The sequence below is a fragment of the Lepidochelys olivacea genome (assembly GCF_965140295.1).
Source record: "Lepidochelys olivacea isolate rLepOli2 genome assembly, chromosome: 3".
Lineage (NCBI taxonomy): Eukaryota > Metazoa > Chordata > Testudines > Cheloniidae > Lepidochelys > Lepidochelys olivacea.
The window spans coordinates 197,510,991-197,641,675 of NC_140413.1; the positions used below are offsets into that span (position 1 = coordinate 197,510,991).

At 42.9% G+C, this 130,685-nt stretch overlaps 1 protein-coding gene and 1 long non-coding RNA gene across 9 annotated transcripts; one reads left to right on the forward strand and one right to left on the reverse strand.

The window, feature by feature from the left end:
- Positions 1–40,726: 40,726 nt before the first annotated feature.
- B3GNT2 (UDP-GlcNAc:betaGal beta-1,3-N-acetylglucosaminyltransferase 2) lies at positions 40,727–109,995 on the reverse strand. 8 transcript variants are annotated; one of them, XR_014710985.1, is made up of 3 exons: positions 88,902–89,556; positions 46,123–46,221; positions 40,727–43,065 (listed from the first exon to the last, which is right to left on the reverse strand). XR_014710985.1 is itself a non-coding variant. In XM_084624241.1 (3 exons), exon 3 carries the CDS (start codon positions 63,133–63,135, stop codon positions 61,942–61,944), a length of 1,194 nt encoding a protein of 397 aa, XP_084480367.1. In that variant the 5' UTR covers positions 63,136–63,144; positions 105,788–107,960; positions 109,881–109,972; the 3' UTR covers positions 60,619–61,941. The 8 variants fall into 8 exon arrangements, 6 of the variants coding, with proteins under 6 accessions (XP_084480367.1, XP_084480368.1, XP_084480366.1 ...); XM_084624241.1 differs by lacking the exons at positions 40,727–43,065; positions 46,123–46,221; positions 88,902–89,556 and adding exons at positions 60,619–63,144; positions 105,788–107,960; positions 109,881–109,972; XM_084624242.1 differs by lacking the exons at positions 40,727–43,065; positions 46,123–46,221 and adding exons at positions 60,619–63,144; positions 74,360–74,540.
- Positions 88,512–97,815, forward strand: LOC311518426. The gene is made up of 4 exons (XR_014710987.1): positions 88,512–88,636; positions 90,734–90,887; positions 93,516–93,585; positions 97,761–97,815. It is a non-coding gene; the product is annotated as an uncharacterized lncRNA (long non-coding RNA).
- Positions 109,996–130,685: the final 20,690 nt, after the last annotated feature.

Sequence of the window (130,685 nt, forward strand, 5' to 3'; positions counted from 1 at the left end):
AAAGCGATACTTTGTAACAACAGAACCAGCACACAGAGACTCCCCGCCCTTTTGTTGTATTTATCTCGCTTTGTTAACAATTGTGATTAAAATAGAGATAGAGGATGTATGTGGATGGATGCTTGGTGTGGATAATAACTGAATGATCAGGGAGGTGCCAGCCTAATAATCTGGTGTCCATCAGCCAAAGAGGCCTCAAGTGGAAACAACCAGAGGACCCCCGGAGGGTAGATGGGAGAACCAAAGAACAAGATAACATCTGGCAGCACCCGGAGCCGTCAGGAATGTGCCATCTGCTGATTGATTCAGCAACAGCATGATGAAGCAATTCCCATAGACTGGCATAGGAAGAAATTCCTATAAAAATGGACTCTAGAAAGTGAGAACTTTGGGGTTCTGGTTCTGCAAACCAACTTCCAGGAGCATCAGATGAGCATCTGACAAGGCCCTGCTCCCTCCTCATGTCCAGGCCACCTGGCCAGTGGCTTGGCATGAGCAACTCTAAGGCTGGTAACTATGATAACAACCTTGCAGAACCTGTGTGTGTGTATGAACGAATATGTGAATAAATATGAGATTGAATGGAATGTTATAGCTATAACTAACTGCTTACTATGATTCTTTCCGTATACACAATAAATATGGCATTTTGCCTTTTCCCCTTTAATAAGATCCTGCTGGTTTTTATTTTATTGGTATAACATTTTGGTGGAGAATTGCAAAAGGGGAAATATTGGTAATAAACCTCAGCTATTGTAAATATTGGTGTGCACACCGCCAGCTCTATTGAGCTTGGCATTTCTATTTGGTTAACCAGCCTTCTGGCCTCCAGGAGGCAGAGGTAAAATATACAGATCTCATATTACTAAGCTAGGATTACAGAATCCAAGTCCTATTGTTCACTGAAGTATCAGGGGCAACAAGAAGGCCACAGGGCCAGGCAGTGCTGCTCTCTGGAACAAGGAGTAGCAGGATCAGAGAATCTAGGCTATGTCTCTTGCTGACCTGTGCCAGGTGTGATGAGGAAATTTGATAAGCTACGATTTCAGAATCTAGGCTGTGTCACTTTCTAAGTAATACCAGGAATGACAAAGAGATTGAAATACCCATGTTAAGATGTTTAAAAGAAAACAGGGTAAGCCAGTACCAGAGGGAGGAATGAAGTCAGAAGGAACTCCAACCTCACCTTTTGTTAAAGAAATTACACCTTTTAAACAAATCCTTCAAAAATTTGGGCACAGTCCTTGGACTAAACAAGCCCTAGCTGATGTCTGCACTATTTCGGACCTAGAGGATAGATTGGCTCAGTATATCCTCATATACAAACCTTCTCGTGCTGCCAACAGAGATGCAGCAGCAATTTGGTTGTTGTGGGAGGCATGTAAGGATTCTTTCCTCCGCTTGTCCTCATGTAAAGAGGAAAATGCATCTTTACAGGAAAAGCTAAACCAAACAGAAAAGGGAGCAGACAATTGGAAGGTGCTGGCTACAAAATACCCAGAGTCAACTGTAAATAGTGAAAGAGGCACTCCAGGAATGCAGAGAGAGAGAAAGATTCCTGGCAGACCAAGCTAAAGCCTCTGAGAAAATTGAAAGAGAGAATCATGTGCTCCCTGCTGGTTTTTATTTTATTGGTATAACAAGGGGAAAACTCTGAGCCCAGCACTTGGGCTGTCAGTGCCAGGGCAGGAGGGGGCCCCAGCTGTGAGTCCAGTGCCCAGCTGGTGGTGGGGAGCCCAACTGTCAGCCGCACTTGGGGCTGACAGCTAACAGCCAATGTAAGTAATGCAGTGTCTACAGAGACACTGCATCGCCCTAACTACACCAACATAAGTGCTATACCTCTTGTGGAGGTGGAAGTTATTATGTCGGGTTAGTAGGCCACTTACTTCAGCGGAAGCAGCATGCTAGTGTAGACACTGACATAATTAGGTCTACGTAAACTGCCTTATGTTGACCTAACTGTGTAGTGTAGACCAAGCCAAAGTGGTTAGGATTCTCAATCTGCACCCAGCAATTGACTTTCTCTGTGGGAACACAGTAGTACCACCCCCATATGTTCAAAAATCATGAGATTGGTTTTAAAAGAACCCAACATTTTGGGTTCTCTCTCTGTCTTCTGGGTTTGAGCCTTTAGGCTACAACAGGGTCACATTACCTTTTTGAAAAAATGAAAGCTGAGATTCTCATGTATTCAAAAGACTCCAGGAGTTGAGGCAATTTTAGAAAAACACCAGCTATCATAAGTCTCACCACAAAAATCATGAAAGTTGGCAACCCTGGAATGGTACACGTTTAGGTACAATGGTAATGAGCATGGTAGGCTTATTTTGTTGCTCTTTTGAACGGGAGGTCAACAGTTAACATTTGGTCACTGGTTTGATGATCTTAGTTGTGGTTTCTCACTTAACAGGCTGCATTGCATGAAGGGTTGTCACCCTCCACCTCATGAGGCTAATACAAACACCTATGCAGATGATGAGAACAAGGGTTCTCAAACTGGACACATTATAATTGTTCAGTGCCTTCGTTTCCAGTCTGTAAAATGGGGTTAATACTTCCTTCCTGCCGCCCTTTGTTTGTCTTGCCTGTTTAGATTTTTTTAAGTACTACAGGGCAGGGCATGTCAAGTATTATGTGGTTGTATAATGCTTACAACAGTGCAGCCCTCACCTAAGCTGGAGCCCCTCGGTACTACTCTGATAAATAAACAAACAAAAATATTAATAATCTCCCTGCTCTAAAGAATAGCCTCAAATCACTTGTCTATCAGAAATTCCCTTTTGTCACCCCACAATGAAGAATAATCTCTGGTCTCACAGATCCTTTCTGTCACATAAAGATAAAGACTGGGCAAACAAGAGGCAGACAAGATGTTTGCTAAGCAGCAATCATATTTATAGGAACCAAGTTTCACTGAGGCCTTCTGATCTAAGAGTGGGCTGGTGATAATGTAATGTCATTGAACTAAGTAGCTCTCTGCCTGCAAAATGCGGGGAGACTAATCAGGGATGGAAAACATACTATATTTTATGACATCTAAAAACTGTGAGCCAAAGTCATCCTGGTGTAATTGTATTGACTTTCCTGTCATTATACCAGGGCTGGCTTTGGCCCATTTTGTGCTCAGAGAAATGTCACTGCATTAGCTATCACTTACAATACAAGGAGAAATTTTCTGCCTGCACCAATGCCATAAAATGAATGTTACATTTAATGCCACTGCAAATGTCTTTATGTTTAATAATTGTCATTGCACAGGCCACAATTAAATTTTTAACATTTTAGAAATCTATGTCACATTTCAATCCCAAACAGCCTGTTTGGCCTGGATCTTTAACATGCATTCAGATGATTAAGAATGATAAAGCGCAATTCCACTGCAAGAAATCATAAGTCAATGAGGAAATTTGCTATTGAGTCCTGCCTCTGTCAGCGTTTCTAGAGGAGCAGGGATGCTGATGGCCTCTAAAAACGAGAGTGAAGCCATCAGCCAGGATAGAATTCCATGGGGCAAGCAAAGTGAACATACACTGGGTCACATTCTACATCTTGTGCCCCCTTCGCGAGCACATGCCGCACACGAGTGAGCTAACCATACCCCTTGCACGGCAGACCAAGCTCTGTAGAGTAGCGATTCTCTAATGCGGCCACCATCTGCATGCAGCCACCAGGGGTTTTTCTTGTGGCCACAGCCTCCTGGGCTGTGATTCAGGGCAGGGGAGAAGAGCAGTTGCACCGCCTTGGTGTTGGTTGCTGGGGCCACCAGCAAGGACTGGGTCCTGCCCACCTCTGGAGACACTTGGGGCACAATGCTGGAGGAGCAAGCAGCCAGTGAGTTCCCCATCTTCGGAGGGGTGGAGAGGCTTAGGTCACGGGGCTTCAGGCTTCAGCCCTGGACTCCAGCTGCATGGCAGCAGGTCCCATCCTCTGGATACGGGGCTTCAGGCTCCAGCCCCCCCCAGCCACCCTCCAGCCACCCTCATTGCCCCAGGCCTCACTGTCTCCCCCGACACCGCCATCCAGGGCTTAATTTGTCCCAAGGCTTGCTGGGGCTGAGTAAGGGCAGGTCTACACAACAGCTGGGATCGACACTCTGAGATCGATCCACCGCTGGTCGATTTAGCAGGTCTAGTAAAGACCTGCCAAATCGACTGCAGATCGCTCTCCAGTCAACCCCTGTACTCCACCCCCGACGAGAAGAATAAGGTAAGTCGACCCCTGCACGGTGTAGACCCTGTGGTAACTCAACCTATGGTACGTCGACTCCAGCTACGTTATTCACGTAGCTGGAGTTGCATAGTGTAGGTTGACTTACCGTGGTAGTGTAGACATAGCCTATGTCTGCTGTGAAAAGTGATACTTGTATGTTTGTTAATATCACTTTTCACAACAGAATTACTAGCTGGAAATAAATACATTACAGTGATTTGGACGTGTATATGTGCATATTTATTTATTTTTCCTAACGCTAATTAAGTATTTTAGGGAAAAGTGTGAGAGGACACCAGCAAGAGTGGGTGGCCGCACTCTGAGGCCACCAAATAATTTGTCCTGAGAACCCCCTCTGATAGCCTGGAGAATGGCCATTGCGCCTGTAATTGCTCTTCTGAGAGCTGAGGAAAGAGCTCAGAGTTCTGCTGTTTGCACAGGAAGGGAAGAAGCAATGTGCAGCAGAGGGAGGAAGGATCTAGCTCTAACCACATTATCCTCAGTCCCACTTAGCCATCAGACATCACTGCCAGTTGCAGCATGAACACCGACCGGGGGGAGCATTTCAAAACTGCATGACAACGGACATATTCCCAGATCGGATCCTGTTCTATCACTCAACGCAACAACATCAATGTTACCATTTTTGGACAAACCCTGGCAGAGTCATTTTCCAAGCAGTGGTTGTGAGTCATATTTAGTTGAAATTGTACCGTAGCGGATGGAAAGCGTATGTCAGTTTGTGGCAGGATGTTGTGAGCTCCGTCTCATTAGCAGGGCTGGCTCTACAGTTTTTGCCGCCCCAAGCGGTGAAAAATACTGCCATCGCGGATCGCAAAAGGGAGAAGCTGTTGCTCATTTGCCGCCACGGCCGGCAGGACAAATTGCCGCCGTGGAGGAAACTCTGCCGCCCCTCTCTAACCGCCGCCCCAAGCACCTGCTTGGAACGCTGGTGCCTGGAGCCAGCCCTGCTCATTAGCAATACGCTACCCAGAGAGCAGAGTACGGGGTGGGGTTTGCTTCCCATCTATGAATTTGCACATGGTATTTCAAGACGTGTATGTCACACTATTTATGATAGCATGCCATACACTACAGCTGCTTAAGGAAGGCAGGTCTGGTTCTTACTAGTGTAACAAATACAGTCCTGATAAAAAATCTAATATTCTAGGTCAATGGCAAGTCCTGCCCCTGGTCTTTTGGGAGGGGCTGTTGGCTGTGGCTCTTCTTCCCTAGGGGGGAGATCAGGATTTGGGGGAGGGGTATGTAAACAGGACGAGTTCCCCTGAGCGATGGTTTCAGAGTAGCAGCCGTGTTAGTCTGTATTCGCAAAAAGAAAAGGAGGACTTGTGGCACCTTAGAGACTAACCAATTTATTTGAGTATGAGCTTTCGTGAGCTACAGCTCACTTCATCGGATGCAATGATATACTGCTCTGCTGAGGCAAATTGCAATTTGTGCACTAGAATGTGTGACTACGTGGGTAATCGAGGGGCTGGGCTATGCTACTATGCGTATCCGACCCACCTTCATCCTCTCACGAGGGGCCATTGCAGTGTCAGAGCTGTGGTGACAGCAGAGGGGCACCTCCAGCATATCTCCCAGACCCAGCTACCGGGACCAGGGGGGCTAGTGCTGAGTTGAGAATTCGTCCCTTAAAGTTCAGGAGCAGATAATAAGGATCTTCCTAGCACAGCTACAGCTTCTGAGTAAGCGATTTGCACATAAAGCTACATAAGGCAATTTTGGCTTCTGCCAGTTTCCTCACAAATCTGGGAAAATCCCTTTCATGTGGTGTGGCTTTCCTTGTTTTCCCAGGGGGAGGATACACAGCCTTTCCCTGGATGGGCACTGATCCGAACAGTGATTCAGTCCAGTAACAACTGAATGTCATGAGAATCTAATAGCTCTTTAGTGGTCTAGGTGATAAGATCAATCCTGTCACCTCAGTCCAGTTCCTAATAGATGGGGCTCCACACCACAGCTGACACCTTTCCTGGCAGTCTTCGAATACAGTTCGAGTAGTCATTCCAATCAGGATTACTGACACTGCCTGCATTGCAACTGTACTGTAAATACGTAGGGCCCTACCAAATTCATGGCCATGAAAAACATGTCCCAGACCGTGAAATCTGGCCTTTTGTATGCTTTTACCCTATATTATACAGATTTCATGGGGGAGACCAGAATTTCTCAAATTGGGGGTCCTGACCCAAAAGGGAGTTGCGGGGGGGGGTCACAAGATTATTTTAGGGGTGTCGCGATATTGCCACCCTTACTTCTGCGCTGCCTTCAGAGCTGGGTGGCTGGAGAGTGGCAGCTGCTGGCCGGGAGCCCAGCTCTGCAGGCAGCAGCGCAGAAGTAAGGGTGGCAACACCCTACCAGGCCATCCTTTCTTCTGCGCTGCTGCTGACGGCGGCGCTGCCTTCAGAGACGGGGTCCTGGCCAGCAGCCGCCGCTCTCCAGCTGCCCAGCCCTGAAGGCAGCACCGCCGCCAGCAGCAGCGCAGAAGTAAGGGTAGCCGTATGGCAACCCCCCCCCAATAACCTTGCGACACCCCCGCCCCCCACAACCACAACTCCTTTTTGGGTCAGGACCCTTACAATTACAACACCGTAAAATTTCAGATTTAAATAGCTGAAATCATAAAATTTATGATTTTTTAAATCCTATGATCGTGAAGTTGACCAAACTGGACCGGGAATTTGGTAGGGCCCTACAAATAAGCATTTCAATCAGTTATGCTCTGGGTATCTTTCATGAATACTAAAATACATCTGGGAGAGGTAAGAAAAGAATGACGTGATGGAGTGGGATTCCGTTACGATGGGTCTGATCGAAATGGGCTGAAGAAATGAAAAGAGATTTTGTAAAGTCTGGCTCCGATCCAGCAATCAGGAACGGTAGCCAGATGAAATAGACGAGGAGGAAAGGAAGCAGCTGAAGTGCAGCTAGCAAACTTTGGATCACAGAAACAGCCAGGATCTATGGTGCACCTAGCGTACAGGAAGGGGCATAACAGTCAGACTTCTAGCCGAACAGCAGCCATTACCGCTGATGGCTTAGTTGTTACAGATTGGGTTTCTACAGCACAGAACAACAGGTGACCAAGAGGGATTTGTGCTGAGTGTAGCTCTGTCATTAAAGAGAATAGTGTCATTCTGTTTTGTGTCCTGCACCTCGAAAGGTAGCGAAAACACGCTCATATGCTGCAGCGGTTGGTGCTATTTCTGGGTTTCATTTCCGGAGCACAGCGTTCCAGGGTGAGTCACTCCACTGGTTCTCACTGGGAGGTTTGCCATAATCTGAAATGAAAGTTGTTTAGACCCAACCTCCATGTTTTGCAATTTGTTTATGGAGAAAAAAAACAACAGGATCTTATTGAACTGATTTTAAAAGGTACGAATGCTCCAGCCCTCCTCTCTAGGCACTCCCAAAATACAGAGATAATGATGTTGCAACCTGTTCTCTGTGTTAATTAGATCATTACTAAGTTGCCCATCCTCCTCCTTGAAACCTCCAGTGTCTTTGCCTTGCTGACTAATACAGGAGAAACCCTTTGGCCAACTCCACTAACTCAAGTGTTCTAAGGGGAAGGTGCCTGCTTTTATTAAAGCCAGCAGGGCTTCATTTTGACCACATCAAATGAGACAGTTCTCAGAGTAAGTCTCCCACAGGTACACCATGTCCCCCAGGGGCCAGAACAACATTGTAGTGAATTTTCTGAGGCTGCGTTCAGTTTTCTTAGCCCATGTGCTAATTACGCTGGAGATTTTTTCCCCCCTGTGGGTGAAATATGTCAAAAGAACCAGAAACGTATGCTGAGTTCTGAACACTGAACTGAGCTGATGGGAAAGGATGAAATCATCATCTCCAACCACAGCCTATGAGCTTACTTACACTGTGAGCTCTTGGGAGCAGGGACCATCTTTTTGTTCTCTTTACACAGCACCTAACAGAAGAGGGGCCTGGTCCAAGACTGAGGCTCCTAGTGTAAGGTGGGAAACTGAGTCACAAGTCCACCCAATTTAGACAGTATCAATTTTTCACCTTTATTTATAAATAGGGTGACCAGAAGTCCCGTTTTTATAGGGACAGTCCTGTTTTTTGGGGCTTTTTCTTATATAGGTGCCGATTACCCCCCACGCCCGTACTGTAGACAATCCAGGAAGTTTTTGGAAAGTGTAGGGGACAATTTCCTGGTGCAAGTGCTAGAGGAGCCAACTGGGGGGGAGCTTTTCTTGACCTGCTGCTCACAAACCGGGAAGAATTAGTAGGGGAAGCAAAAGTGGATGGGAATCTGGGAGGCAGTGACCATGAGTTGGTTGAGTTCAGGATCCTGACACAGGGAAGAAAGGTAAGCAGCAGGATACGGACCCTGGACTTCAGGAAAGCAGACTTCGACTCCCTCAGGGAACGGATGGGTAGGATCCCCTGGGGGACTAACATGAAGGGGAAAGGAATCCAGGAGAGCTGGCTGTATTTCAAGGAATCCCTGTTGAGGTTACAGGGACAAACCATCCCGATGTGTCGAAAGAATAGTAAATATGGCAGGCGACCAGCTTGGCTTAACGGTGAAATCCTAGCGGATCTTAAACATAAAAAAGAAGCTTACAAGAAGTGGAAGGTTGGACATATGACCAGGGAAGAGTATAAAAATATTGCTCGGGCATGTAGGAATGAAATCAGGAGGGCCAAATCGCACCTGGAGCTGCAGCTAGCGAAAGATGTCAAGAGTAACAAGAAGGGTTTCTTCAGGTATGTTGGCAACAAGAAGAAAGCCAAGGAAAGTGTGGGCCCCTTAATGAATGAGGGAGGCAACCTAGTGACAGAGGATGTGGAAAAAGCTAATGTATTCAATGCTTTTTTTTGCCTCTGTCTTCACTAACAAGATCAGCTCCCAGACTGCTGCGCTGGGCATAACAACATGGGGAAGAGATGGCCAGCCCTCTGTGGAGAAAGAGGTGGTTAGGGACTATTTAGAAAAGCTGGACGTGCACAAGTTCATGGGGCCGGACGAGTTGCATCCGAGAGTGCTAAAGGAATTGGCGGCTGTGATTGCAGAGCCATTGGCCATTATCTTTGAAAACTCGTGGCAAATGGGGGAAGTCCCGGATGACTGGAAAAAGGCTAATGTAGTGCCAATCTTTTAAAAAAGGGAAGAAGGAGGATCCTGGAAACTACAGGCCAGTCAGCCTCACCTCAGTCCCCGGAAAAATCATGGAGCAGGTCCTCAAAGAATCAATCCTGAAGCACTTACATGAGAGGAAAGTGATCAGAAACAGTCAGCATGGATTCACCAAGGGAAGGTCATGCCTGACTAATCTAATCGCCTTCTATGATGACATTACTGGTTCTGTGGATGAAGGGAAAGCAGTGGATGTATGTTTCTTGACTTTAGCAAAGCTTTTGACATGGTCTCCCACAGTATTCTTGTCAGCAAGTTAAAGAAGTATGGGCTGGATGAATGCACTATAAGGTGAGTAGAAAGTTGGCTAGATTGTCGGGCTCAACGGGTAGTGATCAATGGCTCCATGTCTAGTTGGCAGCCGGTGTCAAGTGGAGTGCCCCAGGGGTCGGTCCTGGGGCCGGTTTTGTTCAATATCTTCATAAATGATCTGGAGGATGGTGTGGATTGCACTCTCAGCAAATTTGCGGATGATACTAAACTGGGAGGAATGGTAGATACGCTGGAGGGCAGGGATAGGATACAGAGGGACCTAGACAAATTGGAGGATTGGGCCTAAAGAAATCTGATGAGGTTCAATAAGGATAAGTGCAGGGTCCTGCACCTAGGACGGAAGAACCCAATGCACTGCTACAGACAAGGGACCGAATGGCTAGGCAGCAGTTCTGTGGAAAAGGACGTAGGGGTGACAGTAGATGAGAAGCTGGATATGAGTCAGCAGTGTGCCGTTGTGCCAAGAAGGCCAATGGCATTTTGGGATGTATAAGTAGGGGCATAGCGAGCAGATCGAGGGACGTGATCGTCCCCCTCTATTCGACATTGGTGAGGCCTCATCTGGAGTACTGTGTCCAGTTTTGGGCCCCACACTACAAGAAGGATGTGGATAAATTGGAGAGAGTCCAGCGAAGGGCAACAAAAATGATTAGGGGTCTGGAACACATGACTTATGAGGAGAGGCTGAGGGAACTGGGATTGTTTAGTCTGCAGAAGAGAAGAATGAGGGGGGATTTGATAGCTGCTTTCAACTACCTGAGAGGTGGTTCCAGAGAGGATGGTTCTAGACTATTCTCAGCGGTAGAAGAGGGCAGGACAAGGAGTAATGGTCTCAAGTTGCAGTGGGGGAGGTTTAGGTTGGATGTTAGGAAAAACTTTTTTACTAGGAGGGTGGTGAAACACTGGAATGCATTGCCTAGGGAGGTGGTGGAATCTCCTTCCTTAGAGGTTTTTAAGGTCAGGCTTGACAAAGCCCTGGCTGGGATGATTTAATTGGGGATTGGTCCTGCTCTGAGCAGGGGGTTGGACTAGATGACCTCCTGAGGTCCCTTCCAACCCTGATATTCTATGATTCTATGTTTTTTCAGAGTTGCTATTTGGACACCCTATTTATAAATGTTCAGACAGAATTATTGTCAGGTATCGGTTCTGATCATATATTAATGAGAGAGAACAAACAAATAAGGCAGAACAGCTGGACCCAAGTTACTGAGTTCCAGGTACCAGGAAGGTCTCCTGCACTTCATGATAGTCATCTCAGTGTCTGGCTTCTGGTTTTATCCTTCAGTCTTATTCCTTCAGTTTCTGGTTCACTATTTCTCTGTCTTGTACCCTTGTTCACTCAGTTTCTTATATTTTTTTCATATTCATAATCATTAGCTTTCTTCCAGTCTACATTAAGCATTATGTCTCAGATAACCCATACAATACGCTGTCTACACTCTTTTCATGGCATTATGTTTTCATGTCACCTTACTCTTGTTTTACCACTATAAAGGCTTTTAGCATTACATTTTGTGTATTTATTACCCTAATTAGCTTCCTTTTATCTAAATCCTCCAGTGCAGAAACAAAACATCACCTTTGGCCTATCAGCAAAAGCATTATCTGAACAAGACTATATAAGAGAAAGAGATTGTCAAGACAACACACATGCCAGGCAAAAGCTAGGCCAAGGCCTTCGCGTAAGTATTGCCCTATTCAAACTCATTCATTAACCATAATAATAAACTATTAAAGTAAACTAACACAGCCCTTATTTTTACCATTTAGCAAATTCTTCATCTTTGTATTTCAGTTTCAGAATTCAGTATACAGACATCATTGTAACCTTTGATTTTTATTTGAATTGTGGAGAGGCTATGGGGATAACATGATCTTTAATATCAGGATTTCCTTATCTTTGCCAAACATGGGCTTGCGGGCAACTTCCCACTCAAAGTCCAGCATCGTGTTTGTAAATCATTAGAAGCCTGGTCAGTAATTTTCATTGTGAAGTGCTTTTTATTTTTTAGTTTAAATTTCATTTAGGCCAGTGGTTCCCAAACTTGTTCCGTTGCTTGTGCAGGGAAAGCCCCTGGCAGGCCAGGCTGGTTTGTTTACCTGCCGCGCCCGCAGGTTCGGCTGATCGTGGCTCCCAGTGGCCGCGGTTTGCTGCTCCAGGCCAATGGGAGTTGCCGGAAGCGGCGGCCAGTATGTCCCTCGGCCCGTGCCGCTGATTTAGGCTATTCCGTTGCTCTCCAGTACTAGGCACTTCTATAATGCAAATAATTAATGACAATGGGGATCAATGGTGTCCCCTCTGACTACTGAGGTACTTATACAACCCTCATTACTGTATCTGAGCACTTAATAGATATAATGAATTTTTCCTTGCCCTACCTCGGTGAGGTGGCGAAGTGGTATTACCACCCATTTAATAGGAAGCATAGAAAGATCAAATGACTTGCCCATGCCCAGGCAAGAAGTTTGTGATAGAAATTGAACCCAAGTCTCCTGAATTCTAGTCCAGTCCTTTCTCCGCAAGGCCATCCTACACTATAACATTTAATAGGGTTTGTAACAAGGCAGGGGCACTGTAGACGCTAAGCGTGGTTTATGTCTGCACACCACATGGTTAATACTCAGTAACTCTGGCTATTAACCAGCTATTGCCTTTGCCAGCAGCATAGGTTGGCACGTTTGCCTTCTTTACCCAAGTTTTAACCCTGATTTTGCTGTGTTGACAGGAGTCTTGACTATCACTTTGTAACTGAATTGGCTGATTCTCCCTGCTCTGAGCTCTCAGTTTGGGAGGGCATCCCTGAGTGCATTGCCCGCTGTGTAATTTTTGCCACTCTATGTGCATTGAGCACTCTATCCCCACTGAGGCACTACGGAGCAGCTGGCCCGTTCTTTCTAGAATGCACCAGAACAAACATGACTGGGCAGCCTGGTAGGGGGGAATTCATAAACATTATTAACACATGGAGGTGTCAGGAACAATTCAACCCTCTTTGAAGTAACTAGATACAAGTGTCACCCACTGTTTACAAAAAACACGGTTGTGCTTGTCGTGCACATACGTAGGGCCTTGGTTTAAGATGCAAGCTGATTAGCCGTGTTATCAAATCAGCCTCCATCCTTAGCAAGCTATCAAAAACTCTGCTAAAGGAGTTCTTGTTTCCTCTTTCTACATCCTTCAGAATTCTGACCCTAATTCATCTGGGCTGGATGCTTTGTCAACATGTAACAGAGACTCCCCTTTCTTATTGCTAATCAACTACCCTTTCAACATTTCATCTTTCCTTCCCAGGAAAAAAACAAACAAACTTAGTGTCCAGACTGTGGCATTATTACATTAGTAGTATTAGCTGTATTGCAATAGCCCCTAAGGGCTCCAGTCATCAGCCAGAACCCCATTGTATCCCTTCATGAATGAGATCAGAGTCTGAATCTATGGGCTCAGTCCTTTGCTCCCAGTCAAGAAGGCTCGACAGAGACCCTGGCCCTGATTTTGAGCGTTTTGGTTGTTCCTTGCTCCAAAAGGCTTCAGCTTTTGTTGTAGATACTGAGCTAAGGATTCATTCCCTCTCCTAACAACATCACGCTGATCTTTCACCAGCTTCATGTACGTGAATATATCAGAGAGATAAGTACTAGAGAGGGAGAGGAGTTATTTAAGTTAAGTAACAATGTGGACACAAGAGTAAATGGATAAACACTGGCCATCAACAAGTTCAGGCTTGAAATTGGACAAAAGTTTCTAACCATCAGAGGAGTGAAGTTCTGGAACAGACTTCCAAGGGGAGCAATGGGGGCAAAAAAACCCCTAACTGGCTTCAAGACTGAGCTAGATAAGTCTATGGAGGGGATGCTTACAATGTTATATAGTCAACCTGCAACTGCTAGTAGCAACTACCCTCAATGGCTGGTGATGTTATACTAGATGGGGAGGGCTAGGAGTTACTACAGAGAATTCTTTCCTGATATCTGGCTGGTGGGTCTTGCCGAAATGCTCTGGGTCCAACTGACAGCCATATTTGGGGTTGGGAAATAATTTTCCCCGACTCCAGATTGGGGTTCTTTTTGCCTTCCTCTGCAGCATGGAGCATGAGTCACTTGCAGGTTTAAACTAGTGTAAATGGTGGCTTCTCTGTAACTTGAAGTCTTTAAATCATGATTTGAGGAGTTCAGTTACTCTGTCAAAGGACTTCAATAGCTCAGACATAGGTGAGAGGTTTTTCGCAGGAGTGGTGGGTGAAATTCTGTGGCCTGCGTTGTGCAGGAGGTCAGACTAGATGATCATAATGGGCCCTTCTGACCTAAATATCTATGAATCTATGAGTCTATTACAGGAGTGAGTGGGAGAGGTTCTGTGGCCTGCAAGGTGCAGGTCAGACTTGATGATGATGATGGTCCCTTCTGGCCTTTAAAAAAAAAAATCTATGAATCATACCTGATTTCTTGCATGGCTTTTTGGTTCACATGCAGAGAGAGATCTTTCCCTTGGGGGAAGGCCTCAGAGCCTCTAGCAGTTATCCCCATTTTTTCCTCTTTTCTAACTTCAAACTCAAACTACTCTATGAAAACTATCCTTCAAGATACGGACAACTAGATGCAAATGTCTCTGGAATCTGTTAAGACCACTCCTGAACCTACAAGAGGTCTGGGCCACTGTCCAGCAATGCAAGGTGCTCTCCTTCCCATCCCACACTTAGGGCTCAATAAAATGGCCCCGATTTCTAGCTGACACTTAACCCCCTTTATGTTGACTCTGCAGGGGAGAAGGGGTCATACAGCTGGTGGAACCAGCCCTAAGGAATACTCATTAGGTGCATGTTCTGGGTTTCGCCAGAGAAGTGGAGGGTAGGCAGAGTGCCTCTCTATTATTCCAGGTATTCTTAGCTGCTGCAATGGCTCCTTCTGGCTGCCCTAGTTTATCCCAGAGACTGGACTGGTCCCCAGAGTCCAGAGCAGGGGGCACATAGGTAATATACAACCACCTTTGTGCCCCCACACAAATTGCACACAGCTGAGCTTGACCACAGCTCAAAATTGGGGGCAGGGTCTCTGCAAAACCTTCCTGACTGGGAGCAAAGGATTCAGCCCGTAGATTCAGATTCTGACCCCATGCACAAGGGACACTGTGTTACCTTATCACTAAACCAGAGGTTCTTACATATACGCATAGCGTGGATCACATCTGAATAGATTGTCAAAGGGACGCCACCTCCCGTCCCACTGGTGTTCCTAACTGCGTGCATCACCTCCCTTCCCATGGATGATCAACTAGCATCCCTGTGGCAAGCATAGAAAATGCTTACATGGAAACGTAACGTGAAGGAAAGATTCGGTAGCTGGGAATAAGAGGAAAGCCAGTGCCACGTGATCAGCAGCTCTCTGCACAGTGCCAGAATGGGTGCTGTACGCCATTAATGGCTCACTGCCCACAATTTGGAATTGATTGCCTGCATTAGACCATTGGGCTGGCCCTGATTCTTCAATAGTTGAAGAATATCTTACTGTCTATCCTAATTCATTTTCTCTTTATATGGCATTTACTTTTCTAGCCTTCCCTTCCATATTTTTACACTGCGGGGCCCCGATTCTCCTCTGTGAATCGGGGGTAACTCCAAAGTCTACGAAATCACACATTAGGTAAAACGAGAGTGAGAATCCAGCCCTTATTGTATATGTTTGGTCATTCTCTAGCAATGGGGCTTTTTAAAGATGATCCAGCTCATGTGTGTCAGCCATGCCTATCACTCATTGTTTGCATCACAAAGGGCAACCCATGATATGCAGAGCCTGTCTACACTATTAAAAAAATCACCACGTTGTACCCAAACGTGAGTAAAACATGTCTTTGCTTTGCAGCACAGATGGGAGCTCACGCCCTTTTTTATCAAAGGCAACAGCACAATTCAGGAACATCATTACAACACAACTACAAAAATGGAACTGTGTTTTAACTGTGTAAGGAGACAATGATGTTGTATCTGAGTCCTCTGACATGGTTGCTGTTCTGGTATAGACAGGCCCTTACGTTAAGGGGAGGCTGAGTTATACCTAGACACCTTCATGAGGGCTGATTTTAGCACTTTGCAATTGCTCTCCTACTTCCTTGTTGAACCGGCGCTGTGTTGACACAACATTTCCTCTGATCAGAAGAATTGGGCAGGGCCCCTTTCAAAGTCTCAAATGATGTTTCTAAGATACAATCAGGGAAATTAAAGCACACATATTCCAGTAAAATATTACATTTCTGTAGCGCTCTTCATGCAAATCATCTCAAGGATCCTTCACACGTACTATGAGAAATATTTGTGCATAGACAATACTAGGACACTGAGTCCCAGAAATTCAGAGAAAAGTTACTCCATAAATTCTATTTATGGGAATCTTCCCCCTGTCTCAGTGGTCTGATAGTGATGAAAATTTTCTCCCATTCGACAGTTGTTCAGTGTCTCAGGCGTGATGAGTTTGTGGGTTTCAATCTAGTTCCTAGTAGACAAGCATCGCAAAAAAGCACAGACTGGCAATCTCAGTATTAACTGAGCACGGAGACTGAACTACCCTTCTCAGCCCAAGACATAGTCCCTCTGGGCAGTGCAGGGAGAGGTTGCCCTGCCACCCTTTCTGCACACCATTCTGTGGGTTAGCCCAGTTTCCAGCACTATCAAACCAGAGCAACCCTTCAGGCAACCCTTTCACAAAAACGATTCTCAGTACCAACTACTTTTGAGGGAAGGTGCCAAGTTCCAACCGACAAGCGCATTGGCAATGCATTTGCATACTTCCTGTGTCTTGTACACACGGCATGCTTTCAGCTCTCTTATTTACTTTGCTAAACTCGTTAAGTTTGTCTATAAGCATTTGGTTTTTCCTTAAGGCAGCAGTGGCGTGGGAGGGTGAGAGAGAAAAGGGTTCTGGAGTTCATTTTCCTCCATAAATCCAACATTTAATCTGCTGTCACTCGCTTCTTCCGCAAATATGTGACTACATAATTCTCATATCCAGTCCTAAGGGTTGTTTTTGTTCACGTGGCAGCACTCTCAAAACATCTGCTCCATTTCTGTCCCTTCCCCTCCTATCACCCAGCCGAGCACCTTCTCTATTCTGCCTTACATGTGGTTCTGTATATCACACACACAAGCCTGCCCCTCACCTCTACAGAAGGACCTGGTCCTGCCATACACACTTCCATAACTGCCACTCCCACACCAAAATCTGTCCCTTCTCCTCTTCCCTGACACAACACACCCACTCCTTGCCCTAAAAACACCTGTACCAACCTGAACACTTGTACATTTTGAAATACCGGAGGCTGTTTGAGAAATGTGAGTCACCACCAGCGCCCCGATTCTGGGTGGATGAGGGGCGTGTGGCTACAACAACAGATGTGCAAAGCAATGGGGTAAAAGCAACCTGATTTGTCAATAATGATTCCATGCTATGGGATGCATCCTGCACTCTTTACTCAAAGTTGTTAGTCAGATGAAACCCTGATTGACTCCGATGGGCAAAGTCACAGGCCCAGGTCATACCCAATCCATTTCTACCCCTTGCTGCTGCAGAGAGAAGTCATGCTCTGTGGTCCACATGAATGTGGAGTCTGCCTGCACAGCATCACTGCGGTCTGGGCCCCAGCCTGTCTGGTGGGCACTGCATCAGTTTCAATGCATCTAGTGCAGCGGTTCTCAAACTGTGGGTCGGGACCCCAATGTGGGTCGCGACACCATTTTAATGGGGTCTCCAGGGCTGGCATTAGACTTGCTGGGGCCGAAGCCAAAGCCTCAGCCCCACCACCCAGGACTGAAGCTGAAGCCTGAGGGCTTCAGTTGGGTGGTGGGGCTCAGGTTATAGGCTCTCCGCCTGGGGCTGAAGCCCTTGGGCTTTGGCTTTGGTCCCCCCTGCCCGGGGTGGTGGGGCTTGGGCTTTGGCAGGGCTATGGCAGGCTCAGGTTTTGCTCCCCCCTCCTGGGGTCATGTAGTAATTTTTGTTGTCAGAAGGGGGTCGCAGTGCAATGAAATTTGAGAACCGCTGGTCTGGTGCTTTCTACACACATAAGAGAGACGATGTGTAGCAAGAGTTGGTTATCTCTGATAATGCTTTTGCAACTAAAACCCAAACATCTTACTCTTAGGAAACACATTAACCTGATCTCTGGTATTATTTTTCTATTTTAACTCAGATTGACATGCATCAGGAGTCAGGGTTTGGGATTTACGTGAACCCTAAATACATCAATGTACATCCTACTAAGGGCTTGTGCCATGGGGATTATAAAAGGAAGAGTGCTTTCACCCAGATGTGACTAATAAATAATGTAACAAGGATGTTTACAGACTTTCCACTACCATCCTGCCTACTTTTAATTAATCGCTGGAAAATGCAATGGGTTTGATGGCTTCTGTCATTTTAAAATCTGCTTTCATTTGTGCAATGTCTCCAAGCTCCTGGGCCCAGCACTTCAGACTTCAGTGCTTTATGGGCTTGGCATGGAAGCACTTTGAACAGCAGAGGCAGAAGAGCTGACAAGTTTTTTCCCCCACTGTGGAGTCATACATTTATCAGCACAGAAAGCATGTTTGAACCTGATCACGTGACTGTTCTGCTGGAACCTCCTGTGGCAAATCCTTATGAAAGCCATATAGGGCTGTGGCCAATCTGTAACTGGAGTTGTGAGTCAGCTGGTGCTTGGTTAGTCATACTAGAAATAGCTCCTTGAGATGAATGTACACAAGAACTGGCTGAGGTTCAGAACATTTGAGAAGAGAAGACCCAGCCCAGGAAGAGGATGTTTGAAAGGGGTAGAACATTTTTCTGGCTAATTAAGAGGGAATGCACGAGTGGCGTTCAGCCTGTGTTGGAAATGATCAAGGAAGGCAGCTTCCAGTTCTCTGCACTATGATAATTTTCTGTGGATGACGCAGTGTTCGCAGCACAGTCTCCCATTCAGTCAAGGGGAACGTTGCAGTTGGCTACAACGGGAGCGAACGCAGGACACCAGTCACATAAACTCTGCACTTGGATGTTCAGAGCATTGTTGTTGTGCAGAAAAGGAGAGGAGTAGTGGGCGGGCGGGTGGGGGGGGGCAGGACAGGAAGGATAAGCTGCTGAGAGTGGAGAGTCAGGAAACAGCATTGCTTGCGTGAACTGCAGTGAGTTGCTGAATATTTTCTGGTCTCTTTCTGCACACGCTCCCCCTCGCAAACACCGGCCTCCCTTGTCTCCTTCTTACACAGATGTCTCCAGGGTTTCTATCAGGCTACTCCTTATTCTTGGGATGCTCTCCCTGAAACTATTCGCCAAACCATGTCTCCCACCACATTCCCATCCCTGCCAGAAACTCCCTTCTGCCATGAAGTCTGAGGAAGAAGGGGGAGGAAGCTCTCTTTCTCACACACATGCTACTTACACAACTACCAAGATGTGTATATGCCTTACTGAGGAGTCATGTGATGCCTTGTCCTTAGCTGTCTGTTCAGATCCCTCGCTTGTTATGCCACGCTGGATTCAGTTTGTATGCTCCTTCGGGCAGGGACTGCGCTTTTCCCATTTGGGGTGGTGCCCTGCTCAAAAAAGAAATCAATATTTTAAGCTTTTTTGAGGAGGGCAGCTCAGGAGAAAAAATACTTCTTAGCGATGGGCTGAATCCAGACTAGGAGAATTCCCTCAAAACCTATTAGCCCAAGGAATAACCTACAAGCCAGTGTGAAAAATACCTGCACAGCCAGAGTAAGGAGTGGCTCCAGCCGGGGCCATTTTGCTCCTGCTCCCACCTGGGGGGAAGCTGCAGTTTCTGAGCTATTCTGCTTCAACTCCTGCTTCCTATCCTCTGAAAGGAGCAGCTGCCCTGCCCCCTGGGCCGCTCTTTAACTAAGTTTTCCTCCACTGCCTCCATTTATGGAAGATGCCAGCTACCCTCAGGGCTCTGCTCCCAGGCCCCAGTCAGCCCACTCCATGGTTCTAGCCCCTGGGCAAGTGATTTTTTTCAAGTATTTTTGAGTACCTGGATTTGCCAGCAGCCTAGAATGAGCCTGATCCTTTTGAGATGCACCAGTACAGGTATTATTCTTGTTATTTATGTTTTGTATTACCATTGTCCCTCAACAGACAAATCGGGGCCCAGCTGTTCTAAGCGCTATATAGACAAATTACTCAAAAGCCAATCCCTGCCTCAGAGAGCTTACGTGTCTATTTCCCTTTAAATCCACCTTTTCCTTACATAAGATACAATGCAGCTTCCTAATAGGGACTTTGTCATGAAGGGGTAAAAAAAATATGTAACTGTGTTGAAAATAAACATTATTCCCTCTGTTTCATACAAGCAATCTGTAATTGAACCATCAGGGACCAATAAAGGCTTGAATGGTACTAGAAGAACAGAGGTAGTTGTTATTCTAATAATAATTGCTTTCTTTTCTGTTTGCTAAATCATCACATGCAGCAGCATCACCATTGCACCTAGGCTGAGCCATTCTTGGGCCATCCTGCAAGATGCTGAGTCCCCAGCGGTGTTTTCTGTTCTTAGAGAATAAATCTGACACCAGTGCCTTCCCATTTCCCTTTGTTGTGGAGTAACTCATGCAAATGATTGCAGCTGTGCTGAGTAAAGAGCAGCTCAGCTTGTGACTAATCAAATATCCTGCAGGGTGCTCATCTGTCATGCCTCTTATGTGTCTCTCAGCTCTGTTGAAAATGAAAGATGAGGAATTGTCCTAGTTTCCCTGGGTGGAAATGTGGAGTTCTGGCAAGGAGTCCTTAATAATTTCACAATCCCTAATGACATCATGATCAGCTTCTTCCGCTCTGTCATGTTTTAATGGCCCCTAATTCATTATAGTCCCTGATATGAAAGGAACTGGTCCCTCCCCTCTTTTAAAGGTGTGATCCTGTTCCCAGTGAAGTTGTTAGGAGTTTTGCTTGTGACTTCCATGGGTGTGGGATGAGCCTTAATTCTGCTGCCACCCTTATTCCTGTGTGTATTTCTATTTTATTGTTTATTTTAACTCCAGAATGAATATTTCTTTTTACTTTTTTAAAGGAAGTAGCCATAAGGAGCTGAAAACAATTTGGAAATGCTTGTTTTCCAGGGAGACTTTCTGAGCTGGTGTTGTATATCCAGGGATGACTTTGTTTAGAGCAATGTGGCACAACATAGGTTTTGACAAGCAAAAAGGTAAACAGGCTACACAGGATAGCCCTCTGGATTCTTTTCTTTCTTGCCAGCACATTGTAATGTCTTGGGGATCTTCCCTCCATATTCTGAATCAGGACTTTGGAACAATGAATAAAGAGACTAGTATCAGAGGGTAGCCGTGTTACATGCATCTGAAGAAGTGAGCTTTTTACCCACGAAAGCTTATGCTCAAATAAATCTGTTAGTCTTTAAAGTGCCACCGGACTCCTTGTTGTTTTAACAAAGAGACTGACACTGGAGAATCCATACCAGCTTTTACCTTGAGCCCAGGACATGCTGGTAGAGGACTTTGGGAGCTTCCCCTGTGTTGTATAAGTGCAGATGTGGTCAATGATGCCCCTACTTTGTGTACAGTACTTCATTAATATGCGCAAGTGTTTTGCCCAGGGAACCCAGAGCCTGTGGAATTATCATGACATCTGGCCTGGCTTGAATAAAGCCTTCATTTTCATAAATGGCCCCTAACTCATTATAGTCCCTGATATGGAAGGAACTGGTCCCTTCCTTGTTTTAAAGGAGCGATCCTGTTCCCAGTGAAGTTGTTAGGAGTTCTGCTTGTGACTTCCATGGGCGTGGGATGAGTCTTAACTCTGCTGCCACCCTCATTCTTGGGTGTATTTCTATTTTATTGTTTTAACTCAAGTAAAAACCAACAAAGGAAACGCCCACGCTGAGCAGGCCCCTGTGGTCGGTCCAATGGCCGTCTTTCACATTTTCAGAAATGATCTGAAAATAATCGTTTGAGGCCCGTTTCTTGTTTATATTGAAATGTGCAATTTGAAAGACCATTGTTTTTTTCGAAAGCACAATACGGTGGGAGCTTTAGACCTGTGAGGCCACTCTGTCCCAGGCAGAGGAGAGACAGACACTACGCTTTAGGGAAACCCATGGATTCTCAAGCATGCAGGGAAAGCAAGCCCAGTGCTATACCCTTAGGAGGCTGTGGTCACACCAGCTCCCTGGTGACTAGCACCTGCAGAATCACTAACAAGAAGCAGCCCCCTGGTTAGGTACCACATGGGCTTGCTGCTGCAAGCTCTAGAAGGCAGGGTCCTTGTGCCTCTTCCCTTGCGCACACATGTCCAGAGACAAACCACAATCTGGCCCTAAAGCAAAGGGGAGAAAAGAGGCAAATCCTAGTCTATATGGGGTTGTATGCCATGATCCTCACTGTAGGATTTGGAAGCCTATTTCAGAGCTTAACTAGCCATATAGTTAGAAAGTTTTTCCTAACATCTAACATAAATCTCCCTTGCTGCAAATTAAGCCCATTACTTCTTGTCCTATCTTCAGCAGACATGGAGAACAATTGATCCCCATCATCTTTATAACAGCCCTTAACATATTTGAAATTCAATATCTTTCCAGGTATTGAAGTTTTGGCTGACTTAATTCCCAAGATCCTCCTTATTCCCCCTTTTAAAGATAGGTACTATGTTTCCCCTTCTGCAGTCTTCTGGGACCTCACCCGTCCTCCATGAGTTCTCAAAAATACTTGTTAATGATTCCAAGATTGATTCAGCTAGTTCCTTAAGTACTGTAGGATGAATTTCATCAGGCCCTCCCAACTTGAATACATCCAACATCTAAATATTCTTTAACCTGTTCTCTCCTTATTTTGGGAAAGTTCTATCTCCCACACAGACAAGCTTTTCTCTTACTGTTGCAAAGAGCAGCACCATTGTAAGCCGCAGTCTCTCAGGCTGATAGAGAGCTACTATTCAGACAGATAATATCCAGGGGCCCAATCCTGGAGTCCTGACTCAGTGTTTACTTAGACAAATTCTTACTGAAGCCAAGGTGGGGGGTTCCCTGGGTAAAAATAAAGGCCTCAGGATTTGGCCCCTGGATTTTATTTTCCCCTCCAGATGTTGGGTTTGGTCCTGTGAGGTGCTGACAATCCACAACTACTATTACAAGTACTCAGACCCTCATGGGAGCAGGCCCAATATCTTCCCCACATTTGCCCCTGATATAACATCATCCTTTTATACCACAGGGGGGGAAAAACCAACAATACTGACTCACAAAGATGGTCTTCTGACATAGATATAGTATCATATAATGAGACTGGATAGCACCATTGTATTATCTCCCTTAGGGACAGTATTTTAGGTACCTTGGGGAAACCCAGCTTGCTGGCTTTCAGGTGTGACACTCTCAGGAATACCACCCAGAGATACATATGCCCCAAAAAATACCTATTTCAGTAGAAGCATCTCTTTTACCATTGTATCTCTTCCCCGTCACTCTATTATAAAAGATTCATATGAATTACCATCAAACATAATTACAGGTTTCAGATGCTTTTCCATTTCCTCTTTGTGCAGGAATATTTGAGTTGTCTCTGGCTCCGTGATGACAAAGGAAAAAAAAAAGTCTGCCCCCAATTTCGTAAAAAGCTGCACCTTAACTAAAAAGCCACTGAAACCATCGCCTCAGCACAGCGAAGATCTTTGTTTGAGAGCCAAAAGCAAACTCCGTCCCAAGAAGAATTTTTAAACTTTGTGTACACAAGCTATTGCTCTGTGAACGGGCCTTTATTTATAATCATGAAATCAAAAAAATATCATTTAAATCTGGCTGCAGTGGAGTTCTCTTAAAAAGAAAGGCACTTGCTGTATGCTGGTCTTGTTTATCTCTATATATACCTAAGCTGACTCTGTGTTAGGCATTAACATTTTCTAATTGATCCCTGTGGAATGCTTCAAGAACCTGAAAATGTGCTAAATCATGTCCAAGCGCCAGAAACAAACTCTTGCCCGAAGCCATGCCAGAGTCAAAGAAGCTCTTTTTCCATTCATGCTGGGTCAAGCAAAGTCACCCTAAAAATCGTGTAAGGTGTCTACTCTTACACTGTTATTTGTTAGCCTTTCCTCCTGCCACTGTCTCCATACTATCCATCTTACCTAAGTAAAAACGTGTCAGTACTCCCCATTCATGAAACACATTGGAAGTAGGATCATGATATTTCTTAGGTCCCCTCTATACTGTTTGCCCTGATTCCAGCCACCCGTGTACCTGCACCAATGCATTCCCAGTGCAGACAGGCAAAGCTGCTGTTTGTGTGATGGCCACCATGGTGGCCAACACACCGGGGATTGAAATGGGGATCTCCAGAGCTAAAAGCATAAGCTGCTATAGCTTGAGCTAAACTACTGTCGCTAAAGGCTCTAACAACTCAGATCCTCTGTGGTCTGGCTCAGAGAGGGAGCTGTTACATACTCACTAGTGAGATACAGTTGCATCAGTGAAGGTTATTCTAGCTTCAAGCACAGCTAAACTCCACCACTGCGAACAGGAGCTTTGCCTGTCGACACGAGGGGTTGCCCTGATGCAGTCACAATTATGGCTGGCCACTGCTGGCTGTAATCAGGGCAAACCCCCCCCCCCCCCGTGGAAATATAAAAGTGACTTTCCATACAAATCTGAGGAGGGTCCTGGGTAAATCAGCCCTTACTTCAGCTTAAAGGAATTCACAGCAGTTCTTAAAACTCCTCAAGTTCATCTCTGGCCAATACACACCTTGTCCACGTCTGTGGTTCTGCTTAATGACCACAGTCCATTACTCACATACTGGTTTCTGTTGAGCTCTAACTGGATACATGATACAGACTTGATTATGTTAGTCTCTACGCTGCCACAAGTACTCCTGTTCTTTTTGTGGCTACAGACGAACATGGCTGCTACTCTGAAACCTTGATTATGTACATTCACATACAGCAGAAGATGCCTAATTGCATTTAACTGCCACATTCTATAAGATCTTTTTCCTTTCTCTTTTGTCCTGTGAAGGAAAGGTACCAGAGTGACAGTCCTGGAGAACAAAGCCCTTTACTTATCCACAGAACAGCTGTAGCAAGCCCAAAGATAAACGTGTCATACAGCCCTGCTGTTGTCCTGCAGTCCTGATGTGAGAAATCACCCTCAGGAAATAAGATGTATTTAGTCCCCACAACCGTTCAGTTCTTGGCCTTTGTGCTGAGACCGCCAACGGGGGTGGGGTGAGGGTGCTAATTAGTGTAAAATCTGTGATGCAGATACCTGTCTACTGGGAGACTACCGACTCATTTCAAACATGCTACTGAACTGTCAAGAGACAGTAACAATTTTCAGCTACTGCACATCTGGGTGCAACTGGAACCAGTGACTTAGATCACACCAATTTCCTGAGCCACCCAGGTCCGACCCCCTTTTTAACAGCTCCTCGTAGGACTACCTCTCACCAGGGGTGCGCAAGCTTTTAATTATCCAGTACTGATGCAAAGAGTGGGTAGAGCATCTCTAGGGAGTTCTGGTTGGAAATACCCTTCTACTTGCCTCAAGCCAGGTGCTAGGCACTCTCTAACCATAGTCCCCGCTGGCACAGGATGTGAAGGGCCATTTAGATTTACAAACCTTATTTTAAATGAGAAAATTGTTTTTATATAGGAAATGATGTAAAAATGGAGAGATGATTGCAATATTTTTCACATATCTGTATTTATATTTTTGGAGTAAGTGTTATCAAAATCCATAGACTGAAAACAAATAGAACCCTAGAGACAGTTGGTGTTTGGCTCTGTGCCAGTCCAAGGGGGGGAAGATGGCATGCATCTTACGTCTGTGCAGAGGACACTCACAATACCAACCCCGGCACTATGCTAGGCTAGCTCTACGTTCCCCAGATGGACGTGTGCAGGTCATGCATCAGCCAGCAGAGCCATCCCAGCATTGATGGATGATGGCACCTACTCAAAGATAGCAAAGATTCTGGTGCAGTGTATGCTCTCCCATAGCCCTGGTTTGAGTTGTGGCCGCATGTGATAAACTGTACCCCTGTATTCACCCCTTGCATGCTATTGGAATAATCTTTGTGAAAAGAATGGCTTGTGAGGTATCATCTGAAAACACATACTTTGCTGGTCATTATTGTCCCGGTAAAACATGTGTAGCAATCAGGGCTGGTGCAAGGATGTTTCATGCCCTAGGTGAAACTTCCACCTTCCGCCCCCCCTCCCCGGGAGCCCTGCTTCAGCTCCCCACCCCACCCCTGCCCCCCCCCCACAGCAGCTCCCCGCCGCCTCCTCTCTCCCTCCTTCCCTCCCCTTGGCCCAGGGAGACGTGTGGCAAAGTCTGGGACTGGGAGTGTGCTGGGGTCACCCTGCAGTGTAATTCAGGCTGGTAAAACCCTGAGTGTGACTGGCAGGCTGCAAGTGCATAGAGACATAACATGCTGGAAACTGTTTGTGAGCAGTCCAGGACTGGAGGCAACAACAGCAAAGCAGTGTAAAGGGCATCCCAGGTTACAGGGCAGGGATGACAGAGCCACTCACTAGTCTAGACTAATTCCAACCCTGGGTATGTCACACGAGGTTAACCAGAATTCCTTTAAGGGCTGCAGCACCCCAGTCAAATGGCTGTGAATTAAGGCACAGATGAATAGATTAAACAAAATGTATCACTGGTTGAAACACATTCAAATATCTTAGAAAACAAACGTAGGAACCCAGTGTACAGAGTTTGCCTTAATTAAATTATGAAAATTCTGCAAATATGTCAAACAATAAATAAACTAATTTCATCTCTTTCCTTAGTGATATGGAGCCAAACTAGCTCAGTGTTTGCTTCATCCTTATTCAGGCAAAAATCCCATTGACTCCAGTACAAAGTAAAAACTTGCCAGTGTGGCTGACTGATTCAATGGGAGTTTGTAGGGGTAAAGAGTGGGTGACACTGAATAAGGACTGCGGGGGTTGGCCAAGGGTTCTTAATAAAGACATTTTCAAGTATTTGCAGGGAAAGTGTGAGCAGTACTAGAGACAGGATTGACGTTTTGAACATTATGTTGCATCAGGAAGCAGTGACCCTTTTTTTTTTTTTTTCCAAACCATAAGATTAAAAACATGTCACCACCTTTTCCTCTTATGGTTTTGAGTCGTTCAGACCGTGCAGATGGCAGCTGTTCTTGGTAAGGATACAGCACTTCCTGTTCTCAGCATTATTGAGTTTGTCTTGGGGAAAATCAGACAAACAGATTAAATCAAAAGCTACAGTGGACACTCCAGTCCATCCATCACAGCAGAGACTGTTATGGACTGTAGTATCAAACCAGTTAAAGTGGCTAACAAGATTAATACTCATTGATATCTATTAGAGCAGGGCAAATGACTGATAGATAATGCATTTGATGAGTATCACCTGCTTTTCGTTTGGGAATGGTCAAAAGTATGTGTTGAATATTTTCAGTGAATAATTCTTGGTCACTGGCTTGTTAACAAGCAGTTTGTTACAAGTATTTGAAGTGAAATCCTGTCATCAACGAAATCAATGGCAAAACATCCACTGACTTCAGCGAGGCCAGGATTTGACCTTTGATGTTCTAAATTCAACCTGTTTTGATCAGACATAAGTCATACTGTGTGTTTCTGTGCCCTTAGTTGGAGAAGTGTAACAATTAGAATCATGTTTCTGATACAAACACTTGCAATTAAAAATTTAAAATTCAATAATAGTTTAAACTGTCTGTTTTTGGTGAATATTACAGTCATATTAAATTTGTTTGCAAGACTATTCAGGTCAAGTGAACACCAATGGATATGAATATGCTTGGACCAAAACATTCAAAGAAATATTGTGCGGATTCCCACTCCCTCCCCCAATATTCAACCTCTAATCTCTTTTACCGCTGCTACAGGTGTGGAATTCCAGAAGTTAAAAATAATATGCATGCCAAAGGGCTATCCTGAACCAGATGTAACAAGTGCATTCTTGGCTGAATAATCGAAGTGCAAATCTATGAGGGTGTACCCAGCTGTATATTGATCCTGATTATGCACAGAGAGTAAGTTTTGTACTAGTTGAATGATTTCAGGCAGTTAGATTAATTCTCAAACAAAAATCTTTAACAGAAGTCAAGACTGCAAATTGGTTTATAAGAAATTCAGAGAATGAATTTAGTAGAGTGGTCCAGTTTTTTTAAAGAGAAAAATTAGAAAGCCAGTTAAGGGCACACTTTAAAATAATATTTGAAAATTTTAAAAATATTGAGCTAAGGCTGCCCAAAGACCATGCATCTATCCCTGCACCAAAGCCACGAGATAACACTGCGCACACCACAAGCCCTAACACGGGGCAAGGCTGTGAACTCCTTCTTCCCACTGGTGAGAAATTCCTCAGGAGAGCAGTCCCACCAGTGTCAGTGCGAGCACTTGGGTGAGTAACTGCTCAGCAGGGCCGGTAATGGGCTCAAAATCTCGTTGCTAGCCAATTCATTTAGTATCCATACATTTTTTAAAAGGAGCCAACAAGATGAGTCCATGATATAAATAGGGTGACCAGACAGCAAGGGTGAAAAATCAGGACAGGGGGTGATGGTGGGGGGTAATAGGAGCCTATATAAGAAAAAGACCCAAAATCGGGATTGTCCCTATACAATTGGGACATCTGGTCACCCTAGATATTAAGCACATCTCATAATCTTTCACTTTTGCAACCCTCATCCTTCTCTACCCTTTCCTGACTCCCTTTGTTTATTGTCATCATTATTATGTTTATTGTCTCATTTAGGGTTTGATCTCTCATTGACTGCAATGAAAGCTGGACCAGCCCCTTAGACTGCAGGCTCCTTGGAGCAAGGACCTGCCATTTAAAATACCAGGCCCCTTGCTAGCATCACCCAACGAGTGGGCGAGAACACATTATAACGAGACAGCAGGACAGCCCCCATAAACATATTAAACTGCCCTCTGTCAGTGAAGTGCCTTCCTTCCAGTCAACTTCTTAAAGATTTGGCTGGGATATGTTCTTGGCTCGTACACAGCTGCATAGCTCTTCATTTATGTGTTTAGTAGCTCACAAATTACAAGCTGTTGATTAGTGATATGCTTATAGCAGACCAGAGTATTTTATCTGCATTGCTATGGCAGAAGATCCTAATGAAAACCAGATGAGTCTGACATACGACTAGGACTATTCAGGCAGTATTTTGCACTACACGAGCAAGATTATGTGACAGAAGTAAAAAGGGATAATTTTAGTCTGAAAGTCAGCTAGTAACAGAAATACCAAACTCCCTGTTTCTAGGTGATGTTTTGCAGGCTTTGGCTTATTGATCTCCCTCTGAGAGAGAGCATAACTTACTTTAAAAAAGTGACACTAAGACTTTACATCTTATGGCTCTTTTCATCTCCCTCCCCCATCTGCATACACAACTTTATGTTCAGCCCTAGAAGGAGCTGGACGTGTGGATTTGGATCCTGGCTATCTGAAGGACCACCCTCCCGCGGCCAGCCTGCCTCAGCAATTGAGATCTCAAGATACTCAAGCTGCCAGCTCCCAGATTGAAAGGCCTGGAGGCTGCTGCACCAGCTGTTCTCAGTGTGTTTTGGGACAATATCTTTTCCAGGAACAACTTAAGAGAACAACCTATTAGAATGTTGCCATTTAAAAAAACGCACACACACATTAGGAAGCCAAGACACTACCAGCTTACACTGTGTAATACACACATCTCCTGGGTGCGGTGTTCTGTCCTATCTAGTGGCACCAAGACCACCTAGAGAGAGAGATTAATGAGTCTGCTCTACAGCCTTAGCTAAGAGTCAAATGGCTTTTAGCTAATTCAGTAGAGCAGGGGTTCTGAAACTGGGGATTGGGACCCCTCAGAGGGTTGCGAGGTTATTACATGGGGGTCGCAAGCTGTCAGCCTCCACCTCAAACCCTGCTTTGCCCCCAGCATTTATAATGGTGTTAAATATATAAAAATGTTTTTTTAACGTATAAGGGGGGATTGCACTCAGAGACTTGCTGTGTGAAAGGGGTCACCAGTACAAAAGTTTGAGAGCCACTGTAGTAGAGGTTCATGCACTAAGCTCCAGAGGTCCCAGGTTCGATCCCACCTGCCAACAACTGGGGTCTGTTGGTATTACAACTGCCCTTTTAAAACAACTCAGGAATTTGACAGTATGGAAATTCAGAGGTAAAATACTATAGAGAGCCTTAACTTTGTCCCCAGCCACTCCGTATACCGTGCATGTAGCATAAAATCATTAAGCAGAAGTCAAGATTGCAAATTGGTTTATAAGAAATGAGGAGAATAAATTTCGGAGAACGTTATAGTTTTTCTAAAGAAAAAAATAGAAAGCTAGTTAAGGGGACACTTAAAAATAATACTTGAATACATTTGATATAGCATAAAAGAAAAAAATTGACCTAGAATTCATCATGATACCCGCAAAGCTCTCCAGACCCTCTGGATTATTTTTTTAAAATTGGCCCTTTTGAAATGTTAGCGTAACCCCCTTCTTCCCCTGAGCTGTAGGGGTAGCGATGTGGTTGAGAAGTGAACAACTCACACTAATGCAAGCTCTATACAGTGAACTCACGTTTCCATAGCAGTTGAATTTAAAACTCTCCTTTGCCATGATGTCTCTAAAACAACTTGACAAGTGAGGCAGCTGGTGTGCTACGACTACTGCCTTTCATGCTGACCGCTATTGTTTCCTTGTGCTTCCCAAGCTGTCTGCCTGTATCTACTTACTGTCGCTTTGGGGCCGGGAGCATCTTTTTCTTCTGTGTCTGTACAGCACCTTGTGCAATGGAGCCCTGGTCCCCGATTGAGCCTCCTAGGTGTTACCACAATATAAACAACAAATAAGTTGGAGGTGGTGTAACTGTCATTCGGGGGAAGCCTTCATCCCTGTGTGTGAGGTGAAAGGTTCATCTGACATTTGCTCTAAGTGATTATCTTGCCACTTGTGACTCGCTGTTCTGCTCTTGTCGCTGTTCAAGACAGCTCCATATTTGTCCACCTAAAGATGGTGCTTGGGAAGACCTGGAAGCTCCTTCCTACAGCGTGTCACAGGGACGCAGGGGTTTGCTGGAGTGGGAACGTGTGGGACAATACAATTCTGTTTGGTTTTCCCACAGTGGATTCCATGTTAATAGCAGAAACATGTTCAATTTCACATTTTTGCTTTAAAGAACCCCATATCTTTCCACAGGAAACCTTAACACTTGCACTTCCTAATTTTTGCATATTGAATTTGCAACCTGAATAATATTCTTTTACTATAAGTTTGTGTGTTATTTATATAATGCTATAGACAAGCATGGTGCTTTACAGATAAAGTGCAAGGTCTGATATGCAGTGTTCAGTCATTCCTAGTTATTTTAATTCCTTATAAACCAGCTAGTAATCTGGTGGATAGTATATAGGAGCTGGGTCTTTTGAGGTGTCAGCTAAGGACTCTTGCTGGTGTACTGCGGGACCCCTCTCTGCTGGGTTTTCCAAACTCTTACTACCTTTGGGGAGATAGAAAGTCCCCCAGGAATTGCTCCAAAGCACAGATCTAGCTCAGTGGCTTTATTAGCATGTACAAAGCCCCAGTGTCATTGCAAAGAACAGTCAATAGGAGTATAGCATAAATCCGAGATGCCTAGAAGTAACTCTGCCTCCATCAAACACCAACTCCACTGCCCCTCCAGGCTTAGAATCATAGAAATGTAGAGCTGAGAGGACCTCGAGAAGTCATCTAGCCCTGCAGTGGGCCAGGACCAAGTATACCTATCATCCCTGTTCTTAAAACTTCCAAGCCTATTTCAGTGCTTAACTATCCTTACACTTAGAAAGCTTTTCCTAACATCTAACCTAACTCTCCCTTGCTGCAGATTAAGCCCATTCCTTCTTTTCCTACTTTCGGTGGACATGGACAATTGATCACCATCCTCTTTATAACCTCCCTTATTTGAAGACTTATCAGGTCCCCCTCTCAGTCTTCTTGTCTTGAGACTAAACAAGCCCGTTTTTTTAAGCTTTCCTCCTGTGTCAGGTTTTTTAAACCTTTTATCATTTTTGTTGCTCTCCTCTGGACGCTCTCCAATTGGTCCACATCTTTCTTAAAGTTTGGTACCCAGCAGAGGCAATGCATGGGGGAAGGAGGAGATGGCCCACGTGCCCCTCCAGATTTCTGCCAGGGTTTGCCAGCCCTGCTTGGTCACACGGGGCGGCTGAGCCCCCTCCCTGCATAGCAGCTGCCGGAGCCAGCAAGCTGCACCCCATGGGGAGAGGCAGGAGCAATAGCTTAGAGCTGCAGGGAGAGGGCCACTGCTTTCCAGGAGGGGAGACTGGGAATAACGTGGGGGGGGCATGACTTGACCTGTTCTGGGGGCAGCTGAACCATTAAATTGTTCCCCCCCACAATCACCAGGTGTGGTCATCTCTGCTGACCAGATCTTACCTATGACTCCTGTTAATACACCTCACAATGATACTAACCTTTTTTGCAACTGCATCACACTGTTGACTCATATTCAATTTGTGATCCACTATAACCCTTTTAGCAGTACTACTGCTTAGCCAGTTATTCCCCATTTTGTATTTGTGCATTTGACGTTTTTTCTTCCCAAGTGCAGTGCTTTGCACTTGTGCTTGTTGAGTTTCATCTTGTTGATTTCTTACCAATTCTCCAATTTGTCAAGGTAATTTTTAATTCTAATCCTGTCTTCCAAAGTGCTTACAACCTCTCCCAGCTTGGTGTCATCCACAAATTTTATAAGCATACTGTCCACTCCATTATCCAACTCGTTAATGAAAATGTTAAACAATACAAGACCCAGGACAGACCCCTATGGGGAACCATTAGATATGTCCTCCTAGTTTGACAATGAACCATTGATACCTACTTCTTGAATATGGTCTTTCAACCAGTTGTTCAACCAGTTCAACCTTATAGTAATTTCATCTAGACCACATTCCCCAAGTTTGCTTATGAAAATGTGTCAAAAGTCTTACTAAAATCAAGATAGATCACATCTACTTCTTCCCTCCCTCCACCCCCGCATCCACTAGGCCAGTAACCCTAGCAAAGGCCAAAATTAGGTTGGATTGGCATGATTTATTCTTGACAAATCCATGCTGTCTATTCCTTAGAACACTATTATCCTCCAACTTACAAATAGATTGTTTAATCATTTGCTCCAGCATCAATACGGAAGGCAGGACGAGCAATCAACTGTGGGGTCAGGAGAACATAGGACTGGCAGGAGGGAGAACGTGAGAAGCTGGGAATTTCAGGGCATGTGAAAGGAGAATGGAGAGAGAATGCAAATGGGGCAAACCAATGGATGGAACAGGGAGGGGGCTGCTTCTACCACCCACCCTCACACCCAATCCACTGCAATCCCTACTACCCTTGGAATTCCCCACAGCACAGCGGGAGTCTTGGGCAAAAAAGGTTCCAGGAGTTTGTCAGAGGAGTTCCCCCGGTGGTGAACCATGGAAATTTGTTGGACTCCGTCACTGACTCAGTAATAAAGGTCCGTGCTCCAAAAGTTACAAAGGGAAAGTGGACAAACACACCAAAACTACTACACCAAACATTCACAAGTAATAATGTGGGGAGGCGGCAGTGTGAGGAAGGGGTGTGCAGAAGATAAGGACCGAGGTAGCCTGATGTGATTGGTAAAGGAGGTGCTGCAGGGCTAGGTACGTAGAGTTAAGGTATTGGTGGGTGGTTGTGTACAGTAGTTGTGGGTATTTGCTCATACGTGCAGAAGTATAGGTTATGTATTGTTAGGTGGCTTAACTTTTCATTTCCTGTCTTTTCTGGGTTTACATCAGGTACATGATGCATAACAAACTTAACTGTTTCATCTCAATTTTTTTGTGGAGCAACCAAAAGAAGAGCTTGCTCAGTACTCCATCAGAACAAAGAGTTAATTTGAAACAGGCTAGCGCACAGCTGGTTTGACAAATCCCTAGTTTCTGTAACCTTCTTTAAGTCCTGTAGCATAGACATTGTGAGGCAGGACTCAAGCTTATCTTCCCTGTATAGAGTTATTACATTTTAACGTTTTGTTTAATTAATGCTGTTATTGTTGAGTCTTAAGATTTAAAGTATTTAGCATTTTCTGTTGGAATGAACATTCACTCAGATCTACAGCTTCTATTAGACTGAGGCCTGGGTCTACATACAATATTAATACCGGTATAACTATTTTGGTTAAAGATATGATTTTTTTTTATTAACCAAAAGATTTACAGCACTACTACCTATAGCGTGGATACAGTTATATCAATATACAAGTGCTTATAGCTTATCCCTGTACGGCAAGAAGAATAAGGTAGACCCGTACAAGTGCTTTCATACCAATGTACCTGTGTCCCCACGTGGGGTGTTGTACCACTAACTATACCGTCTATTGATGCAGACAAGCCCTTAATTTGGTACCCTATCCTTACATTACCTTTCTAGGTATAACTCAATTTCTACCAGACCCAGAGGTTTCCTTTCCAAGTCTGGCAGAAAGCGAGCTCTAGTTTCCAACGCTCCCAGTCAAGTTCTATTTAGCGAAGTCCTAAAAACACGCACATAAAAAAACTCACGTAATTTAGGATCTTTTTGCCAGGCAGTTCATCTGGTGTCGTTCAAAGCAACCCAAACAATGAGAAGAATAGGTCTCTCTACCTCATTTTTCAAGTATGTCTCAATAGGCCTCAAAGCCAGGATAGGCAGATTCCTTGATTTAGTAAGAGGGCTCCTTGCCCACACATTTGGATTTGATTCTTTAATCCTGGACTAAGGCACCTCCTCCCATTTATTATAGTTATTAAATGCAATGGAGGCTCATAGGGACTTGCCGGGCCTGTCTCCCAGCCCTAAACTCAGACACCCAGCCTGCCTCTCCCACAGCCCATGCAGTCCCTTTTTAAATGGCAGCACCATTGTCTACTCAGAGGAGAGATGAAAGGAGAGGTGGGATTTTTTTTTTTTTTTTTTTTGCCAGCCCTCTAGCCATCCTGGGCTCATGTGTGAGGAAGGTGGCAAAGACCCAGTTTTTTCCTTTTGGCCCAACCACAGTCAGGGATCCTGGGCCAGCCCACAAAGCACTGCCCTGGTCTGTGCAGTGCGGGCTCCGCATGGGAGGAATTTCAGCCTATCCTCCCCGACAAACCTGTCTCCCCCTAACCGGGTCTTGACCCCAATCACTGGTTCTATTCCACTCCATTTGTCTAGCTTCCTCCTTCCCTAGTTTCTACATTGTGCTTGGTTCTCACCTTCCCCCACTTTCCCCTACTCGGTCTGTTTCCTCTTGCCTGTGCCTCTGCCTGACTGTCTTCCATTCAGTTCTTCCTCCCTTCCTTGGCCTAATTATCTCCACCCAGTTCCTCTTCCCACCTTTCTCCACCTGGTTTCACTCCCTCCCTTTTCCTGATTCCTCCTTTACTCTGCCCAATGACTCAGCCTGGCCTCTAGTGTCACTGTCCAATACCTGATGTTAGCCGTACACGAAGATGGATCATTTCATGATTTAGCATGACTCAGCTAAGCTCCCTCTAAGCTCTGCTCTTCAGGTGTCCCTCCCGCCACAGCCCCACTGCTCCTGCCCTCTGCCTTGGAGCCCCTGGCCAGCAGCTCCTGGGAGCCTCCTGTTTGGGGTGTGCAGAGCAGGGGGCGGGGTTGATGCCAGGGTGTCCCACTCCCCTGCCCCTGTACCCCATCTCCACAGAGTGGGGTGGGGGGTGAAGGACATGACAGGGCTCAGGATGGAGGGAGCTTGCTGTCAGCTGTTGCTGTGTCTGAACAAGCAGTATCTCTCTCTCTCTCACCCACCCACACACTCTCTGTCTTTCACACGACCTCCCAACATATACTTCTATTATTGTTTTACTTGATACTTCTTTCAAAATGTGTTGTTTTAGTTTTTTGACTAGTCTCTGTGTAAGTGGACTAAAACTCATTGGGGGTGTTTTGGTTGGCTAGCTCCCAGTACCAAGAGAAAGGGTCGATGGGAAATCAGGACCCTGAGACTGACAGTGCCCAGGAACAATGGGGAGAGGCCGATGCTCCAGGTCAGCCTGATTCACAGGGTGGGCAGGCTGATCAGGGAGTCAGGAGGGTCCTGTCCTCTGTGTGAGCTGGAATTGCCTGGGTCAGACAGAGTGGGGCCGAGCTAAGGAGAAAGCAGAGGCCCGACCTGAGCTGGGGAGTAGAGCCGTGCCAGCCAGAGGGGCCAGAGGAGCAGTTCAGGAAGCAGGTCAGGGCTGGGAGCAGAGTCACAGAAGCGGCCCAGAGAGCAGACCTGTCCTGGGAGCAGAGCTGCAGCAACCAGAGCCAGAGGGGCCAGAGAATCAGCCCAGGGAGCTGGAGGCAGAGCAGCAGCCGTCCTGAGGCAGAGTGGTGCTGGAGCTGGAGTAGTCTGGAGCCAGGTGCAGTGAGCAGCTGGGGAGAGCAAACCTGGACAGTGGGCCAGTGCAGGGAGACACCCCCAGCCAAGAGGCCTTGCAGGCCATATTTGGGAGGGGATCGTAACTTGGAGCGGGGGTGATGCTGGGAAGAAGGGTCCTGCCACCTAGAGCCTGAGGGTGTGTAGCCACTGCCAAAGCAAGTGTCCAACCCACAGCATCCCTGCAGCAAAGCTAGGGTCTGAGAAGGAGACCTGGGACTTGTGAGGAACAGACTGAACTTCCCTTACATTTCAGAGATGCTGGTTGTGACATCCCCGGGCTACAGAGCGGGTTTACATGTTTTGCTTTAACCTTCCCCATTTTTTCCTTATTTTTTTTTAATTGATTGCTGTTTAATAAATTGTATTTGCTTTGCACTGTATGTAATGATCAGTGGGTCAGGGGAGCATCCAGTGCAGAGAATGCACCCTGGAGTGGGGACACCCTAGCCCCCGCCCTAAGTGACCATGACAAGGTTGAGAGTTGAGCCCTCCAGGAATCCTGGGCTCAGCCTTGTTGGGGTTATGCGGACTCTGCCACACAGGAGAGTGGAAGGGGAGCCCTCAAGGTCCGGCAGGCCTAGGGTGACCAGATGAAACGGACAAAATATCGGGAAACATGGGGGAAGCAAAACAAAACAAAAAAAAACCTGGAGCAGAGTTGCCGAAGGAGGGGGGCGGTGGGGGCGGGGGGAGAGCGGCCGGAGCAGCCAAAGCCGCAGTATTGGGACAAATGGCATGCCAATGGTGCATCGGTCAGGACACGGGACAAATAACTAAAAATCGGGTCAGTCCGGATTTTGTTGGGACGTCTGGTCACCCTAGGCAGGCCTCTGGGTAAAGGAAGTGGGAGTGACGACTCAGATCCTTTCGCTAGCCCCTTTCACTGGGGCTAGTGTATAAGCCAGGAAAGTTCCCCACAATAGCGGGACCATTCCCCCGCTTACATATGCATTTCATAATTTTTATTTCTCTCTTACGCTTAAATTTAATTCTTTGGGTAGTAGTAAAATGTCTAACCTGTCCTGGCTGGAGTAATTATCCCTACGGTAACTTTTTAAAAATACTTATATCTAGGTTTTTTGTTTCTATTGGTGGTGCACATCCGCGCATTATCTTGCTATGGTGCACATAAAATTCATTCTGCAAATGGATGGAAAAAATTAGAGGAAACACTGTTCAGCACTCTCCTAATGATATATTGTTCTAGGAACTATTCCATAGTTCTCCTTTCTTATTGTGGGTTTATTGACATAGTAAGTATGGAATAATGACCGTGCCTGGTACATGCCTTTATCATTGACATGCTTTTTGTTTTTTTTTTTTAATAGATCTAGTTTTTCATTATTAATCTTTATTTTTTAATTTTATTTCCTTTTTTCCTTTTTATATATTTATAGTCGTCGAAGGCAATTCAGTTATACAGCTGCATAAATTGCCACGTAATAGTCCACCTTTTTGAATTTGACAAAATTATAAAAAAAGGTCCGTAGTTCTCATGATTAAAAAGATAACCCTTAAAATACAAATTGAACATAAAATGACGTTTGCTAATTCTACTCCCATTAAAGCTCACTCGGATGTTGATGCTGGAGACTAAAGACGACAGTCAATAATATAATTCAAAGTATTTCATTGCCCATCATTTTAGCAGAAACATTATGATAAGGTGCTTACCACTCATTGTTGGATGCGGCAGGGGCAGGGTGCAGTGGGGCAGTGACCTGATGTTAAGGTTCACTGGGATGAAGAATTCAAAACCCTTTCCCAAATTTAGTCACCTCCTGTTCTTACCCAACATCATGGCCAATGCAGTTATGCATTTTCAATACACAAACCTGCAGTACACTGAAAATGGATAGTTTGGGGGAGCATAAAATACATTTAACATGAAAATGGACACTGTACTGATTGGTAGAGTGGTTCTGTTTCATGAAATTTTGCTTCATTCTGAATTGGAACAAAACCTGAAAATACTGAAATTCTCCATGAAGAAAAATTCTGGAGAGGAAAAAATCATTTGGGGTCAATTGAAACATTTCATTTTTGACTTCTGTTATTTTGGATTATATTATAATCTATAATACTCTAAAATAAAGAATTCAAAACAAAAAGTCATTTCAAAACAACAAATCAAAAAGTTTCATTCCCAACGTGTCAACATTGTTGGAACTTTCCCCCTCTGAGTTCTGAAACAAAATTCCAGTAAACTGACCCAATTTTGCAAAGCGTTTCGATTTCAATGGCACATTCTGACAGAACATATTTCTGTCAAAGTTTCTCCGACCAGCTCTACTGATTGGGCTGATGTGCTGGGGGCGGAGGGGAAAGAGGAACAGTGTCACATAATTCTGTATTCCCGCTTCCTAATTTAGGTTTCAGAGTAGCAGCTGTGTTAGCCTGTATTCGCAAAAAGAAAAGGAGTACTTGTGGCACCTTAGAGACTAACCAATTTATTTGAGCATAAGCTTTCTTGAGCTACAGCTCACTTCATCGGATGCATTCATGGTAAACCTAAATTAGGTTTACCATGATGCACAGAACATAGGGTCTTGCTTGCACCATTTACCAATGTGAGAGTGTGAAAGAGTCTACACTCACAGGCTGAGAAGCTATAAGAAGGTATTACTTACCTGCTTTAACTCATATATTCTTCCCTGTTCCTGTTAGATGCTTTTCTTGCTCCACTCCTTTTTGCTGGTCCTTTGGCATGTCAGTAATATCAATTTAGATTCCCTTAGACATAGAGGAGAAAATGGAGAGAGGATGCTATGTTGGGGGAAGGACAAGTTTCATGTCGATAAGTGAGTGAGAGTTTAAGCGACTATGAGACAATAAGTAGGTCTCGGCCATGTCTACATGCAGATGCTACCAGCAGTTCGGCTGAATGGATGTACGCATCAGTAGACTCCCCAGCGTAGGCAGGGACAGATTAAAGCATTTTGGAGCTGCGGGCACAAAGGAAATTGCCCCCCGCCCCACGCCTTCCTGAAACTAGAGAGATCACATGTTAGTGGTAGTAGAGGGCCACAAAATCCACTAAAACCCTTTGGCGAGCCATACGCCCTTTTTTCCCTGCCCCTCTTTCCAGAGGTTACATACTCTTCCATGAGACAACACTAAGCAGCACCAGCTCTCACGGCACTTACGCAGCAGGAATAGCCTTAGTAGGCTTTGCTTCTAAAGAAACAGATCCCGGGGCAGGTAGCATGCCTTCTATGGCCAGCAGCAGGCCACAAGCGCCACATGGAGGATACAGGAGCAACACAGTGAGATCAGGAAGGTGGGGGGAGGAGGGGGCGAGGGCAGGGATGACGGGGGAAGTAGAGAGGGGAATTTGTCCCTTCCGGAGGTGACGAGTCATACAAAGTGATCTGGCAGCCACAGGTGGCCCCAGGGCTGCCAGTTCCTCATCCATTTTTTCCCAGTGGTTGGGTTCCCTCCTGAGGTAGGGCCCCCCAGCAAGTGCACTTTGAGTACATTGGTTAATCCAGGCCCGAATGTAGGCAGGGCTCCAGTGGTTTGCAGTGTTTTTAATTAATCTGAAAAGTGTTTAAGCCTCAAGCCATCAGAGCCACAAATGTGAGGGCTCTCACCAGTATAAATGAACTGGGGGTAGCAGCAGTGGGAAATTGTTTTGCAGAATTCTCTCAGGCAGACAAGGACCAATCTGGTCTAACACCTACATTGGTGTGTCTGGAGTAAACTACAATTTAGATTACTTCTAAACTTATTTGCTTCTGAATTTGGCCCTTTGTCAACTTTCTCTCTGCAAAGAACCTACGGAACTGTATAAATAATAAATAATCATGATTATAAGAAGACAAAGTTTGCAGAGTTCAGAAGTTGTATACAATATTGCAAAGGGCTCCTTTCCTGTTAACCTACCATCTATCTTCATCAAGATATTGTAATGACAACTGAAAGCCACCATAAAGGCAAGCACATTCATCTTTCTTTATTGATCTCCACGCATTTTATTTCTTTGCTGTGGAAGTAGGCCAAACCTCCTACACGTTTACATTGGATTAATGCTGTGCCAGACTTGGCTCTCACTGAAAAAGTCTTTGTCTGAGAGACCAATACAAGACTCCCTGGTCCTCAGTCTCAAATGTCCATGTATACAGAGGGTTCTCTCCAAGTTAGAATAATCAGTTCTTTCTAGGGAGTTGTCTCTATTTCTCTCTGTTGGTAGTAGTCGATGGATCTATTTATTTTTAATGATAAGTCTCAATGTACCTTGTATGTTTGGTATAATTATCCCAGGCTGTCCTGAGGATTGATGGGGCTCTCTGTAAAGTATTATACCTTAGACCCTAGCCAATTCCTCTTCCATCTCTGACTAGGTCTCTCCATCTCTCTGTATCCACAATACACTTGGCTGCCTCCTGTCTTCTTGCAACTGGCCTTCAGCCTATGGCCACAGGCCCAACACCTACTGATGACAGAGACCTCTTTCTACCAGTAAGCCAGAGGGCTGAGCTAAAGGGGAGCAGAAGGTACTTTAGGGATGAAATTAAAGTTGCCTTAAATAACAATTAAAATTAATTAATTGCATTAAATAACAACTTGCTAACAGTTGCCCAGGATGCTCTCAATCAAAAGGAGTGTGTGTCAAGGGATGGAAAAATTCCCACTGAGGAAGAGGGATAGAAAACATTTGTTTGTTTCTTATTTTATTTACATGTACAAAACTACAGCAAGGGGGTACATGGAAAATCCAAGATGAAGGCAGGCAATGGGTAAATGTCTCTTTCTAACTCTTGTTTTCTTTACTAAATCTCATATTGGCATTTTATTCCAGCCTTCTACTGCACAAGAGCAATGGCAGATTTCTGTGTTTTTCCATGTGTCAATATTTAGTCTGTATCTGATTTTCCCCCTCTTGTGACAATGTATTGAATGTCACTTTAAAATGCAAAATGAATAAGGCAATAAAACCATACAATTGACTATGATGGACACTGTTAATTCAAAAGGGAAAACATGTATGTACAAGTAAAGGAACTTCATAGGTGTGGTAAGCAGTGGTCTTACATCTTTGGTCAATGTCGGTAAATGTCCATTTTGCAGTATGCACACAAACCAACAAAAACATATTTCTGTCCCTGATAATTGAAATTTACAGATAGGCAATGTAACGAAAATGATGCTTGAGAACTTCTTAGAATATGATTTAAGGATCTTTACTTTGCATATTTTTACATGTAATGTTGACCATTTGTGTTTTAAGGGTTAGAAAGCTTTAACTTTTTGAATCTTAATGTCCACTGTCATTACATAATTATTGTCTGAGCCTCCCCATAATGTCCCATAACTGTGAACATTTGAATGGATAAAAATTTAAAAAAGCTGAAATCACAGAATTTTGCTCAACTGTGAAAAGTTAAATCAATAAAAATTTTAAAATGCTTAAAAGTAAGCATCAATATTATCCATCTAAATTCTAAAAAATAAAAATGAATTCTGCCAAGCACAGCAATATTCTTTGAAAAAGTCAGTCTGACTCAGAAAATAAGAAGATTGTTGGTTTGGTTGGGTCAGATCATTTTTTTCATGTTATTAGTAAAACAGAACAAACAAAAAACAGGTTCTCACCTCTATTTTACTGGACAGTTTCCAAAGTTTTTAGACCAGGGGCACCTGTATAACATTTAATTATGTGGACTCAGTTGATAAACTGCTGGGAATTCTTACATCCTGTACTTCCACTCCACCCTTGAATCCTCCAAGTGGGTTATAATTAATAGTAAGAGAATTGAGGAAGACAAATGAGTATCTATGTCTTCTGTATCATTACAGTCTGACACCTCTGACCTATCGTCTTAATCATTAGGATGGAAAGGACAACCTGAATTATCCAAATCTGTCATCACAATCCCCATTTTTCCCAAAAGGTCATATTTCTCTCCCCCATCTTTTATTTTGTTACAGGTCTTGATTACCTGAAACCTCAGTTGTCCAAGTTTATCTAGCATCCATAGCATTTGAGAGATGGAGACTGTGCAGCAGCCCTGATCAGTGATAAATTTCAAATTCATTGAAGGGAAAAGTATGTGAGAAGTAAATGGGACCAATTCAGGCACATCCCAGTCCTGCTGCAATTTAGGCTATTTGATTGTCTGCCACTTCTTATAATCAATCATTCGGTTTCTTGCACCCCACTAGAGGAGGCAAGGCATAGATGCCGGCCAGGTAAGGAGACAGGAGACAAGATCCAAGGGCAAGAGAAGCAGACACAGGAGTAAGGGGAAAAGAGTGGAGGGCTCAGATGGCAAATTTAAATGCAGGCCAGTGGACAGCTGCAGAAAGTCCTTACTGGCATTCCAGCATCAGGAGCACTGTCAAAAGGTAATGTGCAGTACAGATCGCTCACTCCACCCTATTATTATTGAAGTCCGATTGACTGTACTCATAGGCTTTAAGGACAGAAGAGCCCATCATGATTATCTAGTCTCACCTCCTGCATATCACAGGTCACAGAATCTTGCCCACCCACTCCTATATAGCCCATAACCCCTGGCTGAGTTACTAATATCCCCAAATCTTGATTTAAAGACTTGAAGTTACAGAGAATCTACCTCCCATTCTACTGTAGTTCAAATCAGCAAGAGATGCATGCCCCATGCTGCACAAGAAGGCAACCGCCCTAGAGTCTCTGCCAGTTTGACCAGAGAGAAAATTCCTTCCTGACCCCAAATATGGCGATCAGTTAGACCCTGAGCGTGTGGGCAAGACCCAGCAGCCAGACACCTGGGAAAAAACTCTCTGTAGTAACTCAGAGCCCTCCCCATCTAGCATCCCCATCTCCAGCCATTGGAGGTATTTGCGAACAGCAGTGGCAGATGGGCCTTTAGGGGGAGCGTGATTAGGCCTTTGCTCTCTCTGCGGTCTGGATAAGTGAGGAACATGCAGATAACATTGTCTTCCTGTTGGGGCTACTCCCAGCCCAGAGCACTGCTGCCTCTGTCAGTTTCACGATGCATAAGAACCAGCCCTGGAAAGAAAGACACCAGTTATTAACTATGGCTTTGTCTACACTACCACTTTTGTGGGTAAAACTTTTGTCAGTCGGGGTGTGAAAAAAACCGCCTCTGCCAGACAGAAGTTTCACCAGCAAAAGTGGTACCGTGCCCAGCGCTACGACGGCAGGAGTCATAGCCTCGCTCGCTGGGGGTGGTTCAATTATGGGGGCAGGAGCGCTCTCTCCTGCCACCAAAGGGCAGCTACACAGGAGACCTCAGAGTGGGACAGCTCTGCCACTGTAAGGTCTGTACTGTAGACATAACCTATATCTTAGCAGCGAGAGTCATCTGGTCTGGGCATGCTTTAAGGATCATCTGACCGTTCCGTACAAGAAAGGAAAGCCACGATTTTTAAAGTGCAGTAAAGGCATCGTTTTTAAAGGAGATAATTTTCCTGCGAGTTTTAGTGCTATGTGGAGCAGCTCCTCTGGTCATATAACAGTGTCTTTATTTTGTTCTTCATAACATATATCAACCGAACCATGCTCTAATAGTCATGTGCCTCGCCAAACCGATTCTCGGACTTTTGCAGCAGTAGTTGGCAGGTAGGGGCTGTGCATGTTGTATGCAAGCAAGACTCTGCAACCCTCCAGCGACTCCATAGGCACCCTAGGAGTGCTGGAAAGCAGTTCCCACCGGGTGAAAGTTTCATGTTTATCACTTCCATCCACTCAGCTATTGGCAGCCATTGTGGAGTCCATGCAACAAAGTCTCCACACTCCAGCCCTGACGGATATGGCTAGGGGAGAAGATGATAAGCCCTGCAAGACAATGGCCACAGTACTTCCCTCTACCCCACCACAGCATTCCCCCCAAAAGACTTAGGGAGTAGCCACTTTCTCATAAAAATCACTAACAACCCTAATGTTTTACATGAACATGCTTAATCTTGAAATACTAATCTAGTTATTATTGCCTGGGGAGGTTTACCATAAAAGGGACTGATTTTGTTCAATTTTTGTTGTGATTACAATCGGTAAATGTAGTATATCAGATCTATATGATCAGTGAGACTTGGGGCAGAATGAAAAAGGAAGGGGAAGCTGAGTCAGAGAGGTAGGGTGTATCTTCTTTTCTGGTTAAAGCAGGGAAAGCTTTTATGAAGCTGTTGCCCAGGGTTTTCCCCCAGATTTGCTTTTTGTTTTTGTGATTGTTTGATGGATAATAAGCAAGCCCTGAGGAAAGGGCTTTTAAGAGACTGAGGCTTGGAGATACTTTTCTATTGTCTGACTGGTGAAACTGCCCAGTAGCTTACATTATTATATTTTGGGAAAAATCAGTGTAAATTATTTTTCTTTACCTCTTTTTTTAGTAATGTGACGTTTGATAAGAAAGGTATAAATTGAATGACTTACTTTGAAAATGCGGATCGTTAATATATTCTATGCACTTATTAAGGTCTTGATTCTAAAGCCCTTTCCTGCATATCTTCCTCCCATTGTAGTGTTTAGGAAAATACCTATCATATATTTCATCCCGTACTGAAAGCCTCCAAGATTTGATTCTGTAAACACTTATGAACATGTACAACTTTATTTATATTAAAGTCAGCGAGACTAGTCACTAAGTAAAATTACATGCTTGTATTAAGTGTTTGCTTACCAGCTAAGGCCCAGAACCTGCAAAGTCAAAAATCACATATTTCCAATTCATATTACTCAGCTATCAGGTTTTCCTGAGAATTAGGTCCATTAAATCTTTTCTTAACTTACTCTGCATACATGTGTGGAGTGTTAGTGCTGTTAATTGAATTGTACATATATTCATAAGGCATTTCTATGATGTTCATCCCCCTCATACCCCAAGAGTGAGTGCCTTTAAATGGAAATATTATCCCCATTTCTCAGCTAGGGATTTGAGTTACAGAGATTAAGTGATTTGCCAAAAGTCAAAAAGTATGTACGGGATACAGCCAATAAAAGAACCCACATCCTCTGATTCTCAACCCTGTGCCTTAAACACAAGACCATCCTTAATCTGAGGTCTTGTTTACAAGGAGTTTAACATAACTTAGATTTTTATATGTACAAAGAGTCCCCATTGTACAAGCTGGACTGACAACATATAATATATCATACGTATACAAAAGACAAGGCTATACAATGTAGGATTTTGGACAGACCAGACCTAAAAAGGAATGTTGTAAGAAAAATTTGAAGAGGTATTTTTGCAAGTAAAAGGTGAGATGGACTTTCAAAAGGAGTGTTAGTCAAGCTATATTAGTGTATTTAAGTAGCCACTGGAAGACTTAATGGAATGTAAGATAAAGAGTTTTTGTGCTTGGGAGCAGCCACATGCCTTTTAGGAAAGGGGTGCCTGCAGTAAAAGTTTCTATCCTCATGGTTTTTTTTTCCCTCATGCTGGATTTTTGTCTTCATGGCAGTGTCCTTGCCCTCTCTTGGCACAAAATAATAAGATATACTATATGCAGAGCCAGAAGCTCTGCTAATACTTAAGGTTGCCTGACACTCCCATTGCAAGACCCTGTTTCCAGTTGCTTATAACTTTACCAAATTTTAACCATTTGGACTTATGTGCCAGATGTCTGCTTTTGGCTGAGTTTTTTTTAGGAAAACTTGGGCAAAATTGGTTCAACTATTTCTGAGAATGACATGGGGGAAAATAAGTTGTTTAGCCCATGTGAAAACACACACACACACACTTACAACTGCTTCAGTGAGAAGCTGTCATACAACCCTTCATTCTCTACAGTTGTTCCCCCCCAAACATACACACACACACCAGTAACTGTTAGAAAACAACCCAAACTTCCCACTTTCAGTACCTTAAAATGATCTCTTTGGCTAGTACCCACATTTCAGTGTCTTAAAATATCAGTCTGTGGCCAGATAACTACATATTTACTATTTCCAAAACTCTTAGGTGCTCATATTTTGTATTAGATCATTTAAACAAAAGCAGATGTTGCCTAGAAAATATTGTCTAAAATTGTTCAGTATCTATAGATCCACAATATGCGGTCACCATTTATGCCACTGCACCTTCAGCAAATTCAAACCGCTACTTACCTTAAGGTAGCACCTAAAGTCTGCAGCTGACGGCAAGGTTCTATTATGGTAGTTGCTGTGTGTATATGGAGTGGGAGACAGCCCTTAAGAGCTTACAATCTAAAACAGACGAGACAGAGTGTGTTAAACAGACGCCTGGAGGGGTGAATTGACTTGCGCACAGTCACACAGCACATCCGTGGCAGAACCAGCAATAGAAATACAGGTCTCCGGACTCTCAGGCCAGTGTATACAGTTTGTGTGGGGCCTACCAACTAGATCTCTGCAATGTATACATTTTGTGTGGAGTCTACACCACTCTAACCACTCTATTGATTTCCACAGTTCTCAGTTTACTCACTTTAACATGGTAAGATATCACAACATATTAGTAATTTGAGGTGTTATGTCCAATGAAAGGCCAACTACTTACTACAGTACTTTAGGACATGATCCGGAAAACCCTTAAGGGACCATGCCCCAGTTGAGAGTTGCTTAAGGCAGCACTGGGCTGTCTTCTGTTCATGGCGCGTTTGCACACGCACGCACACACAGTTAGAAACAGAACAAACACTTCCCCTTAAAGGCTGCAGTGTAACATTCCTTTATTTCACAGAATCCAGAAATCTAACACACAACATCCAAATAGAGAGAGGGAGATCTGCTACCAAAGGCAGAGAGGTCCAACTCAACCCATCTTGTTCCAGGCAACTCTTTTGCGGATTGAAATCTGAGGACCCAGATCACACGCTTCCTTCAGTGTCCCTTAGCCTGCAAGCAGGACCAGGAAACCCCAGAGAATTTATAATAGCTTGTAATTTTAACAGTTTTCAATACACTACAGTTGCCCCTACTTCTACTAGAAGAATTCTCAACTGGCCAGCTGTGCACATTCATACCACTCAAGCAAGGCAAAGGGGACTGAACTGGGGTTGAAAATTTGGTCCAAAGAACCTATTTTGCCATAAAAAAGTAATGAAGAATCAGTTTCCAAGTTAGTTTAAGGGAAGCTTGGAAAAACGTTTAAGAACATTTTTAGATTAATGTAAAGTTCCAAACCAACTCAAATTTCCCCAAAACTCTTCCTCCCCAAAACCTGCATTGCAGGACTTTCCTGGCACTGCTACGTAGCTCTGATTTTTCCATTCTTCTAATGGCTAGGCATTTTCTTTCACGCTTACTATATCAACATCTAACCAGGGCTCTACTGGAAAGTACAACTAAAATGGGACTACCTGCACGGGAAAAACAACTTCATTCACTAAATCCTGCAAACTGGCCTTTTATGAGGTTACTCATAAAAGTTAAGCATTCATGTTTTCCGCTTAATGCTTGTCTAATGAAAGACGATATTCCTGTCAGTTTTAAGTTGTACTCTTAAGAGTCTTTGGGGGCTGATCTACCACAGCACCCGGGGCAACGCTCCAAAAAAATAGAATAAAGTCATAGTAAAATAGATGTACCTTCATGCCCATTCTTCGTGCCATTTGCAGCTCTGAATTAAACAGAATAGCTCTTTCAGATGAAAGATCCCCATGGGGCAATTTAGCATAGCAGCAGGCCTTTTTTGAAAAGCCAAGGAAGAACACTGAATGATACAAACTCTTCAGTAACATGCAATGTTGCCAGCTCTCCAAATTTCACTTCCATTTTTATTGCAAATATTGTGATATTTGGTGCTTTTCTTAAAGCCCCAGGTTCTGGATTCATGTCATTCTGAGAATCTCATTTTTCATTAAAAACAAAACAAAACACATTTCTAGCCCTCATGGTTGAGGTCAAAAGCTTGAAAATCAAACCTACATGCCCTGAAGTCTCAAAAACTGGAAGGCAAATAAAAAGCACTCAATTTTTTATTTTTATGCCAATTATGATTTTTGAATGTTTGTGGCTGGCAGTGCTGAATAAAGACAAATTAGAATTCTCCACCTACAGTGTTAACCTAGAGCTGCCATTGGTTTTATATTTCTTTTCATAGAACAGAGGTTCTCAGTCTAGTGTCTTGGACCTAAGTAGTGCCTATGAGAACTTTCACGGTTTCACACTGCCCTCTCTGTGCACCAAAATTTCAAATGTGTGTTTTGCCAACTTCTGATTAAATTAATCTTGATTTCCAGAAATTGCTAAACCATTCCTTAGACGTTAAGATATTCTTGAAAAGTGATATTTTATATTCATTTCAATGTAATTGATTTTCCTTTAGAGCACATTAGATTGTGCCAAAACCAGGTAGATGTATTTAAAAATTCTATGGGGAGGATGCCATTGGCCCTCTTACAAAGAGATTTCTCTTCTAAGCAATTCGGTCAATAACTTATTGGATGATCAGAGGTTGCCACCTGGCAACTGCTAGAAAAAACCTTGTGTAAATCCCAAGGCTGCTCCTTCACATCAGCACCAGGAAGACTGAAGGGGAAGTGTAACATTTTGGCAAAGTCATCTATGTACATATTTTTTTTTTTAAATGAATCATCTTTATTCCATCACATTGTGCACTAGTCTTCAATGAAGAGCCACAATCTTATTGATGCTGACTATGTCATTTCTTCCACCTGTCTTGTTACCTCCCCATCCTGTTGCCTCATGCATGAAATTGCCATGTAAGCCCCGTCAGGTAAGGAACATGTCTTCTCATCAGTACTGTGAGGCACCTAGCACACTTGAGTGTTGTAAAATAACAAATACTAATAACTACCAAGTGTTTGTAAGGGGTCCTGAATTTTGTAAAAGAAAGGGAAAAAAAGATGAGTCCCTGAGCTCAAGAAATTTGTTTACTCTTCACTTCTGAACTATGTAATTTAATATGTACAATAGTTTAAATATCAATAAAATGTTAGTTTAAAATGCTGGACAGTTTCTTCATCCTCGTCTCTGCTTGCAAGGTGAACTTTTAGTAAACAATGCTGCAAGAAGTTCACAAGCTGGTCTTCACCTCCATGCCTACTTTAATGGAATTATGAGTCACATGTCCTCTCAAACATTATCACAACAATGGATGACAGAACGTTAATGTGTACTGGAAAAAGACCGACTAAACTGTTAAGGAAAGGAACAATCTAATAGAAATACAGGAAAGAAGTGAAGTCAAGTGTGTTTGCTGAAGAATTAAATTGTGTGCAAAGCTAATAAAACTCTAACTCAAACTGACCGTTCAAGTCAAAATCTTGTTTTCTTAAAATGAAGTCACAGGTTTTACAGCTATTAAACTTCCATGCACTCTGACTGGCCTGATAGCATAACAGATCGTATGTGCTTTCCCCACAAAAGACAGAGTGTTCTGAGCTGAATGATTGGCTCCTTTAGAACAGGAGGAGTGGTGGTGGTAGAAAAGGGAAATGCAGCATTTCTTCAACACAAGGGGAAATGTTTAAATGAATTCAACATGCTCAATCCCCTGCACAGCATTAACATTCCAAACTAGGAAAGCAGACAAAACTTGGCAGACATGCATACGATAAATAAATAATCTAATTCCAACAAATGTTAAAGTAACTTACTTATACAACATGTCGCTCTCAGCTACAGAAGCCTGACCGTTTCTATAGGTATTACAACCCTGACAGACCACACCTTTAAATAACTCCTGCCTCCAAAGTTTCCAACAGAAGTATTGTTTGTAGGAAACAAATGACAATGACAGCTTTAGCCGTTAACAATAAATGCAGAATAAGAAGGCTCAAGACCTCATTTGTGTCTCACCAGTTTTGCACCAGTGTAAATTCACTGACTGAAATGGAGTTCCCTTGGAGTTAGGCCAATGTAAGATGAGAACTGGGAACTGTTTTTTATTATAGAATTTGTTGATTTCTTTTTTTCCAATCTAAACTTCTAGTATCAGAAATATAATGTTCATCTAAAATCATTACTTTACTCATAACCTGGGACATGTTACTGAAAACATGGAAGGTTTCATGGCTCTAGGTTGCTTGGGCAGAATGAGTACCATTTTAAACTTGATTAGGATCTGTTCTACCTAGAAGATCTCATTCACTTGAATGCTTATACAGGTGTCTATTAATAGGTGGTAGAGAAGATGACAGTTTGGAAAACTAGAGTCTGACTCTGACTCAGCCCCTTAGTCTGGAAGTTTTCCTTGCAAAAGGTGAGCAGGTCACCATAGTCAAGGAAGGTAGAGAAGGTCAATGACAGATAACAGAGAAGAGGGAAGAGACGACGGGAGTAGAGGACTTAGAGCAAAGTGGTAGTATAGATGTTGACAGATGAGAATTTATGAAGCGCTGGATAATGGGCCGAAGAAGAGAGGGCAGGTGAACAATGCTAAAAGAGACATAGTGGTAGTCAGATAGGGAATTCAGCGATGGAAAGTGAGTGGGAGAACTGATCCAGGGTTGCAAGTTAAGCTAAGAGAGAAAGTGAAGGAGAAAGGAGGCTAGTGAGTTTGGTAGGAATTTTATCTGTATGAAGTTCTAAATTATACAGTTTAATTCCTTTATAAGGCTCTAACATCACAGAAAATCTTCATTTTTGCTCCCTTGACTGGATAGTCTGTGTATATCAGCAGGAATCTATTATGTGAAAGGATCAGGGCCCAAACAAAAAACGTTCTGATTCTTATTTGTAGGACAGTGATTCCGCAGCCTATTGCATATACAGGTCTATACAAGACTCTGAAACATACATTTAGGTTTTTTTTGTTTTTCTCGGTGATTGGATGATTTGTGTGTGTTTCAACACGGTCAGTGATGTGTCAACAAACTTAAGACTGGAGGTGTGCAACACCTCCCAAGGTCCCACTATAGCAACGCTGCGGCTCTGAAACCAAAGTTTGGCAGCAAGATTGCTCTCAACTTGAATAGAGAATTTTAGGCATGAAGCCTCTGCATTTTGGAAACATAGTTGCATCAGAAAATTTTGGGACTCCATGATTCTCTGAAAAAAAGAGGTAAAGCTGCCAAATGCCTCAATACCACAGGGTATCCAGAATGATATATAATGGTTTGGAGTCTAAAGTCCCTGAGTATGACTACAACACAAGCAGGCTACTTACAGCTACCCTAATGAGTGTGGGAACAGGGGAAATGAAGCCCTATTCATGTGGAGAAGACCAAGGGCTTCAAATTTTGTTAGGATGTGATTTCTTGGTGAAAAAAATCTTTTTTTTTTTTATTCAGAGCCACAATGGAGACTTCTAGGAAAGGAAATTTTGGAAGAACCAAAGATGATGCTGAGATGATCAGCAGGCTACAATCTGTGGGGAGTTCCTTGGCAGATTAGTAAAAGGAATTGATCACTGGGGATATGTTGGTCACACCAAATGCTTCCAGGAGGTCTAAAGGTATAAAATACTAGAATCATGTGGGTTTCTTCCAGACCCACATAAAGATTCACAGTAGGGCTGTCAAGTGATTAAAACAATTAATTGTGATTAATAGCACAATTAAAAATTAATTACGATTAATCGCACTGTTAATAATAAAAAACATTTATTTAAATATTTTGGATGTTTTCTACATTTTCAAACATTTTGATTTCAATTACAACACAGCATACAAAGTGTACAGTGCTCACTTTATTTTTATTACAAATATTTGCATTGTAAAAAACAAAATAATATTTTTCAATTCACCTAATACAAGTACTGTAGTGCAAACTCTATCATGAAAGTTGAACTTACAAATGTAGAATTCTGTACAAAAAATAACTACATTCAAAAATAAAACAATGTAAAACTTTAGAGCCTACAAGTCCACTCAGTCCTACTTCTTTACAGCCATTGCTCAGACAAGCAAGTTTGTTTACATTTGCAGGAGATAATGCTTACAATAGCATCTGAAAGTGAGAACAGGGCCATCAAGATATTTACATGCCAAATAAAGATTCATATATCACTTTGTGCTTCAACCACTATTCCAAAGGACATGCATCCATGCTGATGACAGGTTCTGCTAGATAACAATCCAAAGCAGTGCAGACTGACCCATATTCATTTTCACCATCTGAGTCAGATGCAACCAGCAGAAGGCTGATTTTCCTTTTTGGTGGTTTGGGTTCTGTAGTTTCTGCATCACAATGTTGCACTTTTAAGACTTCTGAAAGCATGCACCACACTTTGTCTCTCTCATATTTTGGAAGGCACTTCAGATTCTTAAACCTTGGGTCTAGTGCTGTAGTTATCTTTAGAAATTTCACATTGGTACCTTCTTTGCATTTTGTCAAATCTGCAGTGAAAGTGTTCTTAAAATGAATATGTGCTGGGTCATCATCTGAGACTGCTATGACATGAAATATATGGCAGAATGCAGGTAAAACAGCAGGAAACATACAATTCTCCCCCAAGGAGTTCTCTCATAAATTTAATTAATGCATTATTTTTTGAACGAGCGTCATCAGCATGCAAGCATGTCCTCTGGAATGGAAGAGGCATATGAATGTTTTGCATATCTGCCATGTAAATACCTTACAATGCCATCTACAAAAGTGGCACGTGAATGACTGTTCTCACTTTCAGGTGACATTGTAAATAAGAAGTGGACAGCATCATCTTCCGTAAATGTAAACAAACTTGTTTCTCTTAGTGAGGGCTGAACAAGAATTAGGACCGAGTAGACTTGTAGGCTCTGAAGTTTAACATTGTTTTGTTTTTTAATGCAGTTATGTAACAAATAAAATCTACATTTTTATGTTGCACTTTCACAATAGAGGAATTATACTACAGTACTTATATGAGGTGAATTGAAAAATACTATTTCTTTTGTTTATCATTTTTAGAGTGCAAATATTTGTAATAAAAATAATAATAAAGTGAGCACTGTATACTTTGTATTCTGTGTTATAATTGAACTCAATATATTTGAAAATGTAGAAAAATATCCAAAAATATGTAATACATCACAATTGGTATTCTACTGTTTAACTGTGCAATTAAAACTGCGATTAATCACAACTAATTTTTTAAATTGTGATTAACTTTTTTGAGTTAATCGCGTGAGTTAACTGCGATTAATCAACAGCCCTAGTTCACAGACCCCAAAATTGCTGAGGTAGGTATCTTTTGAGACATAAGTTTAAGGCCAGATTCTTATCTTGCGCCAGTATAAAAGATTACACAAGGTGCAAAGAGAGGAAAAACTCTGCCAAATCAGAGTGGATGAGAAGTTTGGCATAGGAAGTGCACTCTCATCCTGCTAGACTTTAGATTGAATTCATTAGTAATAGGGTTCAAAACTTATTTAGACATGTCTTAGCCAAGGCAAATATACTATAAAGGTGTAATTAGATTTCAGCTTTGAAATCACACATTGAGATTAACCAAAAGGATTTAAAAAGAACGAGGAGTACTTGTGGCACCTTAGAGACTAACAAAATTATATGGGCATAAGCTTTTGTAAAACCCACTGGGTTTTAGCCCACAAAAGCTTGTGCCCAAATAAATTTGTTAGGCCTTGTCTACACTACGAGATTACTCCGATTTTATAGAAGTCGATTTCTGGGAACAGATTGTATAAAGTCGAGTGCGTGCGTCCACACTAATTTGGCGTAGTGTATCCACAGTACCGTGGCAAGCGTCGACATTCCGAGCGGTGCACTGTGGGTAGCTATCCCACAGTTCCCGCAATCCCCGCTGCCCACTGGAATTCTGGGCTGAGCTCCCAATGCCTCATGGGGCCAAAAATTTGTTGCAGATGGTAAGGGGAAATGTCATCAGTCAACCCTCCCTCTGTGAAAGCAACGGCAGACTATCATTTCACGCCCTTTTCCCTGGATTGCCTGAGCAGACGCCATAGCACAGCAAGCATGGAGCCCGTTCAGCTCACCGCAGCAGTTATGACCATTGTAAACACCTTGCGTATCATCATGCAGTTTATGCAGAACCAGAACCTGAAAAACCAGGCGAGGAGGTGACGGCAGTGCGGTGACGAGTGATGAGGACATGGACACAGATTTCTCTAAAACCGTGGTCCCTGGCAATTTGGAGATCGTGGTGTTAATGGGGCAGGCTCATGCCGTGGAACACCAATTCTGGGCCTGGGAAACAAGCACAGACTGGTGGGACCGCATAGTGTTGCAGGTTTGGGATGATTCCCAGTGGCTCCTAAACTTTCGCATGCGTAAGGGCACTTTCCTGGAACTTTGTGACTTGCCTTTCCCTGCCCTGAAGCGCAAGAATACCAAGATGAGAGCAGTCCTCACAGTTGAGAAGTGAGTGGCGATAGCCCTATGGAAGTTTGCAACGCCAGACAGCTACCGGGCAGTCGGTAATCAATTTGGAGTGGGCAAATCTACTGTTGGGGCTGCTGTGATGCAAGTAGCCCACGCAATCATTGAGCTGCTGCTATCAAAGGTAGTGACTCTGGGAAATGTGCAGGTCATAATAGATGGCTTTGCTACAATGGGATTCCCTAACTGTGATGGGGCCATAGACGGAACCCATATCCCTATCTTGGAAACGGACCACCAGGGCAGCCAGTACATAAACCACAAGGGGCACTATTCAGTGGTGCTGCAAGCCCTGGTGGATCACAAGGGACGTTTCACCAACATCAACGTGGGATGGCCGGGAAAGATTCATGACGCTTGTGTTCATGTTTAACCAGCTGCAGGAGGGGATTTACTTCCCAGACCAGAAAGTAACTGTTGGGGCTGTTGAAATGCCTATAGTTATCCTTGGGGACCCAGCCTACCCCTTCATGCCCTGGCTCATGAAGCTGTACACATGCACCCTGGACAGTAGTAAGGAGCTGTTCAACTACAGGCTGAGCAAGTGCAGGATGGTGGTAGAATGTGCATTTGGACGTTTAAAGGCGCGCTGGCGCAGTTTACTGACTCGCTCAGACCTCAGCGAAACCAATATTCCCATTGTTATTGCTGCTTGCTGTGTGCTCCACAGTCTCTGTGAGAGTAAGGTGGAGACATTTATGGCGGGGTGGGAGGTTGAGGCAAATCGCCTGGCTGCTGAATACACGGAGCCAGACACCAGGTCGATTAGAAGAGCACAGCAGGAAGCGCTGCGCATCAAAGAAGCTTTGAAAACCAGTTTCATGACTGGCCAGGGTACCGTGTGATGCTTCTCTTGGTTTCTCCTTGATGAAAACCCACCCCCTTGGTTGACTAATTCCCTGTAAGCAACCCGTCCTCCCCGCTTCGATCACAGCTTGCTTGCAAAAGAAATAAAGTCACTATCGTTTAAAAACCATGTATTCTTTATTAATTGATTCTAAAAATAGGGAGATAACTTACAAGGTAGCCCGGGTGGGGTGGGGGAGGAGGGTAGGAGGGAAGGAAAAGGCCACTTCAAAACTTGTTGAATGACAGCCTTCTGTTGCCCGGAGCCTCCTGCCCCTGTGTTCTTGGGCGTCTGGGTGAGGAGGCTATGGAACTTGGGGAGGAAGGAGGGCGGTGAAACAGGGGCTGCAGTGGCAGTCTCTGATCCTGCTGCCGTTCCTGAACCTCCAACAGACGCTGGAGCATGTCCGTTTGATCCCGCAGTAGCCCCAGCACTGCATACTGCCTCCTTTGATCTTCCTGACACCACTTCTCATCTCGATCGTCCCTCCTGTCCTCACGTTCATTGGCCGCTTTCCTGTACTGTGCTACTGTGTCCCTGCACACATTCTGCTGAGCTCTGTCCATGCCGGACGACTGCATGAGCTCAGAGAACATTTCATCACGCGTGTGTTTTTTTCGCTGCCTTATCTGAGTTAGTCTTTGGAATGGAGGAGGGAGGCTTGAAACATTTGCAGGTGCAGGAGGAAAAAAAGGGAGTGAAGTATTTAAAAAAGATACATTTTACAGAACAATGGCTATAGTCTTTCACAGTGAACACTATTCACATTACATAGCACATGTGACTTCGGTACAAGGTTGCATTTTGCATCTTATATTAAGTGCAAGTGGCTTTGGTGTTAGAGATCTCACACGGGCAACAGAATTCCGCTTTAGGCTTCTGCAACCTTCATAACAGCAGCACCCTCCTTTCTCATACCAAGCAAAGCCTGTTGAGTTGGCCATTTAGTGCTGCGGTTTTAGTGTTAACGTGCAGCAGCAGAAACCAAACTAACCCCCCCCCACTCCAATTCTCTGGGATGATCGCTTTACCCCTCCCCCCATCGCATGGCTGGTATCAGGGAAGATCACTGCTAGCCAAACACGAACAGCTCAGCGCCAATGGGCTCCCACCCCGCTTGGCTAACTGCGGGTAGGATTTCCTTTCAGCCACAGACAAACAGCCTAGTAGGAACAGCCACCTCTGAATGTCCCCTTTATTAAATTCCCGTATTTCAACCAGGTTACCATGAATGATATCACTCTCCTGAGGATAACACAGAGAGATAAAGAACGGATGTTGCTTGAATGCCAGCAAACACCAGGACCATACTCTGCCAGGCTTTGTCATGCAATGATACCAGATTACTTGCTACTAGAATGGCGTGGTAAAGTGTCCTATCATGGAGGGAGGAATAAGGCTGCTCTCCCCAGAAACCTTCTGCAAAGGCTTTTAGAGTACCTCCAGGAGAACTTCATGGAGATGACCCTGGAGGATTTCCGCTCCATCCCCAAACACGTTAACAGACTTTTCCAGTAGCTGTACTGGCCACGAATGCATCCCAAGTCCTCAGGGCAAATCAATCATTAAAAAATGCTTGCTTTTATAACAACAGTTTTAGAAGGTACACTCACCAGAGGTCCCTTCTCCGGCTTGGTTAGGTTGGGAGGGTATTTCAGTATTTCAATGCATAAAAAGATCCTGGCTGTCGGGGAGAAAGGTGTGCCGTGTGCTCTCCTCAAGCTCATCCTCCTCCTCCTCTTTCCCGTCCGCAAAATCCTCAGGCATGGGGGAGAGTACCCCTCATCGGAGTCCACAGACAGGGGTGGGGTAGTGGTGGCGGCCCCTCCTAGAATTGCATGCAGCTCAATGTAGAAGCAGCATGTCTGGGGCTCTGTCCCGGAGCGTCTGTTTGATTCTTTGGTTTTCTGGTACGCTTGTCTGAGCTCCTTAAGTTTCATGCGGTGCTGTGTTGCGTCCCTGCTGTAGTCTCTATCCCTCATGGCCTCTGAGATTTTTTGAAATGTTTTGGCATTTTGTCTTTTGGAACGTAGTTCTGATAGCACGGATTCATCTCCCCATACAGCGATCAGATCCAGTACCTCCCGTTCAGTCCATGCTGGAGCTCTTCTTCGATTCTGGGACTTCATGGTTACCTGTGCTGATGAGCTCTGCATGGTCACCTGTGCTGATGAGCTCGCCTGACCAAACAGGAAATGAGATTCAAAAGTTCCTGGGGCTTTTCCTGTACACCTGGCCAGTGTATCCAAGTTCAGAGTGGCTTCATTGTGTGGACGGGTGCAGGGTTAATTCGATTTAACGCTGCTAAATTCGACATAAACTTGTAGTGTAGACCAGGCCTTAATCTCCAAGCTGCCACAAGTACTCCTCGGTTTTTTTGCTGATACAGACTAACACGGCTACCACTCTGAAACCAAAAGGATTTAGACAGACTTGCCAAATCTCATCTCTCACATGACACTTACAAATCTCCCTTGGATGTCAAGCTGCATAGCTGCTGTAATATCATGCACAGCTGCAGGAGAGCAAGACAACATAGGAAACGCTGCTAGCCCTTTTGGGTTGTTAGGAGTAAGAGTAGCAGCTTCTCCCCCCATGCTGCGCATACACAGCGTGTCCCTCCTCCCTTCCCTCCTAAAAGGGAGGAGGGACACTTCTGCTTCTTCTCACAGCCTAGGCCTTGCTAACCATGACTGAGCCTCCAGAATCTCCAGCTGCACGTCAGCTTCGGTCTGAAGCTCCACCACCATGCTTCCCATCCCCTAATCCTCACCTTGATACAGTTAAGGATAAAGACCCAGCAAACAAGTAAATAAGTAAATAGCCCCTGAAAGCTAAGTCTGGCATAGACTGATCCATCTACCAGGGAAATAATGCTGCTGCTGCCTCCTCCTCTCTCCTGTCTCTGTTCTATTCACTAAGCTGCAGCCAAACGCTACCTTCCTTGTCTGTCATGCTGAATGTATCACACTGGTTCCAGATCTCAGCTACCACCATTTATTTCCTTCTGAACCCTCAGGAAGGTTAAACTTCCTCACACTCTACATGGAGCAATCTGTGCTTTCACCTTGGCTCATTCCACACACATTCTAGTTAGTTTACTTATTTTAATTAAAATGCACCTTTAAATTTTTGCATTTCTCATGCAGCTCTCTATAGCGGCAATAGCCTCCCTCCTCCATTACTCCCAATGATCTCACTCCTCTCCTTCAAATCCCTGCTACAAAGTTTTTTTTTTATATCATTCGACCAGTAACTCACCCTTGTTCTTGCTTCATCTCATGTCCCTTTAACTTAGCCTTCCAACACACTGCATGCCCACTCAACTGCATCACCACTTCACTTATACTAGACTGCATGCTTTATGTTTCTGAAATACCCAGCACACCAATGCTACTATTACGATTAAATAAGGAGCCTGAACAATTTAAATTCTCTAACCTTAAACTTCTTCTGTTTTATCATCTCCTCTGTCTCTGATCTTTTGTTGTCAGTACATGTTGCCCCTGGCCCCATGTCCTGGGTGCCCCCCCCCAATATACCATTCTTCTGTTCTACTTAATTTGCATTGTTTTCCCTCGATCCCTGTTCTATTCTGGCCTCTAATACATCTTTTCCCTATTACTTCCCTACCACCAAGTGCCCAGTCTCTTCCTCTCCCCCTCCCTCCCTAATCACTTTGGGTCTTCCAAATTCCTTCCATACCTCCCTCTTTCCACAAGGTCCCCAATCTTTTCACTGCTATTCCTTTCCTGAGCCCCCAAGCTGTTCCGTCTATAAGTTCCTATCTTTCTTCCCTTCCCACCACCCTGAAGCTGAAATCAGGTGATAACTTAAATCCATTAAATGTTGCACTCCATTCCAGAAAGCAAAATTCCTAGAAATATGAAGGGAAACTTTTCACAGGGGAAAAAAATCTCAGTATGGGACATTCTCTCAGAACAAAAGAGGAAGCATGCAATCTCCTTAATGGAGATAGGCACCTTCCCCATTTTCTCTCTAGGTGCTGGCCCTTCCATGTCTAGAAAAACTAGCTAACATCACATACATATGCACCTGCATCCTCACCCACAAACATGCTCCATTCTCTACACACAGGCCAGTCTATGGATACATCTACACTGCAACAAAAGACTTGTGCAGCTGGCCCCCTTCAACTGACTGAAGCTCATGTGCCTGAGGCTGCAGGGGTATAAAATTGCAGTGTAGACATTCGGGCACATGCTGGAGACCAGGCACTGAGACCATGCGAGGTGATGGGTCGCAGAGCCCAGGCTCCGAATGTCTACACTTCCATTTATAACCCTGTAGTCTGAGCCTGAGTTAGCTGACCCAGGCCAGCCAAGGTTCTTTTATTGCAGCGCAAACATACCCTATGTCTCTGCACCCCTCTCATTTGCACTTCTGTCCCTCCTCAAAGTTCCCACTCTTCAGTTCCTGCCCCAGTACTCAAGGTTTCCTTTACTGTCCACTCTCCTTCTGCCCAGTTCTCCCCCTCATCTATATTTCCCCAGATCTTTGCCAGTCTCTCCAGTTCTCTCCTCCCCTCTAGCCTACACCAGTTCTCTGCTCACCTCACATTTTGTAACCACCAGTTTTGCCAACCCCGCCTTGTCCAATTTGATATTAGCCTCCCCCAGGCCTATGTCCAACCTCACTTTCCTTTCCGTTCCTTATGGGGAGGGATAGTAGGGCACCTGTGTGCTATTAGCTTGTAGAGAACTGGAAGGAGAAACGGGGATCCCTGGGGACTCTTTTGGAAGGGAGGCAGGATTTGCAACAGGCAGAGGCAATGCAGCTGTAGCCATACTTTAAGGCATGCTAGGGCTCTTGGCCCAGCCCGAGTTCTGCCTATTGACTGGGAGTCTCAAGTGTACGCGGGGCAGAAGTGGGGATGAAAGGCAACACCACTTCCTTCAGGGAGGGGAAGAAGGAGAGGTCTAACGTGTGAAGAAGTATTGTGGCTATGACTTTTTTTGGGGGGAGGGGGGTAATCTTTAAACAAATATAAAATTCTGGGCACAACTGCCACGCTTTAAATTCATCCCAAGTGTCTTTTCAATATCACTTTCTATTCTGCTGAAAAGCATGGAGGTCAGCATGAACGGGTTCCGTTTCTAAACACCATGATAGTTTTCCTAAGGACATAAAAAATTATTCCTGCTCCTTACTATTTAGTGTTGTCTTAACTTAGCTGCATTACAATGCCTAGGAAGTTAATACATAATCACCATTCAACATCTGTTTTTCTTCAGTCTCTATTGCATTCTCGGATTAAAACAGGAATATGCTGAATAAACTCCTAACTGACCATAGACTTAAAACAATTCTTTAATATAGCTTGTTACTGATTATGCAGTGAAGGGTCTGATAGTTTTACAGCTTTGTATTATATACAGACTATACAAGAGGCACATGAGAACTACTTAAATCACAATTTTATTTTTCAAATTCAAAAACAATTAACTGTATTTAACATGTTACATCAACAGATTTAAAATATCATGCTCTATTTAAATATTTGACTGACAACAATGTATACAAATAAAACGTTACACAAATATATTTAAGAAAACATTTTGGTCTTCAATCTGAACAATAAATAGACAGGCACTCCTATATATACAAAGAAGGGGTCATTACTTAGAACAAATTCTCATATAAGCAACATGTGGAAATATGGCAAGAAAAGATTTCTAGAGTTTTGGGAAACATGCTGTATGACACATCATGCAATTTCCAAATCTCACTTTCAAAACTTGAAACGTTTAAGATGTATATTGTTCTGAGTTTATCATCATCAGTTTATAGAGGAGATCCAAACCAAGCTTTCCTGAGTGATGTGCAATTTCAGACTTCAGTTATCCATATCAAATCAAGCTACCTGATGATTGTTTTTAACACCAAAACAGAAAACAAGGACTGGCCAGAGCAGCCTTTTCTGTAAATAAAATGAGTGACAGAAGAACTTTGATTTATAAAGCTTAACTGAAATTCAAGACAAAAATCTGCCTATTAGCAAAGTCCAACATAAAACCTATCCTCTTCCTTACATGTCCAGCTCTTAAATTTTATCCCATTTGAAATTATATTGTGATTTTATAAGATATAAAGTATCATTACATAAAAGGTAGAGATTTAGTATCCTTTCAGATACAGGCAGACACATTTTGCACAGCAGATCACATTTAAATGAGAGAATACTGTTCAGAAGTAGCATATGATAGAGGAAGAGTTACAAAATCAAAACACCTTTCAATAATTAGTGTAATTTTTTAAAGTTATTATTTTTTTTATTTTTTTTTTTTACTTTGTGTAAAAATTAGACTTTCCCAATTTCTGAATTTTTACGTTACAAATGCTATTTCAAACAGACAAGTTTTCTCAGGAAAAAAAGTCTGTGTTTACAGCTTCTACCACCACAATTAAAATAAGATGCACTAGCAATGAAAAGTGGGCAATCCATGCTTTCAACATTATGGTGATAGCTAACCATGAATCAATGAAGAATTTTTTGTTATAACTTCTGAAGTCTATTTTAAAATTTGTAGATGAAATATTGAAACATAATAACTTCTAAGACAGTGGAAAGATTAGGACTAAGTCTTCATGCCACACTCTCAAAAATTTGTTATTCTAGTATTATTTTTACTTTTAGAAGTACTGAACAAATGTTTCTAGCTAATGATTTTTAAGAGAAGTAACTTTAAAAACCATTAAGTGAGAACAAAGAGGAGTTTTAATGATTCAATGAAGAAATTAGACCCAATCTTGGAAAATAAATTGAAGACACTTACGCATGTTACTTTAAACATTTAACAATTTAAGTGTGGATCCTGCAAGCGTGTCCAAATCTTAATCATTTCTTGAGGTTTTCTGCTATGTACTAACATTAAGTTTGTGTAGGAACATATGTTATTCCTGTGTTTCTCTTCAATATCAAATGTTTTGAAGCCTTTGTGTTTTTCCGGAGCAAGCCCAAGTTTCTGAAGGCACATTCCAGTATAAACGTCATCAATAGGATAGAGGAGGACCTGGTCAGATGCATTGTTCAGTCTTAATGCCAGATCACCAGAGTACAGAAACCCACCACCTCCTGCATATGGAGGATAAGAACCTTCAAAAACACTTTCTGGAATGTAGTACTTTAATTTTTTTTCTCGATGAGGTCCAGCATCTTTGATCACATCACCTATAAATAAGTCTTTTGCTTTGTCCTTTGATAAATTCTTCAAGTAATCCAGGATCTGGTGGGTATTCACAAAAACATCATCATCCCCCTTAAAAATAAACTGGGCCTCTGGACACGTGCTGCTGACCCATTTAAGAAACAGCACCTCTTTCAGAGTCAAGTTGAAGAAAGTGTCTCTGTAGTTCCAAAGAAGAATGTCTTGGTGGGTTTGACTCTCAAATTTCAGCATGTCTGAAAGGTCAGGAAAGTTATCTTCTGGAGGGGTCTGTCCCAACAAAAAGACCCTTACAACTGTTACATCCCCTGATTGTATTTCTTTACCCCAAGATTCCCTAATTGCTTGCCTTCTATCAAAATGTGGTATAAGTGACTTGATAGCCAGTAGCAGGAAAGGTTTGTGTTTGCACTTTTTTGGTTGATCCACTAATAATGAATAATTTCTACATCTTAAATAAAGCAGGAAGTCTTTAAATCTGTCTGGCAACGTTGCAAAGTCATTAACCTCTGATGTTACTGATGGATCAGGGTCACAGGAATTCAGAACACTAGTATTAGAAATTAAGGTTTCTTCCACAGTCATATTGGAAAGCAAGGTCAAAATGGGGTTGTACAAGAATTCCAGCTTCTGTTGCTGTTTGTTCCAATAGGCCTTGTGAGGAGTGTATTTCCTCCAGAACTTGCTGCTGGGTATTATAACCTGTCCTTTTGTATTCTTCTCTTGACCACCACTTTTGGAGACTTCCACAATCACATAAATAAAAAAGTTTACCATCATCAGAATTCCCAGCAGCCTTAGTCTTCTGCGTCCAACACTCATTTCTCATACCTAAAAAGAAAAATGATGGTTAGATTTTATTCAATCTTTTTCAAACAGGTTTCTAATTTCATAGGAATACAAGAGGGTTTTTTTGACCACTTCTAAACCTCACAGTGTACAAAAGTCAGCAAGCCAAGAGTTGACATTTACATACTGAAAATGAAAAATGAATTGGTCACCCTCTAATATACAAGCTCTCTCTTGCAGCTATAGGGGTTTTGGTTCCATTAGAAAGGAAAAGTTTGTCAATCAAGAGAACAAGCAACAATGGAAAGTTTTGCTTGAATTTCTAAAGCAGAATAAAGCATTTGACCATACATCTAAATTATTAGCAAGTGATCTCTTTCCAAAAGGTTTACATGAGATAAAATGTTTGACTATACAATAATCAAGGCTTGAGAGCTCATTTGCCCTCAGCAGTTGGTAAGCTTTTCCTTGGTAATAAAGTGAGCCTAAGGCTGGGTTGGGTTGAGAGAATAAGGTTGGGTGGGGGTGGGGTTGTGACAACCCCTTATGGTTGTGACATCCTTCCAAATATGAACGCTACAGTACTCAGTTTTTGAGTCTACAGTTTGTCACTCCCCCTAGCTTTCCCAAGCAGAAGCCAAGTGAAATTGACAAGCTTGGCCAGTTTCAAAGCTGCTATTCACCTCTATGTAGGCAGCAGTGAACCTTTTTTATAATTCTGAACTTCATTCTCCTGCTGGGGAAGAAAATGAGTTGTACCAGAAGGTAACACTAAAGTAATCTGTAGGAGAGGACTACCAAAAAGAATAGAGGGGGGAGGGGCAGGGGTATAGGAAGCCACTTTCTTAGTGCGGCAACCAAAAGGGTAGGGAAAGTAGCTAAGACCCTCCTCAACCCCCTTGCCGGGAGGATTTACTACTCTTCTCCAGCACACACACACACACACACTCTCCTAGGAAGCTCTTGAGAAGAAGAGAAATTGATCCCTCTTCCTTCTAGCAGCTAGACAACAAGGGGAATGAAAGCTTTGAGTTTATCAGACACGAGAGGCTGAGATGAAGGATGAGAGGTATCCATAAGGCTGGTTGGAATTCCTGTGACTTCCCTATGCTGTAAGCTGAGCTTCTCATCAGGATGTTGTCCCCAAACTCACTAGTACTCCCTCCTTTCCCTCAAACATATCTTTTATACTAGCCTCTGATAAATTGTAAGAGCCCTGTGGATTCTATAAGTGAACCCAAACTAACTTCAAGTTTTTTCTATAGTCCTATAAAAAAAATTAAATAAAAAATGAACAATTTACATTATAAACCTTGCAGCAACAGCTTGTCAACTCTTAAGGACTTGTGTAATATACACAAACACACACACACACACCCCCAACAATACCCACATTATGCAAACTACATGAAAATTCTAAAGAGATACCAATATAAGTGGGACATTACCCAAAACATAAGAACATATCAAACTATACATCACAAATTTTTAGAAAACTAGTGTTTCTCATTTTCTAAAGAGCTAACAAGACACCCAAGCTAACAGCAGCCAATGTAACAGGGGAGAGAGACCTGCCATGGCCCTTCCTATCCTCCTCCCCACAGGGACCAGAGTCAGACAAAAGAAGCTATAGAACAGACCTTATTGAGGTTGTCAAGACAATTTTTTTTCTCTTTCTTAAAGACACAATACTTACTAAATAGTTTTCTTTCCTCCCCTGGCAGGAGTCTTAAAACAATAGTCTAGCATCACATAATATTGTTTCCAAGCATATACTTTCATCTATCATATGATATCTAATTTTATCCTCCCATTACTATCTTCTTCTTGCTGTGCCTGATAGTACATCAAATTAAACAAGTAACACAAAATACCAGTTAATAGATTACATCAAGGATTCCAAACTTCATTGCACCGCAACCCCCCTTCTCACAACAAAAATTACTACATGACTCCAGGAAGGGGAACTGAAGCCTGAGCCTGCTTGAGCCCCGCCACCGCAGGCAGGGGGGCCAAAGCCCCACCAGCCTGGGCGAAAAAGCCAAAGCTGAAACCCCAGGGCTTCATCCTCGGGGGTGGAGGGCTGTAACCTGAGCCCTGTCCAAGCCTGAAACCAAAGCCCCAGGCAGTGGGACTTGTACTTCTGCTTCGGCCTTGGGAGGCAGGATGAGGGCTTCAGCCCTTGGCCCCAGCCAGTCTAATGTCAGCCCAGGAGACTCCATTAAAATGAGGTCGTGACTCACTTTGGAGTCCCGACCCACGTTTGAGAACCGCTGGATTACATTGATGCATACAAAATTCAAGGGAGATTAGGTATAAAAAAACCAACAACAACAAAAACTGTGCTTGACACCACTGAGGACAAATAATTTATCCTCCAATATGGCCTGGGGAGTTGTAGCACAAGTTACCACTAATATAGTAACTGTTTGGGACTCAAAGATCGACAATATGGAAACCAAAACAGACACATTAGAAATAAACGAGTACCAAAAGGAAGTGCAAGAATGTGTTTCAGAGATGAAAGGGTAACTACATTTTGGATAACTAAATCAGACATAGCTGAAAAACTGGAAGACTAAGAACCAAATTAGAAGGAAAAACCATCTAAAAGTGGGTGGTAAGCAACTTGTATTCTCCTTTGAACAGTGCATTCTTGCTGCACATAAAATGTAAGTGAAAAATGATAGGATTAAAATAGGACAAGCACAGAAAGTCAAACCACTCTTGGAAACAAAGGGAAAGCTCAGAGCATTTACCAGTCAACAACCAAACCTGCCCACCATCATAATTTTCAGGGCTGGGCCTGTGCAACTTTAATTCGACCCCTTGTGTACATAAATTACGATACAGTCTTGAATTATATTACTGAATATTACTTTAACGTGGCTTGCGTAGTCACTGCAGACTGCCGGGAGAGAGCTCTCCAGCGCTCTAAAAAAACCACCCCCACAAAAAGGATAGTTCCCAGTGCTGGTGCACTGTTTACACTGGCGCTTTACAGCGCTGAAACTTGCTGCACTCAGGGGTGTGTTTTTTCACACCCCTGAGCAAGAAAGTTGCAGCGCTTTAAATTGCCAGTGTAGACAAGTCCTGTGAGTGGTCTGCACTTCTGAATCAGAATCTATGGTCTCAAGCTGGACATCCAGAAAGTGAGGCACACACAACTGGCGACCACATGTAAAATGTCTGGTTTAAAGTGACTTGCCCCGTGCCACACAAGAACTCTATGGCAGAAGCAGGGATAGAATCCCAACTTCCAGGGTGGCATTTCACTCCCTTAACTATGAGACCATCCTTTCACTTCCTGAAATCTTTTCCCTCATTCGTTACATACCTTTCAACTTCTTAAAAAAAATAAGACAGGGATCCTAAAGCTAGCCTCCGTCACTACTAGAGGTGGTTGAAAATTTTCTGATGGAAGTTTTCCACTGGAAACACTGACTAGACAGAACCTAAATGTTCCATGGGAATGTGCTGATTCTGTTGAAAGTTTCAATACGAACCAGGCAGCTCCCCACCCTCCCAGCAGTCCACACAGCAGACTTTCAAGGCTTCCCAGACTGCCCACCTAACAAGCTCCCCAGTGAACGGGATGCCAGGTTACTCAACTTTCCAAGCTGTCTGGCTTCCTACGTTCCCCAGGAAGCAAGGCAACCACATCCCAAGGTGGCTGGCTCCCCAGATTGCCTGGCTCTTCAGCCAGCTTGCCAGGGAGGCGGGTGGTTAGCTGGTCTAGACATTTTTTTAAAAATTCTGTTTTTTCTGAAACTGAATTTTTCAAAAAAGTTTCTGTTCTGTAGAAAATTTCTCGTTTCTGACATTTCATTCTAAATCAGACTCAAAACGATTTAATAAAAGTGAAGTTTTCCATGGGATGGAAATTCCAGTTCCTGCACAGCTCTATTCACTGCACAACCGTGATTCATCTCTAGAGCAGATCCAACCTGTGCACTGATTGAGGTAGGGGTCCTGTTGAAAAAAATAGTACGCCATCATGTAATTAAAGACTTTATCATAATATCTATGAACAGGAGAAGTGAATTAAAGTTACACAGGCAACCTTAATTCTGGTATTCCCTAACTTTTAAGTGCTTGCGTGTTTTCTGTCGCAATCAATGTTCTTTTCATGTAATTTTTTGGTATTTAATTTCCTAGGATTTTAATAAAGTAAATTGTTTAAACAGATTCCATCACGTAGCATCACAAACACCCCCCCCCACATTGTTCATCAGCAGAGTTGGAACCTCTAGAACTGCCGCCACAGACCTTGGCCACCTGAGCTAAGAGAGTAACTGATAGCAAGAATAGATTGCCATCCTCTATGTAGACCAGCACTAGAGGGAGATGGCACACTTTGTCAGTGGGTTTTACAGATATTTGCTGACAGCAGATAAATGGTGAAACTCAGCTCAGAAAGGAAGTGTGCTTTATAAAGCATGTGTGAACTACAATTTTTTCCCCCAAAGTCGTATCTTGGTCAAAAAATGATGGATTTTCACAGGAACAGCAAAAGGTACATCCTTGACACAATGTCCCTGCTTCAAAGCAGGGCTGGAGCTTCTCAAAGAAAAGGTCACCAGAATTTTAGCATTGCAAAACAACGTATTTTCCCCTAGCCTCGTTCTTGGAAATGGCCAAAACATTTTGGCTGACACTTTCCAAAAACAGTCAACCTGAGGTAGACACCAAACACGGATAATGTCAGCCCAACTGGTTAAAGTCTGGCAACATGATAAGCAACTGAAAAAGGGTCTTATAATGGGAAATGTTGGTCAATCTTAATAGTCGGTATTGCTGGCCCCATCTATATTCACATCAGCAAATTTCATAAGAACTGCCAGACTGGGTCAGATCAATGGTCCACCTAGCCCAGTATCCTATCTCTGACTGTGGCTAGTACAAGAGTGAGAGAAAAATCGTACAGGACAGGGCAATTTTGGAGAGATCCATCTGTGTCTTCCACTCCTGGCTTTTAGCAGTCAGAGGTTATGGGGTGCCCCAAGCCTGGGATTGCATCCCTGACCATCTTGGCTAATAGTCATTGTTGGGTCTATCCTCCATTAACTTACCTAGTTCTTTTTTGAACCCAGCTATTCTTTTGGCCACCACAACATCCCATGGCAGTGAGTTCCACCGGTGAAAATTAACCAAGTTTGCTGTATCCAGAGAGACAGAATACACACCAGCCAGTTGGTTCAGCTGGTGGTGCACACCTTACTTTAATATAACACCACGCATGGTGTGAAAAAGTACTTCCTCTTGTTTGTATTAAAACTGCTGCCTATTAATTTCAAGTGACCCCTGTTTTTTGTATTGTTGGAAAATGTAACTAACACTTCCTTATTCACCTTTTCCACACCATTCATGATTTTATAGACCTCTCTCTCTCTTTCTCTCTCTCTTGATCACACACAGCCCTAATTTTTTTGGTCTCTCTTTGTGTGCAAGCTGTTCCATACCTTTGATAATCTTTGTGTCCTTCTCTGAACCTATTACAGTTCCACTATATCTTTTTTGAGATGGGGTGAAGAGAAATGGACACAATATTCAAAATGTGGGTACACTATGGATTTATATAGTGGCATTATATCTTCTGTCTTATTTTCTATCCCTTTCCTAATAGTTCCTTACATTCTGTTAAAGCCTTTTTGGCTGCCACTGTGCATTGAGCTGAAGTTTTCAGATAACTATCCGTGGTGACTCCCGAGATCTTTTTCTTGAGTGGTAACAGATAATTTAGAACCCATCATTATATATGTATAGTTGGGATTATGTTTTCCAAACTGCACTACTTTGTACTTATCAACATTGAATTTCATCTGCCATTTTGCTATCCAGTCACCTCGTTTTGTGAGATCCCCCTGTAACTCTTTGTAGCCAGCTTTTAACTTAACTATCTTGAATAATTCTATATCATGTGCAAACTTGGCCACTTCGCTATTCATTCCTTTTCCACACGATTAAATGAATACACCAAACAGCACAGATTCCATTAAAGGTCCTTGGGGGACCCCATGGCTTACCTCTCTTCAGTGCGAAAACTGACTATTTATTCCTACACCGTATTTCCTTTGATTTCAATGTATTGTAATCTACTGTTATACTGCTGTTGCTGAAGAGAATGTACTAAGGACAGCAGGCACCATCAGCAATCACTATTGACAAAACAGATTCAGTTATAGTTCATTGTGGGATAAGTATAAGCCATTTTTAAAAGCAGAGTTCCATGCAACAATGCAAGTTGTGTGAAATATGTTGCTGAATAATGAAGATCTAATAAGGGAAATTAGAATTTTTTTAAATTAAAATTTTATGAACATACTGCTTTTTTTATTGTTTCTAACTATATAATTTACATATAGTACGATGAATAAGTTAATGGCTTGCAAGACAGAAACAGATCACCAATTTTTGTTAAACTACAGCAATTAACTCTCTTGAATATATTATATTTCTTCAAAAAAGTGGTTTTAATAAGCAGAAGAAAGAGAGCCATTTGAACACTTGTATTATTCACCATACTGTATAACAACTATATACTGAGTCACAAACTAAAAAGGCAAGAAGTTTAAAAGGGAAGAAGAAAATGTTCTTTTAAAGGGTAAGCCAGTAGAACTCATTGCTGAAGGATTATAATTTTGACAAGTAGCTCAGTAAGTTTAATAAAAAAGATAGCAACTGCAGTTGCACTAGATAGACTTTACAGTTTTAAAACTTCATGCTTGAGGACATAAGATGATGTAAGGTTGCCAGACAACCAGGGGAACTGGATTTACAACTCCAAAACCAGTAACAGTCTGCCACATATGTTTTTCTGTGGTGTAAACAGACACAGCTGTGTCTTAAGACCACTCTTGTTTTCCATCTGGTCTGTTGGTGTTGCACTGACTGATCAAAATGCTAGTGGTGTGAATTTTGAGTTCAGGTAGCTTGCCAGCAGTAACAGTATAAAAATGTACTAGACCAGTGTTTTTTGCCACTTACACTTTAGTAGTAGCAATCTGAGCAGGTCATGTGGACAGACTTTACTGAAGAGGTTTTAACTAGAGTCAAGTGAGGAGGAGGAGTTAGTATCACGGAAAACCTTTGCCATTCAGACTAGATGACCATAATGGTCTCTTCTGTCCTTAGAATCTATGTATTATAAGAACTGAAGTAGTAGTAAGCCCAGAGGAAGCCAGTGTGCTTCTAACCCAGTCTTTGGCTACACTGGATACTTTTACATCAGTGTAGCTACACTGATATACTTGCATCAGCATAGACACATCTACCACTGTTTCAAATTAAGGAAAAATGCACCAGTCCTGTTGCACTGGTATAAAAAGACACATACACTAAGGATCTACACCAGTGTACCTTTGCCAGTGAAAAGTGTAGCTAGTACCTCAAAAGAAAGAAGAATGATCCCAGCTGCCAGCTGCAACAAAGAAAGAGAAAAACCAGTAGAGTCTACACCTTCAGCAGTAGTCAAGGACTGGTATAGACACAAATTTCCATCTGTTTAGCTAAAGTTTAAACTGTTTTGAAAACACACCTTTGGTTAAACAGTGCAAGTCCATGGGTTGATAAGATCTGTGTCTGGACTCTGGAGTTCCTGGATGACCCCAACAGGAGCTGTGGCTGAATCACCAATTTCATGCTTCTTTTTTTGGATAGTAAGGGAAGTTACTACATGCAGAAACAGATACAATCTGCTGCTGAGGGTGCTCAGTAGGGATGAGGCAGGCAGGCAAAAAAGGAGTGGGGGTGGGGGGAATAGGAGAATACAGAAGAGAAATGGTTAGCATAGTAGTTCAGTGGCAGCACATCTGAGTTTGGTACTGAACTATATTCCTCTCTCTTTGGGCTGGGAGCACCGTGAAGGCGGTGAGCTGAGGCAGAGGAATACTGGCTGCACTAACACTTTTCTGTGAGACTAAATGAAAAGCATCTAAACCTAAGTTGATGGGAGGGTAGCTATAACCCATGACCCCAATTCAGAGGCAAAGCTCTGAAAACCTCAAAATAGAAAGAGGAGGAAAATGAGACAAAACGCTGGCCACAGCGTTCTTGATTACCTAAATGCCTGTCTCTAAATTTTTATAAAAGAACAGGAGTACTTGTGACACTCTAGAGACTAACAAATTCATTAGACCACAACCTTTTGTGGGCTACAGCCCACTTCATAGGATGCACAGAATGGAACATACAGTAAGAAGATATATAAACACACATAGAAGGTGAAAGTTGCCATAAAAACTGTAAGAGGCTAATTAAGATGAGCTATTATTAGCAGGAGAAAATAAACTTTTGTAGTGATAATCAAGACGGCCCATTTAGACAGTTGACAAGAAGCTGTAAGGATACTTAACACAGAGAAAGAGATTCAATATGAAATCTAAATTTTAAGAAACTACAGAAACCACAGTACTCTAGGAAGGAATTAAGGTTTTCAGCAAAGTTTTGTTCAAGGTAAGGACGTACTTCAGCAATATTTCAAAATGGTGATAAGCAAACTTGTAGACAAGGGAGGTATAAAAAAAGGAATAGTTTGGAAGAAGAGTTAAGATCTGAATTAGGGAGAGTGACTGTGGAATCTGCAATGAGACAAAAAGGACTTAATTTTTTATAGATTTTTAAGGCCAGAACGGACCATTGCGATCAACTAGTTTAATCTCCTACCTGACTCATGGCATAACATTTCACCAAGTAATTACTTCAGCAGTCCAATATGTTGTGGTTTAACCTATAGGACTGCTTGATTTGAAGATTTCAAGTGATACAGAATCCGCCTCATTCTTCAGTAAGTTGTTCAATACCTTGAATCATTAAGTTCATTACACCTTGATTCTCAGCTATACGGTTAACATTTCAACTGTGTTTATCCCTTAATACGCTCCCCTTTTGTTGTAAATTAAACACTCGACTGCTCTAGCAAGTCTATCACAATGACTGGTTACCTTGCTAGTAAACTGGTGACTATCCAAACTCTGCAGCCCCTCTCCCCTGTGGAAAAAATCCCAATGCTCTATAAAACGTTCTCCATTACACCACTTACCTAGCCAATAAGTTTTCACCTTTGAAATATTTAGTAGGAAGCAGTGATCTAGCCAGGATCTTAGTTTTAAAAAAAGCAAGCCAAAAATCGTAAAAAGAGTTTGTGCAATACAAAGTAGTGCCATCCAAAGCGGAAGTCAGAAATTAGAAGTCACAGAGGGAACACAATGTAAAAAGGAAATGCCATGGACAGAATTTTAAGGGGGTCAGGGAGGCAAAACTACTCGTTCATCTGTAATTTCCATTTCTCCTAGTAGATTCACCTCTCTGGACGGACACCCTAACTCATAGGTACTCTTGTACAACCTAGCAAAATTAAAGCAGAGTTCCTCTTTTTTCTCGAAAATGAAAGTTCTTCCTGTTGGCAACTAATCTTACCCTTCCCAGACACACATTTACAATGTAAAGGACACACAAGATGAATCCCTTCCTACATAGTTGATGTTTCTAACCCTTCTTGTCCTTCTCACCATTACTATTTTACCTTTAGAAATCAGACGAGCAAGACTAAAACCAGTACTGAAGATGAAAAGTGTCCCTTCAATTTTTACTATGCTATTATGTTTTTTGGATTATTTAGTACCTCATAGCATGGTGCTAGAAAATATATTAAGGATTGTATATTCATATATTCTTAGCACCTAAACTTTATTACTCAGCCTGACCAGTGCCCATGGAAAACTTAGGGCAAATGGTGAGATGTCTGAGGACTCATTCTTTATTCATTCTTTACTTGTCTGGGATGTACATGGTTGAGCAGGAAAAAAGTAATTTATTTTTATATTATTCACTTCCCAATACTCAAGCAAGGTATTCGGTACAAAATGAGTTTAATAAGTCATATTTCTATTGCATATTCTTTTGAAAGTATTTTACAGTTGTAACCTAGTACAAATATTGATGACAAAAATTTGTTTTTATTCCTCTGCTGTGGATCTCTATTCTGGATGTAGTTTATAGGTATTTATGTCCAAGCCACTGATAGAAGAGAGTTATTAGATGAGAAATGTGACTTACATTGACTTAGCTTAATTGAGCTCAATCACTACAACTAAATGTAAAACAATTTAAGTGTCCATTCAAGGACCTACTGTGATTTAACTAAAATGGATTTAAGAACTGACTTATGTTAAATCAGTTCAACTTCTGTATGTGGACAGGACCTTTGTTTTACTAATTTCTCATCGACTAACACACTTCTTTTAGTATACTCACATGTGCTCATTTCTTTCTCACCACACTCATTTTAACCTTCTTAGATTTGGTTTGGGGCACTCCAATTCTCCTCCAAAGACAGGAAGACATCTGCAGAAACAGCTGTCTTCTCCCGCACAAAACAGCTTATGCATTTATCCCTCCGCTGATGAGAATGAAACACAATGCTCTTCCATAAATCAGTGAGAAGGGTCACCAAAGGACAATGTAAGGAGTGTCTTACTCTGATACCAGCACTTTCCTGTACTGTTAGTATTTAAATTCTCAGTGCATCCTGTACTAAAATCTTAAAGGGAAATCCTGACCAAGATTATAAAATTGATTTTATCATAACTCATCTTTCCTGACATTTTATAGGGAAAACTCTCCTGGGTACTTAATCTGGGGTGTCACCATTATGTGGCCCGTTTGGAGAATAATATATGGAGAGATGGCAATTCCAGAAGACCCTCTTAAGAAGTAAAAGAGAGGGAAAACCTGCAGATGCACAGAATCCAAAGGAATGGTGGGGTCAAAGATCCAGAGTAAAATTAACGAACCAGATGTTTAAGGAAGAAACTATTACTTGGATTTTAGTTATACCTACCAAGTTCATCAAGGAAGGGATAACAATGGAGATTTGGCCCATTCCCCTCCAAAAATAATTACGTTAAACGTCCATATCTAAGTTATTCCATTACCTGATTACACTCAGCATACTTTCTGTAATATTAACAGAAGAAGTGTTTTATTGCCTAGCTCTAGTATCACTGACCTTGAAGTCCGCTGGCAGTTGCTAGAAAAAACAACAAAAAGAACCCAGTTTGACCTGAACCAAAAATAAAGTTTTTTGGTAATCAAACAAAGTCAACAAAAGTTACATTTTGGATCAAACTAAACATTTTGTTTCTAGGCGTTTTTAACCTTTCTTAATAAAAGCAAAGGAGATGCCGGGCTAGATTCATAAAACTGGAAGAGAAGGTGCCCCCCTCATACCAAATAGCCCAGTCATTAGGGCACTCACCTGGGATATGGGAAACTCAGGTTAAAATCCCTTCTCTGGAGGAAGGTATCACTTTGGATAAAAGAATACTTCGAGATTCAACACATTCCTTCTTTCAAATAAAGCATCAGAAGTTAATATAAGCATCCTTGAGCCATCTCAGAAGTTCTCCAGCAAAGGTATGGAGAAAGATACTTGACATCTGTGAGATTTCCAAAGTAAACAAACAGAAATAAAACTTTTCTTTAAACAAAAACAGGGAGGATTTGATTTAAATCACTAGTCAGGAAGACTTGATTTAATCACGGATCTCTACATAAAAGTGCATTCTTCTTGGCTGTTAACTTTAATACATATTCTTCACAACTCAGAGATAGATGTAGGTTTCATTTTTAGAAGGTACACACCATACATTTTTAAAGTGATTTATTTTGAACATTTTTCAGATTCGTTTTACAGCTATATCAGAAAATGAATGATTGTTTGGTTATTTCATTTACCAAAGGTAACTGAAGCAGATATTTTTGAAGTCATTGGGAGGTGAACTACCTCGAATTAAACAGGTTAATCATTAATATTTGGAGGATTCTCTTGCCATGCTGTATTAGGAGAAGACCATCACCAGACAGACATTTAAATTGTTTTATTTAACTAAAACAACGTTAGGTATTCCGGATTTTTTTCTTCAACAGCAAACATAATATTTTAAACAAAACAAGCGTATGAATTTAGTTAAATATTCAAATTTTTTAAAATCAGGTTTGTTTTTGTTAAAATTGTTTTTAACTAACATTGTTAAATGAAATATATATAAAAAAAACCAAAAATTAAATCGACTGTGTCAGCCAGGTCAACACGAGAAACTTAAAATATTGGTGTCTGCAGCTAACTCAGTCGTTTTCACCTTCATTTTCCTGTTTGTTCATAATCTGGAAAAGAAAAACAAGCTTTCTGGCTTTTTCAGGTCCCAAACGATTTCTCAATTTGGAATGAATTAATCCAAAGGAAGAAAATATTCTTTCTACACCGGCAGAAGAAGCTACTGCTGTTAAAAGAGAGATTATCATTTCAACAGTCTCTGAATCCAAGCGCTTAAGTGACTTCCACCAGTTCACTGGTGTGACTTTCTTTAAAACATCATCAGAAAACATATACTTCTTGAATGGTTCTTATTTCCAAACTGGGTCTCTTTTACAACCTGCTGCCATTATAGGTTTTCCCTTCTAGTGAGAGAATGGTATGGTAGATCTCAAATCAATGAAGGCTACACTCAGAAAGACCTCAAGACTTCTGGAAAATGCTGCTCAAACAGTTTCACTTTTGTTTCTATTGCCTGTCCCTCCCTGCTCACATTTATCTCCAGACTTATTCTCCTTGTCCAGATCTATCCCACCCCCAACAATCTTCTATTCATTGAACTTTTTGAAACTTTGCATTTTCAGAGAGAGGTAAGGGATTGACTCAGCGTACACAAATTTGCAGAGGGACAATAGGGTTGAGGTCTGTTATTCCTCACTTCTGTATATTATTTATTTATTTAAAAACATTTTTTGCTGTTAACAAGCATGTTATCTCTGGCAACGCAAATCCACAGTTTGAGAACTGCAAAACTAAGCATCTCTGATGGTATCTTCTAGACTGAGCACTGAGTTCCATTGGGTAGATAGAAAGATTAACCTAAATAATCTATACAGAAGCTCCTGGTACCCCATGAAATTGGGTCCCTAATCCATGAACTATTGGAAATCATTTACAAAACTTTACATTAATATATTGTCTTATACTACAGAATTAGAATTTATAATCCCTATTCCATGATGAGATATCTTTGAGATATAATGTATCTTAATTAAAACTACCTTTAGATAAAATGCTTTAAGAGGAAAAAAAATAAAAAAAATCCAATTTAAATAAAAAAAATCCAATATGATTTTTTTTTAAAAAAATCTGATTTTTATCCACCCTGAACAAAAACTAAATGACTTCAGACATTCATGCACTGCAACAAAAAGGCAAAATCTCAATTTTTAAAAAATGCTTTGCAGGTCACACAGAAGTCTCTCATACACCAATCTGCTGAGTCTCAGGCCAGTGCCTTAACCATTAGACTATCCTTCATCTCTAATTCCACCCCCATATAATCAAATATTTCTCACATTCCCATCTTCCTGCAGCACTAAAAAAGTAACTTAGCAATGCTTACCAATTCAACTAAGGGAGTCTTATCTTCTCTTGTGTGGAGGATTGCAGTAGATCCACAAGCTTATTGGTTTGTTCCTGGACTTCTTCCATGGATATTATGAGAGCTTTCACCACCCTCTTAAGAAGCTTCTAAAAGCCACTGAAATCACCCAAAGGGCACCTGAAGAGATGACTGCCCCATCTGGGAAAGATAAGGATGTGGCCTGTGGAGATGGGAGTTCAGCCATGGGTTCTCTCTTATAGATTCATAGATTCATAGATATTTAGGCCAGAAGGGACCATTATGATCATCTAGTCTGACCTCCTGCACAATGCAGGCCACAGAATTTCACCCACCACTCCTAAAAAAGACCTCACACCTATATCTATGCTATTGAAGTCCTCAAATTGTAGTTTGAAGACCTCAAGGAGCAGAGAATCCTCCAGCAAGTGACCCGTGCCCCATGCTACAGAGGAAGGCGAAAAACCTCCAGGGCCTTCCAATCTGCCCTGGAGGAAAATTCCTTCCCGACCCCAAATATGGCGATCAGCTAAACCCTGAGCATATGGGCAAGATTCATCAGCCAGATACTACAGAAAATTCTTTCCCGGGTAACTTGGATCTTACCCCATCTAAAAACCCATCACAGGCCATTGGGCCTATTTACCATGAATATTTAATTACCAAAACCATGTTATCCCATCATACCATCTCCTCCATAAACTTATCGAGTTTAATCTTAAAGCAAGATGATCTTTTGCCCCCACCACTTCCCTCGGAAGGCTATTCCAAAACTTCACTCCTCTGATGGTTAGAAACCTTCGTCTAATTTCTAATCTAAATTTCCTAGTGGCCAGTTTATATCCATTTGTTCTTGTGTCCACATTGGTACTGAGTTTAAATAATTCCTCTCCCTCTCTGGTATTTATCCCTCTGATATATTTATAGAGAGCAATCATATCTCCCCTCAACCTTCTTTTAGTTAGGCTAAACAAGCCAAGCTCCCTGAGTCTCCTTTCATAAGACAAGTTTTCCATTCCTCGGATCATCCTAGTAGCCCTTCTCTGTACCTGTTCCAGTTTGAATTCATCCTTCTTAAACATGGGAGACCAGAACTGCACACAGTATTCCAGGTGAGGTCTCACCAGTGCCTTATATAACGGTACTAAAACCTCCTTATCCCTACTGGAAATACCTCTCCTGATGCATCCCAAGACGACATTAGCTTTTTTCACAGCCATATCACATTGGCAGCTCATAGTCATCCTATGATCAACCAATACTCCAAGGTCCTTTTCCTCCTCCGTTACTTCTAGTTGATGCGTCCCTAGCTTATAACTAAAATTCTTGTTATTAATCCCTAAATGCATGACCTTACACTTCTCACTATTAAATTTCATCCTATTCCTATTACTCCAGTTTACAAGGTCATCCAGATCCTCCTGTAGGGTATCCCTGTCCTTCTCTAAATTAGCAATACCTCCCAGCTTTGTATCATCTGCAAACTTTATTAGCACACTCCCACTTTTTGTGCCCAGGTCAGTAATAAAAAGATTAAATAAGATTGGTCCCAAAACTGATCCTTGAGGAACTCCACTGGTAACCTCCCTCCAACTTGACAGTTCACCTTTCAGTAGGACCCGTTGTAGTCTCCCCTTTAACCAATTCCCTATCCACCTTTCAATTTTCCTATTGATGCCTATCTTATCCAATTTAACTAATAATTCCCCATGTGGCACAGTATCAAACACCTTACTAAAATCTAAGTAAATTAGATCCACTGCGTTTCCTTTATCTAAAAAATCTGTTACTCTCTCAAAGAAGGAGATCAGGTTGGTTTGGCACGATCTACCTTTTGTAAAACCATGTTGTATTTTGTCCCATTTACCATTGACTTCAATGTCCTTAACTACCTTCTCCTTCAAAATTTTTTCCAAGACCTTGCATACTACAGATGTCAAACTAACAGGCCTATAATTACTTGGATCACTTTTTTTCCCTTTCTTAAAAATAGGAACTATGTTAGCAATTCTCCAATCATACGGTACAACCCCTGAGTTTACAGATTCATTAAAAATTCTTGCTAATGGGCTTGCAATTTCTTGTGCCAATTCTTTTAATATTCTTGGATGAAGATTATCTGGGCCCCCCGATTTAGTCCCATTAAGCTGTTTGAGTTTCGCTTCTACCTCAGATATGGTGATGTCTACCTCCATATCCTCATTCCCATTTATCATGCTACCATTATCCCTAAGATCCTCTTTAGTCTTATTAAAGACTGAGGCAAAGTTCTCAGGTTCTTCCTCTTGGTGTTGAAGAGGAGAGGTCTTGAACAGGGGTTGTGGTGGCACAGGATCAGCTCTGGATACTGTAGGTGAAGTAGACAGTCTCTTGTATTGCTCAGTTCTGCTCTGGGAGTTATCACAGACCCCAGTGGCCACGCTAGAACTGGTTGATATGGTCCCAGTGCCTAGAGTGTAAAAAATCAATGCTCTTGTTCTCATGATAGAATGTCCCAATACCTAGCTCTAGAGGAAGGTCTCAGTTCCAAAAATGATGATGTTGTGGCCACTTTTGAGGAGAGCATGTTTGAGGCTCTATCATCATCACAGACTTTCAATGAAGCATAGTCCGGTTCCACTGAAGGAGCCAGATCCTTCAAAGTAGAGGATAGGGCTCTGGGCATCAATAGTGCCAAGGAAGTTTGATGTCTTGGTGCTGACACAGCTGCCAATATTGGTAAGAGAGGTGATTCTGACTCCAGAAGAATTAAGAGGTCCTTCAGTGCTATAAACCTCTGGGATGCACAAGTGTCTCAGTTCTGATTACTCCCGCAGCACCAGTTCAGGCTTCCATGCAGAGGCTGATGGTACAGCACACAGTGCAGAAGGCAGCAGTACCAGAGCAGGTTGTGGAAGTGCTGATGTTGATGCTACTGTATGAGCTGCTATAGGTGCTGAGTTCCTTATCGATGACGGAGGCTTTGGCAGCCTCAGCCCTGCCAGAGGTGCTTCAGCGCCCAGATGAAGCTGAGCTTCAATGGTAACTGCTTAAAGTCATGAAGTCTCAGACTGAATGGTGTCGAGGGGAGGCCTTGCTCAAGCTCTTAGTAGGAAATACGCTTCCCTGGCTTACCACTTCCTTAGACTTTACTGACATATTGCTGAGTCTCAGTTCCCAGGCTCTTCCGTTCTGAGGGGCCACACAATGGGGGGGGGGGGGGTGAGAAGTGTGTTTCAAAGATCCCAGGTCAGATGCTGACCTCAAAGATCTATTCATTAAGATCTGTAGGCATGATTCCCTATCCTCTCTCATATGTGAGTTAAAGAACTGGCAAACTGAACATCTTCCAGTGACACACAATTCTCTGAGGCTGCCAAGACACGTGTCTGTCAGTCAGGGGCACAGTTCTGTGATATACACAGCAATACTTGAAATTAGGGGACCTGGAAGAGGCAACTCTGGATCTAAAAATACATTTAAAATAGAAATAAGAACACTTAAAAACACCACAAAACACTAAAATAAAAACTTGCCAACGGGCAAACTAACTACTAAAAACTAGAGTAACTACACAGGTAGAATAGTTGTTGGCAGTCATATGGACAGCAAGCCCTCAAGTCTGAAAGCCAAGAGGAGAGGAACCGAGTAATGGCTACTGCACTCCTCCATTATATGCCCTCAACGTGAAGCATGAAGATTCTCAAAGTGCATGGCCAGATGTCCAAAGCACTCCAAACTCGAGAGCATGAGTCACCTGAACACTAGTAATGGAATGTACATATGGACAAGCACTCGAAGGAGAATATTTTCTTAATTTCAATTTATTCAACTAATTCAGTTCAGTGACTAGTTCATCCAAAGTCGAGAAATGACTGGCAGTTTAGAAAACAGGAAAAGCTTGTTTTCCTTTTCCAATCTATGAATAAAAAAGTAGGTGTGAGTGGATGACCGCTACTAAAATCTTGAAGGACATGGTGACCAGAAAGAATCAGTTTAATTCACTACCTACAGGTAGTACTTTCTTTCTATAATAAATCATATAAAACATGTTTTGTTTTTAAAGTTGTTTTTTTAATTAACTAATAAAAACCATTTACCAATGCTGTATTTGTGCTTTAATGGTATTCAAATTTCTACCCAAATAGAGTGTGACACAAATCATAAAGTTTAATTAAAGGTTTAAACTGTTTAGATCAACTTGGTTAAAACAGTGCAAAAAATGGTGGGGACACTCTTACTTTAGTTAAAACCAGGCTTATTTTGGTTTAACTTAAATCAATTTTGTTGTCAGAAATAAAGAGGTTGGTACTGGTTTAAAAACCAATTTAAGTTGTTGCAACTTTCTTGTGTAGGCATAGCCTCAGTCTCCTACACATTCAGTCCAATACCATGTATACTCTGCATTCACTTTAAAATATTTAAAGAAAAAAATTATGAAATATTTAAGGAAGTCATGAAGTCAACAAACTATCAGACTATCAATAGTTATGATTAGTTTGAAATGTTTAAAGCTCACTATTTACAGCCTTTTAAAGGTGCATTTTCAGACACATGGTGAAGTATGCCATTAACCAAAAAAAAAAAAAGATACATATTACGCACACAGATTTCTTGCAACAACCTTAACTGTGGCCATCAGTCAAGAAGAAATTCCACTGCCAGACTGAAGTAGAAACACATTATTTGTCTAAAAGATACACTACCAAGTTCTTTAGTTCCAAGCTCTAACCTACTTTAATCAGATATTAAAACAATGTTAAAGGCAGCCCACATCTAAATAATTCTCTCCTCACCCATCCCACAACTAAAGTTATCACTCTATTAGTGACATTTTAAAAGAAACTTTGTTTTGATCATGCACTTCCCTTTGGTGGTCTGCAGTTGCAGTTAAACACTATTCTCAAAGTAGTGCTGATACTGAATTCTGGTACATAAGTAAATAAAAACAGCAATATTAGTGTCAACTCCAACTTCAAAACAAAGAAAAACCACATTTACCAAATAAAACTCGGTGAAGGGGGAAATGGTCAAGCTCTTAATGGTATTATATAATAACAGCTGGAGGAAAGTAGGAAAGAATGCAGACTTCAAAAATGCACTTTAGAATAATTTCCAATATAAAAGCTAACAAAGAAATTAATCCACGTTCAAACAAAACCTACTTGATTGCCAGTTATATTTTTAAATATGGAGCAAGCAAATTTTCTACTCCTCAGCATGCCGTTCATGTACTTTACATCCAAAATTGGAAACACACAGAATACAGCCCATACTGCATTACATTAGATTCACAAGCAAATGTAAAAATTAATCCCTTTCTCCCCTGCTTTCAATTTAAAATAAAATTATGATCTGTTTGATTAGTTTATGAGTATTGAATTTAATCAAGATCTAAAAGAACCAAATTGTTTTTCCTCAGTTTCTAGATTATTTCCAAGAATATAAGGCACAAGTCTACTAAGGCATTCTAAGCAGGTGTTTGTAAAATTTAAAATAAAACTATTGTATCATATCACAATACTTTCCCTCCTCCACAATCCACCGCCCTCAATATCGAGGTCACCATCTTCGTGGCAAAGAACCGGACAAGAATCTGCTTGGAGCCATTCAAAGCCAATCTAAGCTACAATTACAATCAAGTGTGAGGTCCCCATTTCCACGTAATTCTGATATGCACTCTAAACAGGACTTTATCTTTGTTACATAGCCAGGCTAAAAGCCTTGGATGTTTCCAACAGAATTAAGATCCATTTTTCACTACAAATTGGAACCATGTTGTAAGCAGGTCAGGGGATAACTGTGTTGTAACTGGATCCTCTGAATGTTGTAATAGTAGTGTAGAAAGGAGCTTAACTGGCTGAAGGTATCACTGAGCAATCCAGGACATTTTCAGATTCCTTTGAGATTACTTCTACTCCTGAGCACGCCTTGCTGACCTGAGGAGCAAGATGCTGGGGATCAGGTATTTCACATGTATGTCCCATACAAATGTTCAGAGCAATATCACCAAGACAATCCTTGAAAAATTAACTTGATACATACAAGCCAGAAGTTGCCATGAAATTTGGGGAGGCCCCCCACCACCACCATGGTTTAGGGTGGGGTGGCCAACCTGTGGCTCCGGAGCCATGGGTGGCTCTTCAGAAGTTAATATGTGCCTCCTTGTATAGGTACCAACTCTGGGGCTGGAGCTACAGGAGCCAACTTTCCAATGTGCCACGGGAGGAGGGGGAGTGTGTGCTCACTGCTCAACCCCTGGCTCTGCCACAGGTCCTTTCCCCACTCCACCCCTTCTCGCCCCCTCCCCTGAGCCTGCCATGCCCTCGCTCCTCCCCCACAGAGCCTCCTGCACGTCACAAGACAGCTGACTGGGAGGTGTGGGGAGGGAGTGGGAGGCACTGATCAGCGGGGCTGGGAGGCTCTGGGAGCGGAGGGGGGTGCTGCTGACGTATTACTGTCGCTCTTTGGTAATGTATATTGGTAAATTCTGGCTCCTTTTCAGGCTCAGGTTGGCCACCCCTGGGTTAGGGGCAACACCTTGGTAAGAAATCCAGGCTCCCTGCCCTACTCCACCCATAAAGCTGTTGGAAAGGAAGGGTGCTAGGATTCCTATCTGGGTGCTACCCCGACCTACAGCATCCTGGTATCAGCCTTTTACCAGTAGGTTTCTGATCTCTATAAGTGTCCATCCACTGACTACTGGAAGGAAGAAGGAGCTTTCCACCTCCCATACTTCTACCCCTAATTTTGGGAAAGTTAGTTAACTGCTACTATCCTTCCCCTCGGCATCCATTTCTTTGGATCCTCACTTGTGAATAACTCCAGTTGCTTATCTTCTCCTGTCCTCTAGCCCTCCGAACAGCAGCAAAGTGAAGTTAACATGAATACCAGATTTACTGCTGTGTACAGGATTCTGAATAGCAATAGTAAATCTGTAGAGTTTTGTCAGTTTCACTTTGCTGCATAGGAAATTTATGAGCAGTAGCAAGCACGCTAAAGGTATCTGTAGATTTAGAAAGGCAACAATGCATCAATTCATATTCATAAGATTATCCTTACAACCATAAAAGGTTAGATAGTTTTTCCCTCTTTGTTTAAATTTTGCAGAAGCTGATGGTTAGCCCCTCTGGTGTGCAACTCAGAGAAAGTTTTCTTCCTGACATTAGTATTTCAAAACCACGGGCTGGCTATGTCAAAGCCTTCAGCTGCAGAAAAAGTGCATATGCCATATTAAAGAATCTCAATTTAAAAATCAGAAATATATATTAGCAAAAATCAGTGACCGATAACCCACTAAGAACACACCAAGTGTATTCAAGTTTTGGTCTAATATATGTGTCTTTCATAGTAAGTAACTTATGGCATATCTTCTTATTCCTCAAATAGATTGCTTACCTGTCTACTTTGAAAGGTTTTGAGTATTCTTATTTGTAAATACAGTATATGCTGCAGCTAGAATTATAGACTTTTTGGCTGTGATAGTGGGGGGGGGGAAGAAGTTAGAGAATAATTCATGTAGGACTGAGACCTGATCTACACATAAATCTTGTACCAGTATAATTATATGTATGTTAGGAGTGGACATAGTTTTCAAGTATAAAAGAACTTTATAGAAGCATCGTTTATTCTCAGTCACATAAAGCAATAAGCTGTATTGGTATAATCACTTTTATGCTAATATAAAACTTTCTACACTGAGAGGGGTTGTACTAATTTAACAATACCTGTACAATTAAGTGGTATAACTTGTGTGGTTTGACAAAGCCCAAAGATAAGTTATTTTGCTAACATGAAAGAATCACCAATAAAAGTCATGGGTTTTGCTATTTTGAGCAAGTTTTCAGTTAAATTTGAGTGAAACACCAACAATTCACAATATGAAACCTTAACAGAAAAAACATTTTTTTTCTGAACAGCAATTCAACAAGTTCTGACTATTGAAGTTACAAAAAGACTAAAAAAATATATATATATATTTTTCCAAAACAAATATTTTTGCTGACCAATCTGATGAAATTATTTCATCAATTTTCCCTTTGCGTTAAATAAACCAAACACCACACCCGTCACACTCTGGGATTTTTTCCTCTCTCTTATTTAAATGCTAATTGCTTCTCATGAGGATTATATTCAATCGTTCTTTTGCACAATTCACCACAGTACATTTTAGTGATCCAGTCCTGCATTATACATGTCCTGGAAAATTGTGAAGGTTTGTGCGCCTCTTTTAAGCCCAAGGTCTCTGATTCCCCACCCACTGAAATCAGTGGAAAAGCTCCCATGACTTGATAGGTGCAGCATCAGGCCCAAAATCCCTACAGAGTATTTCTATGAGTAGAGGAACCAAACATTGCTATCTCACATCTGTTTAGATGTGTATACTCCAATTTGCAGTCAATGACTTCAAATTTTTGTGTTAAAACGAGAAAAAATATGTTCTTAATATGTTCTCAAATGTCACTCTTCTCCATTCCAGTTTACTGCCACTACTTTTGTCATTCGCAAATAGAAATAGCATCATGCAATCACTGAGAGACAGCAGAAAGATAAAATATAACACATATCCCCCATAAGGTGACAATATGACATAACAAATATATATTGACAGGCAGACTAAGTTATAGTGGATTTTAATTGTATTCTTTCCCAGAAAATACACACTGCTTACTAATTTTGTAGTCAACATTCATTTAAATGTAGAGCTAGAAAATATGTTACATTGTACAAAATATCCAATAGTCATCCAATGATTCCTTGTGTACAAAGCACAAGGACCCTAATATTTTGTTAAATTAATTAGAAAGCTTTTATGCAAGGGTTCTTTCAAAGAGGTATTAAAGATTGAAACAAAAATTAAAACTGAGCCTTTTTTTTTTTAAAAGATTTTATGGATTTTTCAAAGATATTTTGCTTTTTTTCTTTCCAAAGTCAGTAGTCCAGCACTCAAGTAACTGAACAAAACACATATACATGAGAGAAAAACAAAAAAGTCAGCTTTACATTTTTAGGTTATAAGTAACAGCCAGCCAAAAATATAAACATAAAAATGCAGATATTGACTGCATATTTTAAAAGGCTGAAACTACCAGACACTGGTTAAATTTGTTTCTTATGTTGTTTCCACTATGAAAAAAAATATTCTGATGGAATTAAATGAAAACTGTTAAACCACCATTCTGCATAGTTGATTAAAGAATATATAAAAAAATAAACAAATAAGAAAGCCAGCAATCATTCTTGTTAGGTCCATCCTCAAGAAAAATTCAATTTTCAAGCAGATTTTTGACAGTACGTCTTTTGTTTCTCTCTAGTTACGTAAAGAAAAACCAACCCCTGGCCTTAAATATTTTGACTAAAAAGGATAAAGGAATAGTAGTCAACAGTATCAAAAGCTTAGCATAACACAAGACAGGGTTGAAATATGCAAAATACAGGTCTAGAATAACACGTTCAGCCACCCCGGATTGCGTTTTACAATGTTATTAACAGTCATGTGCCATCAAAACATGGAATGCGGCAGTCTTTGGGATATGAGCCACAAAGCTGAAGTAAAAGCTCCTCCTGTCGTCTAAAGCAGCAAAGATTTCTCAACACACTCTGGACAAATACAGACATCAAAAATTAAATCTAGCTACAGAGAAAACAGGGTGACAGTTCAAAATTGAATCCTGAAGAATAATACAAATTTAAGAAAGGATTTTAGATTTTAAGAAAAAAAGTAGCAGAAAATCTGAAATGAAATTGAGACTAAAAAAAGCGGTGTTATAGTGTCCAGCTATACCACTAGTACTTTAGGGGATAATGCTCTCTTATTTTTTAATCTGTAATGCAAACCTAACCTGAGAAGCTACACAACATGGCTGTAGAAAACTCAGCAGTCTGCATAACAAAAACCACCTACATAATTTTTACTCAAAAGAAGACACCACAACATTGCTATGGTATTGAGAACACTGGCCTTACAAGCTTCTTCTCCTCAGATCTCACACCATTTTAGCTACATAAGTGGGAGTGCTAGGGTAGGTTGCCTGTTTTCTCCACGTGTCATCTAACCCTGTTCAGAACAGGTCTAGACTCAGTGGTAAAGTCAGTGACAAATAGTCTAAACTAGTCCTACCACAAGTAGAACTGCACCAGCAGGTTGTAAATGATAGGTGATTTTAAGAACAATCCCCATGAAAACAACCTCTGTAGTAAGATCCTCTAAGTTAAATCCCTCCTAAACGCACTCCTTCCAAGCCTCTGATAGACAAAAAACGTTAAGACCCCCAATCCCAAAAATGCTTATGATCAATGGGGCCTACTCAACATGGGAAAATTAAGTATGTGCATAAGAATTTGTGGGATTAGGACACAAAAATATGTTCGCCTAGTGCTTGTCTTATCCTTATCCCTTTAGTTGTAACCTTCCCATAACAAAGACTATCATTATATTTGAGTCCTATCCAACACAGAGAATACCATCAGTCCTTAAAAAAAAACCAATGGATATGCAGTGAGTTTGCCACCAGCAGTGGAGAGAACACATTTCAGGTACTATTACTTCTCTTGCAAGTAAAAAATGATCAAATCTTTTTGTGACAGCCAGTCCCTTTACTTTCTCAAAGGCAAATAAGGACACAAGAGAAACTGAGCATCACTGACTGGACAGAGCACTTGACTAGATGTCAGGAAACCCAACCTATTCCCTGCTCTACCACTGATCTGCTGTGCAACCTTCAGCAAGTCACTTCACCTCTCTATACCTCAGATTCCCCTTTCTGAAATGGGGATAACAATATTTACACTCCTTTGTAGAGAGCTTTGAGATCTATGGATGAAAGGCACTATACAAAAGTATTAACTATATTCAGTGCTTCATAAACCCACTCATCTCCATTGTGAAACTTTATCACAGGAGATAAAAACAGGCAGGTACTAATAACATAATATATTTAAAGAGAATCAAGTACAAGTACAAATGTAGGGATTTGCCTTACCTACCTACTTTGATGTTCTTTCACTGACATCAACGGGCTTTGGATCAAGTCACAATCAGTTTAATTGTTTTCCCTCTACATAGAGAGTTTCCCATTTGTTTGTTGGGGATCTCTCTCAACTGAGAAGGAAAAAAAATCTGAAAACAGGAAAACTTGATTGTGAAACCACAAGAATTATCAGGGAGAGAAAGGAGAAAATGTAGTTCCTGAAACTACTTTTAGCTTAGTTTTTAAAAACTGACTGGAATGCAAGCTGACAGTGTCCCTTTAAAATATATATTTGTGAACAACTAATCTAGGAGTTTTTCTCAGAGGAGTTTTAAATTCATTCTTTCACTGCAATATTAGAATTGCTATTTAGAGAGCGTTATAATACATGCAGCCTTTTTAAATGTAGATTTTTAGTTTTCCTGAATGCAATCACTTTCAGTTTGTCAAAATCAGGTAAGGACTTTAAGTTTAAAAGCAGTGTATGAACTCAAGTCCTCAATCCATATCACTCAGCCAAACATCAGAGTTAATTATTAAGCTCTAGCAGTGTGGAATATTTTCTGGAGGTCAAGCTAAAGGGTTTCTTGAGTAACTTTCATCATAAATTTTTCCTGGATGACTAAGGAATTGTGTGCCGCACTGCCACATTCAGAGCAAGTAACCTGATGTCTCCTGACAGAGTACAGTATGTCTCAAGAGGGACAAAATAGCGTGATTTCATTAAGGAACATATACATTTGGGACAAATTCTGCCAAAAGTAGCATTTTCTCTTCCTTTCAATATACACAGAAGCATACTTTATATCCCTAAAGACTTCAACTCACCAGAAATCTGTTTGAAGGACCTAGTTTGGGTAACAAAAATAGAGGAGACCGAACAGCCTGCAACTTGCTGACTTCTATGGCAGTGAGAAACTCCCCAAGGCCACAACCAACGAAACGCCGCGTGGGAGCGGGTCCCCCCGCGCCCCACTGTCTATCTGGCCCCCTAGGTCCTTGCACAACGCCCACCGCTGCCGCATCCTGGTGCCGGCGCCTTCCCCAGAAGCGCTCGGTCTGCCCGAGAATCCCCCCGCCCCAACATGCAAACCACGAAAACTTAGATTGGCTGGTGCAGATGTCATCCCTGTCGGCAGATTTCAGGTAACTTTCCACAGCGAGGGGGTTACAGCATCCGCCGTAGCCGAGGTTGCGGTTTCACTCCCACTCTCACCCCGGCCTGCCAGCCCCAGACCCCACCTTGCCAGCTGCGTGTCAGCCGTTCCCCCTCCCCAAAGCAGCTCGTTTGGGCCTCAACCTGCCCGGGGGCGGCGAATCGTTGCGGACCCAGGGGCCTGTCAACCCCCGTCTCCCTTGCTCCCGGACGCGCCGGAGTCGGGACCTGCGGTGTAAACAGCCTCGTACGCACCTTGCCAGACAACAGCTGGGCTCCACGTCGGCTGTTCCTGGGGCGCGTTCCGGCTCCACCATGCTTCTCACCACGGCCTCAGCAGCCGGGCCCCATCCTGCCGCCGCGCTCAGCCCCTGCGGCAGGGCGGCGGCTCCGGCCGGCCGGCCAGCGATGCTTCCCCGCGGCGCGTGCGGGCCGGATCTCACCGCCGGGGGAGCGGAGCGGTCTCTTCAGGGGAGCTGGGGGGGAGGGGGGGGCGGGCGATGGTCCCAGTCGCGGCGGGGAAAAGGGACGGAGGGCTGGGCGGAGGCGCCTCCGCCCCTCGCAGGAGGCTCCCTGGCGGCTCGGCCACCTCGACCCGGCGGCGGCCGCTTCTCCTCACCGGCCGGGTCGAGCTGCCCAAGAGCGGATCTCAAAGAGCGCGGGGGGTCGGCGGCACCAGCCTCGCCGCCGGCGGGAGCCGCCGCCGGGACATGCTGGCGGGAAAAATTGCCCACTTGTTGGCCTCGCGCTCTGGGGACCGTCGCCCCGCGCCGCCCGTGCGCCCCCTCCTCGCGCTGCGCGGCCCGGCGCGCGGCCCCCTCCTCCAGCCTGCCACTGAGGCAGGCGGCGCGAGAGCGAACGACTCGGGGAGGTCGGGCTCCGGACCCGGCACTCTGGCCGCGCGCTCGGTGGGAGGGGAGAGAGGCGCTGGCACCGCGGCTCTCTAAGCCCCGCCTTCCAGCCTGCCTTCCTAGCCAATGAAAAGATTCCATCAACGGGGAGGGGGTTGCGGAGGCTCCTGAAGTCGGGGGGGGGGGGCGCGAGGATGAAGGGAACTTTGGGGAGGGGGAGGAAAGTTCGCTCCGTGCCCGGCAACCGCGATCGTCTTTGTGTTTGACGTATTTTACGGACAAAGAAAAAGCCGGGTGGTTGGGTGTGCAGAGAAACGGAAGGGAGGAGGGAGGCCTGGACTTTGCCCATGCCGTGCCTGGGTTGTTCATTCACGCCAGAGCCAGGGGCCCTGTTTCCTTCTGCTCCCTACAACTGCGGGCACGCCGCGACCTGTCCTGCTCCTGGGCCCTGAGCAAAGGTGCTGGGGTGTTTGGGCAAAGCCCTGCATCATTGGGGAGCCTCCCAGCGCCTCATGTCCCCGACCCGGGGTCTCGGCACGCTGGCACGCGTCTCCCTCCCTGGAGCCTGCCAGGCTGTGCGCTCCCCTAGCTCCCCAGGTCTCCATCACAGGGCCCAGCATCACCGGAGGACCCGGTGTTGCTGACTCTTGCAATTTTATTGCAAGGCTTGTGCTCATCGTTGTTTTTCTTAAAGCCTCAGCTGCTGGGATGAAGCGACTCTCACCTCTTCTCCCGCGCCCCCAAGTTGCTAGCCCTCCCCGTTGCAGAGAAAAGCTTGAACACACCCACCGCGTGCCCCTTAAAGGCTCGGAAACCAGATGAAAATAACCCAACATTGGTTATTTACAAATAGTCTCCAGGGTTTTAACTGAATCTCATGATTTTGGGGATCGGACGCCTGATTTTTGATCACCTGGGCTTGGCAATACAGAGGACCCACCCTATGTCTGATGTCACAGCACGATGGCATTGCCGCACCAGGGCCTTATCTCTCTGACCCTGTTCCACAGCCCAATAATACCTCCAGGTGCGGGGCCCAGCATCATGGCAGTACCCTCCCCATCCTCACACTCCTGTCATCACAGCACAGACGTTTCCATGGGGGGTGCGTATCTGCTCAGCATCCCTGTGTGCCTGACTCTACAATACACCCAACGGGATCCCCCACGCCACGCATCAGCCCCTCCTCAGACCAGTCTCAGGGCCCTGACTGTACCTACTTGTTGCACTTCTCAGACCTGCCTCCAGAATCTCATGGCCTTCCCTGTGGTAGCTACAGGAATACAATAGTGGGAGCGGCGAAGACAGAGAGATGGATACTGTTCAGACAGACAGAAGTGAAGATAATTCTTGATCTCTTGACATCCCTCATTCCTCAGAATCCCATGAAGTAGGTGAACATTTATTAGTTTTTTGGACATAAAATAAATTTCTTTAAGAACATAAGAATGGCCATACTGGGTTAGACCAAAGGTCCATCCAACCCAGTATCCTGTCTACCGCCAGCGGACAATACCAGGTGCCCCAGAGGGAGTGAACCTAACAGGTAATGATCAGCGATCTCTCTCCTGCCACCCAGCTCCACCATCTGACAAACAGAGGCTAGGGCCACTATTCCTTACCCATCCGAATAGCCATTAATGGACTTTCATATCCATTTCTTCTGTTATGCAGCCAACAGACACCCTATGGACAGATAACTGATACGGAGTGATCTGAATTGCTTGGTAAACTGTGCACAAGCAAATAATATGTTTTCATACAGCTAAATGTAAATATATACTCTATTCTGGGAGGCTATGACTGAAAAAGATGTAGCAGTCCTGGTGGAAAATCAGCTGAACATGAGTTCCCAGTTAATGCTTTGGCCAAAAGGGCTAATGCGATCATTGGATGCATAAACAGGGAAAGGTCAAGTCAGGGTAAAGAGGAGTAAATTTTACCACTGTATTTGGTATTGGTGCAACTTCTGCTGGAATACTGCATCCAGTTCTTGTGTGCACAATTCAAGAAGGATATTGATAAATGGAGAGGGTTCAGAAAAGAGCCATGAGAATGACAAAAGGATTAGAAAATATGCCTTATAGTGATAGACTAAATAGATTGAGCTCCTGGAGTCTAACAGAGAGAATGTTAAGGAGTGACTTGATCACAGTCTATAAGTACCTGCATGGTGAACACATAATGGGTTCTTCAGTCTAGAAGACAAAGGTATACATGATCCAATGGCTGGAAGTTGAAGCTACACAAATACAGACTAGAAATAAGGCATATATTTTTATCAGTGAGGGCAATTAACAACTGAAAAAATTTACCAAGGGATGTGGTAGATTCTCCATCATTGGCAATTTTTAAATCAAGATTGTGGTTTTTTGTTTTTTTTTAAAGATCAGCTCACTCTAGTTCAAAAGGAATTATTTTAAGGAAATTCTATGGCCTGTGTTTTGTAGAGAAGGTATAAAAATGTCAGCCTGAACAGTTAAAGTTTTAAACAACTGAAAAAAAGGGTTTCATAATGGGAAACATCAGGTACCCTTAATAATAGGTGGCACTGCCAGCGCTGCCTATAAATAACACATACACAGACAACTTTTTTGTTGTTAAAATTCATGACAGACTGTGTCTTGTTTACTTACATTCTTGTTGCTTTTCGTATAATTAATATTGTAAATAATTGTCAGAAACTTAGTCTGATGGATCAGTCGGTAACTGGTTAAAAGATAGGGGGAAAAAAGTAGGAATAAATGGTCAGTTTTGAGAATGGAGAGTGGTAAATAGTGGTATCCCCAAGGCTCTGTACTGGAACCAGTTCTGTTCAACATATTCATAAATGACCTGGAAAGGGGGTAAACAGTGGGGTGGCAAAATTTGCAGATGATACAAAACTACTCAAGATAGTTAAGTTCAAAGCAAACTGAAGAGTTACAAACGGATCTCACAAAACTGGAGATGTCTGGGCACCAAAATGGCAGATGAACTTCAATGCTGATAAATGCAAAGTAATGCACACTGGAAAACATAATCCCAACTGTACATATAAAATGATTGGGTCTAAATTAGCTGTTATCACTCAAGAAAGAGATCTTGGAGTCATTGTGGATAGTTCTCTGAAAACATCCACTCAATGTGCAGCAGCAGTCAAAAAAGCTAACAATGTTGGGAATCATTAGGAAAAGGATATGTATCATATGCCTCTATATAAATTCATGGTATGCCCAAATCTTCAATACTGCATGCAGATGTGGTTGCCCCATCTCAAAAAAGATATATTGGAATTGGAAAAGGTACAGAAAAGGGTAACAAAAATGATTTGGGGGTATGGAACAGCTTCCAAATTAGGAGAGATTAGTAAAACTGGGATTTTTCATCTTGGAAAGGAGACCCCTAAAGGGGGGATATGTATAATAGAGGTCTATAAAATCATGACTGGTGTGTAGAAAGTAAATAAGGAAGTATTATTTACTCCTGCTCATAGCACAAGAAGTAGGGGTCACCCAATGAAATTAATGGGCCACAGGTTTAAAACAAACAAAAGGAAGTATCTCTTCACACAACCTGTGGAACTCCTTGCCAGAGGATGTCGTGAAGGCCAAGACTATAACAAGGTTCAAAAAAGAACTAGATAAGTTCATGGAGGATAGGTCCATCAGTGGCTACTAGCCAGGATGGGCAGAGATGATGTCCTGAGCCTCTGTTTGCCAGAAGCTGGGAATGGGTGATAGGGGGTGAATCACTTGATAATTACCTATTCTGTTCATTCCCTCTGAAGCACCTGGCATTGGCCATTGTCAGAAGACAGGATACTGGGCTAGATGGATCTTTGGTCTGACCCAGTGTGACCATTCTTATGTAGTCATGCTGAAATGCTACAGCACTGGAAATTTTGCAATATTTTGGATGGAAAATATTTTTGTCTATATTATATGAAACTTAGATATAACAACAACAATCAAATATTCACCCTTTACAAGATTCACCCAGTAACAATCAAATATTCACTTTTTTTTTTTTTTTAAAGGGAGTAATCCCTGTTGTCGTCCTGGGCTGCATCTCCCTAAAGACAAAGACTGCTTCGATTGTTTCCCTGAGTACGTATCTCCCCATTAATGTTTCTATTAGCTCCCATCATCTCACTCTTTATTGAATATATTCCAGTTATTTCCATGACTCTAACTTCTGTATTGGAAGTGAGGGGATTTCTGTCATCTCCATAGGCCACTCCTCCATATAAGGTGCGGGAGGATGCAATTGGCTCCATTTCATGCAAATTAGATATGGTCCTCAGGCTCCCATGTTCTGATCGTGCACCACTGAAATCCATGGGACTTTTGCTACTGATTTCAATGGGAATAGGAGTGGGGACACAGTAAGTTACCATTGACACCTTCAATTGGGCAATATTTGAGAGTTCCAGATTTTGGAGACTTGCCATCATAAACCAATGGAAATCCTATGTGACTCACTAGTGTATTGAGGGAGACAATGTGGGTGAGGTAAAATCCATAGGCGGTGGGGGAAGCTAGCTCCCTGTCCCGCCCGCTATTCTGCCCGCGGCCTCACCCACCATCTGCCCCTACTTGGCCCCAGGCCCTGCCGCCGCTCAGCACCCCCGCCTCTGTGTCCCTCCTCTTCTCCCCCTTCACCCACGAGGCCGCCATTAACCTGCCACGTCCCTCCTCTCCACCCCCTCCCCTGTGACCCCACCGCTTATCATATCCCTCCTCACCCCCTCCCGCAAAACTCCCCTGTCTGCTGCGTTCCTTCTCTCCTCTACCCCTCCCGGTGATACCACCCTGCTTGCCGCATCCCTCCTCACCCCCCTCTCCTAAGACCCTGCCACTCACTGCATCCCTCCTTGCCTCCACCCCCACTCCTGCGAGACCCCTCTGCTCACCACATCCCTCCTCGCCCCTCGCCCTCACAAGACCTCTGGCCACTCGCCTCATCCCTCCTCACCCCTGCCGCTCGCTGCATCCCTCCTCATCCCCCCTCCTGGCAAAACTCCCCTGCCTGTTGCATCCCTTCTCTCTCTCTCCCTCTACCCGCAATACCACACTGCTCACCGCATCCTCCTCACCCCTCTCCCATGAGAACCCCCCAGCTCACCGCATCCCTCCTCTCCTCCCTCTTCCACCTGAGGCCCCCCCCACCTGCCATGTCCTTCCTCACGCCCCACCCCGTGAGACCCCCCCTGCCTGATGCATCTCTCTTCTCCTCCACCCTTTCGCCCCTGAAGTCCCCCCGCCTGCTGCTTGCTGCATCCCTTGTCACCCTCCACCCCTGTGAGATTCCTCCACCCGAGCGGGGGGTAGGGGGTGTGAGGAGGGATGTGGCGAGCGGTGGGGACCTCCGGAGCGGGTGGGTGGAGTGGAAGAGGAAAGGAGGCACTCACCAGGCAGCAGCTGCAGTGGGGGCTTTGGGAAAAGGGCAGAGTAGGGAGTGGAATGCAGGCCAGGCCACCACGGCCTATTATACCCGGTGCCCATGGTAAAATCTTTTACTGGACCAATTTCTGTTGGTGAAGAGACAAGCTTTCGAGCTTCTCAGAGCTCTTCTTCGGGTCTGAGAAAGGTACTCACAGTGACACGATAAATACAAGGCGGAACAGATTGTTAAGCACAAGAATAAGCAAATCACTGGTGTACTGTAACTTTTCTCTTATTTTCCATGCTGATGAGACTACAAACACTGACCAGTGGGCCATACAAAAAAGTAAGAAATCTTTCAGATTGAAGCTGCTGACTGTAATAAAACACAAAAATGTCCATGAGTAGCAAAGGCTGGTAAGGCCTCACTTCATTAGACCTCATTCTAATGCTCTCACAGGCATGACATGGCAAGACCAATTTCAGCATATATACGTACATATATATATTATTTTTTTCATATTGGTCAGCTGCAGATACATTTAGTGTTTTGAAGGAGTGTCAGTGTGGCAGCTGGTTTGCTTACATAGGGAGGGAAGGGAATGCAGGTTTGCGGAGGGGGGGTGTATCTTATTTTATTTTAATGTTGCATTCTTGATCCAGCCTACAGCAGAAGCCCAGATTTTTTTTTTAATGCAAGCATCTTTCTCAGAGTCACTAGGCACAATCATTTTTAAAATGCATTCACATTTTCCAAGAAACATGCATGCTCCAGTGGTCTACAAAAATAGCAAGTACACACTTGTACACCCTCTATTGTGTGGCATGTTCAGTTACCAGAAGCTCCTTAAATCAAGGCACTAAGAAAAGAATCGGTACTGAAGTACATGACTATAAGTATGATTAATTAAGAACCCATTGCAAGAGGATCCATAATGCACTTACAACTCCCCAAATCCTGTTCCAGTAGGTATTGCACTCCATCTTAAAACTTGCAATGGATTCTCTTTGGTTGCTCCAAAATTCTGGTTAGGAATCTAGAGGTAGTGTCCTCAGGATATTACCTATTGCAGCCCCATTGAAACATTTCTGTATGTTTTTTAGTCTTTGTGCACATTTGAGTAAAGTTTTCCTGATTTCTACTTCTTAATGATAGTTCCAAATGGGAGTAAAAAGATTAGGCTATGCAGAGGTATACCTCTGGCCAAATGAGTGTCATTGACATTTAAATTCAAAAGGGAAGCTCCAGACCGAGCTGAAATCAAGTGTGAGGGTTTGCTGTACTGCAGGTTTCATTTTTATCATTTTGAGTTGTTAGAAAAATTGGGAAGGAAAAAAACAGACCTAAATAAAACTGTGCCTACCCAACACTGGTTCCCAATAGTCTGAAGTCTCTCTATAATGCAATGAAAACCTTATACTAACTGTGATTCCTCCATAAGTGCTCCTGAATCCCACTAGCCTGGAAGTATCATAGAATATCAGGGTTGGAAGGGACGTCAGGAGGTCGTCTAGTCCAACCCCCTGCTCAAAGCAGGACCAATCCCCAAGTAAGGCACTGATCTTGAACTTGTCTCTCACCCCACTCCTTATACAGCCTAAAAACTAGATCAACCCCCAAATCAGCTCTTTAGCGATAACAAAAGCACCCCAGATATTACTTTGTTTTTTTCTATATCAGACTTTCAGATAACATCTTTTCCCTCAAGAGAAAAAATCAGTAGAATTAATCATTGTAATGTTGAGGGATGACATCTTTTGGTTACAGAGGAGAGCCCCACTCTCCTCCCCGCCCTGCGCGGAGCCGCTCACCCGAGCCCTGCTCTTCCCCCACCTCCCCACTGCGCAAAGCCCCTCTCTCCCCTCTTCCCCCACACAGGGCTGGCCCGAGCACAGTTGCTCGCTCCCTTCCTCCCCCCCCCCCCCGTCCCGAGCCCCTTTTTGGCAAAACTGATGATCAACTGGCAAGAGCAAATGGGACAAGTGCCCAGTTTTGCCAAAAAAAAGTCAGGATGTCCAGGGCAGGGCTTAAAAATGGGACTTTCCCAGCCAAAATGGGACATATGGTCACCCTAGTCTGTAGTAAGAGCTGCCCAGGGAGCCCAAGCAGCTTGGGGAGCCCCGAACTCTACATCTGCCCTGGGTGGGGAGTCAGGGGGCCTGAGAGCAGCCCCCGGCACATGTCCCTGCCCCCCATGGCGTGCCATCCAGGCTGGTGGAAGGTCCTGGGATCCCCACAGCAGCTCGGGCTCCCTGCACAGCTCTTACCATAGCCTGGATTCCAGCCAGACCTGGGGGAAAGGGAGGAACAGGGGGTAAGGCCCTGTGGTGGGGGGTCTCAAATGTTCTTTGTGCTCAGTAAATCTTAATCTGCCTCTGATTATAGATTTCAGTTCCTGTTGCTGGAAGAGGCCAGTCTGATGACTAATGGTCCCATGATCATTATGATCATAAGCCCTTATGAGAAATATATTTCTGATTTTAATATAATTTGAATGACCCACATTACAAGCCCCTCGCTGTCTATTTTAGGGGTTTCTATACCTCTCATCACTGTAATATCTCATACAGATTACTCAGCTCCAACAGTCTCTCTTTCAGAATTTTAGCTAGGCTATTATACCACATTCATCACCATGGCATCTAAGCGCCTTAAGACATGGGGTTACATTGTGGTATTTAGCCAAAGCCTCCCACAAGGGACAATATGGGAGTGTCCATAGCTCCCCAGTTGCACTGGAGAGACAGCACTTCCAACCCCACACCCCTTTAAAAGAATACAACATACTATCCCATGCACATAGAGGCTCTTTCTACTTCCCACCCCTTTCAGGGCTGTTGACAGCCTCTGTACTTCCCAAATGCAGGGCTGACAATTCTGGTTGCCCTTCATACAGGCTATGCAAGAGTTCCAGTCATTCGTGCAGCATCCATGTTTTTGGATGGTGAGATGGAAAAATGATGTTAAAGACTAAATTTTTGTGATGGAACAGAAGGATTTCTGGGAATTTGACCCTAAACTCCCACAAGTCACCGAGAGGAGTGATGGCATCCCGCAATACGTAGCAGCAGTCCCACAATACACTGTAGACATTTCTCACAAGGCAATGCTCCAGATGGTAGCGCAGAGGACGCGGGGATGCCTACTACAGCACCATTTGTCTTCTGTCAGTGCAACCTGATGTTGTGAAGACACACTGCAACAGCAAAGACAGCCATATGTGAACACATTGTGACAAAAGGAGCTATGTCAGCAGCTCTATGCCAGCAAAACTTTTGCCAGTAAAAATGTCTAATCGCTTTCTAGTTTCTAGGTCTTAGTTTACTTGTAGCTGCTATTACATGATGTAGTTACAAACTTTCAGCCCAAATATCTTGCACGGGCACACACGTATACAACTACAGTATTTTAGTCATGACTGTAAATTACTATCCCATAATGAGAAAATATCTGGACATGTGGAAGCATAGTATGTCATGGACAGAAGCAGATGCTTCAGCACATTGCAAGAAAAATGAAGTTGGTTTCAACAACCTTAATTTCATGAATATAAAGAATAATCCTCTGTCCATTAAAATATACACACTTCTAAAATACTATTGGAAGGAAGGCCAATTTCAATAAAGCACAGAAATACAGTACACAAGATATTATGTGATATGGCATTGAGCTGAAAATCTGTGTAGAAACACAAAGTTGCAGAAACCTTGCTGGAAAAACTTTAACTGAAAATCATAAATAACTTCAAATAAAACAGTCATTAGGCACATCAAAAGACGAGAATGGGCAAAGTAATTGGAATTTATAAACTTACATAATTTTTTTTTCTTTGTAGGGAGAACAAACATTCCAATGTCCCAGCTCTGTCAGGGTCTTTGACAATTAGACTCCTTTTTATAAATATATTATGTAAGTTTATAAATTTCAATTAGTGCTTGTCCTTGTGTCTTGCAGCCTAAGTATGTTTTCATTTTGGGTTATTATTCAGGCAGTGGATGGAACCGTTTTTCTTGGTGCATCTATAAGGTGATTTCGATGAAAATCCTTTTAACAAAATTAAAAAAAATTGGATTATAGTTTGACTACTAAGATTCAGGAAAAGAAACATGAATTTGCTTCTACACTGCAGAGTTCAATAGAATATGTCTATACGATAGATTGATAGATCAATAGATTCTATACGTAACAGAGTTACCCTATCCAAGGGTGGGCATTCTGAATGTATAAATAACTGTATTACTATGAGTTCAAGATTATGCTATATATCATTTATATTAATTTCCCCCTACTTTTGCAGTAAGGTCTCAGATTTGACCTACAGCCTTGATATTACAAAGTACTTGATCCTGAATCTGCAAAACATAAGCATGTACTTAATGAGTTGGCTCATATCCTTAGGTGGTGTAAATTAGCATAGCTCCGTTAACTGAAGTAGACTACTCAGATGCATAGGGTTAAGCATATGCAGGATCAGGCAACAAACATGCAAATATGCAGTGATTTGGTAGATTTACCAGGCTAAATCTCATTGGCAGAATTTGTCAATTTCTAAAATTTGATTTATTTATTCACCATGAGCATATCCATTCCTTAGAGGTCTTGTTCCACTAAAATTCCCTGAAGAAAACCTATAATTTACTTATTCTGATTATGCCAGAGTTCTTAACTTAAGCTCTAAGCACAAAATCAGTCTTCAGTTAAATTCATTATTCAGTTACCCATGATATAATGTTAATATTAAAACATGGTGTTCAGTATATTATTTTATTTGCCTATGCCCTGTTTTTTCCTGTGAAAGTTTACTTCATGATTATTTCATAAAGAAATTAGATTTTTCTGTTATTCTTTTATTTATATTACTTATGGTAAAAACAAAAGTCTAATTTTTTTACGAGGCGTGTAATAGCTTGATAGTTTAATGTCCAACACTGGTAGGGTTAGCAGACAGAAGCACAAATGTCAGGGAGAGGTTTGAACCCTGGTACAACGGGGCTACATTCTTTCTGCTTTAACTGAAAGGCAAATTTACAATTGTCTACCTCAACTGTAAAATTTCACCCTGTAAACCATATTCCAAGGTATTGATCTTGCACCAAGTCAGAGGGACTTTTGGCTTTGATTCCAATTGTAGCAGGAGAGGGGCCCAGGAGGGACCAAAGTGTGGTTCCCATCCCAAGCTGCCTGCAGCTTTCCATACCTGTTAATACCACTCTAACTCAATACTGCAGCAGGAGAAATGTTCCTGCCACTGGTTCTCAGGACCCATGAGTGAGAGGAGGTGATAAGGAACAAGGGGTACAAAATGAATGAAGAGGAAGAGTGAGTCAGTCAAGAGGGAAGAGGGAAAAGAAATAAGTAAATGAAGGGATGGGACAAAGTCAGAGGGGAAGGGAATGAGAGGGAGGGTCAGTGTGTGAGTAGGTTTTTAATTTGTGTTTGGTCAGCTATTCATTTCATACAAAGGACAAAATCAGAGGGACCACACGGGACCTCTGTATGCATGTGTTTCATTTGTGTATGTGCATGGATACAAACACACACACACACACTTACTAATCTATCTGTGGAATTCAAACAGGAAATTATCAAGGCAAATAGTTTGACAGAATTCAAAGCAGTTTCATGAAAATGAATACATTTGTACCTGCACCTGCTATAATAGATCGAAAAGATTTAAGGGAAGTCAATTAAGTTTTATACTTTAGAGGTAGGCTGATGGTCTGCAAGGGCTGAGAAGGAATTTTCCAACCCTTTGTTACAACACTGCAAAAATCAGACAGGTGCTCTATCAGCTGCCTTCCTTTGCAGCATCAGGTATTGGCCACAGCTGAAGGCAGGACACCGAACTTGTTGGACCAATAGTCTGCTCTGGTAAGTAACTCCTACAGCATGTTCCTAAGCAAAGAAGGAGTCAGCACCTTGAGGCAGTGCAATATGTCAGTGAGACAGAGAGAGGCGGCCTGGGACAACTGCAGCTCAGAACTTCAATTTGTAATGACTGTCTGACTCACAAGCCAAAATGTTGGTGGTGTTTTGCTTTACTGAAGCTACTCAGGAATCTCAAAGGCTTAGTAAGATATCACTTTCTCCAGTGAGAAGGCTGCACTCTTAAGCACTTGCCAGGCCTTTTGGAAGCTTCTAAACATAACTAAAAGCTTGTTCTGCACATTTCAATGGCTCATTTTTGTTGTTGACAGAAATGTCTGTTCTCAGTCCAAGAATTTCCAGAATGCTGCCATTTTGAATCTCTGTATAATTCTGCACAAATGACTAATTTTCCTTGGTGTCCCATAACAAAAAACGAACAAAAAAAGAGAATTTTGAGAATTTTAGGGCAATGGTGGCATCCAACAGATTCCTGACATTGGATATTTTAAAAATCTAAGTTATTGTTGAGAGTTGGAGGCTTTTGCTGGTGCTCCAACAAACCTGAATTTGATCCAGTACATTTTTTTCCCTAAAAGTGACCTATTGTCTCACCTTCTAAGATAGCCAGCAACAGATTCTATTGCCTAATGTTTTCCTAGGATGTAGCTTTTAGAGCCTTGCTGTAAAATGCTGGTAGCGTGATATGATACCACTGAATGGAGGTGAACAGAATAGCACTTCAATAGGAGCCTTGACAGTGAAGGAAATACAGCTTTACCAGGCCTCATAACGTACAGGCATGTTTTTTGTTTAAAAAGGAATTCTTGTCCCATGTCTACTTGTGAAACAGTTACTTTTCAAGTGGATTTTATTCAGTCCTCTTGCCAGCACTGCTGGGTTTTATATTTGCATGTAAATAGGACCCTTTCTGAAAAAACATTTGTTACAGTATCTTTCTCCTGGTGAGGGCAGGTGAGGAAGTCTCTTTGGGTCAAGGAAAGCCTAGTCAGGGTCAGTGTAGGAAACACATTATCCAGGTCCACCCTGTTCAGGGAGTAGTTAGGTAGCCTAAGGGCATCTAATCAATGAAAACCCAAACTAGGTCCACCTACATCTTGTGAAGTCCAGCCTGAGTTGGACAGCAGGGTTGAGTCTCTTACTATAAACTAAGAGTTCAGCCAGGTATCAAAATCACACGTGAAAAGGTATCTCCCTTTCTCTTGCACTCTTCGGCTGTCTCTTTCTACCTCCAGTCCCTTGGTTGCTGTTCACTATGGCCCCATTTTGCCATCCTTAATGCTTCAGAAATTAGGAGCAAACTTCATCCCTGACGTATGTGCTGGAATTTGGGGTGCTACTTCAAGCATTCGTTATGGCTTGAAGTAGTAATAACAACCCAAATACATAGTTTCCGCCGTCAGCACCATAGGCACTGACTTCCCCTCTTTCTCGTGGGGGCTCGACCCCCAATCTGCCTCTGGCCCCACCCCTACTCCACCCCTTCCATCCGGCCCTGCCCCTGCCCCGTCCCCATTCCAACCCCTTCCCCTAACTCTGCACCCCCCCCGCCAATATTCCAACTCATTCCCCAAATCCCGTCCCTGCCCTAGCCCCGCCTTCTCCCCTGAGTGCGCCATGTTCCCGCTCCTCCCCCCATCTCCTGAAGTGCGCTAATGCTGCCAAACAGCTATTTGGCGGTGGCTGGGCAGGAAAGGCTGGGAGGTAGGTGGAGGAGCAGAGACCTGGTGCGCTCAGGGGAAAGGCAGGAGGAGGAGGTGGGGTGGGGCAGGGGAGGTATGGGGAGCTTGGCTGCCTGTGGGTGCACAGCACCCACTAATTTTTCCCCTTGGGTGCTCCAGCCCTGGAGCACCCACGGAGTCAGCACCTATGGTCAGCACCCCTACTATAAAAATTGTTCCAGCCCCACTGAGCCTGAGTGAACGACTACACTGACTGCCTTGACTTTAATGGAGTTACCACAGCGATTAAGTTAGTCTATGAGACTTTGACCTTCACTCTGATGCTACTGGACAAAGCAGAGTTGAACAAGTTGTATTAGCAAGCTAGTCTAGGAAACAATTTTGCAGTATTTGCTCTGATTACATTGGTTTGGAGAGAAAAATCATTGTGTGAAGAGCCAGCTAACATATTTTGTTTACATACCTAACTAACTGACAAATCCTAATTAACTTCAGGAATGAAAGGATCTTTCCCAGTTTGAAGTCTATACCAAAGCCTTAGAGCTGAATGAGTTTTTATTCCCGGTAAAACTGAATTTCTTTAGCTTAAATTATTTGTCTTATTTTTAAACTATACTTTTATTGAGGAATCACTGGCTAAAATGAGTGGACCAAGTTCTCTTCCCTCTTACACCGGGGTAAAATTGGAATAACTCCTAAAGTTGCTATGGAGTTATTTCACTGATTTTTTTTTTAATTCCTTGAGACAAATGAAAGACAATATCATCTAATCCCCAAATCTATGTCTATGAAAATTAAAAAACAAACTGAGGCCAAGATTTTCAAAATATGAGCCTTAAATTAGGCTCCTAAATCCATAAATTGGGTCCCTTGTTTAGAAATGCTGAGCAATCGAATACTTCCAGTGAAATCACTAGTTATTAATGTTTAAAAATCGGGTCCCTTATTTAGGTGCCTAAATATGGATCTAGTAACCCAATTTTAGGCTTCTGGTTTTTAAAATCTTGTCTCTCTGCCCCAATAATGCAATCTCACCAGACAGACAGATTGTCTGTGTAAAGCCCCATTCACTTCAGTGGAACTCCACACAGGCATAATTGTCCACCCATGAAAATGAGACTGTAGAATCGGGCCTAAATCAAATACAGATTTAGCATGGTAAAGTTACTCCAGGTTTACATTGCTGTGACTGAGGAGATTGACTCAATGACCAGTAAGTATATAATTTGCAAAAGATTGTTTTAGCATAGGTTTGTTAAATATTTCACATGCATGTATTTCAATATGCACATATTTCCATAACAACACTTTCATTGCAGTTGAATCGTCAGTTCTTTGGGGCAAGGACTATCTTTTTTGTTCTGTTCATAGAGCATCTAGCACAATGGGCTGTGATTCATAATTGGGGCCCCGAGGCACTAACATAATACATATAAATAAATAATAATAGATATCCAGGCAACTGGTGTTCAACAGTTAGCTCTTTGGGGCAGGCATGATCTTTGTATTAAGTGTTTTACAGTGTCCAGTACAATGGGTCCCATATCTTTTATTGGGAGCCCTGAGGCACAATGACAACGCAGATAATAATATAGTGTTGTATAAGTTTCCCTTCTTGAAAATTCCCTGGAAAATGTGGCGGGAGAAGGGGGAGCGATGTGATGAAAATTTCCTGACAGTCACAAAGCTGTACAAACAATAATAAAGTGCACTTTGACTATGCAAAATCATATCCTATATTTGTAGTAGATTATTTGGTTTTATTACCTTTTGTTTTTAAAATAGACTTAGTGATTTGGTCTGTATTCTCTTTAATTTGTCTCAAAGATTTTAAAACCCTCCACCCCTCATCACACCTTTGATTTCCTGTCCAGAGTTTTATTTATCTTGTCTCAGATTATAAACTCTTCAGGGTGGATGACATATCTAAATCTGTGTTTGTAGAGCAGACTGTACATTTCTGGTATGATATCAGTTATTAATTATAAATAACTAGAGATAAGCCTAGGGCACACAGTTCAGATTAAACAATGAACTTCCCCAAAAGTTATTTTGAGTTGAGTTTTTGGTTCAGCTCTATCCTTAATACAGACCAAGAAACGTTCTCATAATGAAACTAGCTCACCTGTTAAAAAAGCTAACTAGATCTATTCAAGAAGAGGTGTGGTTATTATTAATTGTCAGTCTTGTGACTTGAAATAATGAGACACAGGGCCAAATTCTTCAGTCCACTGACCACAATGGACTTGTGCCAGGGTGGAATTTGAACCATATACTCTATGTGAAGCTGTTTTCCTATAGTATTATAGATAAACAAATTCAATATTGGAATTACAGGTTCTCTATGATGTAAACTACAGATCTGCTTTTGTTCCTGAACAGGTAGCAAGCAAAGCAGATTGGTTAATAATTTATTTCCTGGTTGCCAGGAAACATGGATTTATTCCATATCTCATCTCTTCCCTTTTTCAAGAGCATGAGACTTTCTCAACATCTGTCCCTCCTTAATGGTTTTCATGGTGCAGTAGGCAACTTAAGATCTGATGCTACAGAGTGTTGAGCACCCACAACTTCCATGGAAGTCAATAGGTGGCATGGGCGTGAACCACCCATTCGGAGAGGCTAGCCCCTGGCCCCACCCCTTCTGCTGAGGGCAGGCTCCTCCCCCGCTGGAGCCCAGAGGTTCCCCACTGCGGCCACAGGCCCCCCCGCCCCAGCCCCGGGCCTCCCAAGTGCCTGCAGCCCCAGAGTGCTAGGTAGGCAGCACGGTCCCAGCACCCCCTGCCCTGAAGCGTTGGGCGGGCGGCATGGCCCCAGTGCCCCCAGCCCCGGCGTGCCCAATCCCAGAGCACCAGGCAGGCGGCACGGCCCCAGCACCCCCGGCCCTGGAGCGCCAGGTGGCTTGGTCCCCCAATGCCCCCAGCCCCGGGTGGCGCGATCACCAGCTCCAGCTGCCCCAAGTCCTGGCAGCAGGCCGGCTTGCCCTAGCCCCAGCGGAAGAGTGGAAACTGGAAGCAGTCAGGAGGGAACCTGGGGGCAGAGTGTAAGCAAGGCCACACCTGGCTATTTGGGGAGGCTCAGCCTCCCCTGGCCTGTGATACCTGCCGCCCATGTTGGATGCTCTCACTCACCACATTACCCTTTTAACCGCCCTAGTCCTTGATTCAAATGAAGTCTTAGGTCACAATCAGAATGAGTCTGGTGGTCTCTTTCAAGCTGTTTGTCAAGATATGTCCCCACTGTAAAGAGACTGACTAGCAGTCTCTGCAAAAAAGGGGTCTAGAATGGAGACTTGTGGCATGGCAGGACAGAGACACATTGGCAGATTTGTGTGTGGAAAATTTAGCATACCTACCCAGTGCTCCAGTCCCACGCCCTCCCTCTGAAAAGATAGGTGAATGGGTGGCTTAAAGGCAGCTTTCAGGATCCTTTCCATCCCTGGAAGCAGAGCCAAGAAACGGGCCATATGTGTCAGGATTGGATGAGCTGAATCTTTGGGAGACAACTGCATCTTCCTCATGCCTGAAATAGATGAAAAAAAAATCTGGAGAGAGTCTAAGAACAAGTTTACACTTAAAAAGCTGCAGCTGTGTCACTGTAGCACTTTAGTGAAGACACTACTACACCAGCGAAAGAGTTTCTCCCATTGGCGCGGTTAATCCACGTCCATGAGAGGCGGGAGAGCTTCTTCCATCGACATAGTTCTGTCTACACTGGGGGCTAGGTCGGTGGAACTACATCTCTGAGGGGTGTGGATTTTTCACACCTCTGAGAGATGGAGTTATTCTGATGTAAATTTGTAGTGTAGAACTGGCTTTAGCCTCATATATAACATAAAAAGAGGTTTTCAAAAAGATGTTTCAAAGGAACTGAAGTCACCCATCACATTTGGGTAGATCAGCGTTTGCCCTGAAACTCTGGTCAGTCTTCCTGGAACGCAATTGGTAGGGAGTGGCTGTGGATTTTGCAAGTGTTCACATTTAGAGATGTTTGCAGAAGATTATAGGCATAGGTGTACAAGACATTTTTGTCCAATAAATTTCCTTAAGGAGACATTTATTGCTTATTTTCAAAGTAACTGATTTGTCTTGCAGTTTGCACAATACGGTCTGGATAATTTAGCAGGATAACTGTCACTATCAGCACCAGACTTGGATAATCTCATATTAATACAACATGTGGCCAGGGTTGCCAAAAGGCCAGACTGATCAAAAATATGGGAGAAAAATTACATAACATGCTAACCAAAAGATTAACAATTTATCTGGGGCCGCAGAGCTCTACTCATACATAATGCTTTGCTCAGACATTTTGCTTTGACCAATGTGATCATCACAAAACTTTCTGTCCTTCCCTTCTGTCCATTCACACTTCCATCCTCTTCAGAAAACATTGTTCTTTCAAGAGTCCAAAATACTTTCAACATTCACCTTCCAGATCCCAAATTTTAATTGTAATCTCTGATATTGTCCATTACTTAATCTAGACCCTACATACACAAAGACTTTGTAGATGCAGGAACTGGTGCTTTAGTATGGGAAGTAGAGGAGTGAGTTAAAAAGCATTGTATTAGCCAACTGGGTTTTAAGAATTCAGGAAAATTATTTGCACCAAATTGTACACAGTGTTTTCTATTGCTTTGTGTAGCAGACTTAAAACAGAGCTCTCCAACTGCATAGACACCTAGACCTTTCACGTTGCCATTGGAAAAATGACAGACTTATTGCCCATATATAATATTCAGTAAAGCCACCCTCATTAGCCAATACGCTGTCCTAGAAGACTGCCCCAAAAGCAGAACCAGCCCAGAAGCTGTGGCTTCCCTGCAAGCACAAGTGGTGCTCCCCAAGCCACACACAAGGCTGCAGGCAGCAGACACTGGCTCAGAGCTTCTATTGACCACAGTACTGCTATCCCCAACCGTCAGGGGCTGCTACAAACACAGTAGCTGGTTCTTCCTCCTGGTCCCCTCTAGCCCTACACTAGCTCTCTCTCATATACAGATGTCAAAGCTCCATGTCCAAATTGTGTCGCCAGAAGATGGCCTCTGTAACAAGAGAGGTCAGGCATTGTAGGATGCCCTCCTGATGTTGGAGTGGGGTCTACCACCACAAGAGTTATTGTCTGTGACGCTGCCCAAAGTCAGAGTGGGAAAGAAAACCAGGCCAAGCCGGTGCACAGTTGTGTTAACTCTGGTTGAGCCAGAAAGTAGCCTGTTGAGCCTGGTCCAGGATCTACAATCAAGGGGACAAGGAGGCAAGTGCACAGTGATGGACTCCTGAATTTAATTAATGCATTCGACTCTCTTTCACACCGATGCTTCCACTCTGTAAGGATATCACTTGTGGATCCCTGATGACACAGATCGTCTGTGCATGGCAAAGGGCCAGTAGCACTCGTGTCCAGGAGTGCATGCTGTAGCAAAGGGATGTCGAAAGATCAGCCATAATGTCACACCACAGTCTTCAGGAGTGGGATTCCTCCCTTGAAGACGAGCAGACTTTCAAGTTGGCACTGCAGGTTGGTCCCTGTGTGAGAATGGGGCAGCAGTCAACCGGAGATGTAACAGATTGGTTCTAAGCAGACTGAACAGTAATAGCATCGGTCCTTTAGTCATTTATACATCTTTATTGGCACGGGAGTTTGCCCCAGTGAATACTGCTCTGCAGTATGGGGGTACAGCTGCTGCATTCAGCTTGTCGACATGGCGCTAAGTTTGACCCATCGTATTATTCATGGCTGTTTGAACTATGTACCAACCTTCCATCGGTACGCACCAGGGCACATAGCTCTGCCAGACCCTTGATGAGGTGCTGTTACTGTTAAGTCTGCTTGGAGAGCTGCAGTAGAAAAAACCCATTCAGGCAAGCCATGCAGGGCAGCGGAGATAGCTTTTGCTTGCTTGCATGGGGACATTGAGCAAGAACATGCACCAAGCAAAGGAAGTGAGAGAGGTGGAGGAGTGGGCATGGGGGGCAGATGGGAAGGGAAGCAAGGACAGAAGGAGCAGCAGGATTTGGGGAAGTAGGGGGAGAGAGGCTGGAGTGGCAGCAAGAACTGTATTAAGGAGTAGGTGGCTCAATGTGTGTACACAGGTCCAGAGCTGATCTTGGCTACATGCCAAATAGTTGATATGCAGTTAAGGGGGTGAGGGGCTTGTCTGTGTATAACAATAATAATTCCTAGCTCCTCATTGGTTGATCTCAAAGCACTTTACAAAGTAGGTAAATGTCATCAGTTCCATTTTACCGAGGGAGAAACTGAGGCACAGAGAGGTGAAGTGACTTGCCCAAGGTCCTCCAGCAGACTACGAGCAGAGCTAGGAACCTAGGTCTCCTCCGTCCCAGTCCGATGCTCTATCCCCTAGCTGTACTGCCTCCCTGTGTGGATGGTGGTGATGTGTAAAGTGGATGTGGTAGAGGATGTGGTACAGAGGAGTGGGAGCAATGGGGATTCAGTCGTCTTTGCTAGGGAAGTGGTTCCCCACCTAAGCAGTTCTCACATTTCAGAAAATTGGCAGAAGTATCTTTGCCCCAAGGTAATCTCAACCCAGTTGAACACAGTTCTGGTTCATTGTTCGAACACCTGCATTAAAGATCACCAGCAAAGGGAAAACAGAGGGGTTGTGCTCTTTTTTGTTTTTTATGATGTAAATAGAAAAAACCTGGAAGAATTTTTGTTTGTTTAGCAGATTTTTTACACTTAGCAATCTGAGGCATCGCAAGTCTTGTATTCCGTTCTCTCAACTGCTTGTCAGGAGCTTGAGTTACATCAGTGCTAATAAAAACAAGTAAAAAACAAACAAACCCCAGTTGTAAATACTCCACCAGTCCTTTCCACTCTCCGGGCTTGTCTACACTACCGCTTAAGTCGATGTAACTTACGTCATGCAGGGGTGTGAAAAAACCACCCCGCCGAGCGATGTAAGTTACATCCACTTAAAGCGCTGTCTACACCCTGCTGTCAGCAGGAGACGCTCTCCCACCAACGTAGCTTCCACCTCTTGTTGAAATGGAGTAATTACGTTGACAGGAGAGCACTTTCCCACTCCCGCAGGACACGTGGCAGTGACGCGATAGTGAAGACAAGCCCTCTGTTACTCAGGTTTCATTCTGTTGGTGCTTCTGATGCCATTAGCCCACTAATTCTGCAGTTGCCCATAGAGTCTAACCTGTTGTCCCAGGAACACAAGAACTGAATTTCTCATGTAAAAAGCAAGCAGAACAGTCAAAAGCTGTAGCAAAGGGATGTCTCCGATGAAGTGAGCTGTAGCTCACAAAAGCTTATGCTCAAATAAATTTGTTAGTCTAAGGTGCCACAAGTACTCCTTTTCTTTTTGAAAAGCTTTTTTGTTTCGCTGAAAGGGGAAAACACCCTCTTTGGTCTTTATATATCAAAAAGAGGAAGGAAAGGAGAAAAGAAAGGTACAAACACAGTTTTCTACCCACTTGCAGTTCATCTTTAAAACAACCAATTTTTGCAGGTGCCTTGAGTTTTCTTGAAATAGCTTTCACTGTGATTTGTCTCTCTTGAAATTCCTTGGGGAGTTCTCTTCATTTTTAATGGATTTCATTCCTACAGGCTACCTATGAAATTAAGAAACCGTAACAAATGTCAGATTTAAAGGAACTCGCGCAGTCTGCTTTAGATAATTAAATTAATTCTGAAGAGGAAACCATTGCTTCTCAGGCCAGATCTACACACAGGTTTCTTATTGGTATAACTATTTTGATTAGGGGTGTGATTTTTTTTTAAACCAAAACAGTTATACCAGTATGACTCTTTATATCTCTGTAAAGGTACCTTACGCTGAAGGTTCCCTTCTCAGAGGGGAAATAAGCACCTTTTTTACCAATATAACTGCCTCCACATTTTGAGGGGGAGGTTGTATGGCTTTAACTACACCAGTATACAAGCCCTCATTTTTTTCCTGTTTCAATATGTGAAAGGGAGAAAGTGTATGGCGCAGGCAATAGTAAAGCTTTACCAGTGTGACCCACGGGAGGCCTGAATAGGAAATATTGACTGTGCTGCACTAGGTCAAATCTTCCGTGGGTTAGGATGCAGAAAAAATGTGACCAAAAAGGATTCCTGATCTGCAGGGGTAAAGTTAGCTGCCTTCATCAATCCACTGAAATTCCTAGCCCCTTAAGGATGGGTGATAACAAGAACAAAAAAGGGGGTCTAGAGTTCCCTAGGGCCCATCATCTGATCAAAAGTCTAGTGACGGGCTATGAATGAGATTAGCTCTCAAAATATAACATTCCTTCATCGTTGGACCTTGTGATCACTCTCAACAATGAAAGGATTCAAATGTACCGAACTAATTTCTTTCATGGCACCCTGGTTTCAATCCAGATACTTTTTACGGGCTTGGTCCCTCCCTCAGTGAGGCGCTCCCAGTTAGCCCTGAAGCTGCGAGTCCTTCATTATAAAATGGGGGCTATTCGGGATAAAATGCTTTGTTTTGAAAAAAGGTTGAAAAATGTTGAGGAGAGGCCAGTTCTGAATGGTGGGGCTCAGACACGTACTGGATGATGCGGGGACTGCCAGTTTAATTTCATCCGCGGGAAATACGGGAATAGTTTCCTCAAGGTTGCAGGAAATGGAGACCTGAGTTACAAATCTTGAAAATACGGACCCAGCACATCCCTTCATGTGCTAAAAGCTGCAGAAGTTGAGCTGTATGAGGCGAAATCTCAGTGAGCATCTCCTTGCAAAGATCTCCCCATATCATGTCAGGGGCCCCTCCACCAGTGGAAAAGGCTGCCATGCAGAGGGTCTGTGGGAGACGACAGCCACTGTACCTCCACACTGGCTCTGACCCCTGGCAGCAGCCACCTGGCTCCCAGACACTGCTATTAGAGTGTCCCCCTGGCATGGCAGACTCTGTGGAAAAGCTGATACAGCATGGAGCTGTCATACTTTCACTGAGGATTTGGTGGGGTTCACATTCCTGCTCAGCTCAGACCCCAGGCCACTCACTGCTACAGAGGATAAAGATTTTAAAGAAGGCAGTGGACATGTTGAAGAACAGAATAAAGGTTCAGACATGTTTCCAGGGAGATCCCTGCTGTAGTCAGCATTATGGTTTTCGAGCTACCAGGGTAACAAGGGAGACCACACAAGGAGAAATGTGGTGACTTGTTGCCTCCCTCTCCCCTTCTGCTGATGGAAGCAGGTGGAGAGGTTATGACTATTGCTTCTCTTTCCAGGCACTGCTGAAGGAAAAGATCAGGCTGCCTTCTGAAAGCAGAGCCCTAAGGCTAAGCAGCTGCTTGCATTGCATGTGCTTAAGGCTGGCTCTGGTTCCCAAGAGCATAAAGAATGGAAGTCTTGATCCTTCTTTTTCTCCACTTCTAGTGCCAGAACAAACCTAATTACTGTGCAGATATTTTTGTAAGGAATAATGTGTTCAGAACAGCTGAACTTCCAGGCAATCTTACGTTTCAAGTCTCACATTGGGGTTTAACCACTTTATATTACTGAACTGAAAAATACAGAGCATTTGTAGTGTGTTCGTTTGACATCTTGAAAGTGTTTTACAAACCTTAACTAATTAATCCTCACAACACCCCTGCGAGATAGGTAAATGAGAATATCTCCATTGGACAAATGGGGAAACAGACAGAGAGGTTAAGTGACTGGCCAACAGTCATATAGTCACTGGCAGATCTGGGATTAGAAGGTAGGAGTGCCTCACCCCTCGTCCCACACTCCTGTCTCTCTAGACTACAGTGCCTCCCTCAAGGAGAAAACACTATGCTGAAGCCAAGAGGATTTGTTGAACAATGAGTGTCCAGCAGTTGTTCAAACATCTAGTGAAACTTTGTGTGGAATTTGGAAGACACACATTATAGGTCACCTTCCAGAGGCCAGAAAATTCTGAAGTCCTGGCCTTATTTAAGTCAATGAAAGTTGTGCCAAGCTCATCATCAGAAGCAAGCTCAACAACAGACCTGGGCAAACCAACTCAAAGCAGCACCAGACACTGCCAGAACAATAGATGCAAAATCTGTAGCCATATTTTCACTGCTGTGATGATCAATACCTCCCATAGCACTGTGACATTATTGGCATAATCTGGGACCGTATAGATCATTGTTGCAACCAAGGTCCTGTACTGGCACCAAATCTTGCGTAAAGGAGCTATGTTGACTGAAGCACACTTCCATTGAGAAAGCTGTCTCTACACTAGGGGTTATGTTGGCAAAGCAATGCTGGGCAGGGCTGACATTTTTCACACCCCGACTGATGTCACTATGCCTATATAACTTTAAAGTGTAGAGACCAAGCCTCTAAGAGTGCCTTTTTGCAGTTTAGCTTAATCCACATTCACTTCTATTCTGCACTATTTCTCCATGTAGAAAGGCCCTTCATATGACGTTCCAGGAGGGAGGGATCAGAAGGATCTAGCAGAGGGTGCAGTGCACTCAGGAATTTTTCAAAAAGAAAAGGAGGACTTGTGCCACAAGTCCTCCTTTTCTTTTTGCGTATACAGACTAACACGGCTGCTACTCTGAAACCTGGAATTTTTCAGAAAACTTGTTACAGTGGGAGAGGTTTTTCTTAATTCCTTGCTAATTTTGTATATATGCCTCAGTTTTAAGATTTTAATGTATCTTGAATAATTTGTGGAAGACATTTCCTTGGTTTGGGGGATTAATATTGAAAACTCTGTATTTTTTTTTAAATGGGAAATGTAACTTTTGCAGGCATGCTAGAAACATGGCATTTTATACAGATGGCCTTTCTCTGCTTTGGGATTCAGGTATTAGGGACCAGAGGTTTATAATACCTACAGAGCAAACTAGAACAGATTAGAGTACACATTTTATCCTGTGTCTCCTGTGCCAGAGTTAAATAACAAACAATAATACTTTGCATGTAGAGACAGCACCTTAAATTTGCAGAGCGCGCTGCAAAAATTACAAAATAAAGTCTCACAATAGCCCCACTGAGGTAGGCAAACATCATCTCCATTTTACATACGGGAAAACCGTCACCTAAGATCACAGAAAGCCTGGCGAGATCATCCTTCTTCTACATGCCATATCACAGGGACCCACCATATGATTTGACCTCACAGTAACCAGGCGGTTCAGGCTCAGTGACAAACTGGAAAGGATGATAGGTTCCTTTTCTTAAATTTGGTGAGTTGAGTCCAGTATGGTCCCTGTGGGATTGTTCAGGAATCTGTGTCAGGGAGTAGACACCCTTCAAAGGTTATCTATTACATAGACACACAACATGTGCAGATAGAGCTCAGGCAAAATGCTGCAAATAATGACAGCCCTGGAAACAACTGACCCACATCTCGCTCCTCCACAAAAGTGGAATAGCAGGTTTAGCAGCAGACCAAGCTGCTCCATTAACATGCTGAAAACCTAACCTGAAGGGAGCACCCTAGGGGTAAGAGAGTTCATCCTCAAGCATTCATGTCTGGCCAATCACTGGTCTCTCTGATAAAGGTGCCAGTTGTGATGGTGATGCCAGTAAGGGGCAGAGCACTAATTAGCCACTGGAACCAATCCTAGCGATCAAATGCTGAATCCATGCACAAAGGAGCTGGATTGCTCTCTAAATGTAAACTATTTATCACCATTTGCTCCAGCTCAGCAGAACCGGCTCCCTGTCCCCAACTCTGATAGTATGAGGTTTAGTCACTGCACTGTCTTTGACCTCTTTAGAACACCAAGGCAAATAACTGGCTGGGGGGAGTAGAGCTGGAAGAACTCTAACAGGTGCTGGCATTGTATTATAATAATCTTACACACGACAAAAGACCGGCTTTACCATGTAAAACGAGGTGAAACGAGTGAGGATTACCAGCTCCCATTGAGCACCTCTATAACAAAGCAAGTAGAAGAAGAAAAACACCTACAGAAATGCCTGATCCAGACAATATATCAAACTAATGCCAAACCACAGAACTGAACACAGCCAAAAAACCCTACTAAGCCTATTACAGGTCAAATCTATACTCCCCCCCACCCCCGCACCTGTGGTTTGACATCACTTAACTACATCCTGATAAATAGTACACAGACGCATCACCACTAGGATTTTCCACGGAGATAGCTAGCTCATGTTAATTATCTTGATGTAAAAACACAACTCTTTTGGCTGTGAAGACATAGCCTTAGACCCTTTTGAAAATGTCATCTCTTATCACGTGTATTACAGGAGTGTGCAAAGGACCCAGCAAAGATCACGACACCATTGTGCTGGACCCTAATATAAATAACACCTTCTGTGCTATCCCCAAACACTGGGTTCCTGCTAGAAAAAGACCAGAGTAAATGCCCTTTGTGTCTTCACTGACTAGAAACAGAGTATAGATTGTAGCCACCTTGGGGGCTGTCTTTCAGGTCTGTGTTCATACAGTGCCTAGCATAATGATGTTCTGGTCCATAACTGGTGCTCCTTCGTGGTGCTACTGCGATACAAATAATAAATAACAACCCAACAGATAGAAGTCAATTGTGATGGGGTAGTCAGCCCTTAAGGGCAATACTGCCTAGTGGTCAGCCCACCCCATCACATGGCATGGTTCCTTAAGGATTTGAAAGGTCCAATAGTTTTATATATAAGGACCAAGGGGGGATATGGATAGAGAGGAAGTGGTCCTGGACTCCTGGGAATGAGTGGTGCTTGGGAGGAAATCCTGTCAATGTGTCTTTAAGAACCTGGGGCCAAGAGCCTTGTGGAGACACAGCTCATGACTCCTCTCTCCCACAACCATCTGGGGATGAACTGGAACAAGGGGAGCAGCAGCATAAAGACTGCCTTCTCCCTCATAGCAGGGCAGACCCCAGGAGATACCAGCAGGGGAAGGTGGCCTGATGAGACCCCTGAAGCCTGATGGCTAATCGAGGAAAACAGGCATCTGAAAGAGGAGCTGGAAAACCCAGTGCTCAGTGCCAGAGAGAACATAGGGTTCCTGCTTAGGAAGGACCGGAGGATCTGATTAATAGAAACAAGGTAAAGAGGGAAGGGTGGTTTAAGGAGAGAGTGAGGGACTTACATTACAGCTCACATCTGAAGAAGAATGCTGGGGACGCCTGCTTAAGGAAGGACTGAAAGGAGAAACCCAGAGAAGGCACTATGAAGGGTTCCAGAAAGAGAGACTGTTGCCCAGGCGGGTATGGAGGGGGGGAAACAGGACACCCGGCAGAGAAGGGATCAGGCACATGAAAGCAGGGGGGTATCCTCAAGGAAAGAGCCAGAGATGGCTAGTTGGACTGAGCCCGAGACAACAAATGCATCCAGGTGTATCTCAGTAAGTTGCTACTTGAACTTATGACTTTTGTTAAGAAATGAGACCGTTGGAAGGGGGTGCTCTTTGAAGATAAAAGTTTGTCTGGATTTGTTTATAACCCAGGTGAAGGGAAACCGAGGTAGGGGCTCAACTGTGGCGCCATACCTGACCAAAGGGAGGCATGCTGGGGTGACCGCCATGCCATGATGTCAATCAAGAACAAAATCATGAATTTTTCAGAAAAAAAATCCCAAAGCAATTAAAATTCTTATTTTACAGTTATGGAAATAACCCATGCTCTAAATCATACAGCGCTAGGCCTCACAACAGACATGCTGGGGAAGTTCAGGGGACCAGACAAAAAAGTTACAAGAAAAATCTCTGTGGTTCCTGTTATTAAAACAAACAAAACAAGAGACAAATATACCCCTCCCTAATAACACTACTGCTTACACTATCTGATCATGTAATTCAGCTTCACCACACCCTATTATTATGGAATGAAGTACTCTGTGCTCTCAAGAATTTTCCCAACAATGGCTGCAGAGCCCAACTAAGCCAATTCTTTCACAGGCCATATGAAAAAGGACACTGTTATCACCATCTCAAGCAAGTCAACATACAGAAAGCACTGGCTGACCAACAGCAAAAAAGGGATTAAAAACACACTTCACTCCTATGCAGCCTCTCTCCCAGCCATGCCAGGACCCATGCTACAATCAATTGATCACATGCCAAAACAAATAATGCTGTGGACATTAACTCACAAATATGCTTATTTATAGTTTTATATCTATAAGAAATATATTTAGAGTTAAATCACAAAATGACATGCTGGGAATAACAGATCAGAATCCACAATGAGCTAGACCAGTGGTTCTCAAACTTTTGTACTGGTGACCCCTTTCACATAGCAAGCCTCAGAGTGTGACCCCTCTAATAAATTAAAAACACTTTTTAATATATTTAACACCATTATAAATGCTGGAGGCAAAGCAGGATTTGGGGTGGAGACTGACAGCTCGCAACCCCCCATGTAATAACCTTGTGACCCCCACGGGGTCCCAACCCCCATTTGAGAACCCCCGAGCTAGACTGATGTACAGAAGCTTCTTAAGAGAGAAGCTCCCTGGCCACAATGAATGTGCAAGACACAATCAGGCTATTATGAAATACAGAATCCGTTATTAGAAACTGAAACACAGAGATGTGAGAGACACGTGAAATCCAGAGAGGAATGGTTTGTAATCAACTAAACAGAAAGTGTCTTCTATGCCACTGCCAGAAATACAGTTCTCAAGAAACTCACTACCTCAAACCATCAAAAGTAAAAAGAGATCCTCCCATTAAAAACTGAGAAAGGAGGAACTGAGCAGCATTCTGGGAGAAATAAAAGTAAAGGTAGAAATTTTCTTGCAGAATGTGGCAATGTGCCTCAATTTGGAATAAAAAATGCCATCCACATAGTCAAAGAAACCCACTGCTATTGTGAGCCTCTCTTAGTCAAATCCTTGTTTGTTCTATCCCTGTAACATTAGTAACTTGTATATATTTTGTCAATAATTTTTATTTAATTCAAGAACATACATTAATTGTGACACAATGGGACAGATTCATCCCTGGTGTAAGATCAGTGACTTTGGTGAAGTTACACCGGGGATGAACATTGTTTTGCTCTCCTCTTGTATCTCATGCTCACACCCTCTTTAGTTTGCACATGCAATCCAACATACTTTGGAACCAATGAAACTGATCTGACTGGAACTCATTGCCACATGCTGGATCTCCTCTCTGAGGTGCTCAGCTTTTCCTCTGTGTTCCAAAATCCTCTAGTTGCCGTAAATGGAACTTTGTGCTCTTTGTACAGATCTTGTTGCATGATAATATTGTCACGGTGGGAAAACAACATGCATTTCCTCAGCTAGGGAGAGGACAGAGGAAAAAAAACAAGTGCAGTCCAGAATCTGTCCTCAAAGCCCGGGTTCATTCTCTTTCTGGAGCAAAGACAATACTTGCCACTAAAAAACTGGACAGGATTCTAAAGACTGTGGGAAGGACGAATTGGTTATGAAACACATCAGCACAAATGACTCGGCCTCAGAAAGACAAGGTGGGTGAGGTAATACACCACATACTGCCTCAGAAGACATTTCACAGATCATCAAAAGCTTCAGGGATCTTGGAAGGGAGCTGAAGGAGAGGACATTTCAGATTCTTCCAGTCCCACAAATGAAAACGGATAGACAGCCAAAGATACTGGCGGTAACCCTTTGGCTAGGTCAGTGGTGTAAGTGGAGGGGTTTGGCTTTGTTGAATACTGGGTCACCTTCTGAGGGAAGAGGAGAATGTACAGCTTGGACCACCTCCATCTGAGTAGGAGGGGAACAAATCTTCTGGGTAGCAGACTAGCTAGAGTAACCAGGTGGGCTCTAAACTAGCATCTAAAGGCTAAATTGCTAAGGTGGTAAACCCAGTACACATTCTCAAACATAAAACCCAGACTCAAAGTAGCATGAATGTAAAGAAAAAAAAATGTATGTAAACAACGAATTCTTCAATGGTCTAGATACCAAAGCTAGAAGCCTGGAATTAGAAATACTGATTTACCAGCAGAAATTTGACAGTTGGTATTACTGAAACCGGCTGGATTGATTCACATGAGTGGAATGTTGAAATCACTGGGAGGGCTAGATTGGGCATAAGAAGGGCATGTGTGTCACTCAACATCAAACATACTGTTACCAGCTTGAGAGTTACTGACAATTCAGAAGGACAGGGCCTGGATGCTTATTGTAAGGTGATGAGTCACTCCTGTGCTAGGCTCCAGCCAATCCACAAGCCAGGAATTGGTCTGGTGAATCTCAGGGAAAGTATATAAGCCTCACAGCAGGAACAGCAGCTCAGTCTGCTCAAGGTCACTCCAGGGCTTGGAACTCTTTCCTGCCTGACAGGGGCAACAGGCTCCCCAGGCAGCTAGGAAATGTAAACAATTGATAAGGGAAGCTAAAAGTATTAGTGAAAAGGCAAATGTGATCCTGGGATGTATAAGCAGGGAGGAACATTAGTAGGAGTAGGGAGTTGTTATTACTTCTGCATGTGACATTAGTGAGACCATTACTAGAGTTTTGTATCCAGTTCTGGTGTCCACACTTCAACAAGCATGTTGACAAAGGTGGAAAGAGTTCAGAAATGAGCTACAACAGTGGTTTTCAAACTTTTTTTCTGGCAACCCAGTTGAAGAAAATTGTTGATGCTCGCGACCCAACGGAGCTGGGGATGAGGGGCTTGGGCTGTGAGAGGGGGCTCTGGGCTGGGATGGGGGGTTGGGTGCTGGAGGGGGTCAAGGCTCTGGTCTGGGGGTGCAGGCTCTGGGGTGGGACTGGGTAAGAGGGGTGTGGGGTCCAGGAAGGGGCTCTGGGTTGGGGGGGGGGCTCAGGGCTGGGGTAGGGGATTGGGGCACAGGGTTGGGGCATAGGCTTACCTCAGGCGGCTCCTGGTCAGCAGCGCAGCAGGGGTGCTAAGGCAGGCTTCCTGTCTGTCCTGGCACCACGGACCATGCTGTGCCCCGGAAGAGGCCAGAAGTAGGTCTGGCTCCTAGGTGAAGATGCACAAGGAGCTCCGCATGGCTCTCGCCCACAGGCACTATCCCCCTCAGCTCCCACTGGCCAGTTCCTGGCCAATGGGAGAGCGGAGCCAGTGCTTAGGGTGGGGGCATCGTGCACAGCCCTGTGGCCTCCCACGCCTCGGAGCCGGACCTGCTGCTAGCCACTTCAGGGGCACAGTGCGGTGTCAGAACAGGTAGGGGCTCGCCTGCTTTAGCCGGGCAGCACCACCAACGGGACATTTCACGCCCTGTCGGCGGTGCTGACCAGAGCTGCCACACCCGCAGTTTGAAAACCACTGAACTACAACAGTGATTCAAGGTCTGGAAAACATTCCTTAAAATGAGAGACTAAATAAGCTCTATCTATTTATCTGAGAGAAGATGAAGAAGTGACTTGATCACAGTCTGCATGTACCTCCATGGGGAAGAGATATCAGATAGCCGGTGCTTCTTTCTTCTAGCAGAGAAAAAGAAGCATAAAGAGAACCAATGGTTGGAAACTGAAGCTAGACAAATTCATACTAGAAATACAGCACAAGTTTTTAAACTCTGTATTTATTTTGGAAGTTTTAAGAGGTTTACCAATCCTTGCCATGTACATATCAAAGCAAATACAATATTCATTCCAACAGTGATCTTTTGTTTACAGAAACAACATATACTAATTGGATCTCTCTTTAGCAGCATCTTATGTTACAGAGCAAGTCCGAGCTGCTTTTAGTGATTTTATGAAATGGAATGAAATCTCAGATTACTCACATTTAACAAACTAGGCAAATCTATCAAATGTTAGTATTCAAAAAGCTAGCCAAGTGTGCTGCTTTGTTTGTTTGCAGGTGAATGTACTTGTCTGTGTATTGAATAAATTGTAACCAAATTTCTATGTATCTACTTGTCCTCTGTCTATTTTGCTGGTTATGTAGTTGGTGTGTTGATTTTTCCACAACCACCTCCCATATTTTTGTGAACCATTCGTCTAGAGTTGGACTATTTATCTTTTTCCAATGGAGGCCATCAATAGCCTAGCAGGTACTAGCAGACATGAGATTAATTCTTCATCTCTCTTTGTGTGACCATTTCTGCCAGGAAGCTGCAGGTGAATTACTAAAGGATCATTTGGTAATAAATATCCAACAACTGTGATATTTATTTGGTTACAAATTGCATCCAAGTGCTCCTTCATGACTGGACATGTCTGCCATATATGCATAAAATCTCCCCTCTCACCAGAATTTCTCCAACACTTATTCCCATTCAATCTACATGTATATACTTAACCGACTGTGTGTGGTGGCATTAAAACAGTATCGTAAAGGAATTTTCCTTTATTGTGCTATAGACAGAGGTTGGTGATCCTCTCTTCCAATCCAAACTCCATTCTTTTGGGGGGTAATTTCTCTATCCAGATCCTCTTTCCAGTGTGTCATATATGGCCTTGTTCAGTTTGTTTTTGTTAGGAAAGCTGTCTGCAAACATTAGTTATAAATTAGTAAGATAGATAGATAGATTAGATAGGTATTGTATTGTTTCCTAATTGACAAGATGCCATCATTTCTGTTTAAGGCCTGGTTTATGCTACATGGTTAAGTCAACACAAGGCAGCTTACCTCAATGTAGCTGTGTGTGTTTACACTTAAATTTCGCTCCTGCCAACGTAACTGCCCATTATGCTCACTTAATTACACCACCTCCTCGAGCGGCGTAGAGTCCGGGTCAATGGAGTTAGGTTGAAGCAGTGTCAGCGTAAACACTGCGTTACTTACATTGACTGTTAGCAGCCTCCAGGAGCTGTCCCACAATGCCCCACGCTGACCATTCTGGTCACGATTGTGAACTTTGCTGGCCAGGGAACTGCCCTTCCCCGTTAAAGTGCTGTGAATTTTTGAATGGAGATCTCACCTAGCAATTCTATAGCACGCCTAGCAACTGCCCAGCTGACCATGCCAGCTACATGCCGAAGACACGCTCCTGCCTGGAGTACACAGGAAGTTTTGGATCTCCTCGGTCTGTGGGGCCCAGTTCTGATCTAGCCATAAAAAGTTTGACATGCTCGAGTCATGGAGGAGAAGGGTTACAAGAGGGACCAGCAGCAGTGCCACGTGAAAGCCAAGGAGCTACAGCAGGCGTGCCAGAAGGCAAGGGAGGCTAACAATTGCTCTGGTGTGGCACCACAGACCTGCCACTTTTACAAAGAGCTGCGTGCCATCTTTGGGTGAGACCCCTACGATCGCCACCAAGAGCCCTGTGGATACTTTGGAGGAGCCCTAGTCGGAGGCCCTCGCCATAAACAGCGAGGAGGAGGTGTTGGACGAGGAAGAGGAGAAGGAGTATGGAGGACAGGCATCGGGGTACCCAGTAGCACAGTGAACCAGCCCCACGTTGGGCATCTGATCTTCATCAAAGATTTAGATAATGGCATAGAGAGTACACTTATAAAGTTGTGGATGATACCAAGCTGGGAGCGGTTGCAAGTGCTATGGAGGATAGGATTAAAATTCAAAATGATCTGGACAAACTGGAGAAATGGTCTGAATAAATCAGATGAAATTCAATAAGGACAAATGGAAAGTACTCCACTTAGGAAGGAACAATCAGTTGCATACATACAAAATGGGAAATGACTGCCTAGAAAGGAGTACTGCGGAAAGGGATCTGGGGGTCATAGTGGATCACAAATTAAATATGAGTCAACAGTGTAACGCTGTTGCAAAAAAAGCAAACATCATGTGGGATATATTAGCAGGAGTGTTGTAAGCAAGACACGAGAAGTAATTCTTCCACTCTACTCCACGCTGATTAGGCCTCAACTGGAGTATTGTGTCCAGTTCTGGGCGCCACATTTCAGGAAAGATGTGGACAAATTGGAGAAAGTCCAGAGAAGAGCAACAAAAATGATTAAAGGTCTAGAAAACATGACCTTTGAGGGAAAATTGAAAAAATAGGGTTTGTTTAGTCTGGAGAAGAGAAGACTGAGAGGGGACATGATAACAGTTTTCAAGTACATAAAAGGTTGTTACAAGGAGGAGGAAGAAAAATTATTCTTAATCTCTGAGGATAGGACAAGAATCAATGAGCTTAAATTGCAGCAAGGGTGGTTTAGGTTGGACATTAGGAAAAACTTCCCAACTGTCAAAGTGGTTAAGCACTGGAATAAATTGCCTAGGGAAGCTGTGGAATCTCCATCATTGGGGATTTTTAAGAGCAGGTTGGACAAACACCTGTCGGGGATGGTCTAGAGACAATACATAATCCTGCCTTGAGTGCAGGGGACTGGACTAGACGAGCTCTCAAGGTCCCTTCCAGTTCTATGATAATAGGTTTTTGACTCCAGCACTGTCCAGCCAGTCCTTACAGTCCAGCACGGGTGAGCCTGATGCAGGGGAAGGAACCTCTGGTAAGTATTTAGTTTGCTTTGAAATTACAGGGATGGAACCCCCAAAGTAGCAGGACACATCTGTTGATTTACTTTTTCTTTTTTTAAACTGATGCTAGAAGGGGTAGTGAAACAACCAATAGAGGTGAAGTTGCCATCTGCTTCTCATCCCATTCTAGAGTTAGGCAGAGGGGGGCCTCATGGAACACTGTTTATGTGCACCAGGATGTCCCGTGAATCCTCCATAGGGATCTTGAGGAAGCTTTTGTGCACGTAGCTTGCAATTCTCTGCCAAAAGTTTCTGGGGAGGGCTGCCTCCATCCGTCTCAAAACCTCTTTGTAGACAGTGCTATATGTTAGTAGGGGAGCTTCTCCCACCAACGTAGCTACCGCCTCTCGGGAAGGTGGAGTCACCAAGTCTACGGGAGAGCTCTCCCTTGTTGGCTTAGAGCATCTTGCTTAGAAGCACTACAGTGACACCGATGCATGTTTGTAATGTAGACCTGCCCGAATACCGCCTTAAATACGTGGTAAAATTCAGCGGGAAAGCTCTCCACTCCTGTGGTTTTGCCACTTTTCATATTTGCTATTGCCACTAACATTTCTTCTTCGGTTACTTAGCTAACATTTCTTTGTCAGTTCTGTTTATTGCTGGCAAGCTGCTACTTCGGGTATTTTTGAATAACTTCAAAGCTTGGAGCATCTGAAGTACAGATGTTTTTATAATAAGCAGCAAAAGTAGCACATCTTTCATTAGGGTGTGTAACTATCTTTGGTTGATTGTTTTTAATTGGTGGAATATTTACATTACTCTTGAATCCCTTTAAACTTTTGAGCCATGAATTTTTTCATAAAACATCTGCTCTGAATATCTCAGGGCTTTTTCAGTGGCATCTGTCATAAACATATTCAGTTTTCCCCTACTATTAGTTAATTGTTGATATTCTTATTTTGAACCTGTGGTTTGATCAATGGGCTGTATCTTTTTTATCTCCTGTTCTAGTTATATTTTTCCTGTGCTTTTTCTTTTTTCAGCGGAGAGGCTCTGCTTATCAACTGATCCCTGAATGCTGCTTTACCTGCCTCCCAGAGAAGACCTCCTTTTCTATTGTCCACATCATTTATCTGAAAGTACTGAACGCGGTCCTCTGTAATCACTGCAACTGATCGTTGTCCTGGAGAAGCAAGCAGTTCATTTTCCACAAGTAAACTTTGGGACCCATCCCAACTATCAAACATTACTTCCACTGGTGCATGATCTAACCCTGTAATGGTACCAATTTTTGCAGATCTTGTTGGCTTCATGAAGGATTTAGAGAATAACTTTAAATGTATTCTAGTATATAACTGATAAGGGTGTGAATAAAGGTGTAATCCCCTTCCCTTAGGTAAAATTCTTTCCAACAGTCTGAGAGATTCAATTCCTGGCACATAAAAGTCAATATTACACCTGCTTCCCATGATCCACCTTCCTTGGTTTTAGCTGATCTGTCCCAGTAAGAAATCTGTCTCTCCTCCAAGTATAATTTCCCCTTCTTCAAAGTGTTGTAGTGTTTTAAAGAAATCCTTAAAAAAGTTTTTTGCTGTTGATCAGCAGCATACACTGTGCCCACGGTTAGTAATACCCAAGTAATTGTGTCCTTCAGTAAGATGAACTGTCCCACCTTATTCTTCAATTGATTTTTAATCAGCAAAATTACATGTTTACCAAATATTATGCCCACTCCTTTCTTTTCTTTGGCTGATGCAAAAAAAAAAAGTCCGCTGAGACCTTATGCCCATAATTTGCTCTTCCTGAAAGTGAGTTTCTTGAAGTAAATTAATCTGTGTGTGGTTTTTTTGTTTTTTTTTTAAGTTCTGCCAGGCTTTTTTCCTTTAAATTACATTATTTAGCCCGTGGATATTCAAATATATTTAAGAGGAAGGGCCACTGAGAATAACTACTTAGCTTATTAAATTTGAAATTATTGTGATATTTTTAGCTGTTTGATCCCTTGTGTGGCCAGTGTCTCTCATTACTAATCATGTTGCATTCACAATTGTGTGCCTCAACATGGCTTGGTTTCTGTTTGTAAACTTCCCTATCTGTTTCTTGCATTAATTCCCCATGTCTCTCCAGTCCTCAAATCCCTCCCCTCTCCTACAGCCCTCGGACTTTAAATCCCCAAATTAAAATACTAACATAGCATATAAATCATTCCCCAAACAACTGTGCTTTGTTGAAATTTAAACTGCTGTACTGCCCCCAGCAAGTACAGTTTATCTTGGCATAATTTATGTGGTCAGGGATGTGAATAAACCATTCCTCTGAGTGACATATGTTACACTGACATGAGCGCTGGGTGGTCAGTACTATGTCCTGCCAGCAAAGCTACCGTCGCTCTCGGAGGTGGTTTTATTATGCTGATGGGAGAGCTCTCTGCCGTTGGCATAGAGCATCTTCACGTGCTACAGCTATATTTTTAAATCGAGTTTGTAATCAATTATTGGCCCTAAACACAGTTTGTGCCCACACACAATATGGATGATAGTTAACTGCCTTAGCAACTAACTATATGCTCTCTTCACTGGGGACCTAGGTTGGTACATGCTTGCCTTCCTGTAACCAAGACATAAACACTTGTTTTGCTGCGTAGATGGGACTCTCTAACATTGAGTGAATAGCCCGTTGGGCTGGTTCTCCTTCTTCCCAGGTCCGTGTCTGGTAGAAAATCTCAGAATCTCCATCTGTTGCTGGTAACTCTGGTTTTGGCTACATTGGGAAAATTAGGGCCTTGTCTGCACAAGGACAAAAGGTGTAACTGTAACACATTAGCTAACGTGTTAACTAACATATGTTAAAACCCTCGCATAGACAAGGCAATTGTAGTTTTAACATGTGTTAGCTGGTAGAGGTAGTTTACCTCAACCAGCTAACACATGTTCAAATTACAACTGCCTTACCTATACAAGGATCTTAACATGTTTGTTAAAATGTGTTAGTTAACATGTTAAAACACACCTTCTTTCCTAATGCAGATGTGCCCTAGGTGTGTTTAAAAAACCATTTTAACTCACACATTTTAATGGAGAGAGACAATCTGGTTGAGGTAATATCTTTTATTGGACCAACTTCTGTTGGTGAGAGAGACACGCCTTCAAGCTCCGCAGAGTTCTGCTTCAGCTCGTCCAATTTTTATTGGTTGGTTCAAGAAATAAAGAAATAAATTAAGTAATAATCATAAAATAAAATAATAAAAGATATTACCTCATCAACCTTGTGTTTTAATTAACACACTGCTGAACACCACTTCGCACCTAGTGTAGCCAAAGACATTCCTGTTTAACAATGTAATATCCAGTTTTGATTAATCTAAGGCAGGGGTTCTCAAACTTCATTGCACCGTGACCCCCTTCTGACAACAAAAATTACTTCACGACCCCAGAAGGGGGACCGAAGCCTGAGCCCACCCAAGCCCTACTGCCCCAGGTGTGTGGGGGAGGCAAAGCCTGAGCCCAACCGCTTTGGGCAGGGTGGGGGGGCCAAAGCTGAAGCTCCAGGGCTTCAGCCCCAGGCAGGGGGCCTGTAACCAGAGCCCTGTCACCCAGGGCTTGAGCTTTGGCCCTGGACCCCGGCAAGTCAAAGCCAGCCCTGGCAACCCCATTAAAACAGGGTCCTGACCCTCAGTTTGAGAACTGCTGATCAAGGGACTACAGCCAGGTTAAGCATTTTTAAATACATTTCTTCCTGTCTACTGTAGGTGCTAGGCTATGTCTAACAATGTGTTAATTAAAATGTTGTTTGCAGTTTTGTAGCCGAGTTGGTCCTAGGATATATGAACATGGGAGTTAACATGTCTCGTAACACACCTCATTTTTGCACTGTATACAACGATAGAATGTTAAGGTTATTACATAAGATAACAGTAGTCAGACATCAACACAGAAACTTCATCTTTGCGTAAACACAGACAGTTAAATATGTCAAATATGTCAGCTCATTGTTAAAATACTTCCTAACACACCCTGTCACAGGAAAGCATCAGGACTGAATTTCTGACTGGTTTTTCAACAATCTCTTAGTGCTGCTTTTTGCATTATTTTGTGAATAATCTAAAATTTTGAAAGAAATGGATCTTAGCAAGAGCTTTTCCACTCAAAAGAGTTATTGCCTAAGGAAATACTTCTTCAAACAACACACAGCCAACTTGTGGAACATGTTGCCAGGGGATGTTGTGAAGGTCCAAAGTACAACTGGGTTCAAAAAAGAATTACATAAATTCACGGAGGACAGGTCCATCAATGGCTATTAGCCAAGATGGTCAAAGATGTAACCCCATGCTCTGGGTGTCCCTAAGCCTCTGCCTGCCAGATGCTGGGACTGGACGACATGGGATGAATCACTCAATAATTGCCCTTTCTGTTCATTCCCTCTCAAGCATGTTGCATTTGCTACTGTCAGAAGACAAGATACTGGGCTAGATGAACCCAGAATGGCCACTCTTATGATCTTATGACTATTTTCCTAATTGCAAACCACATGACAAATAATCTGTTGAAAGAGTTCCCAGCTACTGCTAAAAAGGATCTGAGCCTTGTCATCACCACATGATATCGCTATCTTAAAAGGCTATCTTTGTAAACTACTGTAACTCTTTTCAGCTAAACTGAGCTCCTTTTTGTAAATATTTGGAATAAATCGAATCAACTGTTGAAATGTCTGAAAGGAGCAAGAAGCAAGGAAAAATTTAGGAAAGAAACAAACAAAATTGAGAGATCACGTAACACTAAAATCAGATGTAAAATACATGCTAGCTACATTTCTAGTTATCAAAAAGGACTGTTTTTCATTCTAGAAAAAGTATCTCCAAATAATAAAATTGGAGTAAAAATTACACATTAAAGATAGAGCAGCATTATCCATCCTCTGTTCACTGCTTCAAAATTTTAAAGGGGCAAGATTCCTCTTTTCACTAACAGAATGAGCTGAAGACATTACTCCTCAGAAAATATAATTAAAAATGTGTTAAGCAAATGGCCAGAGAAAGGAATCTCCTCATGAACACATGGTAAACAAATACATCAAGAGACATCATAAGGATTGAGGAATTGGATTCTGTCGTGTGTGTAGGAGAATACTTAGTGAATATATGAACCTATTTATCCAAAAGTAAAACATAAATAAGAGACTCCATCAGCCTCTTATTCCAGTAAGAACCCAAATGAAATTTTCAGTTCTACATTAGCAAAATGATCTACAACAAAGAGAGAGAAAAACTATGGAAAAGCGGAATCTTAGATGAGGCCAAATAATGTGAACAATGGGAACAGCTATGGAGTAAATCAAAATCAACCTAAGGTACTTACTTGCCCTGTTATTTAACATGCTCCAAAGCTTTATAAAATATATGGTACATGCTTGGCTCGTTTTTTTTTCAGAAAATTTGGCAAGGCTGGGTTTTTATAGACAAATGGTGGGGGAAATACTCCAAATATTGAGCAATTCCAGGAACAAATAGCCCAAGAAAAAGAAAATCTCACTGAAAGAACTATCATCACAGAGCCATGAAGTGAATCCCTTTGGTTTGCCAATTCATTGCTACGAGGTTTGGATGCCATTTATAAACTTTATACGAAAGAAACAAACAACCAGGATTGGAAAGAATTAAATGACTACTCTTAATATATTCAGCATCAAAACTACATAGTAAAGAGGCTATGGACTAGATTCTCCTCTCACTTACAGTGGTGTAAATGAGTAGTAACTCCACTGAGGTCAAGCTGGAGTTACTTACATCAGCATAAAACTGATGTAAATGAAAGCCGATGCAGGCCCTAAGTAAATCGCTTGAAACCACTGAAACCTAAGAAAAGAAACAAGACAAAGGAACACACCAGTTAACTGTTTATTTTATTTTATAGTAATTCCTGGTACAATTGGGAAGAAAAATGTTCAAAAGAGGATCTGTAAGAATAGTGACAAATACAGCTATACCATTCTGTCAAACCTGGCCTCTGCTCAAGAATCAAGGAGCTGTAACTCATTCCCTGATGGATCCACCTCTCTCTTATAATGACTGGATCTTGGGGCAAGAGAGACTCTGTCCCTAATTTTCTTATTTACACCATCATATCTTTTAATTTAATTGGTTAAAACAAATGCACAGGAAAATTAATGCACTCACATTAAATTCATGAAGATTTTATCCTGTATATTTCAGGTACGTTTATGGTTGGTCTCTCTCGCATCTGTGTTAGGCCAAATTCATCCCTGGTGCAACTCCACTGACTACATCAAGCAATAATTTGGCCCCTTAGGTCAAACCATGATGTTTTCCCTCCTGAATTAACAAGTCATTTTTGTTATGCTGAACTGTGTTTATAATGATTTCTGAGAATCTGAGCCAGATCTATGTGAAACTATAAACATTTCCTAAAATGTCAAAATCAATTCAATAATCTGACAAATCCACCAGATAGGTGGGAGTGATGCAAACCATCAGGTGTCCTGTTTGTGAAAGGGTTCCACATATTCCAACAGAGGCACAAAAACCATTGGGTCAGCTGTCTGGTTTGTTTAATTCTCGGTCAAATTTTCAAACTATTTCATCGGAATGAGTTTTTTATCCACAATGTGATCTTTGCTCCCTAGATACACTATTCACATTGGATAGCGTTTGCAAAAGTGCCTAAGAGACTTTCAAAGGCATTCAGATGCCTAGAGATGCAGACAGGCATTTCTGAAAATCCCACAAGGCACCTATCTCCCACTGATTTCAGTTGAAGGTCAATGGCATTTAGGCTCCGTAGTCACTCAGTTACTCTTGAAAATTTTGCCCATTATCTAGGTGTATTAAAATTCTATTTCAAATTCTGAACCAAAGAGTTAAAACCAGACTTCCATTTAGTTCCACCTAAATCAGGTTAAACCTGAGCTCACTTTTACAGAGGAAACCACCTGATCTGCAACCACCCACATTAACCTAGCATTAAAGCACTCAGGTGAAGTACAAAGTTTACTACCAATGGCAAATCCCGCAGAATGGGACAGTTTTTTCTTTTCCAGTCACACCCCTGCAATCTCATTGAAGGCCAGACAGAATTTGGCTCAATATGCGCGAAGTATTTCTCACATCTGCTAGATAATTTACAACTCCCTGGAAGAGGAAAATAAAAGCATAAGATTAGAGAGAGACAATGAATGTTAGGGAGAAAGTTGCTGAACTTGGAAACATGGAAACATGCCCCCCTTTAGCTTTCCAAGTTCTTCCTGGAAAGCACCCAATTATTTCATAAATGACCCCAGTGTTTTGGGGCTTTTTGCCTCAGTAACCTTGTCTGGTTGGCCATTTCACATATTTATTATTCTTTTCATGAAATAATACTTCCTGACATCTGTTCTAAGTTTATTTCTCTTTAATTTCCATTTATATCACATTTTCCTATCCTCTGTACACGTTAAAATAAAACAATTACTACGCTTGACATGATGGAAGTTATTTAAGATTGTGAGCGTTAACTGACCCATCTATTTTTTTTTTAAATAAAACCTTGTTTAAAATGTATTGGGTCATTTTAATGAACTTTCATTAGCTCAGAGAATCAGCACTGAGTCCCTGGTTCAAATCCAGTGCATGTTGATTATGACCAAAGCCATCACTAGTAGCTGGCCATCAGGAGGCCTGTGTGAGAAATGAGTTTGGTGGTCACAGGCCAGTGGCTCTCTGATAGGTGTCCAGTGCTGCCAGCTTCAATCACTGAAAACTCACAAGTCAGGCCCCAAACAATAAAGGGATTGTCTTAAAAATCATGAAAGAAAATATTAAAGTCTGTGTTCTTTTTATTTGCCTTCTGCTTTTTGAAGCTTCAGGGTGCACTCAGGACATCTTCTCCACAATCATGAGGGCAAGAAATTTACCAGATTAAAAAATTTTTTTAAAAATGAAAGCTGAGATTATCATGTAATCACTTGACTCCTGGAGCTGGGTCTTTAAGATCACCACCAAATGTTGTAAGACTTGCATTAAAACTATGAG

Coding starts and splice junctions, on each gene's coding strand:
- B3GNT2 (XM_084624241.1), bottom strand. CDS start 63,135: ATGAGTGTTGGACGCAGAAGACTAAGGCTGCTGGGAATTCTGATGATG.